Consider the following 139,378-nt stretch of genomic DNA (forward strand, 5'->3'; position numbering starts at 1 on the left):
TTTAGGCACACTACGTCTCTACTGACAGATTCTAATCATTTGTTACTTAACACCATACCATAGGCAATCATACATCAGCGGACACAGTGTTTACTGGAACATGCAGCACAACAACAAGCCTCAGTTTTTGTCAAGAACATTTATGTGCAGACATCATGTCTCCTTATTTCAAGGCTATGTTTTTCTTTGTAATGGCCTCACGGTGAACCCAATGCAAGGAAAGTCAATTTACCATCACGCAGTGCTGGCAAGAATACTTTCATGTTACTATCTGGGAAGCGACTGTACATGACTTGTGTTTAAATGAGCATGTTGAGTGTAGTAAACTATAGCAGCCATCTGAAGGCTGTGTTTATTAATTTCAAGGAAGGTTCAGTTTGACCTGTTGAGAACAAAGAGGGGACTGTTTATTTTAATGAAAGAGTCCACAAGAGAACTTGTACTCTGTTATGTGATGTCAATCTTACCCTTTTGCTGTACCCACTGACCCAAACCTGCATGTATTAGTTGCTTTTTGGCATATTATCCTAACTTTGATTCACACACCGGGAAGGTTTTTATCTAAATCTACAGTTGCAATATTTCCCATAATGCCTTTCTACACCCCCAACAGGTGTCAAGCTACATTTAATCTATTTTCTCCCTTACAGTCACATTCAATCAGCATGTTCAGTTAAGTAGTCCTTTTGTCTTTAGAAGTTCATTACACTAGTTTAGTTTAATTCCTCCATCATGAAGCTGTTAACCCAGTTAACAAACAGCTGACATAATCATATAAAAAAGTAATATTGAAATAAATCTGCATAATTGCTTACTGTAGAATTTGATCAAATGTTCATTAGCTGGAGTTTCTGTCGTCTCTAAAGAGGTCCCTGCAGTGGCAGAGGCTTTCATCGCCAGGCAGTGAAAGGGCCATGGGAACCAGAGCCACCATAATGCAAGCGCTCAGATAAGGTATAATGCAGTCAGACCACTTGATTGCAGACAGAATTAGGTCACTATTTATGCCAAGCTTTCCCTCACTTGGTTATCTTTGGGTACTTCCATCCCTGTATGGATGTATGGCATTAATGTTCTGTACCAAGGTTAAGTGTTTCCTATCCACTGCAAAAAGGTGATGGAGCGTCCCAAGATCCTCCCAGACAGTAATGGATTCTCTCTCTCAAACATCCACGCACAGTGTCAGATAGTTTATCTCAGGAGAATGAATGCCAGTTTGCCTTGCAGATTAAATTCAAATGTAATAGAAGGAGCTCACATCCCAGATGCCTAGTTACTTAGAATTAAAAACAAAACAAGAACAACCCTCCAGCTATGGACAAGGACTATGTGTATGAAGATAAAGTGCCCTTTTATGAAGGAAAAGTAACCGACACTCAATCTCTCTCAATTTTCCTGCCACAGCCCGGAGACATACATGTTTACTAACAAATAAAGTAATTTATTATCCAAGAAATAATCAAAACATATCCAACAAAACGATGGGAGGGTTCTGCAAGGTCAGTCTGAACATTTGTTTAAACATACTGCAGCTACTAGGACTAACTAGGTCTAAACTAGCTGTGTTAGTTCGTAGTGCTAGTCAGGGTTAGTTTCCTTATTTCCGTGTCACTGGCTATGAGCACATTATCATATGCTGCCATCAAGTGCATCATTTAAAACTGATGTGTCATAACTGATGAGGAAGTAAATGCAGCGAATCTAAGTTCAGCTGTATTAAAGTTTGACAGAGTGATGCTAATTACTCTTTACAATGGCTTTAGGGAGTCTTGCTGTTAAATATGCTCAATGATCCCAAATGTACCATTAACACTATGTAGTGTAATTAGTTATCCGTGGGTGGTTACCATCATCAGAGATATTGATGACAAACGCATTATTGCTTTTTAATATAGCAGGAAAGACTAAAGCATCAGGAAACTTAACTGCAACACAAGGACATTATTTAATTGAAAGCAAATGTGCGTTCATTTCTTTGTATATGGGTCTCACTTTCTGTTTTATTGGGTTATCAATGCACAGAAAACACATGTTGAATTATTCCTTTGACAATTAAGAGTGGTAGAGTTTGAAATACTCTTCCTACAGATGAAGCTTTTAGCTTTATCTGGTACAATGTATTGTGCATTGTTCCTGCTAAATAAACAATAAAAAAGGCGGAGGGGAGAGAATCTTCTGCCTGGGACGGATTACCCCAAACACTGTTTTACTCCTCTGCAGGTGGGTTTCTCTAAAATAAATCCTCAGCTTTGCAACATCACTCCTCCCTGTTGTTCTCTCTGTAAATCTTCAGTTTCATCCAGAGCCGGGCTCAGTGTACCCGCCCCCTGTTCTGCTACAATGCTCTTAGCCATTTCTTTTTTCAAAAGCCTGAACTGCACTTTACGTCTGTCCTAATCAGCAAAGATACCTGGAGCATGTTTACTGATGGTTTCGTCTAATCAAATCTTTCAAGGAGACAAAAGAGTTTCATGTAAAACTAGTTGTTTTCAGTTGACTTATTTGCAAAGGTAAGAAAACATGAAAATAATTACATATTAGAGGATATTTCTTTTTTAAGATTGGGCTCTAGAGATTTTGAAAAACTGTTTTTATTTTAAAGAAGAAAGAAAGAAACAGCAAAGTAATCACGGAAGAGTGAAACTACGAAATGCAGCAAGTCTGACTAATATTTTTATATCCTTTTTAGAGGATCTTAATACTGTTGGTGGAATAAACAACATTGCAACATGTGATGTTAATTAATCTGTAAAAGGTAACACGCATTTGCAATGACCCAATCTGCTCACCTTATTGATTAGACCTATTGTTTTTATTAATTCAATGGAAACTAAATGAGTAGGACTTTTTCACATTTTCATAAGGCAATACACCGAGAAACTGAAAAAATAAATATCACTTGTAGATGAGAATTTACATTTGAATGTATTTATAATGAAAGGCAAAAATGATATATTATTTTGCAGTAAATATCAGTGAAAATACATTTATTGAAAATAAAAGAATATCACATTGTGGCTCATTACGTAAATGGAAAAACCCGTCTGTGAGAGAGTCCAAGTTCCTTTCAGGTCTCTGCATCTATTCTTAATCTTCTTGACACTAATAGTTCCCAGGAATCCTCAACCTGATAAAACAGCCATTTCCTCAGGCTCTGTGGTTTCCATATTGCTTATAAAGCTGAGTGAACATGAAACTGACGTCAAAATAGATTCCAGCCATGACGGTTTGACTCTCCAGCATTGAGTTTGCGAGACCTCTGGGAGTATCGTGGTGATGGGAACGAGACGTGAGAAAGGAGGCAGAAAGCAGTTATCTTTGGAAGGCAGGCTGTAATAATTCAGCGCTGGCACAGGAAATAGTGTGGTTCACGCTTCACTGCAGATTGATTGGAATTAGGTGAGCAGTCCGGGAAGTGTGGAGTGGCAAAGGGAGAGCAGGGTAACGTCCGGCAGCTGATCAAACATGTCTAGTGAGAAGAGAATAGGATGGGAGTACAAACAGTTTCTGTCATGTCTGACTTTGCCAATCCACTGCTGCAACATCTGTCATCTGCTGGCCATCTGTGCCCTCCTGACCACACACTGTGCTTCATTTTATTAACCTGCTCTGTGTAGGTTCACACACACACACACACACACACACACACACACACACACACACACACACACACACACACAGTATATATCTCTAGCTAAATAGAAGTATGGATTTCTCTTTTCTGTGTAATTAATATTACCAAACGAATTTGGCTCCATGTCATTGCTCAAACTGTCATCTACATAATCAGGGCTATAAACAACTTCTATACTCAAGACTCAGGGAACCTCCAACCTTGTTGTTTAAATCACCAATGTGCTCACATTTCATGTCAAACTGCTGTTACATTTTGGGTTATCTTGTGTAATGCTGACATTTTGAAAACTGAATGGAGCTGTCCAAAATGGATTGTGATATTTAAAAGAATGGAAACCCCTAAAAGCATTTCAGATTATATTCTGGGGGGAATCAGGTATTGTTAGTCATGGTGTTAAGGTGAAAGTTTGACCAGAAATCGCTGGGACTAATCATCTGCTGCGGATGAATATCTCAAACACATTTCATGGCAATACGTGCATAAATTGTCAAGATATCCTGTTGCAACCATATCTCTCAGACAACACTTGCCCTCTGGAACAACCCTGATCTGACAGCCATATACATCATTTTTTTATGTGCCTTTAAAAATCGTTCCATATCACTGATGAAAAATAAATCTGTTGTACGACGTGACAACACTCTGGTTATGGTTTGGTTATTGTTGTTGCATGATATTGTAAGAAAACAATTGAAATGCTTTGTGAAAATAATTGCGACTCGCCAAAAATTGTAATTGAGGTGGCATGACCTCCTCCAAAAAGTTTTTGCCGTTTCAAAGTAGTTGTATAAAAAAATTAACGCAATATAAAGCAGACATGGTTTGCTTAATGTGGATCAAGCTCATGCAAACAAATCAGCAAAGCAGCAAGATAAACGTACACCTAGCATGCAGAACCACGGAGTAAATCCCACACGGTGGATGTATCCCATATTCAGGTCTAACATGTTAACCTTAAGGCATGATCCCGCATGGTCAGCTCCGTGTCAGTTTAAATTAGAGCCGGTTGTAACAGAGCTCTTCCTAATTTAGAGCCGTGTTACATCATCAGTGGGGAAAGAGATGCCCTCGGCCGAATGGCAGTCCCGCTTCAATGAGCCACACTAAGCTGCCACTAATGAGAAGGATGAAAACACTGACAAAAAAAACAATTATTCAGGAACATTATAAAGGTGCGGTGTAGCTTTAAGACTTGGAATTGACGCTTACTGTGGTTTCGTGATTAAAATATCTAACAGGAGATTCATGGCTGTTCATGTTCGCATCATTTAAGACATCATGCAGGAGTTTAACAGAAATAACTCATCTTTTCCCATTAATCCAACTAAAATCTGTTTTATTATAAACACATGATCTGACACTATGGATTTTGACTTCATATGATGATGAAGTGAGTTTGCTCAAATTATTAAATTAAGTTTCCAAAGAAAAACGATCAGCTTAATAGCACACCCTGTATGCGTGTGTTGACCGTGACCTTTGATGGTGACTTATTGTTAAGTTTTGAAAAGGAAAAAAATTATCCTCCCACAGATACTCCTCGCAAAAACAGTGTTAAAAGATGTCCTCTGAATGCCATATATTTTAAAAAAACATCTTATTTTAAGATTTAAGAATGAAGCTTTCAGTGATTCTCATGTGTCATACACACACACACACACACACACACACACACACACACACACACACACACACACACACACACACACACACACACACACGTGGACCATTTGCAAACAATTAGAGTGCAGACGACATCGTAACCATCTCCAACATGCCTCGGAAATGTTCAGAACAGCATTGTTAAGTGGTCTTTTTGTTTTTCCACGAATATCTGTAGACTAGCTCCGTCTTCCTCATCTGCATTTCATTATGCAAAGGTCAACTTTCTGCAATCCTTATCCTACCGCCACTTCAGACCCTCAAAAACCCCTTCCTACTTGGAGTTAAAAGATGATTGTTTTCCCCTCAATGCTCCAGCGTTAACAGTGCCGGCACACTCAGGCAGCACTGGCACGTTACAGACACTGATGAAAACAGCAGCAGGGCAGCAGAATGATTAGTACAGAGTTGATGGGCTTTTCCTTTTCCTCCAAATGCAAGCTGTGATTGAAAAACGTTTTGAGTGTTTAATAAATATGTGTTGTTTGCATGATGATTCTGAGATGGTTGTGCACACTTAGCAGCATTTGGAGGCACGTAATGAGAAAAGCAAAGTTGATTTACTTGGCAAACCTTTCTGCACTCTGTGCAATGCTGTATTGTACAATTCACATTCACCTTGGATTTGAAGAAGCATGTAAAATAATGCAAGTGGAATTCACAAACCTGATATATATTAAATATATCAATTCATCACGCTGCTTAGTTGTTAAAGACTACTGGAGTCTGCAGCCATGCTACTGTAGCAGTGGATGGAGCACAATGCTTACATCAGCATGCTAACATGCTCAGAATAACAATGTTTACATGCTAATGTTCACCCTGTTCACTATCATGTCAGCAAGCTAATATTTGCCATTTAGCATTACACACAAACTACAGGTGACGCTGATAGGTTTTCGGGATGTCTGATGGTATTTGTACAAACCCAAAACCCAAAGTTTTAGACAAATTGGACATTTTGACCCGATGATGGCACGAGATAAAAAATTCATGGGATCACCAAAGTCACTAGTGTTCATCCTGAGGCGACAATTAAGGCCTGCACAAAATCCATAAAGTAGTCGGTGAGATATTTCAGTCCAGACTAATGCGGCGGACTGACAAACCAACAGATTGACACGGCTAGATATATAATTCTGTTTACATATTTTCCCATTAATTCCAATATGTGATCAATCAGATTAAAACAACTCTGTAAAGAAATGACTTTGATTACACAAAAGATGTTGAGCCTGAAAAGGTCATTGAGAATGTACAGCTGCAGTATGGGGTGTTTGTATGATCCATCTTCATGTCAGTGGGTGTGTGAGGAAACATATTTCCACCACCTGCCAGCCCACACACACACACACACACACACACACACACACACACACACACACATGCATGTCACATGCAGTGAACAGTGAGAGCTCCTTCCTGTAACCCAATCAATCATTATTTAGTGCTTGATGTTGGAAAGAGGCTGCCAAGAGTTAACGAGTTAAATTGGATAGATTTGTTTTTTTGCTGCTTGGGAGCAACATTTTCCCATCACAACGTTATGCAGTCAACGTAGTGATAAAAGCCACTCACACACACTTACTTATGTTTTTGACATTTTCACTCATCGCTTGTTTGAATGATCTTCAGTGAGAGTGAATCTCAGGGATTATTAATCAATTAGAGATTCAAGAGGCTTTTTGTCCTCTGTTGAGTGGGTTCAATGGGCCCATTTATGTGATGATGAGGTTTTCACGGAAGGGCTCTGAAGCTGGGTTGAACTAGGGCAAGATCGCATCCGGGTCGCAGTGTTTAAATCTCCACCTTGTTGGTCTGCAAGTCGGTTGTATTTGTGTCCCACTCCCACATGCTGTACCCGATAAGCACTGGCAGCGTTTCCATTCAGCCTCTCTCGTATATCTCTACTGTCATTTCTTTGGATCATTTACTTGTTTCACTCTCTCCCCCTGAAGACCATTTCATCTGAGAATCACTGGACATAAAATGCGAATAAACCCCAGCGATGAGAGCGGCTGATGTTGAGCTGCAAAGGCAATCATCTTCTTCACTCCTGTATCTATGACTGTCACGAAGGAGCCCGTCGGTACGAAACATGCGCACACACAGTACGACACATTCCTTTACCTTGTTTGGCCACATCTTGCAATGCAACACAAAGTGCACCTCATTAGTTAAACTATCAAAATCAAACATGATAAATTGTAAACCAAACAAAGCAATGAATCAGCCCAATTGCAACATTTAAACACATAAAACACATTGAACTTGAAGATATAAACTTAAGTGGTGGTAGATTCCATTAGTTTGAAATAAAACATACATCACTTGATCGAGCTCATCAGAAAGAAAGAGGATACAACTGAGAGGGGAGGAAGAGGTACTCAGATTATTTACTTTTAAAATAATTTAGATAATTGTATATTGTATATAATTGATATATTTGGAGCATATGGACTTAATTAGTGATGTTTATGTTTGTGATGTTAATGACGTTCTGCTCTGGGATGTGTATGTGTGTGTGTTTGGATGTCTACACATTTAAAGGTTGTTGAACATATTGGCAGACCATCTCCCTGCTCCTTTTCGATAATAGAAATAGTGCCGCAGGGATGATGTCTTCTTTTGCCCAGGTTCATCTGACAAAAAGCCAATGCGATTTCTTTAATTGGATTTTGGATTTATTTCAGAATAAAAGAGCTCTCTGGCAAACAAAGGTTAATGACATTTACACTTTTTCTCATCACTTTTAGGATTTCTGAAGCGTAAATGCAATGGGCAGAAGTAAAAAGCTAACATTAGGCTAGAAAAGTGATGACGTTTAATGTCCTGCAAGGAAATTAGCCCTCACCTGTATTTCCTGTGGCAGCTCCGCGTGTCACTCTGAATACAGAGTTCTGAGACCTATTGACCTGAAAATGTTCAGTCCCTCTACGACGACACACGTCTCTCCTAATGACTGACATCCGCCTCCCTCGCGATGGCTCCTATATCAGAGGCCAAAGTGTGAGCAAAACAATATCCTACTAACTCTGTTCTTCCGCTGTGTATTAGAGGAGGCATATTAGGTTTGTTAGGTATGTTAGACATATCGGGTTTCAAAACACATAAGGAAAGGAAATGAAAGCAATTGTTTTGTAATGTGGCCAGAAAACAATATTTGACTCTTTAATGTTTAAAGAACTGTCCCCGGGCACATTCATGCAAAACATAAAAGTGAGTTAGAGGCAGGCAGATGCTGGGAAATGTGACTTTATTTTAGAGATCTATTTAGACTAAATGTCAAGGCTTAAGTGAAGGGGAACACTCCTATGTTTGTTTTCATTTAACTCAACCTTTTTAGAGAGCCAGAGACATCTTACCGTAAACATAAAAGCCATTTAGATAATATTCTGTATCATCGCTGTCTGAATTGTTACAGACATTTGTTTTGGTGTAGTCTGTGGTTTCGTGCTCCATTAAGACTGGCATTATGTTGCTGCAAATTGAAAGGAACAATCTCATCCATCTGTGATTTCTTAAAATATCCAATGTGTTTTGACTAATAACATACAAGGGTGATTAATAATGGGGCGATCTATCAACTCCTTGATAGATCAGCGCTCCTTATCAACTAATCTGCTTCTTAGAAATCTGATGAATGACTTCAATGTTCAGAAATGTAGTGGAACAAATATTGTTCTCGATCTAAAATAAATCCTTTTTTTTTTTAAATGCAACATATAAACTGTAATTTTTCATTGCAATATAAATATTTAGTTTTGAAAAATGTTCCCATGCTGATCTTTGCAGGGGAAAACTAAACATTTTTGTATCTTATTAAATTATAATAACATGCACTGTACATAATGTAAATCTCCACAAGTGTGAGCCTGTCTGAGACACGACTTCATCAAATATTATTTGGACTAAATGTTTTTAGTTTAATCTTGTTAAGTTGCAGGATATATTGAATATTTGTATGGAGCTCAGCAAACATGACTAATTATGGGGACCGTCTGCAGCGCACAGCCTCATGGGACGGGATAAGTAGCCCTTAGTTTCACTCATACATGTATTAGAGGAATATTCTTTGCATGGTGTAGCCCAATACCTACAAACTGTGTATGAGATTGTATAAAGCATTGCACAGGTTTTAGATTCAACCAGTGCTTTATAGGTAAAGCATCATTTAACTGTATTCTGTTGCATTTCTTCAGTCACTGCTGTTGCATAGAAATGCAGTTGAATACTCTGACTTGAGGAGAACCATTGTGGTCTATTCAGATCTGTTGAAAAGCTCAGATATGCGAGACTTGGGATTTGGTTGCTATCCACGAGCTTTGCTGCCAGAAAACAAAACCCACATGAATTAGGGAAATGAACATTTATTTAAACAACGTTTATTTTGCAGCCTTTTGCATTTAAAGTTGCTGATCTCAAATGATACTGATGCCAGACGTTCTCACCATCACAGGAATGCACCCACTTGGAAGACATTACCATTTAATGATAATGGAACTTTTCCAATAAATAAATGAAATATATCATATTGTATCATCACAACGCACAAGTTAAACATCTGCTGCTTGTAAGGGAGTAAAAACACATCTATAGTGTGCTTTGGAAAATGGTTTGAAAGTAGTTTAAATATTTTGCCATTAGTAAATTGGCACTAATATGTGAAAACAAAGATAATCCAAGCGTCAGTCCTCTCATCATTGACGTACTAAAACTGTCCAAAACCTCGATATTTCAGGTAACTTAATGTTTAAGTTCAATGCATCGATGCACATTTTAATTTGTAGATGTCCACAGTGATCTGTGTATGGAGAAGGATCACTGCATCTGAATTAATGTAATGTATCAAGGAGTCACTAAAACATTTAGTCATTGAAGATGAAATTACCAGTCTTAACTTGCATTATTGATTTTTTTTAGGATGCGTTGACATGCGAGAGGAGTCCGCACACACAGATTCAAGGACACATAGACATGCTAGAAAACCTAAATAAAATGACAAAATGTTACTTTCAAAATAAACTAAAAGTACCAAAAGTAAAAGTACTCATTACTTACTACTCACACAAGATTTATATGTATGTATATATCATTGGATTATGATAATTGATAGTAATGTAAGCATCCCTAATGTTGAAGCTGGTGAAGGTTGGGCTAATTTATTAATAATCTGAATCTGTAAAGTAACAGACAAGGCACGGGTACAAGCGGCCGAAATGGGTTTTCTCAGACGGGTGGCTGGCGTCTCCCTTAGAGATAGGGTGAGAAGCTCAGCCATCCGTGAGAGACTCGGAGTAGAGCCGCTGCTCCTTTACGTTGAAAGGAGCCAGTTGAGGTGGTTCGGGCATCTAGTAAGGATGCCACCTGGGCGCCTCCCTAGGGAGGTGTTCCAGGCACGTCCAGCTGGGAGGAGACCCCGGGGAAGACCCAGGACTCGGTGGAGAGATTATATCTCCTCACTGGCCTGGGAACGCCTCAGGATCCCCCAGTCGGAGCTGGAGGATGTGGCCCGGAGAAGGGAAGATTGGGGTTCCTTACTGGAGCTGCTGCCCCCGCGACCCGATCCCGGATAAGCGGTAGACGATGGATGGATGGATGGATGTAAAGTAACAAGTATGTAAAGATGTCCTATAGATGAAGTGGAGTAAGAAGTATAACATAGCATAACATGGAAATACTCAAGTAAAGTACAAATGCTTCAAAATTGTACAATAATTGAATAGATGTGTTTAGTTTCATTCCCCAACTGAAAGTAATCGGTCAAGTGCACAATATTTATTTCTATTGTTTCTCCATGTTTTCATTAACATCTGCAAGTCGTTCATGTATAAAACTGTAAACTTAATCCAACCCAAACTTGAAAATCTACGTTGCATAGCAAAACCACAATGCATTTGGTGTTTTCTGATTTTAAACTGTTTAAAATCTGCCTTTTCAGGACAGCTGAAGAAATTGATGTTATTTGTCGTAACGTTGATGTGAATCTTTATGTTAACGGCATCCCCTGAGGAAAAAACACGAGAGAATAAGAAGCAAGACATAAACTTCCTGCAGATCTGCATGACTGAACTTTGCTGTTTATCTCAAACTTCCACGTTAATCTCAAGTGAAATTTAAAGTGGATTACATCATGAGGATTAAGGGACGTTTGGTTTTTTATTTCTCGCTTTTCCCTCTTTATTGTCGTAGTCATGCCTCTATTATAAGGCAGCCAAGGTAACAGGGTTAAGTGCCACTGACACAGTGTTTAGGCTATATCGGGTTGATAAGCGATATGATTACGTTGGTCCACTAATAGCTTCTGTCTGTCTACTGATGTAATTAAGCATTGTGATAAATGCAAACCCCCGTAGTTCAGTCATCAGATTTGTTTGTAACTTCACTTCCTGCTGAAATGAAAGCAAACACTAAATTGCTCTGTCAGGGAACATGGACCTTGAACATTTGGATATATAACACAACATGTCTCCGTTACTGCAGCTGTTTTTGGGATGCTGGAGTGTGACATTTCAGAAGGCTGGATGACAAAACCACGGGGGGCTAATATCCTCTGATAGCATGAGTCTTAACAACAGATTCTAGAAAACATCTCTGCTGATGCAGACTAATAGCCGAGCGTTGCTCTGCTGTGATCTGTTTAATATGACATTTTTCACCGAGAACACAACCTTCTGGCTCCTACTCTTTTTTTCATCTTTATCATTATCATTAGCAGTCGTAGCAGCGAGCAGTCGCCTCTTGTTTTTCGTTCTCCTCATACTTGTCACTGACTCGGAGTCTGCTCATTAGCTCTGCTTCGCAATTAGAGAAATTGTGACTTGAAGAGTAAACACACAGATACAAACACAATCTAATCTTCTTTTGTGGTTTGGACTAATACCTGGTTTAGATTTATACATACAATAACACACACTGAGCTCAGATTTGTGTAGCACTGATGTGTAGCAGGAAGGAATAATTGTGAAGTTATTTTATTTTCCTTGCTTGCTTGAGTTTGGGCCAAATGCTACTCACTATGATCGTTATGTAACCACCTCCCTCTGTGGTATTAGTTCATGTTTGTGTGAAGATCAGTGTTGGCTGGCTGCAGCGGGCTGGAGGCTGGAGCAGAGAGTGGAGGCACATGGAGGTTCACATCCACAGTTGGACCTTGAGAGAAAAAGCTTGGCTCCTGCTCTCCATCCTACAAATGTTCACATAAAATGAAACATCCTCTCAACTTTGTCATTATTCCAAACCAAAGAGATCAGCACTGTTACCACCCAGTGAGAAACAGGCAACGCAATACCTCAACAGAGAGGAGGAGACGCTGTTGTCAAGTTACACCTGGTTATTTTCCTGTTTAATTTCACAGATGTATGTTTCCTCTGTCGCACACATGAAGACAATTTGGAAAAGTGGCAAAGTGTTCTGGTACAGGTGGTGCCATGGGCATGTTCTGCACAAGTAGAGATACTGCAGACATGGACATTTAAAAGGCGAACAAAGATCTTCTCCAGCCACAAAGAACATTGGGTTGACAAGGTAAGGGTTCCTAAAGGGAAACCGACATCAAATGACTTTGCTTAATTACCGTTGCCAACTTCGAGTTTGGCATTTTTGCCATCGCTACTTTGTTTTTTTGGAACCAACAGTGGAGCTGCAACTGAACTGACATTTTGAGGCAAATAAAATGTTATAACAAAGTTTCATGAACTAAAAACACACCGTGAAAGTTCAACATATACGGACAACATCGTGGTAGTGTCCTGTCAATCAAAAGGTAGCCACACTCTAAGGAAGGGGTCTTCAACGTTTCTCAGGCCAAGGACCCCCAAACTGGTGTAGCGTGGAGCATGGACCCCCTACTGTATATATTGTATAGAAGAGGCTTGAAGAGGTCCGTGCGACCTGCTTTGTCGTCTGTTTTACTCTAAATGGGATCATGATTTACTAAATGTATCCAGAGGAGTCGCCCTCTACTGGCTGTTGGAAAGAATGAAAGTTTAAGGCACTTCTGCGTTGGCTTCACGTTTCAGACTCGCTGGTTCTGTTGCTAAGCTTTAATTGTTCAGGTGAGGTCATTAGCAGCTCCCCCACTCTTCACCTTGCTTAGGTCTAAGTAACAGACGGGGTGGCCCCTCGCTGATGACCCTGCAGCTGGGCACCATCAGAGCTGCGACAGGAGGCAATGCTCGGGAGTCTTTACGCCAACAGGCTTAAAGTAGCAGCTGTACTTTAGTTGTGTAGAGCAGCCAAATACATTGCTCCATGCAAACGTCCACTTCAGTTAATTAAATTAAGGCCACATATGAACCACTGGGATGTTTGTTGTCCCACTGGCTGTTATCAGACACATGAGAATGTGGAAATGTAGTGCAATTACATTCATCTTTATTGCATTAAATTGTTAATAGGAGCAGGCCAATGTTTATTAAACCAGAGCTGATGTGAAAAACATAAAATCACATACTGCTTTTAGATGCTTATTAATTCCCTGACCAAGAACTTTTTATACGTGGATGCAAATTACTCTGAGTATAATAGTTAACAAACATTTATTGATGGATGGGGACTGTTGAGGAAAGTTATAGTGTACATAAACATTGTCTTCTCAGCAGCATATGTTTTCCTTTAAGGCTGGAAGACATTGAAGAGGAAGTTTTCGCCAGAAATGTCGGCCTAAACTTCCAATTGCGAAAGAAATGTTTGAGGTTGACAATTTATAAATTGGTCAAATACAAGTTTCAGTCAGGATTAGTCGTTTATATAAAAAATGGCTGAAGGTTCACTGTAGCTTAGAATATGGTCCTGTCACACACTGCTAAGAGACATGAGTCATAAGTTGTTTGTTTTCCATTAAGAGGCAAGTATCACACCAGTGTTTACCATTATAACAGTGGAACAGAAACCTTGTTAATGCTGCCGTCTCCTCACCATGAAATTGAATGCCTGTCCTTTGCATGTTTTTCATCAAACAGCTGTGAACACTGTGTTCAGTCTTGTATTTGCACAGGCCATGTTTTCTGTGTGAGAGAGAAATGTGCTCTGTTTGATTAGACCTTCACAGAGACTCAACGGAGTGGCTGCTGTGAAATAAAAAGAGTTACAAAGCATGTTCGTTCATCCTATCGGGTTAAAAATCAAAGCTAGAAATCGTTTTTCCTTGTGTTTAGTTATGTACATCTGGTACACCAAATATTCCACGTTCAAATCTCAAATTCTGATCCAAAATATTTAGTTAAAGTTTGAAGTCTCTTTTCTCAGATTCAAAGAGAGAGAGAGAGAGAGAGAGAGAAAGAAGGTGTGTGTGTGTGTGTGTGTGTGTCATTACCTGCATCCCTAATTGATGTTTTCCAGCACAATGATCAGTCTGTATCTTATCATCGAGTGCCTGATAAAGAGGAAACTACAAACAATAACCTGCGTCTGTGGCTTCACTACAAAAGAGGAATGTATACGGTGCATTATGTGAACCCAACTTGTGTAATTGCTCTTTCACTGAGCTCCATGACAACCACAGATGATAACCGTCCCGCCATTAGATGTTGCACGGGTTTAAAAGGGTTTACGAACAATAACAATAAGCAACAACAGAGCTGATGTGGATATATTCTTCCACATATACATATCCACCTCTTGTAGATAAATATAAGGAAAAATATCAGCTGTCTTTGAAAGCTGAACATGATGGATCGTTACTTGGCTCTAAAAGGTAATACTTGGAAAAAAAGCACCTGGAACAATATAAAAGAAGAAAGCCACAAATCCACATACTCCTCTCTTTTCTCAGAATTTAAGGGGGAAAAATGTGAATCTTCACATGAATATTGTTTCACAAAAAGCGTCTGATTGTCCTCATAAAAGCCAAGTTATATTGTATTAAAGTGTTTCTAATTGGGAGCTATTACATGCTGAACCAGCCAGTGTACGTAAGTATTTCTATTCAAGAGAGAGGAGACCTGACAGTCAGCGGAGCAGCGCTCAGACTGACAGAAGTTCAGTAAATAACTAAAACAAATAGTCAACAAGGCCGTGGGCCACACGCACATCGCAAGAGATTTCTTTATTGATTACATCAGTGTTGTTTTCGCCGTTGTAAACTGCAGCATTTTCCCCAAGTGCACTGTTAAAAAAAAAAAACTCTCAGGGATAAGCAAAGTTTTCAAAACCCTTCCTATAATATGAAAATAAATAATGTTTTGACAATGTTTACCAAAAGCTTTCTGGTACGAATACAAATACACAGTAAACACTATTCTTCAGTGTAACACTGTCCCCCCAGATGTCCCCCCAGAGGGCAAAGAAGGCCTAGTATTAAAAAGTGTCATTGCGTAGTGGCTCAAAAGGACTTTATCAGCTGATATGAACTTTTAAGTTTACTAAACCTTCTTTTCACTATCCCTGTATCAGATTCCTAGCTGCTCGTGTCATCACAGGTAATGTAACTGTTTTGGCATTTTAAGTTAACACAACCTGATAATTCAAGTAATCTTTGTTTGTAATGCTGTAGAAGAAAAAATAAAAGTATTTCTTTCTTTTATTTGTGTTACGGATGAAAAGGTTTTTTGTAAGGCAAGTTTATTTATATAGCACAATTTCAACAACAAGACAATTCAAAGTCCATTACAAAAAGAACACATTATAAAATGACATTTAAATATATTAATTTATTGTGGACATACAACACATTGGTTGTTGTTGGATCTAGTGGACTCTTCCAAGCTATACAACACGCTCAGGTGACTACCACTGCACCGAAATGCTGCTTTAGTTGTTCCAGGAACATGAAGGTGAAGACTGTGTGAGGGATGAGACGGATCGCTGCGGGAACAAGACCCTGGGCGCAAATCGTATCATTATTTCAGCAAGTGAAAATCTTTCCAAAGGGATCAACATTCACACAGTAAAATATAGTCATGTCTGAAGGGAAACATCTTGTCTTTGTGTTATTAACAGTGAAGGTGACATCTACCTTGTAAAACGCCTTGGGGCCCAGTCTTGCTGTTTCTGTCAGACAGTGAAGCACACCCTGCAACAGGAAGACACAAAAACTAAGACGTGTCAAACTGTGTAACTCTCCTCACAGACCATGAATAAAACATACATATCAGAGAGATGGGAGGAGACCGAAAGAGATTCCTAATTCAACATACAAGTCAGCTGTCAGTGTGCACAAACTCACCCTGTATTCCAGTTTTGAGTTCATTAATCTTGTTTTAACGACATCAAGCGGTTGGCACAGGATCGTGGCGCAGCCCCCCTGTGTAGGGAAAAATAAAAGATGTCGTATTTTGGAAAATGTGACAATTATAAACTGTGCTCTTCTCTCTCTTTAGGAACATATGTCAAGACAAAATAAATAATTATCTGCACTATGAAACAAGATCTGAAAACAGAGCCAGTTTCACTTGAAGACTAACATGTTGAAACTGTGGAACACTTTAAACTTATACGCTCATTTGTGCATGTTTTCAAGAGATGCTAACAGCGAGGAAACTCAGCGGCCTTGGTGTTTATCAGCAGATTTGGAGTACACAACTATTGAGAGAGTGTGTATAATACATTTTCTAGGATTGTGTTGGCAAATAAAAACATTGGCACAAGCATAAAAGCCCTTGACTCAACTTCTGGAAAGGAAAAGGAAGAAAGTGAAGAGTGTCCTGGCAGATCGCTCCCAGTTTAAGCTCTTGTGCTCCGGGAGGCGCTATAGAGTCCGTCTGGAAACTAAATATGTATTCAAGAAGTCCTTCATCCCAAGAGCCACCAATATTCTTAAAGTAACACATTGTTTTAATGTGTATGTTCTACTAACTGCTAACTTCTTGTGTTTGGTGTGCCAAAGACTGATTAAGATATACTCTTTATTCTATTCTATTTTGTATATAGATATACAATGACAGGGGGTCACTTACCGCAAACACGCTGGCCAGGAAGTGAGTGAGGATGTTGTCAGTCAGATAACCAGCAGCCAGAACCAACTGCTTGGACTGGTCGTAACAGGACAGCTGCGTGGAAAAAAATGCACAAACACTGTAAAGATAGTGAAGAAGCTTTTAGTGACTCATCAGTTGAGTGGGGGTTTGTTTACCTGTCCGACAGAGACCAGTGCACCTCTTGTAGAAGCCATTGAAGCACCAGAGAACAGTTTTCTCATTCCCTCTGCAAAGGAAACAGAAGAAGAATGGACAACATATAAAGGACAACGTAAGCAATGTGAAAATGTACACGCTTGAATTTAGGGTACTATCAATCATGTGACATGTGAAGAAATGCCAACACACAGGCTAAAAACATAGATGCAGAAACTCATTTGTTATGCTGAAGAAATGCTCTCTTTTCTTTCACAGTTTTTACACTTTGTCACCTTTTGGAATAGTAATAAATTCATCTTTTGCTGCAATTGAGAAGCTTTTTTGAAGTCATTTGTCAGTGTCTGTGCTATGTGGCGCAGCGTATGAAGGAAACAAACGTATGCTTTCATGTAAAGTAAGAAAGCTTTTATGAATCTTACCTTCATTCCAAACACGTAAAAGTCCGTCTAGTGCATGAGCATAACTGGTAGAAGAAAAAAACAATCTCACAATGTGGTGATGTAGATGAGCATAGACAGTTTCCACTACATTTGAATACAATTTTCACTTACTTTCTCCTGAGATGTACCGGTAACTTGACATCATTCTGCATCCTGCACAGATGACAGATTGAAATATTTCAAAGCCAAGAAATTGTCAGGATGAGTAATCTTCATAGTTATTATCTTCCTATTCAATTCAGTGAAAATGTAGCTATTAAAGTGAAATGGGGAGCAGAAACGGTTGCAGCTTCTTTTTTTTTAGTGACGTCAAATCTAAATCTAACTTCAACCCAATCCTGAATTTCACATAGAAGTATGAGCCTACTTTTTATTTTTTTATAAAAAGAGTTATTTTGCAATTATGGAAGTCCAAGGCTGTGTCTTCATTTGAAATGTAGCTGTAATTTAATTTGATTATTTATCTTTTTTTTTTAATATTAGGATTGATTTATGTATTGTTTGACATTAGATCTGAGCTGAGATCTGTGCACCAAAGCAGCAGTACAATAATAGCACTGCACTATAAAAGTGCAGGTTGTGACTTCTCCCTGGTGAACATGATATCAACATTGTACAGTCTATGTAATGTACACAAGAGTTTATTAATGAAACAAAAACCATACAAATAATAATAAAACTATCCACTAAACTCACCGTACATTCACCAAGTCAGCTGGCGTCCCTATGAAACCTCCTGTAAACCCTGTTGGGGAAAACATATAAAAGATTTAAATAAAAACAACGGCTAACAACGCCCAAATACTGTCAACATACCTCCGAAGGCACCCAGCAAGACTTTCTGGTAGAAAGGCACGAGACCTTTGTTCTTCCTGTTCATCTCGTCCCTGACAGTTTCATAAATGGCAAACCGTGACAAAGAATATGTCATCTATGTAGGAGAAAAAAAAAAAAAGATTGTACAGCACGGACATGTAGAGTGAGTGAGTACATCATTTAGTGTGTGTGTGTGTGTGTGTGTGTGTGTGTGTGTGTGTGTGTGTGTGTGTGTGTGTGTGTAGTTTTCCACCTGCCGGCAGAGGGATGCGCTGAGGCCACTGTAGAGAGCCAGATAACCTTCTCTCCTCACCACGTTAACAGCCATTCCAATCATCCTCACCCTCACCTCCTGCTGCGTCTGTAAGTGCACCTGGAAATGATGACCACATGGAAGCAGCAAAGGGAGTTAAAGCAAGAGCAATAACTACCTGCACAAGTGTTGCTCCTATCATACGCAGGTGCCACTGTGCATCACGCAAACACAATTGGTGAGTCTAAAATGAAAGCTGACAACTCCAGGTGATATTCAGCTGCCTGTTTTGTTCTGTTTTATTCAATAGTCACATAATAGCTGTAGGAAATACACAATTGTAAAATGAAAGCATCCAAACAAGCCTGTTTATTGTCATACTCAAGGTATTTTAGGCACTTTGTGGCCAAAGTGACTCGCCAGTTTATTGAAATTGGGTGAATTGAAACATTGTCATAAAACAGCACGCTACTCTGAAAGTCAGTGTCAACAGGAGAAGAGAGGATAATAAAAAATATATAATTTAGTTAACATTTTCCACAATGCAATTCCAGATGCACCCTAGACAGACCAATGAAACCTCATTGGATAATTTTCCTAATTTCTCATCGAGAAAGTTGCGCAACAGTGGTAATGAAATTAAAAATCAATTATCTTTTACCTTAATTAAATCCAGTGGGTGTGTTAAACAGGCGGCCATGCTGGAGGAGACTCCACCAAAATACCAACGAGAAATGCGATTCTCCTGCATGCTGTATGTGAAACAAAGTCCAAAACAAGAAGGCAAAGTGTCGGCGTCTCAAAGGTTGCTGGGACAACTTTCTCCAAGGCTGCTCTCTTCATCCTGTTCCCTCAACGCTGCTGGTGATGGTTGGCTGCTTATCATATTAAACATACAACAGACAAACTTAGTGCCAAATCTCCCCTTTTTGTTTCTCAGAAAGAGCTACACATTGTGGATTGACATATGGCTGAACTTGTCCGGGAGAGCAACGCCTTCGTATACTTGCTCCATTTTCTGTGCCAAGAAAGGGGTGCAGCTGGTTTGTGGAAGGAAGCGTACGTGACTAATATAAAAATAGTAAGACAGCTTGACTGCTGCTGTAGTTTTGTGTGCAAGCATCCCAGGATTCAACTAACACAGATCAAAGGTCATGAAGTTCAAACATATTTTTGTCAAGAGTAGACGTCCAATTATACACTCAGTCTCAGGGTCACAAAAAGGGCCGTGACGTCAAAAACACAAAGTATATCTTCACTCTTATTTAGTTAAGAACATTCAACAGTTTATGCAACATTTCAGGAAGATGCATGACATGATTTTAAATGAGTGGTGCAGTAGTCGTATGAATGGGCAGCCTGGAACTGCACTGTGTGTGCGGACTCAGAGCCGGACAGAGAGGGAGGGGGCTCATGACAGATGACAGAAACAGTAACTGGATACCTGCTCCAAGCTGGCTCCAAGTCAGAGCAAAGACAAGACATAAGCAAACGCTCGCTGCTGCAGGATTTGACACATACAGACACGTGTGATGCACTAATGACCCTAGTGGAAACCAGGAACATATCATGTATTCGGCCCATAGGGAAAACATAGGAAAATGATTCAATCTGGTGTAAAATGTTGAAGTAATTTAAAACCTACTATAATAATATAAATTATTTTATGTTGTGAGATTAACAATTGTGGTTTCAATGGGGAGATTTTATCCTTAAGGTTTTCAGTGTCTGTATTTTTGGCTACACAGTTTATTAAAGACTTATTGATGGTTAATTAACTTCCAACACATTATTCTCCAGGATAATATCCTATGACTCTAACCAGAACTGAATTACATAGTTCTTTAAACTAAGTTCTGCAGTTGTGTGCTCTGTTTCTTCCTCGTGTTACATCCCTACGGATCGTCTTCATCAGTCTCTGTTCACAGATTTAACAATGGGCCTTTTTGCCGTTTTGAAATGTGCTTCACCTACTGTGACACGTCCAAATGTGTGCTGTGAAAAAGGCCTATTCGGAATAAAATCATGAACTTGATTCAAGCCTGTCCAATTCAACATTTTATTTGAGCGTTTCTATTCATTTCCACTTACATTTGCATATTCTTGCCATTTTGACATTTTTGGTGATTAACACTTTAGTTTTCACTTTCTATTTTCAATTTTCCAGTTCATACACTGTTATTTCAATATCAAAATGTATTCATCAAAATGAGCAGGCTCTTCAGTGTGTTTTCCAATGCATCTGAAAAAGGAAAGTAATTTAGCATCAGTCGGAAATTTCTCATGGTTTCATCTGGGAGTTGCTTATGTGTACCAAATACTTACTTTACTCAAACTGAGAGCTTTGTTGTATGTCATCCTTACTCCTTACTCCTATCCATCTACCATCCTCTTTGTCAGCTGTCAGCAATTTAGGCAAAACCTGCAATTAACCTCAAAAAGGGAACAGATTATAAATAATAAATGCACAGGATGCAGGGTGGCATGTTGCTTTTTGAAAGTGTAAAACATTTTCCAGGCACAGAACATAAATAAATAAATAGAGTAGCCTAAAGCTACAATGGGCCCCATTAGGACTCTTGTTTCCAACCAGTCTTCTATCTGATAGATTGCTGCCCACCCGGTTTACTGCATACTGTTAGTTTAGATCGCGTTCCAATTATAGACTGTCTTAAACATCCTTCACTTCCCTGGTGGTCTAGTGGTTAGGATTCGGCGCTCTCACCGCCGCGGCCCGGGTTCGATTCCCGGTCAGGGAACGACCGTTTTGTAGAGGAAGTAGTTAATTCCCTGTTCTAAGTGAGGAGTACATTATTGACTGGAGAGAAGCTAGTTCACTTCCTGGGAACTGTAGAGGTGCCCTTGACAAAAAGAAAGGGCACAGTGATTATAAATTAAAATGCACGTCTCATCGTCCTGTTTGTGTATGTGTGTAAAACAACAGTGGGAAAAGCATAAATTACCACGTTTTGTAATTAATTTCTCCTCTTACAGGACAGCAACAGGATCCTGTCAAACCCAATTTGGCATAATTACAACACATTAGTATGTATACACCGGAACAATATGTGGTTCAAACACTGAGGTGATAAAGAGAGATCTTATACCCTCTAGTGGTCAGAAACAGTGCAAACAATACATTTAAATGCTCACTTCTGCCCTACATAATATGAATAAAGGTTCAATGTGTAATTCCACCTGCTCCAAAGAAATAGGAGGCAGTATTTCACGTGGGGCTTATCCATGTGTGGTGGGCCAACGTTGGTATCGATATTGGTATACTTGCGTGATGAGATCGATACTTAAGTTTCAGTTTCTCTTCTCTACGTTCAATAGTTTAACTCCCGTTAAATCATCGTGGTTGTGCATGTGCAAACATCGGTATCGGAAACACTGGCCCTGTATTTACTTGGTATCGGATCGATACCAAATTGTTCAGTACCGCCCACCCCTAGTGTTTACTGGGGCACTAATGTTATCCGGGGGCTGTAGTCCTAATGTTACGTTACTTTGTTTATTGGACATATCTTACACATTGGACCTATAAGGCAACACACAATTTATTTTCCATTTTAGTTTATTTATCAGTATTCTCTTCTTTTTTAAGTTTGCATATAAATCACCCACAAGAACACATGAGAAGAGACAAATATGGAATTTTCAACTTTAATCATATTATTAACAATTCTATAAGTAATAAGGACTCAGCCCTGCCATCTGGTGATCTTTGACAGAATGGTGTTCATGTCCCTACAGCATTATCTTTCTTTCTGTGAAAAGTTAAACATACACACACACAGAATGACCAACTGACTTACTTGGCACCCGGGCCATTATTTCTGTAGCTTGTTTGCTACACCAGTATCAGACAGACACATGAGCAGAACAAATGACAAGCAAACAGCGGGGCAGCCATTTGTGCAGGCTGTGTGCCTGGAAGGTTCAGAGTTGTACTGCCCCACCTAATGCCGTTAAGAGATCGTATAAAGTCAGAAGGCATTTCTTTGTTTTCAGGGATCCTCCTCTTTGTCATGTAAAAAAAAAAAAAAAGATGCAAGAGAATGAAGGATGAAGTGCATGAGCAGCAACATTGTGGAGAACAGGTGGGCACACAGATCTACACCAATTCGATAGTGCCGCCTGCTGCCTCCAGGGATGCTTTCAATTTGTCTGCCTGTTCTTTAGATATATTAGCTTGGATTTCCTGGGGAAGAGACTCCACTAGTTTCTTAGCCTGGTTTAGGAAGGACAGAAAAAAAAAGATGATTTAGTGAGAGGTTACCCAATCTGTGAAAACAGGAACTGTGACAATGTCCTGAGCTAATATGAAACATTGGAATAGAAACCAATAATGTACTTTATTTTTTATAAAGGGACCAATATTGGTAAGTCTGCTCAGTATTTTATTATTTGTGGTGAAGAGAGGCAAACATCTCTGCTTTAACAGATTAACAGTGATACTTATGTTTTCAGAGATATTACACAAAACACCATAGGAAACGGCAAAGGAAGGCTGTGATGAAGACTATACTCTCTTTAAAAAGAGATCTACACTAGTCTTTTGTAGGTCTACTTTAGGCACTAAGCAGCTGTATAATATAAGTATTGTATTGAGAGTTTGCATCAGCAGAAAGTACAACATATTAAAGAAGTTGCCCAGTGGAGCTGTTTGTTAAACCAAGTTTCTCACCTAAGGTCTAACAAATGTGTTAAATGTATTTGTACTGGAAAATACCATTTTAAAGAATATTACAAATCCTTCATTGTTTACATCCATGCTTGCTAACATGCAGCCCTCCTCTAAGGTGGGTTGGTCCCTTGCTGCTTTGTCTGGCATGTTACCACCATCTACTGTCTGATCTGCAGGCATTACACCTTAGCATTACCTCACCATTGGTCGAAAACTCCACAGGGCAACTACCTTTAAATGACTACAGAACTGAGCACTAATGATGACTTACCTGCACCAGATTCAAGCCTTGGATGCAGTTCTTCACTTCCTTTATGAGTTTGACTTTTTCAGCTGCTTTAAAATCTGTCAATTTTACTGTGAAGTGAGTCTGCTCTTTCTTGACTGGCGCCTCCTCTTCTTCTACGGCCTGGTTTCACACATAAAACAAAAGTAATCAATTAATTCTCTTAAATGTCAGACAGACAGACAGACAGACAGACAGACAGACAGACAGATATTCAATCAGTGAAACTTGTAGATGTAGATCCTTTGTCACAGAAGTGTTGATTCAAATTTAAAGTCATATTTGAAGTTGTGGTATATGATGGTGTAGCAGAGGAAGTTATAGTGTAAGGCAGGGGTGTCAAACATGACGCAGGATGACTTTGCAAAGTGTAAAAATGAGTTGTTTTGATCATAAAGTAAAATACTGTTCCAGATACCTGTGACTAAATGTGTTGTGCCTTTGTAGATACACTGTGATCAGTAAGTTGTAACACACATGTGTAAATGATAAACTAATACTATTGTTGAAATTGCAACTTTTTTTCTAAAGAAGTTTCAGGTTGTTCATAATGTTTTGTAAAAAGATTAAGTTTGAACACTTTCAGAATGTACTTGTACTTTCTTCTACTAAAAAAACAAAGGGAAGAATTTGGAGTTGTTGTTATTTACAGGTTATTATGCTGTGATGTTACTGGTCCGGCCCACTTGAGATCAGATTGTGCTGCCTGTGGCCCCTGAACTAAAATGAGTTTGACACCCCTGGTGTAAGGTGTTCAGTTATATTGTCTACTGTCTGTACTTACAGCAGCAGGTACACCTGCAGCCATCGCCCCCATCGGCATCATCCCAATATCCTGAATGTTCAGAGTTTTCTGCAACCAACAAAAAACAGCATGACCCAACATGACACCACAGATGCATCACAATCTATCTGACGAGGCATATGTATGGTGCTTTAGGTTCTGTGACTTTCCCACAAACCTTAAGGAGCTCATTGAGGTCTGACACCTCTAATAAAGTGAGGCTGGCTATGTTAGTGACGAGCTCTTGGATTCTGGGAGAATACTGTTTGGGTGCTCCGTCGACTGGAGGGGTGGCGATGGCGTCTGAATGGGTGGCTGGACTGGTCTTCAGAAGTCTGAGCGCACACAAGGCTGGTGCTTGCCGCTGAAGCTGTTGCCTGGAAAATAAAATTGGATACACAAAATGATCGCCTATTCGTGGACCTTAACTGTGGCCCTCAAGAGTTCAACATACAGGACACAGCATATCTAGATATCTGCAGATCCAGCCGAGAGCATCGGCAGCGAAACATCCACAAGCAGAAGACATCTTACGTAAACATGAGGTCACCATTTGGTGCCTCACATTTGGTACAGACTTCCAAGCCTTGTCTGGCATCAGCACACCAAATGTTTGGGCTGCGTTTCTCATGCTTGACGTGCACTCCAAAAAATATTTAATGGATGCATTTTCAGTCACAATGTACAACTGACCAGTTCATCCCAATTTTGCAAAAGTAACTGGATAATAATGGATTTTGGGGCTGCATTCACACCTGTAATCAGCTCACTGATTATGCATTTTGTGCACATTATGCATGTGTGAGACCCCTTCAGTGCGTTCCGCCTTCAGCATCCTGTAGCCTCCAACCAAATCTATTTCTATTTATTTTGTATCCTGTTTTGAAGAAGTCACAAACATGCATAATGTGCACGAATGATGCAGTTTCTTTTATAAGAAAATGAGTTTAACTAAAACAATATGTCTATTAGCCAATTGATCAGTTGAACAACATAATTAATGAGCATCTATATATATTTTTCCTCAAGCAAAAATACCAAACATTCCTTAGTTATAGCTTCTCAGTTGTGAGGATTTGCTGTTTCTGTTTCATACACAGTGGTGGTAGAAGAAATATTCAGATCTTTTACGTTTACGTCAACTTTAACTTTAAGTAAAAGTATTAATACTGGTCTTAGGTGATAGCAAACTGTATATAAATCAGGTTTGGACTACTGGACAGTCAAAAGAAGCAGTTTGAAGAGACTATATTTTGGTTTAGGAAATTGTGATTGTGAGTAAGAAGGTCCTAAAAAAAAAAAAAGAGCAAAGAGTAAGAGAAATATGTCAAAACAGCCTTAATTATTTGTTGTTTTCCTAACCGGCTAACCACCTTGAGATCCCTCATATATCCTGTGACTCTGAAAGGTGGAGAGTACCAACCCTCCGCGATATGCTGTGTTGTACAGACTACTGTTAGTTCTGGTGGCTTCTTTATTTACACCCCGAGGGTTCCTTAACAAACAACCTGCAGTTCATGTTAAGTAAAGACAATTAGCTTGCGGTAATTTGATCACCATAAACATGAAGTTCCAGTCACACGAGTGTGACCTTGGTGACGTTAGCTGCTTCATCATGGAGGAACATGTCAAACAGCTGCTTCCTTTAGATTATACTGCCACACTAAAGACAAATTGTTTTAATACAACTAACTGGCTTCAGAGAGTTTAAGCTGGAAGGGGTTACGTTACTGATGGCTAAAGCTAACGTTAGCTTAAAATACCATACTTAACCACACACACACACACGTCTGCGGATTTAATACATATTTTGTATTAAGACAAACTACAGAGACGACCGCCAGCAGTTACTGGCTGTCTGCCCTTGAAGATGCAGGCAGTCAGACACTGATGTACCGTTAAGCGCTGCCCGGTCTTACGTGACTGACTGGCTGTTGCCCGCTTGTCTGACGTTACTTACCGGTGCGTGGTGGCTACAGCCCGCAGCGCGGTGCGGAGGCAGCGTCTTGTGCAGTACATGCTAACGTTAACTGAGGCCGTTTATCCCGATGTCTCTCAATTATAAAACAAGTCTGTGACAGCAGTGTCTCCTTTCAGTCCTCCTGTTCAAAAGCACATGGCGTCCTCCTGACCTACCCGCAATGCATTGCGTGAGTTGTAACCTGTGAGAAAACCTACGGGAGCCGATGAGGGACATAAGAGAAGTAAATAACACTGATATTTACACATATTATATCATTACTCTTGAAAGGTTTACAAATGTAATCATAGTTAGTACTAATTTACAGTACCAGCATTAATAACACACACATATACCTTTGCAGTGTTGGGTCAGATTACTTCTAAATGTACAGTTCCTAAATACAAATGACATGTAATCTAATGTGGATATTTTGGATTACTTCAAAATCAAACATTGAAAATATTGCACTGTATACAAAAAAAATTAACGCAGCTACAAACAGTTCAGCATTTCGTGAATTGATTGCATTGGTGGAATCATGAAATTAAATGTCATAATTTAAATAATTGTCATATTTGTATTAAATTAAATATTGATTTTATTCATGCAATTACCACAATACGATGGTTAGCATGTTGATTGGTATTGCTATTCAGACACAAACTTATCATATTAATTGATCTCTTTCACTGTGTTTTATTTGCTTGTGCGTGTTCCACCTGTACTGTACGTACAAGCGCTGATCACAAGGGAGGAGCACAGAGGGAATCCTCTTAACCAGGTAATCTCTGTACCCATCTGCTGTCACAGTCGTACACCACACATAGCCTCCACCAATATGCCATTTCCCAGCTACTCTCGGTCAACCAGCACAAGTTAAGGTAAGAGGAATCCTCACAGAAAATCAATGCATAAACTGGCGATACAAGATGATAGTGCAACTTGTACTTCTGCTTTTCTCCTTCAGACCATGCTGCTGTCTCCCCTGGCAGAGAGGAATTGGGAGGATCTGTGTTTGGTGGTTGACGATGCGCTGGATGACCAGTCCCACAGGCAGCTGTTCGCCTTAGAGTTGGGTTCTGGAACTGGGCAGCATGTCATACGCTTTGCCCAGAAGATGCCCTTTGTAACCTGGCTGCCATCAGACATCAAAGAAGAGTCTCGGGACAGGTTTGTGTTTTATAGAAAAAGGATTCCCATAGTTATGTGTTACATGTATCAGACACAATAACCTATTAAGGATCCTAATTAATGGCTATACAGTAGCATACAGTGTGTCACAGTAAGCTTCATGGGAATACATTTTCCAGGTGTGTGGGTATCAACAGGGTCGGGTAGTAACAGATTACATGTTGTCAGGATAACGTAATCAGATTCCAAAAAATAACCGCAATCAACCCAAATTAAATTAAAAAGAAATGTGCAATTAGTTACATTGTCAAGAATTACTCAATAACATTTTTGATTACTTATGTTAATGGGGATTTAACTAATACTTGTTTTTTTAATTATGAGTTATGGTAATTGGAGTTCTCCATGTGGCCTTTGATTAAAAAACAGCAGCAACAAAAACATACACCAAAGAAACAGCATCCTATATGTTGTAGAATACACACAGTACACCTGTAGTTTGTGCCAGTAGTATTTTTGTAAGGATATTTTGATGTGACCGACTGTAAATGGTGAATATGTTAAATTAATTATATTTTCAATCTTTGATTTTGAAGAAATCCAAAAGGATTCAGATTATATGAATGAATTAAATGGATAACATTACTTATTACAGAAATTGCCATGTCATTTATTTTCAGTAATTGATTACATTTCAAAGTATTCTGACCCAACCCTGGATATGAAAATAGCAGCAAGTCATTTATTAGAATCTGATTCTGACGTTGAAGATTAAGTCTGGTTACTCACTTACAGTATTAAGGCATACATTGCTGCAACCCATGTAAAGAATGTGCTGCAGCCCGTCCACCTGGATGCCAGCGAGCCGTGGGAGAAATGGGCAGGCCTTCCAAGCAACTCCTGTGATGTCATTGTTGCCATCAACTTACTGCAATACAGCTCCTTCAAAACAGCACAGGTAGGCCTGATTATGTTGTAATTGAGCAATTCAGGATAAAAAGAAATGATCAAAATATGCCAGTTTCTGTTTCATATAGTTTATTCGATAATTTCCCAAGGGTGTTTTCAATGGAGCAGGCCAGATCCTCCGACAAAATGCTATTTTGATCACATATGGGGTGAGTAGCGACAGTCGTTAACTTTACTGAGCACTCAACATATCTTAATGTCATCACCTGAGTACAAATCTTAAACATGTTCCAGGTGTATGCTATTAATGGCACCATTACACCAAGTTGTAACGAACACCTGGATGCAGAGATCCGACAAATGTGAGTGGCCATTTATTTCCTCCGATACATGACGGGAACTATATGTGACCAGGGAAGCTCTGCTGGTACGGTGTAAATAGACAAATGTAATGCTTTGACACAGGAATCCAGAGTGGGGTCTTCCAGATATCGATGTGCTGAGACAGCTGGCCTATGGGCAAGGGATGCGTATGGAGAGGATGGTGAGTCACCTTCCGTAGCTTGGGGAAAATATACTTTTAATATAACTACAATATAGCTTTTACACCTGTATCGTTTCTTATTTCCAGATTGAGATGGAAGAATACTACAAATGCCTCATCTTCAGAAAATTATAAAGAACCTTTTCTGTCTGCACAAGTTATATGTTAAAGAACATTCTTATCATGCGACTCATCAATGTAATGCGATGGCCTTCAGCCCTCTTATTGCAACATGTATGAATGTGACATGTGACAGGTTAAAGGTTAGAGGTTACAGAAAAGATTCAAGATAAAGCAAGTGGACAATAAGAACCAGATATTTATTAAATATAATTTTAAAATTACTTTTAAAGTCAGACAGATCAGTATGATGGACTGATGAAGATCACAGATGGCAACTGAAGGGTTACAGAAATCACTGATTGGTGCGTGATACATACATACATGCATGCGGCACGTCATGTTCATTTCCACATTTCTGGAGAGCCATGTACACTTTAGAAAGTAATTCCCACCTGTACTCACTAAGTATATTTCCCAATCTGGGACAGTTGCACACGGGAGAGGGGGGAGGTTGGAGGCCATTTGCAGTTAATTGTATGTTAAGGTCCTATGGTTCTTTACGTCTTGTCTTGTAACGGTACTTTATTGTCAGCAACATAAGTCAATAAAGAGATGCAGGATGCTATTAGAGTTGCTGTATTGCTTTAGTATGTCAATGTTATAATCACTAGTTGTGTCATTTCAATGATATAAATTATGAAAGTATATTTATCGAGGATTAAACAACCACCCTGGTCATTTTCTACAACTCCTCCCACAATGTACAGTCCCTGCAATGCGCTTCATCATTTAAGAAACTACATTACAACATTCGATATTCCAAGCAGCGCACAACAAAGAAAATGGCAAAACAAGATAAGATAACCCCAGTGTGTGTGTGTGTGTGTGTGTGTGTGTGTGTGAGAGAGAAAGGATGGAAACAAAACAAGTACAGCTGGAATGGCGAGCTGTGAATCTGACGGAGATCTGAGTTGGTGCCTTTTAATTCAGACCTTTGAGTGTTCCTTCTCTCCCTAGACATCCCTCTTTATCTTCACACCCACAATCTCTTAACGAGCACAGATCACTGCGAGGACACGATGCACTAACTCACTTCCATTCCAGAAAATAATGAAAATGTAACATGCTAATTTTTGCTTTAGAAAAATATGCGACAAAAGGATGGTTATGTCTTGTCTTTTTTTTCTTCTCAATTATTATATTTATTCTTTTTTTTGTTTTATAACTTTAATACCACTGACTATTTCTGAGCTTCAGTTATTCATTTAATAAGGAAATATTACATACACATCAGCTGGAAAGAGGGAAGAAGAGGGTGAAAGGGTCTGGGTTATGGTGACCTCTCTTGCAGCTTCACCCCACGTTTCCATACTTCAGTGGAGGAGATGCAAAGAGAGCGACAGATCTGCAACATCATCACAATATTTTACATTGCCACAACATCACAGCACAGTTGAAGGTGGGAGGTGTGTGTGTTTCCAAGAGGGGGGGGGGGGGGGGGCAGAGAGTCCAGAAAGTGAGGTGAAAGACCAAAGTAGGAGAGAGGGTGTAGTGTGTCGGGCCCCTTTCAGTCGAAAGAGATGAGCTGTGCCTCTGCGCTGCCGGGCACAGCCTGAGGAACATGCTGCTGCTGCTGCTGCTGCTGCTGCTGCTGCTGCTGCTGCTGCTGCGGGCCACCAGGGGGAGCCACCTAGCAAGACAAGAACGTTAAAGGTTAAAATACAAAGATTAGTAAGGATTGAGATTGAAAGAGCATGAAAAGTATGAGTACAAATACCAAGAAATTATTAGACAGAGCTGCATATTTCAGTATAGAAGACACCTTTGCTCATTTACAACTAACGCCTATTATTTTTTAGATTAATCAATTAATCTAAATAAATGTCCAAAGATAGTGATAAATATCCATCCCAGTTTCTTAGAGTCCAAGAAAAAAGGAATAAGTGGCGTACCTGTTGGTACATGGGCGGCTGGCCTGGCATGTACTGCTGTTGGGGGGGCATATTGGGGTCCTGTCCTGGCAATGCTGAAATCATGTTCTGCATATTGTACTGCTGGTAGCCCATGTAACCCATACCGTTAGTGGGAGGAGGCTGGGCCATGGGGGGCATACTCTGAGCCTGCGAGACCACATTCTGCACAAAACAAGAACAACACTTAGTGGTCCGTTTATTTCTCTGTGACGAATAAACAGCAGGAAGTTCAAACTATTCACACCAACAACGATGCTAATTTGCGACAGTTGCAACACTAAAAGGGCAACAGTTCATTCTTTAGGGAAAGAAATGATGGATTCAACATTACATTTAGCAAAATGCTCAGTGAATTTGAGTTCCCTCTGGTAAACAGTTACGCAGAGAATATGCACCAACGTCTCGTTGCGCTATTTATTCGTAAAAACAAATGCAGTGTGTCCTGTGTTGTTGGCGACTGAGGAAAACAAAGAGATCCCACAGCGGCACCAACAATAACACCACTTGGAAACGCTAGGTGGGAAAAGTTTTCTGTTTCTGCTTTAAAGTGGGAGCCATTCAGACCTGGTAGCCCTGTGTTGGTGTGGGCTGATAGTTGGAGTAGGGTGGACTAGTAGTGGGCGGAGCCTGACCCGGAGGAGGAACAGGCTGCCCATTGGTGCCTGCAGCCTGGTACATGTACGCATTAACCATATTGGGATCTGAAAGAGAGGGCAATCCGTCACACTCACACACACACACACACACACACATTGCAGTAGGGCAATTAAATTGTCCAGTTCAGAAGCTATCTAAAGTACATCTTCTCACCTGGGGCAGCATTGGGCATGGCCTGGTACTGTGGTGGTGCAGTCTGTCCAGGCTGGTTCATATAGATGTTGTGCATCGGTGAACCTTCCACAGAACCAGCAGGGCTGAACGTTCCCGGGTAGCTGGGTGGAGCACCTGGCTGGTACACCACCCCTCCCGCCACATTGGGGGGCAAAGACTGCATCTGCGTGACAGCACATGCATGTATTATCACACCTTTATTCCCAAAGACTTACGAAGAGGTAAATATGGTGTATAATTCCCTATTTCATTCAAATTGCAAAAAGTGACCAATAAAATGAAAAGTACCGACAGCTGACGGATATGCTATTATTATGAGATTATTACGAGCATCATGTGTGTACCTGGGCGTAGGGCAGAGAGAAAGCAGGCATTTGGGCTCTCATCTGGATTGTGTGTTTCTGCTGCTCCAGACGCATCTGCCTCTCTTTCTCCTGGTCCTGGAGGCGCTGAATGGCCAGCTGTCTTTGCATTTCCAGGTACTCCTGCAGATAAAAGACAAATCACTTGTGAAGCGTGATGATGAATAGTCTATCAATAGGTTCATTTTCAGTCGGGAGTCTCATTTCTTAACCTGTTTCTTCTGCCTCATGATCTCCAGCTTTTGTGCCAGCTGGATCTGCCTCTGTCTCTCCGATTCCTCGGCGGCACGACGCAGCTTCTCTCTGTGTTCGTCCCGAAGTGCGTTGAGGGCTGCCCGAGCATCGCGCACCTGAGCCAGCTTGTCCTGCAGCCCCTCATAGTACACTGCGGACAACATGTGACAGTTCAGAGACTGGACACGCAGGATGTCAGAAGTGCATTGGTGCACGCAAACTCATGCAGAGCTAACACTCACATCGCTTCTCATCTAGCTGGTTGAGGATGTCCAACAGCTGTGGATGCATGTTGTTAATGGATTGGAAGAGCGAGAGCACGGCACTGTCGTTGGTGATGCTGCGCCCGCGCATGTGGTTGCTCTTCATGCGGTTAAGGAAGGTGGTGACAGAATTCTGCAGAGCCTTCAGAAACTGCTCATGGTTCTCCTCTGACTCCCCGTTCTGGTACTGCTGCTGAAGGCGGGAAGAGAGGGAAGCAAAACACAGAAAAGTCATTTGTGGTCCGCCCAATTTAGTTCAGCTGCACGTAAAAAAGATACAAAAGAATCTGCTCTCAGCACAAGTTTCAACATACCTCCACTATGCTGACTGGCTGGACGGGGACATGACTTTCGACTGGCTGACTGATTGGCGGAGGGGGCTCAGCCAATGGCACAGGGGCAGGGGCTGAGGGGGTGGGACTCTTGCGAGCCTCCTCTTGTTTCTTCTCCCAGTACGTTCTGTTCAGGTAACGGGCCAGCTGGAATATTGGGAAATACTACCATCAGTATCATAAACACGACGCAAGATTTCCATTAATCTACGTTCATGCGGGTATAGAAGAAGAAGAAGAAGAAGAAGGATTCCACACGTACCTCAGGGTCTACATCTTCAGCTGATGGAGCAGAGGAGTTCTGAAGAGAGCATATTGGTCACATTGGTCAGTGGCAGAACAGATTTCAATCATTTGCTCAATAATGAGCGGAGACTTGAACCATGAATGTGTAAATAATTCAGTTTGCCAGAGAGGAAGGCAGCATGACAGGAAGTCTTACCACAGGGGAAGTGTAGAGGGTGCTGACTGGCGGTGCTGAGGAAGTCACTGGAGTGGGATCAGCTTTGGGATACATTGAGTAGGAGTTCTTATGCCTCTGAAAGAAAGACATACAGACATGTATCAGTTTCTGTCTATAAGCACAAAAGGTACAAAGTAAAATTTCAGCAGCGCAGCCCACCATCCGCTCCTTCTCCTCAGCCTCGCTTTGGGAAAGCGCAATGGCCAGCTGCAGCTCCTCTTCCTCCTGCAGCGCTGCCTCATCTCTCTTGGGGGGCATCTGGTGAGAGAGCAGCGGCATGATCCATAAAATATGCCAACAGGCCTTATTTTCTTTTAAAAATGAATTTTGACTGTAACTAGTGTAACCATAAACTAAGCCATTACGTTTTCCACTTCTACCTGGGACTGTTGGGACAGCGGACTGGTCAGGTACTCAGGTGGCAACTCGACAGCGCTAGGGGTGGGGGCTTTCCCCTCAGCTTTCCTGAGTGGAGGAGAGAGGGAGGGGTGGCTGGTAGAGAAGAGGGATCAGGGAGGAGAAACAAGCGCGTTAGTCAGAGACGAGCTGCTTGAGACGCCAAGATCTCTACAAAAACACAATACAAGAAAGTGCATAACGCTGTCAATGTTGAGGCTCTAGAGGTTTAAGTCAGTCAGTCAGAACCATTACCACAAACAAGAAGCTACAGGGGGCTGATCAGGAATCTAAAACCAATGCATACTTAGGCTCAACTATGCCAGTGTCATACTGCAGCTGATGAAGTCGCTCGACAGATATAGAGCCGCTGTACTTCTCACTCCCGAGACTGAATATTCACGTTACTTCCATCAGATCTGGGGACTCACTTGTTCAGCAGCTCAAAGCAGGGCTCACACACACGCACTTCCTTCTCTATCCCAAACTTGGGAATCGTGGAGTACTTAGACGAACACTTGCCACAGAAAATCTGTCCGCAGGCTCGACAATGGTGCTGGGTGAGCAAAGAACACAAATTGAGGTCACCTTCCGCACATGCGCTATAAACATATACTCCACACGTACACGCCGCTGTAACTGAACACAAAGGAAACCACACGTTCTCCAAGTGTCCTAGTTTCAAGAAAGCCCAGCCTACCTTTCTTGTCATGACTCCAAACTGGACTCTGCACCGGTGGCACTCCTCAGCATCAACCCAGTCTGGGGCCTGGGGCAAAGCAAACAGACGTCATATACTACACCTCTTTTAGTTTAGTGCCAATGACCAGCACCAGACTGTGTGGCGAGCATTTACCACACAACTCAGGCCCATTGTCCACATCAGTGAAACAAGAAAACACAACATGTCTCACTCTCTCAGCTGCAAACATCGCATCGCTCTCCTTAAACTCGGGGAACACGTGACCTACGACGAGTAAAGCAGAGAGAAACAGGCCCGTTATTCATACAGTATGATACGAGCAATGATATGTAATAATTGTGGTGCAATGCAGCGTACCGTGTTTTTTTTAAATATGAGCTTTCAGTTCTGCTTATTAAAGGGTTCGTACAGCTCTTTAATACTAAGATTCAAGCACTTTCAACAAAATGTCCAGACTCTCGAAGCCTTCATCATCACATCTAAAAGTGTTACTATGAATGCAATTGCATAAAATATTATATTATTATTATTATTATTATTATATTATACAAACAATACTTTGTTGATTTTACCAGCTGTTCATATTTCCTCTGATTGTATGTTTTGATCATGATTATTTAATTGCTCCATGTCTGGTGTGAGACGTCAGGAGACACAAACTGGACGACGGGATTGTTTATGATCAAATATTCAAATGTTCTTGCTTTGCATGAGTGATTGTGTAGATGAAACATCACATTATGTTGAAAATCAAGCATTTTTTTTTAGGGAACATGTTCAAATTCAAGCACATTCCTAACCTTGAAAACATAACGGTTAAAATTAAGCATTTTTTAAAATTTTAAAAACTTTGTACGAACCCGGTCATTAAAACATTGTAATTGTAATTACACAAGTATACAAGTGTTGATGTGTTTTTCTTATATTTAATTGTAGGTAAGACAGGCTGGGAAACATTCCTCTGGTTTATTATACTTTCAGAGATCCTTACGCTGGAGCATAAGCTTGATGGGAAATCACTTAAAGTAAAATACAGCACGTGTCCACTTACCTTCCACTTTCATGATCTGGTAGGTGTCTTGGACCACCTTATATTTGGGTTCGTTGCGGAAGGCATGAGCCCAGGCCTGGATCAGGTACAGGATCTTGTTTCTGACATTTGGTTCCGTCTGTTCCTGGTGGTAAGAGAACCACACAGTGAAACAAAACGTCTCTACACCTTTAAATCCCTCTTGTATTCTTCCTTTTGTAATCCTACATTTCTGTTGTCACATCACATTGGTACAACTGAGCTCTTCAAACACAAACTGAGTCAAACTACGTTGTGTTTGGTGACAAGAGCTGAGGTGGGAAGTCCCTTGTTATGGTCTGAAAAAGGCCTCCAGTCACACGGCTATGACATCATCAGGAAGTGGAAATCAGCATGGGCTGAAGGAGCTCGTGTCACATGATACAGCAAATATTGCTCGCTCACGCTGCCTGACGTGATGAGGCTTCCTGACACAAATATGGTCAGAAATATCCCCTTGTCTGTGTGACCAGCAAGCACTGCTTGTTTACATAATACACACATGCTGCACAGATGTGGTTTAGATATTATTTCACCTGGTTAGAGGTCAATTCATCGACAGACGGCAAATGAATCTGAATAAAAACCCAGAATGACAATAAACATGCCAAGCATCTTAAATATAAAGATTTGTTGCTTTTCTCTATTTTATATCCTTGTAAATTTAATATCTTAAGGTTTCGGACTGATGGTTGAATAAAACAAGCCATCTGAAGATGAAGATTAAAAATAATCATTTCTACATTAACTGATAAAGAAATACTGACTTCACCGTTATCATCAAATTCAGCTTCACAATAAAAAAAGACAGTATTGACTACAACTAAGGTCAAAACTGGGATTTTGGAAGTGTTTGTTGGAAGGAAAGTATATTGGAAATTAAACAAAGCAGGATTATGAAGATCAAGAAATGAATAGAATAAAGGTCACCTTGAGTAAATCCTTCAGTTCCTCCATGGTTTGTTTGCTCGCCACCTCATCGTGAACTGTCTGGCCACAGTTCTTCACCACTGACTCCAGGACCTGAAGGGTCAAGTCACATAATCGTTCAAATTCAAATAACCTTTATTGAATGGCACGACAGATCAGAAACGCATATTGCCAAAGCAGTACAGAAAGTGATTAACATTGACGGATGATTAACAACAGTTATACAATAATAGCAAATATCAACAATCTATCAAATACAATATAATAAAAAGGCATTAAAACAACAACAACATGGGCAGCGTATTACTTTTAAAGATGTAATCACTCAACAATGTACACACATTTCAGCTTTCTCCTAAATAGAGGTAGCACATCTGTGACAAGTCAGCACACTAACACACAATAACAGCTTTACAGTTTCCACTGCATACACGTCTTACCTCAAGTGCATACAGGGCCACATGTGGATTCTTGTCACTAAGCTTCTTCTTAATGGCCCCAACAGCAGATTTAGCTCTGCAAGGACAAAAGAAAATATTGCTCAAAAGAAAAATATGTCAATTTAAATCAGCAAAGCACTTAAAAAACAATAAAACTAATAGTAGAAACGGTCTATTTTCAACTTCCAACTAATGATATGAAATGTAGAAGTGGGCAGGATCACTTACTGTGCGTCTCCTTGTCGAATGAGATCACATATCTGCAGGATGGATTCCCAGTCAGTCTCCAGCAGCAGCTGACTGGTGGCTTTATCTGGAATAAGTACAGATGGTTAATAACATACATGTCCAATATCTACCACAAAGTATCTGCTGCACCAAACCAACATGTAAAACAATAAATAACGGGACTTCTCTTCTCCTAATTACGGTCCTGACGTGTTGTGGACTTGCTTTATGGAAACCATGTTTGTCTGATCTTTATATAGATATAAAGTATTATCTAAACTCAATTGTCAGTTTATTAGGTACACACCTATAGTATCTTAAGTAATGCTGCTTAATACAAAAATAATGTAATAATCCCTACCTTCATCAAGGTTATAATATTCAGGTTTTGTTTAAACTGCTTTCGAGAGGTATTGAATTCACTTCATGGTCATTTTGGAGGCTGTAATTTGTGGTGATGTTGAATTGCACTGTGTTATACCGACAGGTGCTACTAAATTATATTCAAAAACAACGGCAACTAAGTGTTTGTATCTATACATAGATGTACTGTATGTTGTGTAATGGTGCTTTTGAATTAATGCAAATCATACAGTGATGTTTTCTCTTGTTACACAGTAATTATTGTGCGACAAGAAGAGAGATAACTGAACTGCAACCATGTTGTTTGTTTGTTTGTTTGTTTTTATGAAGAAACAAATTCAAATTCAATTGATCTGTTAACCTTTCGATATAAGAACACATATTGGCATTTCACATGTTCATTATATTCGTTATTATCTATAAACGTGTGTAGCCTTGCTGATCTTGAGACATCTAGTTTTAGGAACTTACAAGGTGACTATTTCGAAATGTCTGAGTTACAAATGACCAAAGTACCACACAGAAAACTTGCTCCAGAAAATATCAACTGACATGTTGAGAAGTGTAAACACACAGATATCGGTGTTATCTGACATGGCTGTCAATTTGACATATTTGAACATGTATGCGCTAGTGTAAGCTAAGATAATTAGCAAGCTAACGTTACCTTTATCAGCTGTATTTAATGGCAAGGTGTCTAATTCAACGTAACGTTGATCTATACAAGGACTAGACTAGCAGCTAGCTAATCAACCTGTTGTGGACTTTTTAAGAAAAGGTTAAAACAACACTAAAAGTAGGTTACCTCACACATGACCATGTTGTGCTTGGCTTACAGTAACATTATTCACTAGCTAACGTGAACATATTATCGTGAGTGAAGCTGATATGAAGCTAAAAGGGAAATTAAAAGCCTGGTTTAGCTCGGATAATAGCACGAAGATGATAAGGTAACGAACCTTTGATTAGACTTGGAGCAAAAATACCGGACAAATATGATTGTAATTGCTACTTATCTAGTCGGATTGCTAATTTAAGTGAGCCTTTCGGGGCCTCCGGACAATAGGAGTGAATTGTTAGCAGGCTACAATTAGCTGGCCTGAGACTGAGCCACAGCCCAGCGTCTGTCAAAACAATACGCTTGAAAAACATCGCACTTTGACTTACAGTTGGCTAATAAACTGTTAACTTAAAGAATGTGCTAATAACTTACCCAGAAGCCTCTCAAAGGTACCTCCACCTTTTCCCATATTAGATTCAAAGTCTCAAAGTAGCTGTCGAGGCGTCTTGTTTAGTGAACGGATCCTGATATTTCCGCTGATGTTAGCCTGTTAGCTTCTCTGTTAGCCACGAAGCACAGCTGTACGGCTCTTCCTACTTCCCACTTCCGCCGCAGAAACAACAACATGGAGGGATTTCTTCCTCTAGCGCCTGATAAATGCAATAACAAGTAGCCCTATATTTGCGTTTGCAATTTAATTTATAATAGTTTTTTATTTATTAGCGCCTTGAGATTGCTTTTAGCTTTGAAAGGCGCTTTACAAATACATTTATTATTATTATTATTATTATTATTATTATTATTATTATTATTATTATTATTATTATTATTATTATTATTATTATTATTATTATTATTATTAATTTATTTATTTTATTACCAAAGGACTCTAAACTAAAAGTTAAACAGTAGCAGCACATACAGAACATATATAAGTGATACAAATACATAAGAAGAACCTAAGATGATACTATTATAATAAAGTTAGTCTACATAGAAAAAGAAAACAGCAGTATATACACAGATGTATACATATTTTTTATTAGGTTTCAAAGAGTAGACAGAATTAGTCACTTCAAAAAAACTACAGATCTGTCCAACATTTGTGGACTATATTACATTAAAGGTACAAGAAATATCAAGGTCTCTAAAATTAGTGATAAGACAATTAGCAGGGTGTAAAAATAACTAACATTTTAAAATATGTACTTCCTTCGTATAGTTTGAAATGCAGTACTTATAAGGTAAAAGCCAGTTTATATTCTCAATTTTGACCTTTATATATTCTTTCATTGAAACGTTTGGTGAATATGCTTATTGTTACAATTTATCTGTTAGTTCAATTCCATTACAAACCTTTTTTCATTTCAACTCTGTATCCATTTCTCTGACAGTGCCTCTTGATAAAAGGTCTAAATTCAGACTTATATAGAAAATAGATCTTAGGTGAGCTGGCAGCAGAGTGGTGATGTTGAAGTGTCTTGAACAAGTCATTGTTGACATCATCCTGTGTTTGTACCAAACCTTTATAGCTATTTTGACATACTGCACTGATTATTTACAATGTAAATAGTGCACTTGTCTCACTACGCTTTCCCTGTTACTATTGTACAGTAAGATAGCACAGTCTGGCTTACTGTATTCACAGCATTACACTTCCAACATTGGTACAGGCCTACTTAGGTCATGTATGAGTCACTACCTGGCACTTGGTACACTGGTGCCCATTGTTATCGTGGTGCTGTAATGTTCTATAAAGTGGCATTGTGCTGCTCTGTCCTCTGCTGTTACGTGCAGACAGAAAAAACATTTGACTAGATAGAAAGCAAATGCCAGGGTATATTTGATATGCTTTTAATGTAGTTTAAGACAATGTAGCTTGAAAATTCAGCACCTCATACCAGAGTGTACAGTAACCAAACTCCAAAGCTCTCTAATGGTTTTAAATCATTAATCCTACATTGTTTTTGAAACTCTCTGTGGATGATCATTTACTATTATTATTTTAAAGTCAAGAAGCACAGAATCTGAGGGATCTGAACAATGTCTCATGAATAAAGATGATGATTTTTCCACTGTGGCTTGTAACATCCCACATTACAAGCACACACAGATTTACTGACAGATAGGCTAACGCATGTGTTACAAACTTGCATATTTTGTGTAGATCAGTATTTTAACTAATATCATATCTTTTTGAATATTCAAGATTTTAGTTGACCTTCTTGTGTTTTGTGATTCTGACAGTGTAGGAGGTGCTTTAAGATCACTTGTGCTAAGAGAGCCTGTTTTGCTGTTCTTGCTGTTAATAGAAGGAATACTAATGGAAAGGGAAGATAATGTGTTTTTCTTTGTCCCTGGTACAGGGTAGCCGAGTCAGGGAACAGGAGATGGAAGATAGGAGATGGAGGACCACACACACACACACACACACACACACACACACACTTTTCAACAATATGGCACCACAAGCAAATGTACACTCATCCCCATTGTTCTATTGTTCTTCTCCACTCAGCAGAACCACTCGTAGTGTTTACACAAAGGAGCAAAACAAAGATCTTCTTCTTAAACTACTATATCCTACTACTTCTCTCACACAGTAAGATTTTATATATCATACAAATGTGAACACACACCATTTCCCTCATGGGAAGATTTGGAAGACCAAAAACGTTTATTGTATTTTTACACTGACAGACAAAGAACAAGGTTATTGAAGGATATCAGGTATGAAATAATAAAATGAGTTCAGTTTTCCCTAATCAGCCTCCTGTGGCTTTTCAGAGAAAAAAGCTAACTGGAATAACATTAAATATAAAATAATTACAATGAGCAAAATCAAAAGGAAAAGAATCAGGTTTGTCATCATTTGGGGTGTATTTGTGGGACTTGAAGGCATTCAGACATTTCAGAAACTTAAACATAACCTTTGACTTGTGAGGCAGGTGCCCTGCGTGGACTACTTTCTCCACTGCTGAAGGTGGGAGAGCCTGGGAGGCCAGGGGGACTTGACCCAGTATAGAGCAGAGATCCCCCAATGAGGAGCAAGCCTGATGCCCCCCAGCCGATGTAAAGGGCAGGGCCAAGCTCACGCTTGTGTGGGGCCGCCACATGTGGATCATAGAAATCCCTGATGATGGAGTGCGCAGTCCAGCAGACGGGCACAAGGTAGAGGAAGCCTGCGATGGCAAAAAGGGCGCCAGAGATGCGAGCAATACGGGCCTTGGCGCTGTTTACGCCGATGCACTTAGTGCACTTGACTCCGAGGACCCCCAGAGAAAGAGCCAGGCCACAGATCAGGATGGAGAACACGGTTAGGCCTCGGGCAGCCTGCATGTCACTGGGTAGAGCCAGCAAGCTGTCATACACCTTACACTGGAACTGACCTGTGCTCTGCACAATGCAATTCATCCAAAGGCCTTCCCAAATGATCTGAGCCGTCACTATGTTGTTACCGATGAAGGCAGTGACCCGCCACAGGGGCATGAGACACACTATCAGCCCACCTACCCACCCAAGAAGGGACATGACTAGGCCCAGCAACTGCATGCCCGTGGTTGCCATGGTGTAAGGTGTTGTTTGAATCAGATGGATTTGTCTTTGTTTTATTTCAGTCTCTGTTGGTTGCAGAGGAACCACTTATATAGTCCCACAAAGAAATGTGACGGTCTACAGTACTGGGAATACGTGTGCTCCACTGCGGGATCCTCAGTCTTCAGGTGATGGAGTTCAGCTCGGGTCAGACAGGACAGGTATCCTGACATTCAGGAAATGACAAAACAAAAAGTAGCACCAATTTAAATCATTTTATTTATTCATCATGCAAATAGTGCTACAAAACTCACAGATTCAAAAATAAGACTTACTACTTACAACAACAAACATTGCATTAGTAAAGTATGAATAGACTAATAGAGCATATATTTATCATAAATATTTAGATGCTGCAAGGCCCATGTTTAGTGGATTCCAGGGAGAACCACAGAGAATAGCATTCTTTGACACAGCTGTGGGTGTCGAGCTACGCCTTGCCTGGTGAGTGGATTATCTCAGAAAAACATGAGGAGATTCTGAACACAAGCATCTTTCATGAAGGCTTGTAGAGTGGGCCAGGAGAACCTATGTCATCTATTTATCACAGCACTCAGTAGCCACATTTTACCAATTTGATGAATCAAACCCTCTCAGCTCAATCAATCCAGGGGTTGTTTCGTGACTAATGATGGATGGAAAAAAGGGCAAACGGGTGAGCTTTACCAATTGGACCCTTTAAGATAAATGTGTAACCAATAGATCTGAATCTGATGGGATTTTTTTTATTAGATTTGAATGAAATGACAAAGTCAGTTTTGTAAGTGGGCTGATGACAATGGATCATATGAATCCACAAAACCAGAATAATCATTTTGTCTGGCTGACATTCTCCCACCGTTACAAAATATTGTGCACACATTTATAAAGTCCCCTGAATGCTTCACTTTAAGAATATGAGCCTTATCTTTGGTACAACTAATGGCTCGTCCTATTAGGATGCTTTTCAGGAAAGTATCGCAATGATGCAAGATGGATCTATACACTTGCCAACGACACCGAGACAACTTAAATACAAATTGTGATACAGCTAAACATATAATAGAATAATAACCGAGAACCACTTCACACAGTTTTTCAGTTTAACATTTTTGGAAATGTCAAGAATGCATCACTAGAGAATATAATAAAGGATATTTACCTCAAATGAAGTATATTGGACTCTTACTTCTCCCCTTGGTCCACAGGTTAGTGTTGCTGGTCCTTTCTTTGCGTAGATCAGTTGGGATGCCTGGAGTTGTGAATGACGGCCCTGAGATATACAGTTCAGTCCACAGGAGGAGAGCAGGGGAGGCTCTATCTCAGAGGTCAGATGAACTGAAGAGGGTCGATCAGCTTCGACACCCAGGACTGGATTGGAGATGGGGCTGCCCTCCGAGATGCCAGCGCAAGTCTGTGTGGCAGTGGGCAGAAGCATGCGCTTGTGTGCACGACAGTGTCAGTGTGTGAATGAGTGAATGTGTTTGAGTGTGTCTCCCAGTGCCTGGTGTGCGAGGACAATGCCCTGCTGTTTGGCTGTGCCCTCCCTTCCCTGCTCCTCGTCAACCTCTGTCCTAACCCTGCAGCCCCTCACGTCCATCCAACTCTGCAACCCTTTTTCTCCTCTTTTTTCAACTTTGACTCACTTGTTCATTTATGAGAGTCGTCTCTTTTCTTCCACCCTCCTCTTTCCTTTTCAATCTGTTTATGGGTTTCATTGAAGTTTTCAAGTGTAGAGAGTCAGTCCTTATGCAACCTCTTGTGGTTCATTGTTCATATGGATTATGTAATTAAATAAATATATTTGACACACTAGATTGATAACTGAAAAGATAATTACAAGCACAATAACTGTATTTATATTAGAGATCTATAAATAGTCAAGTAAAAAGTATGATGTTTAGATGTTGCAGAAACTAGAAGAGATGATTAGGGGAGCAACGTTTTTGCCGCCATGCAAGCGACCAGGACTGAAGAATGGATAAAGCCTGTCAGTAAATGTATCTGTGAAGGTGTAAACGTGGACTCCAGCTTCTGCGCAGTAGAAGGACACACGGCCTTCTCCGTAGTCCAGAAACACGCCCACCTTCCTGGGTCTCTGCTCTACAGCCAACAGCGTGACAGGAGAAGTGTTGGCTATGAACTGGCCTCCAGCCTTCAGGCTTAAAGTCCAGAAGCCATTTGCAGGGCAGACGGTGAACTTGCCCTTCCTGTTTATGGACTGTCTGACAACACCCAGATTCCACTCGATCTTCTCCCCAACCTCCACCTCCCAGTAGAATTTCCCACCGCTGAAGATCTCTTTGGCCAGCACGTTCGCCACACGATCGAACCGTTTGGGGTTATCTGGTACCTCGCGAAGCTTGTCTGTGTGTCTCACCTGTTTTCTGTCATCTGAGACAAAGAGGAAGGGGTGGGCTGTTTTAGCGCTCAGATTGACATCAACTAAGAAAAAGGGAGGAGCATAGGTCAAGAATGGGCCAAACAGCATGGACATCTTTAGCACTACAGGGTTAAATCCACCCGTTTTGAATGATATCAACGCATTGAATGGCCGTTATCAGTTGCTATCGCTACCATTATAATGCTTCAGATGGAGCAAACTGCACCTAATCGCACTTTACAAAAGTGAAACTTAATGGTCGGAGTTTCAAACAAGTGCTTTACATTGTGATCATCGTGTCATATTGTATTCGTATCAGTGATCAACCATGGGAATAGATGATAACGCTGTTCTGAACCTACTAGTAGGTGTAGCAGGACCCTTCTAACCCTTATTTATGAGGCTGATAACGACTGATAACATCCATCAAATGGGTTGATAATATACAAAGTGGGTGGTTAAATCATCTAAAAATCAATATTTTTATCGACCTCCCCCTCTTATAATTTGTGTACAATCACTTATATTTGTTTCTGTGTAGATGATGCTTTACCTGCGTATTTCTCTATTCTCTTAAGTTCTGTGAAGGAAGAGCCATACAAGAAAGAAACGTCATTGAATTTATTGTAGAATGCTCATTTAATTTAATACACAAGGTAAAAGTTGCACAACTTACCAGATTTGGAAAGCCTGTTGACTTCGACCTTTATCTTTTCCATTATGTCTGCCAGTGCTCGTCTGGTGACCCCAACACAAGGGTCAGTTTCTATGTTGACTTTGGCCCAGACCTTCATCTCAGAGGGGCACATCATGGAAACAAAGTTCTGCATGACACAAACAAAGTTTTAACGGATGGTATACAGTCACCATTATCATTATATTACCTGTAAAATGGAAAGGTGCTTACCACGGTAACTTCCTTCGATGTCGTCACCTTGATCACTGTTTGCAGGAACCTGGGGATCAGGTTCAGTGGTCTCTTTCCTCAAGACCTGGATTTCCTGTTCAATCGCTTTCACAAATGTTTCTACTTTCTTCTCCTCCTCCCTCTGTCTCCCCTCGATTGCGTCAACGACTGCTTTGTGATTCTTCTCCATAGCATGTACGAGGACAGAGAAGACCTTCTGGCTCTCTCGCACCTCTCTGAGGTAGGAGTTCTGATTGGACATCATCATGCATCATTATTCAACTACAGTATATACATTTAAACATACTTTACTTGAATGATTTAGTAAGTTTTCAACGTACCTTTTGGAGCTCGAGAGAATATTTCAACCTTTCTATCTTTTGCAGCCTTTCCTGAATCATTTGCTCAACATTTATAACCTGTATAAATCAAATCAAATGTTATTTATATAGCCCAATATCACAAAGGACAAATTAAGGGGCTTTAATATCTATACAGCATATGACACCCTCTGTCCCATAGACCCTTGCAGCGGCTAAGGAAAAACAGTGACATACAAGTATCAAGCATACACAAATATATTATATTTATTGAAGGAATACTTCACCCCCAAAATGACCATTTTACATCTTCTTCAACGGTGAACGAAGAATCCAATAAATACAACTTCTCAACTTGTATGCTCAGTACTTACCAAACACATGAATGTTTGCTGAAACCTTACTATTTAAAACACTTCCGCATTAACAGTACTTGCACAGATGCACAAGCATAACAGTGTTCATGCAGAAATGTTTTAAATAAGTAAGATTTTAGCCTGTGTTTGGGAAGTACGCCTGGTCAAACAAGACTTGGATTGTGAGAATGTTTTGATCTAGTTTGTTGTTGTTATACAGGGGCCCCATTTACTTCAATTCTTCAAGACTTTTCTCCGTTCTTTGATTCTTTGTTCAACGTAGAGGAATGCGAGAAAAACAAAGCTTTCCTCAAGAGTTCAAGGCAACACGGGGTGAGTAATTGATATACAAATGGTCATTCCGGGGCTGAAGTATCCCTTTAATTATCAGATCATTTATGATTGAATAATAAAACACAATAAAGTACCAATTCCTCATCAGGTGGTTTCTGTGGCCGAGTCTTCCTGTAGTTTTCTGAGACTTCTGCCAGAATGCGGTTGACACTGAGGTCAGGCTTGTCAGTAAACAGCCTCTTACAGTGGGGGCAGTATTTGGACTGGTGTCGTGTCCAGTAGTGGCAGAGACAGGACAAGCAGAAGCTGTGTCCACATGGTATGGTCACTGGGCTGGTGAATATGTCTCTACACAGAGAGCACAAGAAGTGTTTCTCGGGGAGGAGGCTAATTGTAGAGGCCATCCCCTAAAAATGGCAATCACGTGACAATGTCAAGAAAGTACGAGGAAAATGTTATTTTTTTATATTTCTTTTTTTACCTCTAGTGGATAAGCTTGCACTTGAAGGGATGTTGTGTGTACAGAAAGAAACAATAAATTGAAGGCGTCTTTGTACTAATGAACGTCTAAAGTAGATCGTAAATATATAAATAGCATTTTATTGTTTTATCGCTTCAACTACTTTATACACAGTAAGGTAGACAACTATGTTTCACAAAGCCAAAAAGGTTAATCTTTTACAATATATTGTGTTTTATAAGCTTGTCACATGTTTTCTTTAACGTAAAATCTTATTTTGTAAAGTGAGTAAATCTGTCATATACAGTAAATGTTGTGGAGTAGAAATGTTTCCCTCCCTGTCGTGAAGTAGAAAGAAAAAAAAAGTACAAGAACATCAAGTACAGTACTTGATATATGCACCAAACATCAAATAGTACTCGGCAATGACTGCCTAAAAAAGGAACATTTAGACTGAAATGTATTAATGACAAACATATTGTCAGTTTAGCTATGCAAGGACGTCATGTTCTTGAGAAAACGGCACTCCTGTCATATTATGCAACCATACACAGGATATGCGTTTTCTTTTTTTAATCTACTGAAGTAACACTTATTCACTGGCAAAAGCTCCCCACAGTGAAGCCTAGCCTTTTGCTTATTTTCCACCAGTGTCTTCTTATTGTCATTGTCACAGATGTTAAAAGAAGTTAAAAATGATGTCTTCGTGATCGAGTACCCATATACTTACAGAGAGCGGAAGCAGTTAAAATATGTGATGTGAAGTATGTGGCCAAACAAGTAGCAACTAAACTGTTTGTTACGTCACCTAGGGAACTACAATACAACTCAACACAAAGCAGCGCTTACTGAAATGTTAAGTCCTGACTACATTACACTGTAACATTCATGTAGGAAACACTCTCAGAAACATATTTGTGAATGATTTTAAGGCCTGAATTCATTGTGAGAAAAGTAAGTAGCTTTTCCAAAAGTAAAACAGAAACTAAGGTAAAAACATTTAGTGAGCAGAGCGGTCTTACCTCTCCAGGTTGATCTTGTCCAGATAACTCTGCGCTCAGTCCGCACTGCTTCTATTCACAGTTTCAGGTAAAGACTGCAAATCATTTACACCCAACAGGTGCGCTAAGGTATGTGCGTGTGTGTGTGTGTGTGTGTGTTGTCTAGGAAAGAGGCAGTGCTTACGACAATGGCACTCTCAGTTGAAACTCCACCCTGAATGTTATCTGAGCTACTCTTCAACTAACCTCCAGCAAGACACCACCCTAACCCTAACCCAGGAAATGTTAGAGGTTAAATAAAAATGTTATGCGCTGTCACAAATCACAATTATTCAAATCCTTTCATTCAAAATACAAATGTACAGTTTAAATCAGCCTGTTAGATTTATTGTTTGTGAGCATTATTTATCCCCTTCAGCTACATATAGAACAAGTCATGTTGTACTAAGCTAAGTTGTAGCTGGTTTGGTGTTAAGTCCGACTGAAAGCTACATACGCAACAGTTAGATAATAAACAGTTAGATACAAGATATTTTTCTTTACACTTTGTTCCTGAAAACAGGTCATAATAAGTCGATACCACTCCAACAGTGGTGGAAAAAGTATTCAGATCCTTTCCTTAAGTATAAATACTAATACCACCCTATGAAAATACTCCTACATTGCACGCTAAGATGGACGCGTATTTGCAAAGAAGCGATTGATGAAGATTGAGTTAAAGTTGAGTCTTGCGGGAGGAGCCACTCTGTCCTCCATATGCTCTACAGCCACCTGGGCTGTTCCTCCTGCCGACCCGCCTACTGCACCACCTATGATCCCATAAAGAACCATCCCTCCTGGCCCCTCTATGGACCCAAACAGTGCACCCACGACAGCTCCCACAACCAAACCCGTCCCCAGTCCTCTTGCTAGGGAGGTTCTGAGCCATCCATTGTCCATCTCTGCCATGGCTCTGATCTCTGCGCCAACATTTGCGGTGTAGGCATCCTTCTGGTGATACAGCTCCTCTGCTATGTATTGCTTCTCCATCTCAGTCCACGCCTTCTCTATCTCTCCTTCCCTCTGCTTCCTGAGCCTCTTTTCCTCCTTCTTCACAGAGTCATCTGCCTTCTGGAAAGTCCTGCTGGAGAAGCAGACCGCTCCCAAGGAGGCCACCATCCTCTCTATCTTCTGAAGCAGTTCTCTGTCCGGGCTGCGATCCCCCCAGTTCTTGCTGAAAAGGTGAAAGCGTCCACCATAGTGCTCGAGCAGTTCTCTGAGGAGCCAGTCAGTCTTATGCACTCTGTCTTCCAGGGCAGCTACCTCCAGGTTTCCTCCATAGGCCAGGAGGACCATGCAGTGCCTCAGACAGTGTCTTCCATAGTGCTCCATCATCAGTTTGGGGGTTCTCATTTCATTCTGGGAGATTTTCTCAATGTCAAAGGTGACAAGAAAGGCATGGGGACCAGGAGTACATAAGCACTTAGACTTTCTCAGCTCCATCGCCCTCTTGACTTGAGATATATCCTTGTCATAGATGTTTGGTGCATTGATCACGGACACTCGTCTACCAGCCAACTCTCCAGTATTCTTCCTGCTGTCAGAAAGGCAGGTGATATCCTTAGAAAACACCTCCCTCCCAAGTATGTGATTTGTCAGTAGGAACTGCGAAGGTCCACAGCTACTGACCACCATAAGCCTTAATTCTGTAGGTGATCCTGTGAAAAAGTTCAGTTGAAGTTAAGAAAGAAGTAACACCACATAAATGAAAAAAGCAACATGCACACATTGTTATTGTACTATGTATTGTATTATGTTTTTACATTGTTTAACTTTTAAGTAAATCAAATGCATATGTAATAGGTTGTACAAGAGGCTGACATAATAATGTAAACAATTCAAGAAAAGTGAATAATTAATTTAATAATTCATATTATACTTCACATCATTTCTAACAATGCCATGTTATTATGAAAAAAGATAATTTGCTCATTTAGTTTTCTTTACAGCCATAGCAGCTCTGCGAGGCTGTGCTTTGAGCCGAATGCTAACGTTAACATGCTCACAATAAAAACAATTAAAATGCTGATGTTAAGCAGGTATAATGCTTGCCATGTTCACCCTCTTAGTTTAGCATGCTAACCTTTGCTAAGGAGCACATAACACAAAGTACAGCTGAGGCCGACGGCAATGTCATTAGTAAGTTTTGCAAGTATTTGATCACAAGCCCAAAACAAACAGACACTGCCATGCTGCTAAAACCAATGCTAGACCTCTTTTAGCAAACACATGCTGATCAATGGCATGCAAGCTGATATGACCCCACCTTATTGGCTTATTAGCTTGAGTTAAAGTAAAACAGATATATTTGTTTACCCCCTGTTTATATTAAGTCAGTGAGCTTACCTTTCTTCCTCTTATCCATTATGCAGATGTACAGCACAGATTCACTTCAAAGTTGTCCAGCTTCTCACTGGACTGAAGTAATCACCAAAACTGTGGCATGTATACAATGAAAACAAATCCCCCTCGCTCTATTTCTCTCACTCTCTCTCTCTCGCTCTCGCTCTCCCTCTCCCTCTCTATTAGGTAATTGGTACCAGATATAATATTAAGTGGAAAATGTCCCCAGGGTTAGAAGCTGGCAGTGACCAAATACACATTTATTGAAATGCTTAGATTAACTACTTAATAAATTAGGCCTACTGTGTTATGTATTTCTGTTTTATGCTGTTTTACACTGTATGTATTTTACACTATACTACTTTTGTACTTTAGTAAAACTGTGAAGGGTGAAGAGGATAGGGAGGATTTATACATTCTCTTTTTGGTCAATGTGGTGGCCCATTTCTTTATTTATATATATAGCCGTACGTCATATAAGTGATTTACATAACCATCATCATCACAACAAACTGTCGAGTGTTAATCAGTGCTTATCAGAGAGATAATTATTTGAAGATGACAAGCACTGACTGGAGAATTGTTTGTCTACTAGCAGAGCTGAGTTGGCTCGTATCTCACAATGCTGTGAGATATAATTATCTGTAACCTTGATTAGTAAATAATTTTATAAACACTCAAACAGTGATGTGATTTTAAAGGTGACCCTACAAGCTTATCTCACTGTCATCCCACCAGACAGTGTATTTTTCCTGGTATCAGAGAAATCAATAGCTCATTAAATTAGTTTGATCCTGTGTTGGTTGAGCACAAATGTATATTCTAAATATAGACTGTGTTGTCACTGTGCAAACAAATAACTGTGTTTACAAAAACCTGCAGACCAGTCTTATGCAAAAAGGCCAACATGATCAGAAACATTCAGATGTTAAGCTCTGTGGTCATGGATGTTGTGGTATAAGATACACTTTAGGTTTTAGATCATTATCTATAAGACCTTATTTTATTCCTCAGTCTCCATACATCTGTTATAATAGGTTGTCTAGCTTGAATGATCGAGCACCTGGACATACTGTACACTGTTACTTGTTCAATAAGAGAAAAAGCCACCAACATCTCTTTAACAAAACAATATTTCTTGAAATATTTAAAAGCACATTTTGGAGAATATTTGAATACGTTTTGCACGCTCAGGGATGCCTAAATGCACTGCTTACTAATTGCATTCAAATAGTACTAGTACACATTAACCTGAAATGTTGTGGATAAGAAGTATTGGAACCAGAACATGTGAAAAACATGAAAATTAAGAGTTTATATACACTGCAACAAAAATAAAATGTTGTTTTATAAATTCTAAATTGTTCATATAGATTAGTATACCTCTATTTACTGCTATGTATTAAGCAGTAAATAGAGGTATTTGAAATTTGATAGAAATAGGACCAACACTACAGAAAGGGGTCACTTTACTTAAGCTCAATGCTCACTGCTTAAACTTGTGCACAATTATGTGACTCTGCAGTTGAAATCATACACCAGTGCAGTAAACTGCCCATAGTAACAGTTCTCTTTTGTTAACGGGTCACGCTCACGCCAGTACAAAACAGTAAAACAGCGCCTTTGTGTGGTCAAGCTTTGTAACACACAAAGAGGAAATCGCATGTATGTGTTTCCGGTTTGAAGCGACGTCACTCATGAGCTACCAGGAAGAAAATATGTAAACATTACGCTACTTTGTAGTAACTTCGGCAACATTGTTGTCATGCAAACTTTGATACGTGTTGTATCTTTATGACAGATTGTAGCAGGTCTACGGGGGCATGTGGTCATTTGAAGGACAACCGGTCAGACAGATAGACAAACAGTGTCAGAATGATCGGACACACGCTGCACGCGGGGAGACGTGCCCTCTATCCCGGTCTGCGATACTTCTCTGAGACTCCCTGCGGAGAAATAATTGAGGATGTACTTGAACGGACAGACTATCCACGTGTCACAAAGCAGGCGTCTCTCTACGTGCACGTAAGCTGGCTTTGGTTTAACTGATGAAATATTTCTATGCAGAGAAATATGCATACCTATGCACTGCACTTTTTTTTTTTATCAGTAAAAAAGAAAAATGCAAATACTATTTCATGTCTAGAAAGTTTGCCCAAATTATGCCAACAATCACCTTCTACATTTCTTCTTCCACAGTGGCCTTACTGTCTCAGGAGGTGTTCCTACTGCAACTTTAACAAGTACATACCCAAAGACAACAATGACCACGTGATGACTGAATGCCTTCAAAGGGAGACGGAGACGTTGCTGCAGCTCAGTCAGGTATCTTGGTATGGTGATTTGTTAGATTTCTTACGTGAAATCCGCTTTCAACACATGCCTTCACCCACCTTTTGATTGGTATTCCTCCCTGCAGCATCACCTCAGTGTTTTTTGGTGGTGGGACTCCAAGCCTGGCTCACCCCTCAACTATTGCTGCAGTACTCGAAACTGTTTCCAGGCGGGCGTATCTATCAGATAAGGCTGAGGTCACGCTCGAGGTCAACCCTACTCCTGCGGGAAAGACTAAATTAGAGGACTTTTGCCGTGCAGGGGTGAACCGTTTCTCCATCGGGGTCCAGGTAAATCATTTATAGAAGACTGATTACATGATTTCCGACTATGAAATGTATATTTGCACAGCAACTTTGAAAACGATTTTATTTTATTTGTTTTTATAATTTAATCTCAGTTAAATTCGTTTTCAAAGTTTCAAGTTTTTATTTATTTAGTTTGTTTTTATTAGGGTCAGCTATAATATCTCAGAAGTATGTAGCTACATATACATAAAACAATACATGGTTAGAGAACTTTTTACAAATGGCCATAATGTTTAATGTTCAGTCTTTGTGCTACTTTATTATCCAATGTGAAGCAAGTCAGTTACATCTCTGTGGTTCAATGTCACGAGAGTTGACAAAAAGTCTGCTTTTTCCGGTGATTATATAATAGCTGAAGAAAACAACTGAATATTAATTTTAATAAATTAGAATTTTATTTGTATTAGGTTTTTAATCATATATTTTCAGTTTAGTTTTAGTATGTATTTAGTTACAGTTTACTAACAATATTTTCTACTGCTTATTTGTTTACTGTAATAACCCTGTTGCACATATACCATTTTCAATCCTTTAGTCTCTGAAGGATGAGGATTTAAAAATCCTGGGAAGAGACCACAGCCCTCATCAGGCTTTGCAAACTGTCGATGAGGCCAGGAGGCTGTGCCCCGGGAGGGTGTCGGTGGATGTCATGTTCGGACGGCCCAATCAGAGCGTTGAATCTTGGGAGAACGAGTTGTCTGAGCTGTTGACTGTGTGCGATGACCACGTGTCTCTGTACCAGCTGACATTGGAGCGAGGTACGCAGCTGTTCAAACAGGTGCGAGGAGGAGAAGTGACCATGCCCGCTGAAGATGTGACCGCAGAGATGTACCAGTGTGCCAGGAGGACTCTTCAGCAGCATGGCTTTCTGCAGTACGAGGTGTCTAACTTTGCAAGACAAGTGAGTCATCGGCAGAAAGACAGCTCACTTATTGTCCTCTCTATGTGGTTGCACATGATGCCATGATCCTGATGCCTGAGCATGAATAAACATTTAGTTAAAAAAAAAAAAACACAGTAAGAAAGATAGAAAACATAATAAAAGAAAGATATTCTTTTATCTTGTCAGTCAAAGATTATGAGTTTTGGGAAGATGTTTTATAGACATTATAAACGGTGTTCTTCAGATTGTAGGGCGAGAGTTAAAAGGGACATTGCTTCAAAAGCAAAAGGTTATAGTTTTGAGAGATACTCCTGACTATTACACAGATTTCTGTTTTGTTTCTTGTTGAAATGTCTCAACCAACACTCCATCAACAAGGCAGATGTCTGTTCTGTTTCGTGATGACTCTTTGCTTTGTGTTACGTAGAACGCAGTGAGTCATCACAATAGGAGCTACTGGAAGGGAGGACAGTACATCGGTGTCGGCCCAGGTGAGATATTATCTAGCTTGATGAATAATATTATACTTGTGGAAAAGTTAACATTTTTGTCTGTGGCAGGAGCTCACGGACGGTTTGTTCCTCTGGGGGAGGGAGGTGTCCTCCGCGAGGCCCGGACGCAGACCCTGGAGCCCGACGTCTGGATCCGTGAAGTCCAGCAGAGGGGACATGCGACACGGAGGCGGATTCAACTCAGCCATCTCGAACTGTGAGCTGTTGCACGTATGAGTGTATTTGGTTCGTACACGAGGAGTCAGCTGCCGTGTCCATGTGAAATGTAACAATCCACAGTGTTGGAGGTCACTGTACATGCATTTGCTCTTTCAGACATTCTGTCCTTGTGAAATCCTACGATCAGAACATTTACTCACGCCGTCCTGTTCCCTGTCATCATCAAAGTCACTGTGATGATCTGCTCTGAAAGATGTTTCTTTGGCAGATTGGAGGAGGTGTTGGTGATGGGAATGAGAATGACCCAGGGCATTAATCCCAAGGTGAACCTTTTTATACACACTTGAATAATGAGTTTCTGTGGAATCTTCTTTGTCAGCAAAGGTGATGCTCAGCACGCCTTAAGAAATGTGATAATAATGATAATTTTCTGTTATTTAACAGCACTGGGAGTCGTTTAGCCCTCACCTGGGCCTCCATGAAGTTTTTGGTACATCCAGTGACGTCCAAGAGTTGATACGGAGTGGACAACTCATTCTTGATGACAGGTGACTTATGTAATGTGACTTGAAATCAAAGTTTTACATTTCCCCCTAGTGAGAAAGAGATTACCCACTTGTGTAGGGCTCCGATAATCCTTATCATTATCGATTAATCTGCCGCTTATTTTCTCGCTTTAATATAGAAAAGCATCACATTTCAGAAGATGAAACCAGGGAACGTTTGGCATTTTTGCTTTAAAAATGACAATTACTTGATTTATCATATAATAGTTGCAGGTCTGCACTTGTGTCTGAATCTCTTAATCTATTTGTTTTCGTCTTCTTTCCTTATCATTAGAGGTTTACGCTGCTCCTGGGATGGACTGGCCTTACTGGACAGCATGCTGCCAGCTCTACTGGTGGAGCTGCAAAGACAAATGAGTCAGAGGGACGACCGTGCAGACGGACGAACAAAGAGGAGCTCCGACCCACAATGACAGTAATGTTAACGTAGCAGATGACTTCAGAGAAAGTTTGTTTGTGGATTAGACTAAAAGGACAGATATTTATAGGCCGGATCTCACTTATTTAATGTTTTGCCATTTTTCACATTGTATTAATTGAGTGTGTTACTGCAAGAATCTTTTCTTTGCCCCTGTTTAGAGAGAAATAAAGCAGGCCCCACAGGCTTTTATATTACATTGACTCTGTATCATACTGCAAGAACTGTCTTCACTCTGGTTTATATGAGACTCAGAACATTCGATGTTAATATATTTTGAAAAGCCTCAAGGATCTATCATGCAGTTACTGCTTGTGCTGACATTTAATAAGTCATTTGACTTTCATCTAGATGTGATTAATACTCCTAGAAGACAGGAAAATGTGTGTTCTTCCTTAAATAGACTCCAACTCTCTTTTGGATCATGAATGTTTTAATTCATCCTTGGATGGTAAATTGGAGGAGAAGCATTGTTAGTGATTTGTTTTACCGGTCTGTAATTTAATTATTATTTCCTTGGAATTAGAGACAAGGTTGTGTTGCATTTAAAAGCAGATCTTTCAAAAGAAATTCCTGTGGAAATCTACCGCTGCTTAGTTCAACAAACTAAAGTAAAATAACAAGAAATATAGTCTCAGAACTTTGTAATTTGGCACTGAGTGTAGGGAAAGAGAGGGATTTATAGACATAGACATTTTTTAAAGAAATGATGGAGCATAAAATCATCCAATTCTTCTCCTTGATTGTCAATAAGTGTCAGTTTAATGTGGATTCATGGAGTGTTAACTGCTTTTATATGAAATGATGATTCACTGATCATTTTAAACTCGCTCCACAAATAAAAATGATATGTACTGCAGGAGAGTTAAGTGATGAACTGTTGGCATGTATTCCCTCTCACTTTCTAGTAAGAACTATTGCTTTTGCAGTGCTGTTACAGCCAGAGAGATTCATACACGCATATGGACTTCCTGGGGGAGTAATCATCATGTTTTAGATGACAGTAAAATGACTTACTGAGAGATTTTTCAGCACAAGCAATAATGATAGCACCTGGGAGCTTTAAAATATATATATATATATACTTCTAATGTTCTGAATACACAGTGTTCTCCTTCAAAATATGTGCTCGCACAGCACCTGGCATGAGGCTGTTTTGAGCAGTACTTGCATAGGATCCCTGTTGTTTTCTGCAGTGATCACGACGCTCTCAGGTTTAAAGACAAGAGAAGAGGCTCACTCTCAGCTCTATGATTCATGAAGCCTGATGAGTCCTCTGCAGCCACTCTGCTAGCTTCAGCAACTGAAGCTCTATAAAGATGTTTTAAAAAATCCTGGGAAAATCACTATCAGGGTTTAAATTATTTATTTCGCTTTAAGAACACAAATGCAATCATTTGCATCATTACATCTGGTATGTTAGGGGGAAGGTTCAGAAAGGGAACACAGTGAAGGACACGTTGTACCTTGCCAGACTTTACAGTGCTGAACCAAGGACAGTCCACACAATAGTTTATTCCAAGAAGCCTGATGAGTGGGTTGGATATGTCAGAAAGAAAAGGCTGAGTGTTTTAAAATTGAATTTCTACTCCTGGTAGAGCATAGTTTGATGTGGGTTCTCTCCATGGTGCTGATTTCATAGTGTCCAATATGTCGCCCTCTCTCTTTACACCCCCCCCCCCCCCCCCACCCACCCTCTTCAATACACGATGCTTTAACTCTTTAGTTCCTTTGACACACCACGATGAGTGTTGAGGCGATTAGTGCTGATTATTAGCATGCGTTGTAACACCTCGGTCCTTGATGCCTTTCACAGCGTTGTGGGAGGATTTACAACGTGAGTAATCACTTGTGTCTGAAAATGAATATAATATATGACCATATAATGTCAGTGTGAGTGTGAGTCATTTCCTCACACCAATGAGGTCCCTCCCATGCACTCATGGTCATCTTTTGCATCATCAATTGAAGTGTTTTCTGACGTCCATGAACGCAATCGTAACTGTATCTCATTAATAAACTGCATGTCTGAAATAAAGTGAATGATAGAACAGAAGCACTTATGACAATTAGAAATACATATTTTATTATCATACGATAATATAAATACAATTACATATACAAAAGATGAATGCACTGGTCCAGCCAGGTGCTCGGAGTATAACTCCTTACATAATATGACATTGTAGCATACTACTACAATTGGTTTTATCAAGAAGGCTCACAATTCATTGAATCTGACACCTCTCGGGTTTGTTGTGTTTGGTGCTTGATCTCAGCACCAGCCGCAGGTCGCTGGTGAAGCTCGGGCGGCGCGCCAGAGGGTCCACTGCGGCACATGGAGCACCGAGTCCCCGGCTCCCTCTCCTGCCTCGCTGGCCTATGCACATCGACTGGTAGGTAAGGATCGGTACGATCTGATGCTGTGACGGACTCGTCTCGTCAGGCAGTCCGCCTATAGTGGCAAGGGCTCTGAACGCACCTTCCATCCCGGTACCGTCTTTAGCAGAGGTTTCGAAGAATGCGACATCCTCACCGATGCTTTCTGTGACGTCGGACCGATTGACGGCTCGCTGAGTCTCCAAGTCCGCTTTATTCCCGCATATCACGATTGGCGGTAGTCTCGCGAGATGTTTTAATTTCAGTAACTTTGCCTTCGCATCTTTGATCTCGTTGAGCAGCTCACAGACTTTATTGAAGGACTCTCTGTCGTCCAAACTGAACACAAGCAGGAATGTGTCACCTGGAGAGAAGGAGAGCATCACATTAATTACATATTGAGGATATTACGACATTTATATAAATTATATTAGTGAAACACCACCGAATATATAGTTTCTCTATTGTAAAATGTGTTTTCTTATGCATTCTTAAAACAACTGCAATGATTCTATCAAAGGGCTCACCTGTCAGTATGGATAACCTCCGTTTTGCAGGGAAGTCCCTCTCACTGGCAGCGTCCAGAAGATCGACCTGGTATGCCTCTCCTCCTATGTGGAACAGTTTTCTGTGGAAGTCCTCGGTTGTGGGTTCGTAGTGCTCTTCAAATTCTTTACCCAAGAACCTGCTGGAGGATGTTAGTTTTACCTACTTTGGGTGCGCCAAGCACAACTATTCTGTGACAGTTCCTGGGCTTGGTCAGACCCAGCTCCAGCAGATCCACGGACCTTTTTGGTAGTCGATCTCTTGAAACCTGCCGGTTGCCGGAACTGGATCTACTTTCAACCACTCTTTTATCTTGTTGTCTCAAGTGCCCTTTAACCGTTTTGATGATGCCCATGCCTGTCTTGGTTATGTTTGAGACTTTGGGGTTCGTGGGTACTGGGGTAAGGGCTGTGCTCTGAAGAACTGGGTGCGTAATGCCTGATTGGTGATGCCCGGTGAGAGAGTTGAACAATTCGAGGATGCCATCAACGGGGAGGTACATCGTTGCGTTCATCTCCGTGTTCTTTCCGATCACCGACAGGCTATCAAAATCTCACCGACCCAAGTTGCTTCCCCATGTGTGTGGAGAAACAGAGCCGAGAGGCGCCTCTTATATACACCCACAACAAGCGCAGTGTCTGCGTCATACTCTCACACTCCTTCACATAGAAGCCCCTCAACCAAAAATAGATCATAAGATCTTAATTTTAAACGATTGTAGAAGAATGTAGCTCTAGATTGGTCTGGAAATATAGAACAAATGTGATTATTTGTGTCCAGACTAAAATGATCCAAATCAGACTTGAATTATGCTTTCGAACATTTTAACCCCTTGTAGTATTCTGATCCATTTAAATCTAATGAATGTCTAACGTGTCACGTTCAGGTGTTCTCATTATGGATAAATGAATGAAAGTACTTATGTGTCCATCAGTTCATTCATTTGTGATCATGTCCAGATAACTGCCCAATCCCCTGTTATCATGGACGTTGGAGGTTTTAGCACTAATTCATTGTGTTCATCCTCTTCTTTTACAAAGCTGTCATTGTAACAAGTATTTAAAATGTTTTTCAGTTTTACTGTGACCTGCTTCTTTTATGTATTTTTACTACGTTCATATAACCATTACACAGTGTTGTCCTAACAGAAGCCACTTGAAAAAACATGCCTGCGCAGCCGGACTAGATACGTCTGGAAATATCGAGAGGGGAGTTTTGCAAATGTGTTAATTTGTGTCAAAGACGAGGCTATATTTAGTATGAGAAGGAAACATGCCACAATATTTGTTCTGAAGTCTAAAGTCTTGAAATCTGGAACGGACATGGTCTACTTTGGGCAAGTAGACTATCAAACAGTAACCTGTATATGGGAAAAACAGTAGTCCCAATAAAACTCAACATATCAGTTAAAAATCTATTAAATGTGTAAAAATAATCCTAATCAGACTATAATTATTCTGTTGAACATTTTGTCCTGAGACAAACCCTTGTAGCATTTTGATCTGGTCAAACCTAATTAGCATAACATCGTTAAGCACCTCATGCTCAGGTGTTCTCATTATGGACGAATGACACAGTGTCCAGATAACTGCCAAAATCACTGTTGTCATGGACACTGGAGGTGTGAGCACTAATTGTATTCATGTCATGTCATGGTGACGATAATCATTTGGTATTTTTTTCATATCTATTGTGATCATATCTTTAATATATTTTTAATATGATCACATAACCATCACACAGTGTTTCTCCTCACAGAAGCTATTGTGCAGCCTGACATAACTACATCTGGGAATAAATTATTCACGAGGCTGTTATGAACAGTACTTGTGAACCTTGTTGTTTTCTGCAGTGATCACGACGCTCTCTGTGTCAAGACTGGAGAAACAGCTCACTCTGCTTTGGGAGTCATGATGATGCAATACATTTCTTATGGTATAAAAGAAAGATGGGGACGTCACTATGAGGGCATAAATCATTTGCTTAATAGTGAATTACATGATTGCATTCATTTGCTTCTATAAATATGGTATTTGAACAGTTAAAGCTGAAGGACATGTCATACCGTACACGCTGACTTTAAAGTACTGAACATTTGAACATTTCTTTGTCAGTTGATTGCAGGAGCCAGAATATATTGAGTTACTGCAGAATTCTCTCCATCAAATCATCCTTTTCACCAACCAAGGTCATTCTGAATGCAACAGCCCACATGATAGTTTCTTTCTGGAAACCTGAAGAGTGTGTTGGATAATGCAGTTTTACAGAAAGGGAAGGCTGATTGCCTGGAGAATGAACCATGTCGTGATGGAAAATGTAAAAGGTTTGCCCTCTGTTACATACATCATACACTTGTACATTTATTTGTATGAATGGCTTTTTGGAAACAAAAGGAATATGTATTTGATTATGCATAGCATACTGAACCTATACAACATAAAATGTATCAATATTTGATTTATGTTTAAACTGGACAATCCTACATATTGGTTCTAATAAGGTCAGAAGAAAAGAAAAACCTGTGATCTGTGAGACCACATAATACAAAGGGTTAATACTACTTACTATAATTTCCCTTCCTGAAGGTTGCCAGTCCACCCTCAGTCACAGTACAACGTCATACTGGGCTAATGGATGCAAATGATATATGCACTGAGAAACCCTTTTTAGATGAGTAATTACAGAAAACCACTTCCACATATTCGGCTAGATTTGTATTTATAGAAATGATTGGAACACATCATCAACCCATCAAATAGTCACATCCCGTAGCAACGTCTGTTTGACTCCAGGGACAGATTAAAACTCCACTTCACCACTTTACTGTAGTATTGTTGTTGGTTTTGTATATATATATATATATATATATATATATATATATATATATATATATATATATATATAAAACTAACTATTAGTCTCTTTTTGGGGCTTTTTCAAAACCCACGCAAATGTGGTAAAACTAATCTTTCTTCTCATTATTTCCAAAGGCACAGAGAAACCAACCAGTACTCTAAAGCTGAACGGATTAAGTTGACTATTCTATTAGTTGACTGACAGTAAATAAATAGGCAATCGTTTTGATAGTTCACTATCTGTTTCAGTCACTTTTAAGCAAAATAATCACTGGTGTCACATTCTGAAATGTGAATATTTGCTACCTTCATATGATAATAAACTACATTTCTTTTGCATTTTATTTGATAGAGTACAGTGTAGGATTGGCATGCAACAATGGTCCCAAGGCTGGAATGTAACCTGAGGCGTTGCAGTTATATTGCATGTGCTGTCACCATTCAGCTACCGAGGTGCTTCCATCTCCTGGTTTTTAACAGTTCGTGAGAACAAAGAAGACTTTTGAATGTGTTAAGTTGGGCTTTGGGGGATAATGATGAGCCTTTTCTACTTTTTTTCTGACATTTTATACACTAGATTGCATATTAAAGAAAACAGACGTTTTCTACAGTACTCCTGCGGATGGTATAATACTACCCAAGGTTTTTTGTCTGTTAATTACTTGATACACAGAAGAAGAAGAAAAGAAATTGGATAAAACACAACTTTACAACAAATAAGCACAGTATAGTATAGGTATAGTTAATGCTGTACTTTAGTGGTGCACATTTCTAATCAAATTATATAGGACCAACTGGTATGGAGTGAACCTGGGGCCCTGGACATTCTTTGTAATAAAGAAAAACAGCTTAAAATCACAGAACAAAATAACACAACACAACCCACCTGAAAACAAAACCAAAACCACTAGAGGACAGCAAAGAGAGGCATGCTCCATACAGTGACGTTTTAGAAACAGGATCCTCCAGTGGACAGAAAGTGAACAGTGATCACACATCTAATGTTGGTTTTTTGGCACATACACACAAGCAAGAAGTCAGATTTCCTCCTGGGTGACGTCACTGCCATGCAGTAGCAGGGTGGTGTTATTTATCAGTCTCCTCTCCTCCCCCTCTGTTTTCCCAGACCTCGCCTGCATGTCCCCCCTGCACTGACCTCATCAGGCCTTTGTTGTGAAACAAAGAGTGTTCAGGCATCTGTTTTCAGGAGAAATAAAGACATAGGGTGCCAAGACAGAGGGGAGGAGGGCCGGAGGAGGTATATGAAGTTGGGCTCGAACGACCTGATCAATGAGATTCACATGAAAATCAAACAGGGAGCTGCAACAAGCAAATATACTCCAAACACTTATTTGAACACTCAAATACACACTTCTTTGAGAAACATAAATATCCTGTTTAAGAGGCACTGCTTGATGAACTTCTGATTTCTGTAAACTTTATCTTCGTGTTGTCTCCAGGACTTGTGCCTTTGTTGTTTCAAGGTGGAGCTGGTATTTCCTGTATATCCTGCTCAGTCAACCAGCCCACTGCTCTCTGTTGCTGCTTCTCCGTCAGTTAGCTAATCATTACTCACCCAACGTCACGGCGTGACCCTCTGTACTTTCATATAGACGGCTTGTAGTTGGTAGAGATTACTTTGCACATTTTGACTGAATCCGAACCAAGGTAAATACAGAAACTATTTAGGTCTTGTATAATGCATACACATCCCATTAGCTGTGATAAATAAGTAAAGAGCAGAGATGCAATGATGATGATGATGTTGAATCCCTCTGGGGTGTTCGTTCACTCTTACCAGCAAATCTGCTATTTCGCTGGGAATTTAAAGTGTGTGTGTGGTATTCATTTCTCGCGTTAGACCCACCTTATCACATTTGTTTTTACCTCGTGCAAAACTATAATATCCCATATGTGCCTGTGCACTTTCAGTAATATTTAGATATTACATTACTTGCAGTGTTTTTTGCACAGTGATCTGCTGAAATGTAATATATAGGGTCACTGTCGTTCTTCAGGATATAGGATAGTGTGTTAGCAGATGTATCTAAACAGTGTGTCTCCACCTACACCTCCCTGTCTGTCATTATGTTGTGCCTATGTGTAATTCTTCAGTGGTCACCTGCTCCAGTGAGCTCAGATGCTTTTTCACCAGGCAGTGAAAGTGTTAAGTCTGACTCTGCATGCACCGAGCAGTCCTCCCTCCCTCTCCATCCATTTTCACTGTGTGTGTGAGTGTGTGCGTGTGTTTTGTTAGGGGGGGCTGTGCCATCTGCAAGCCTGGATTGGGATATACACACACACAACTAAGTTTGATAACAAAACAGCACCGCCGCGCTTCAGTTTCGGATACATTTTGAGCACGTACGGCTTTCCTCTGCGCCTATATATCTTTCTTTCTTTTTTTTTTTTTTTAACTCTAGTTCCTTTCTCTATCCGAAAGCTACGGGATATGTCGAGAGGCAGAGGCGTTTCTTCTTCCTCCCAAAGCCTCCCCAAGTTGGGACCCCGCTGACGCGCTATGACATGAAGGTAAGAGGGAAAGTAGACGCAGAGGTGATCGGGGGTCGTTGCGATTTACTGGTTTCTATTAATTCCGTCGAGGTTTCAACTTTTAAACTCGGGAGCATAGCTGAGTCACGGTCACATACTTTCACCTACCCGATCGTCCCATTTGACGCAACGTGCATGATAATGGCTCCAGTCGTCCTAGTTTGGGACAAAAAGGACATAAGTTAAATCGAGACCTGTGTTTTCATCCAGCGGTTTTAGTGTTTTTCCACACATCTGTAGGGCATCATAAAACATACCTGCGCGAGCATGTAGGCCTGATCTGGGAACAGTTTGCTTCCTGTAAGTATGCTATATATAAAGAGTGTTAGGAAATGATGGGCTCGCTTTACACTTTGCTGGCTGGATTTGCAAAGAAAATGTGCTTTAAAGAGTAATTGAATAATCTATGGTAGAAAACACACTATATATAGAAATACTTTGAGATTTCAGTCCAGTATGAACACATGTCAAGGTCACAAGTAATCTGCATTTTCTTAGGAAATAGGATGTTTGATAGAAGGAATATTTATGTGTGTGTGTGTAGTGATGGGGAGGGGGTGCTGTGCTGTCTCCCTCACCTCCCTACTATCAGCAGGGGTGAGGGGGTGCTGTCTCCCTCACCTCCCTACTATCAGCAGGGGTGAGGGGGTGCTGTCTCCCTCACCTCCCTACTATCAGCAGGGGTGACTTCGTCATAAGTACATTAAACAAAATATATTCAACTACTACATTATGATATACTATTATAGATTAAGCCACCCAGCAGATAAAGTAATCCAAATCAGCTCCACCTTTACCAGCTGTAACATTGAGGTGATGAACACATTAATGAATCAAACATTATTCTAATAATATCATATATATGATTCTGAAATGTGCCTGTCTATTGAGTTATTTTACAATTAGTTAAAATATATGTTGATGCTAATAGCTTTTATTACTACTTTTAGTTAAGTAAGAGATCTGAGTCCTTCTTCCACCCCTGACCATACTGGTAGATATTATTCAGATCACTCACATAATTAATTTATCTTCATTATGGGTGAGAATTCAACAGTAATGGTGGCCTCCAGATTGGATTAGAAATCTAGCCAGAGGTACGGTTTAATTGTCACTCTTTGATCTCTCTGTCATTAGCTGCATTGAAACCTCCATTTACAGGAAGGGCACGTTTTAACCGACTATCTAGCTACTCCTCGCACTGTCTCCAGCCAAGTGACCCCAGGGGACAGGAGATAATGGGACTGAATGGCAAGCATTGGTGGACATCTTTAGACTGAACCTGTTGTCAGCTGAACCTCAAGCATTTGTGTCTCTTACTACCACTTCACGGTCTATTTACAGCGCTCCCTTAGCATGACTAATATTGCAGGCCAACTTAGTGCCCTCACCTTTTATTCATACTGTGCCCACAGCCGGCTGAGGGTTTTAAAGAGTTAAAACTATAATGTTTTTAGTTTACGTTCTTTATTATTCACCCATTATAAATCTGTTTAGTCATAGGGGTAGATATCGACCATTTTAAAGGCTCTCATGCCTCCTTTTTTAATATTTTGGAAATGCTTACTCATGACACAGCACTTGACTTTTAAGTGAAGGGGATTGATCCTTCGTGTTCATGCATTTCAGTTCTTGTTTAAATAAATTGAGACAGATCTGGGAGTGGAAAGTTTTCAGTTCAACTGACTCACTGCCCCCGCCTGCGTAAGGAAAAGCAGTCCAATGTCCAGGGCAGAGCGATAGCACTGTGCATTCCAAGAGTCTTGATTAATAATGTAAACAGAAAATAATAAACAGAAAAGCGTTAGTGATTCTGGTGGACTACTGTGTGTGTATCTGTGTCGGAGTTACATTTTTGATTTGAATGCTTTAGGCCCTCCCTGCTGTGTCAACCCCCCCTCCCCCCCCCCCCCCTCCCAGTTTCACTCCAAGGTAAAACACAGATAACTACACCGACAGGTTGGGTTGAAGGCCCTTTGTCTGTAACTAACATTTGCTTTCCAGGGAAGGAAAACATATTTGGCGAAATAGCCGTCAAGCTAATCATTGCTTACTTAGGAGCAATGCACTGAATGTACTCACCAAGTTGTTTCAGGGCAAACTGAGCCCAGGTGTTGTGTTTCACATTGCTGAGAGGTGCTGAGTAGTTTCTCGCTTCTTCCAAACACACTTACTGAGTGAAAGAATGCTTGAGAGTTCAGCTGTAGTCTGCAGCAGGCTAAAGGAGTAATGACGCTGAAGAAGTTGTGGTGTGTGTGTGTGTGTGTGTGTGTGTGTGTGTGTGTGTGTGTGTTAGTTATTTGTGAAAAAGTTCTCTCCATGATTACTTGACATTAGAATAAGAATGTTAATATATATCTTTCCTTCGCAGAAGGAACACACTTGTGGACATCACTGAAGTTCCCAAGAGGTCAACTTCATTGCATTTCTCCACTGAATCTCGAACGAACGCAGTGGGCTGGCCTGCTGTCCAACTATCTTTTGCCGCCACCTGTGAAACACTACTGCCATCATGCAGACCTCATCGCTGCGCCGCCAGATGAAAAACATGGTCAACAACTTCACGGAGGCCGAGATCAAGGTCCGGGAGGCCACCTCCAACGATCCCTGGGGTCCTCCCAGCTCGCTCATGTCTGAAATTGCAGACCTTACCTTCAACGTAGTGGCTTTCACCGAGGTTATGGGTATGATCTGGAAACGGCTCAACGACCACGGTAAAAACTGGCGCCATGTTTATAAGGCAATGACCCTGCTGGACTACCTGATCAAAACAGGCTCCGAGCGCGTGGCCAAGGAGTGCCGGGAGAACATTTACACCATCCAGACACTGAGAGACTTCCAGTACATAGATCGAGATGGACGTGACCAGGGCGTCAATGTCCGGGAGAAGGCCAAGCATCTGGTAGCTCTGCTGAAGGACGAGGAAAAGCTGAAGAAGGAGAGGAGCCAAGCACTGAAGACCAAGACGCGCATGGCGGGGGCCAGTAGCGGCTCTGGATCGCTGCCTCCTCCGTACCCGGGGCGTCGCACAAGCCAGCCGGCGGGGGTCTATGGGGATGAGCTTGACATGTGCAGAGGCTCCCCGTCCTCCTTTCACTGTGAGTAGCAGGGACATCTGATATCTACACAATTATGTGAATGACAACAATTTTCTCCGGCACGTGATCTGCCATTTGTCAGGAATGCACACATGACAGGTCATGGGTTCAGAAAAATCAGAAAAATTCAAACGTAATCTTAGAGATGATGAAAGTAGAAGTTAGAACAGAATAACAGCATTCCTCACCGAGGGTTTTCCATTTGATGACGGGGGCGGGGGAAAAGGCCATTTATGGAGACATTTAATAGGGGTGTAAATCACAGTGTGATTATATATCGATGGTATATTTGATATATGTGGACAACTATAACACAATAATAATAATAATACTATACGATGACTTTATTTTTATATGACATACTCCATTATCAATAGTTGCATATTCAGTTACATTTATATTAACTCACAAAAAGCAACTAAAATATGATTTGACCTTCTTTTTTTTTTCGCCGGGCCTTTTCCAGACATTTAAATGAAAAAACAACATGTTTAAGTGCATCGATGATATCGGATCGTCCGTTATTAAATCGATACGTCGATCCAGATCAGTGGATCGTTACAATCCTCTCAGTTTATATTTCAACTCTCTGCTTCATTTCTGAGATCTGTGCAACAATCAGGTCTCGCCTGTCTCACCAAGGTAGATTCTATTTGAATACCAACAGCACATTCCCACAAGCTTTCATGAGTATTAATGAATAGCTTGTTCCTTCTTTGTCGTCAGGTATTTCACTTTTGCTCTCTACTGATGGTTGGACATTTGCATTCCTTTCATTCTCCTGTTTACAGTCACGTCAGCTAAACTGGATTTACAAAAGATAGGAGGCCCGTTTTGTGCTCGTCTCAATCACATGTGAAACCACAACACGATACCATGTTTACTTAACTTGACGGTCTGTTACACTACTGCAGAGACGTTGTGTCTAGATAGCTTAAGACCTAAGTGATCCCTCAGTGAGTGTGTAGGACGTCTGATGTCATTGATTTACTACAGTAAACAGATCAAACTTGGAAACACATTGTGGAAAAGCTCTGTAGATTGGGTATGCCTGGTGTGTACTATATACTTTGGCATTTGTGTGTGTGGTGTATGTTGTTTAATAAAAGATATTAGTCAGTAGCAGAGCTGTGGTTTCATGAAGGCCCCAGTTACATCTGAAGCCTGTTTCATGGTTTAAACAGAGACATGCCCACAGATGGAATCTGTTTTATTTCCTCTAATCCCTCAGAAGTCCAATATATTTTCCACTGGAAGTTTCATGCATACTTTTTTTGGGCCCGAACGTGTGCCAGTGGAAACATGTGGCAGAAACAGTTACCACGTCCAGCTGGGCTATGTAGATGAAGTCATTCTATTTATTCTTTTGCAATATTCTCGCTCTGCTATGGTTGATAAAAAAAAAGTTAAAATGGAGGAAAGTGGTGGATCTCTTAGAGATTCCAGGACACAGGCACAAAATGCTGATGGAGAGCGGGTGGGTGGGGGTCAACAGGTTGGCAGCAGTTAATTGCCAGCAAGCATTTCAGCTCATACAGGGGATATTGAGGGGCAGCACAGTGGAAATGATTGGTTTCTGAGACCTGACTTTGCCAATGTGTGGCCTGCTTCCCGTTGTTAGCCCCGTGACCCACAGCCTGACACCCAGACTGGTATACTGCCAGCCCCCCTGCCCCATCCCTCCTGCAAACCTGGACCTGAATTCTGGCTCTCACCCAGAGGATTTAGGGTAATAAGGTGGGCCCCACTCCAACCCGTCCATTCCTCTGCCCCTCCACCACCCTAACTCTCCACACAGGCGCACCATTGTTCTCGGTGCAGGCAGAGTTAGGGAGGCCGTGGCAAGCAATGCCAGCAAAGGCCCTATACAACAGAGAAGTGGAAAAAAATGAACATGCAAAAACAGTGTCAGCTCATTTTTGGCCTTAAAAATTAGCCTAAAGCGTTTATTTCTTTGTTTTTCATCTATTTCCATCTGTTACTGTTTTTGTTCACACCCCTCTGCTCTTCCTATGTTCCTGTAGCCTCCTCTTCCTCTCCTCGACTTGCTCCAGACATGGAGCAAGCTCGGCCCGCAACCAGTGGAGAAGAGGAGCTGCAGCTGCAGCTGGCCCTGGCTATGAGCCGAGAAGAAAATGAAAAGGTACCTCTCACTAAGATAACACACACACACACACACACACACACACTGAGCACACACAAACCTCTCATCCCTACAGCCTGACAGAAAGAGGCTTCCTAGCTCCGCCCTGCTGCTGACAATGTAACCCTGAAGTAAAACATTAAAACATTTACCGCACACAATCATGCTTGGACACTATCTGTCACGGTAGTGAAGCTCTCCTACTCTCCTCCGCCTGTTTTATGCCACCATTTCCCAGAAACCTTTAACAGAAAGTGATCTCATCAACTCTGTCTCTGATGTGGTCAATAATGGCTCTTTGACAAATATGTGTGAGCAATGCTTCGAGTGAGGAAGCTGCGAGAGAGGAGCCAGACAGGATGTGTGCATTGATCCACTCCTACAGCCCATCCTAGTCTCCATGGCAAGGGCAGCCGTTGCCCTCTGTGACTTCAGCTCGGCTACTATGGGAATATATTATAGTGCAGAGCACTTTCTGTGATCCTCCTCTGTTCTACATCACCTCAAATCGTGCAATCACGCGATTACCTTTCCCTTTGATAAGACTTCCTCCTAATCCTTCCTGCTTGACCCTAGCCACCTCCTACAGTGGATGATGATGAACAGACCCAGCTCCAGATCGCTATGACTCTCAGCAAGGAGGAGACCCAGAAGGTACAAGTATGCTGGGACCAGGGACGACTCTTCCATTGCATCCTTTGCCCTATAGCACATCTTCTGTTGCTCTGTATACTAAAAACCAACCACACGGCCAAGTCTGGGCCCTTCTGAGAGACTGCTGCATGTACTACTCACTCTCCTGACTACATTTGGTACATTTGACTCTCTCACCCCTGAACAGCAAAAGGACATGTAACGTTCTCCAGCGACTAATCAAACGAGGCTTCATCCTTCTGTTCCACTAACCATTACATCTCTCCTCTTAGTTCAGTAGTATGAGATATATTCACGTCAAACACTTTCCTGGTGTGGTGTCAGGGGAGGGCAAAGGGTTTGACCCTTTAACCCTGCCCGGTTGGGACACCTGTAGAATTGCATGCAACGTAATGTGAGTTTGTCTAAACATTATTCACACTGTTACTGACCAAATACTGATAATCCCTCTCACAGCCAGTCCAACCTGCACCTCCCGTACAGGATATGGATGAAGACAGCCAGCTCCAGTTAGCCCTGAGCCTGAGCAAGGAGGAGCACCAGCAGGTAGGGTTCCTTTGTGTCACTGGGGGGTGGGGGATAGTGACAGATAGTGACTTAACAGACATTTATTTAAATATAACTTTCTAGAGAATTACTTTGTAGTGATCATCCTCTATGTTTTATTCTTTTCTCTGCTGATGATCACTTATTTCCACACCTGCTTCTTTTGCTTTGCCTTTGAAAGAAACGTCATACCTATCCCTCCGTTCCATTATCTCTTGCAACCTCTCTCCTCCTGTCTCGCTGTCTTTGTCCTCCATTTCCTCCCTCTGTCACTATACCACAATAGAGCTGCTCTGTTAGAGATCTCTCGTCTCTTTGAGCACAGAATTTTCTGGTTTGTGCCCAGCGCTCTCATCTATATCTGGGTCATACGTTGCCTAGAAAAAAAAATACAAGCTGGCTTTTGTTCTTGTGAGCAGTCGCTGAGTCATAAATACGCTAGGATGTGACAAATTACAATATGGGAATTTTGCCGGAAGCCGTCATGCCAAGAGGCGTCCATGTGTCTATCTGTTGACAGGAGCAACTGAGTCGCCAAGGAGACGAGTCGATGCTCAAGAAAGCTCTGGAGGAGAGCAAACTTGCGATGGAGACTAAAGGCGGGGTATGAAATATTGGGGTATGGAATATCTCAATGGGGGGTGATGAAATATAACCTGACATTGTGTTGTTTCTCATGCTTTGAAGACCACAATCTAAATGATAATGCCTTATGACGATGGGCAGGATTCTTGGGTCTTAATAATTAAGTTTAACTATCATTGTGTTATTGAGGATGAGAGAACTGTCGGTGAGTGTTGAAGCAATATACTGAACTGACACAGGTTTTTTCTTGTTTTTGTGGTCAGACCGCCTTCATGGACCTTGTAGATGTTTTTGCATTGCCCTCAGCTCAGCCTCCTAGCGACCGCCGATGGAATAATGCCCCTCACCAGGCAGCTGCTCGTCTGGGAAACACAGATCCCTGGGACTCCTTTGGTGAGCCTCGAGTTATCTTACCATGACCAAAGCAGGAGTGTCTAAAGGTTCAGTTGGTAACACTGTTACTATATCCTGACAGTAGTGCATGAGACAGATACTCTGGGGGGAAAAAACTGGTTCTTCTGCCTCCTCCTGTGCTCTTAATGGCATTTGCAAGATTTCACCGTGCCTGAAGGAAAACAACTAAGCAGAGAAATAGGCAATGCAGTAACAGAATCTTGATTTATATTTGCTCAGCGCAGCCTAGTTTGACAGTGTTCGACACTGCATTAGAGACTCCTCGCCTTGGTTGCTTGCCTTCACGTGAGCTGGAGTCTTGCCATTAGGAAAACTGGAGGAGGCAGAGGAACCTGATTTCTGTCTCATGCACTATTGTCAAATGTGAAACAAAGTTACCTTTAAGCACAAAGTTGTAAATAATATGTAGTAAATTATAGTCATGAAATGTTCTTTGAAGAAAGAAACATTTGCAGTCGGATTCATTTCAGGTGTCAGTGTTTTTCCAAAGTGTTTGAGATTAAACCTCCTCGTTCTTCATGTTACCAGCACAATTTGTTCTGCTCAGCTGCCAGAGTAGGAGACTCTCTCTAATTCCCCTCTCTGTTACTGAAGAAGGCGGCAGCAACCACTCGAGGGTAGATCCTGCCTGGATGGCACCGCCAACTTCCAACAGCCCCCCTCCCCCATGGGAGCCCCCAGCCGACCCCTGGGATGACCCGCAGAGCAACCTTAACGCCACAGGTGGAGAATGGGCCTTGCTTGCCAACAGAGGTGATACATGCACTCATACAGCTGTGGCACAGATAAATAGGAGGAGCCACATAGATATTTGAAATTATTAAAAATAATATGTAATTAACAATCCTTAGGAGCTGATCCATTCTCAGCACTCAAGGGAGCTTCTCTCCGACCTGGAAGCCCCTCAGGTACAAACAAATACATTTCCTTTTACTGTTCTCTTACTGTACTGAACCTTTTAGTGGTTCTGTGCAATCGCTCTCACTTGCAATGTCAAAACTTGCTCTTCTTTTGCTGTTAGATGGGGATCTGTTTGATGAGGCCATGGATGGAGGTCAGGTGAACGTGAATGGGCGAGGGGAGGGCAGTCCTGAGCTTTTTGACCTGTCACGCCTTGGAGAAAGCCTGGCTGCCCCCAGCCCTCGTGCATGCCGGACACCTGAGGCCTTCCTGGGCCCCACAGCGGCTTCCTTAGTCAACCTGGACACCTTGATCCCAGTGAATCCTCCAGCCAAGATCATGAACCCCTTCCTATCAGGTATTTATTGTATTACTTACTGGCTGTAGATGCATCACTAATTATGTTTCCTCAGGGGAAGACCAGGAAATTGAGTGCTTTGAACGCTGCAACTCTAGTTTAAAAAACAGGTCCATGTTAATTTCAATAACTTCTGGAAGGAAAACTTCACCCACAAAATGATCACGTGTATATCCATTACTCACCAGGTGTTTCCCACCTTTAATTCTTGAAGAGAACATTTATTTATTTTTCTCGCATGCCTTCATGGTGGATGTAGAATCAAAAAACAGAGCAAAGTCTTCATGAAATGAATTAAATGGGGGCCGCATTTAACAACAGCAAAAATGATATCCAAACATCCATTTCCAAACTCTCACACTTAACACTTAACAGTAATTGATACACAAATGGTCATTTTGTGGTGGAATTATTCCTGTAAACCGAACCTAATAATGTTCTGTTGTTTCTTCCTGTCTAGGCCTGAGTGCTCCTTCACCCAACAATCCATTCCAAATTGAGCAGCCCAAACTAACTCTTAATCAATTGGGCTCCAGCTCGACATCTTCGGCTCCCCAGGGCACTTCTCTTCCATACAGTGCCTCCTTGCCCCTGCCTATGAGCCACCAGCCTACTAGCCTCCCTATGTCGCTTACTCACCCCACCCAGCCTGGTCTGGGCCTGCCAGGGACCCTCCCTGAGCCCTTGTTGCCCTTCTCTTCAGGCAGCGCTGACGGATCACAGGCTGCACAGAGCAGTCAGAACCCTTTCTTATGAGGACCAACTAAACTGGAGATAAAGGGGGAATGCCATTAGGTTATGCTCTTGAAATATAACTCTAACTGCAGACTGAACTTCAGCCCCAAGGACGTGTATGAATTCTTAGTTGTTTTTATATTGTGTTATAATATAGTAACCGTTAGATTGGTGCAAGCTGGTTCTGCTCTTCACTGGAACAATCTGTCCTGCTCCTGTTGTCATGATCGCAGTAACAGGCTTTAGAAAAGTGATAACACCTTTTGTATCAGAAACCATTAGTGTCATGTAAACCTTCTTTAAGGCCATAACATATTGCAAATTTAATTCAGAAAAAACATACACAAAAGCACAGTTTGATGATATTTGTCACTTCACTTAAACCACAATTACCAGGCAAATGTATTATGGCCTTTCAAGTAGTCAACAAGTATCCTGCTCATAACTACCGCTGTCATTTGAAAAATATAAAAAATAGATTTCTGTGAAGAGAATAAGTGAGAAAGTTGTGGGGCTTCTGTTTGGCCAGAGCTGATGAGAACCATCAGTGTGTACATGATTTTATTATCGTGAAATTAATTGCTGGGGTTAACTGAATGAAATGATTCTTGTTAAAAGACTGGAAGTGCTTCAGAATTCACTATCAGCAAGGCGCCATTAGAAAATGTATGAATCATGGGTTTTATTCATTGCTTGTGAACCACTGACTCATCAAATATAAGGGTATAATTGGAACACAGCTTCATTCTTCAGTTGGTTTTATTGTTTTGTATTTTCTCATTTCCTGTGATATCGATATGAAATCCCCACAACTCAGGCTCACACACACACAGTACCAGTTACATGTTTTATTTCAACTTTATGCCCCCTGCTGGTCGTGTGTCATTGCCACTATGTTACATCACTTCTTCTGACATGTGTTTCTCACACTTAACCAGTAATAAAACAAGTCCTTACTTAGATTAGGACGAGGATCACACTACAGTCTGTCGGGAATCCCAGCAGTTCACCGTTTATCTGTGTGGAATTGAATTAGTAAAAGTGACCAGTATAAATAATTATTACCTGAAAGTAAGACCTACAGTAGTGTTGATTTAAAGAAATGTTAAATGAGTCAATAATCATTACAACCTGCCGTGATATCACTAATAGATCTCTTTCCCCATTATGAACAGTCGCCATGTTTATATGGAACCAAAGACACCGTAACAGTTTGTTTTACTGGGTCCAACTCTAAACACATCATTACATTCTCTTAATAATTGTGTGTTAAATGTCTTTGCACACTGAGAATACAGACATATCTTGCCAACAAGCTTGGTCATCATTCAAAGTCCTGTGAGAGTAGCATCACTTCATGAGGACCAAACGTATGACAGTTCACTTGACTATGATGGACTCCAGCCAGCTCAGCACCTCCTGAAGTCCCTCTCCAGAGCGGGCACTGAGTTCCAGTGTTGTGATTGGCTGAGTAGCAGATGCAATGATGTCATCCATTCTGAACAGCGACTGTATCTCTATGAGACTCATAGTGCAAGGCATGTCCCTGGAAAAGAGTGGAAAGAAAACAAAAAACAAAAATACACAATGGCAATTATGATATTGGATACATATTGTGTTCAAGCTGCTGATCTTGCAGGTATGGCAAGTGAATGTAGTGATTGATGTGTACGCGATTGTCACCTCTTGTTGAACAGAATAAGCACAGAGGCACTGTGCAGAGGATCAGCGGAGAGTACGGACAACAGCTGGATACAGGAGGAGGAGATCTGAGCAATGTTGGCCGAGTCCACCATGAACTATGAGAAAACAGAAAGAAACATTCAGTCAAATAATGCCAACAGTCATTTGTCAACTGTTGAAAATAAATACAGTACAAAGAACATACAATGACAGAGGAGCAGTCTTTGAAATAACTCGGCCATATAGGGCCCATACAGCCTCCCAGCTCTCTTAACGTCACCTTCTTCTTCTTCAGCTTCAGGTCGGTCAGGTTGGTTCCTACCTGTGGATGTTTAAAGAGATTAGAGGCATTACATGGATGTCTCATCGAAACTGAGCCTGTCAAAATATTAAAACTATATCAATATTACTTACTGTAGGCAGAGTAGAAGGAGGTTCCCCCAGTTCCCCTAATCCATGCAAACTGAGCTGTAAACTAAATGTCAGGAACAATATACACAGGAGCCAGTACATCCACCTCAAAAGCAAAAATGTGTTCAATAAAAGATTAACTGTTTAAACTATATTATAACGGGTTTTTTTGGCCAGTTTTGAAAATGGCATCTTGTAGTAATCGTTTTTAAATGTATACAAGTTAAAACACAATGTGAAATAATGTTTTAGTTTCCTTTATATATATATATATATATATATATATATATATATATATATATATATATATATATATATATATATATATATATATATATATATATATATATATATATCAACTGCATTCAAACTCAAACTGGTGCAAAATGACATATTAGGCCATATTTAATAGGTAGCTAGATAAAGCTAGTTTACAGTATATTGCTAACTAACTAAATACTAATTTAACTAACTACTAACGTTAGACTAGCTCATCAGGCTAAATTAGCTAGCTAGATAAACCAGCTAACGTCACACAACACTTTCAATTTTACCTTCCACAAAGGATATTTTGTAGACGTTTCAGCAACAACGTTTTTCCGACGCCAGTCGCTCCAATAAGCAGACAAATGTCATTGCTGCTCATTTCTGTTTTCTGGCAGAAGCATAGCGAAGCGGAGCATGCTAGCATGTAACCGAGGTAGCGTCATTTGACACCATGGCGACGCTCACATGACCGCTATTCGTCGTTGTGATAGGACGAAGTAGATAACGGTCATTTCCGTCTTGTTTGTGATTGGTTACCCACTCCACTGATAACGGAAGAAAAACAAGATCCCCCTTTGGATTAAAGCAGTTGGTTCACACGACGGAAACAGTCAAAACGCCCCCTAAACCTCTGGCACTGCAGGTGCAGTGCGTTGTTAGCAATAGCAACACTATACTTCTAATATTATTGATTGTGGGAAATAACCATGGAAGCTAAATTAAAGAAAGAGTTGGGGACAGCCATGCTGAAGTCAACGGGTCACTCGGGAGGTGGCTGTATCAGCGAGGGTCAGAGTTATGATACTGACACTGGGAGAGTGTTTGTGAAGATAAATCACAAGAGAGAGGTATGTGATCATTGTTTTATATTGTAATTCATTATACTGACATGTATTTATTTGGTATCTGGCTTACCATATGTGCTCACTAGCTATGGCCTACCCACTGAAATAAGTTTTTGACTGCCACTGAACTTTGTGCACACATTGCGAAATGGATACCAAACTAATTATTTATCATGCAATCTAGTGTAGATCTGTGCTCCTGTACTTCTCATCAGCCCACATTATTTTTCTTGTTTGATTTAGGCCAAATTGATGTTTGATGGGGAGATGGCCAGTTTGGAAGCCATTTTAAAGACAGACAATGTTAAAGTCCCCAAGCCTGTGAAGGTGATTGAGCTGGACACAGGAGGATGTGTATTTGTGATGGAACATCTGGACATGAGAGGTCTTACCAAGTAAGAGCTAGCTCATATAATGTGTTCAGTACTTTATCAGTAGAAGGGAGGCCAATGTGAAAATATAGTTGTGAAAGTATAGTTTGTTCTTTTTATTTAACGAAAAACTTTATTTCCAAATCCAATGTGTAGGTACTCAAAGCACTTAGGAGAGCAGCTGGCAGATCTACATGTTCACAACAAGAGACAGTTGGAAAAATGTAATAAAGAGCAGCAGACAGTGGGTAAATTACCTTAACCTCACTTTCGTACATGCAAATAAAGACAAATGCTCAAACACATATTTGATCCTCTTTCCATTCCACTGAATTACAGATAACTCTCAAAATGTAAATATATGCTATTGCTGATTAATTAAGATTGACTACATAACTCATTTTATTATACACAGGAAAAGGAGCTGGACAATCGGAGATAGCCGTTGTGGATAAATTTGGCTTCAGTGTACCTACATGCTGTGGATATCTACCACAGGTAAAAAAAGAAAGAAAAAGGTATTATTCTTGTATACGAGGCAACATTGGACTGTGTTGTAGTCGCTAAGATGTAGTACATCTGTAGCACATGTATATGGTCTCTTAAGTCTTTGAGATGTTACCTTACTGCATTCATTGTTTCCCCTTATATCCGCAGGAAAATGAGTGGCAGGAAGACTGGGTGACATTTTACTCCCAGCAGAGGCTGCAGCATCAGCTCAACATGGTGGAGAAATCTTATGGAGACCGGCAGGCCAGTGAACTATGGGCCAAGCTACAGGTGCACCCTGCTTTTGACCCCATCAGGAACAAAACATACTTTACACATGTCCCTAGTATTGTATCTATATGATATGACAGTGCAACTCACATATTCTGTTTGTTATTTACAGCTGAAGATCCCGCAGTTCTTCACAGATGTGGAGATTGTCCCCGCTCTCCTCCATGGAGACTTATGGGGAGGCAACGTGGCACAGTGTGCAGAAGGCCCAGTCATCTTCGACCCAGCCTCCTTTTATGGCCATTCAGAATATGAGTTGGGTATTGCAGGGATGTTTGGTGGCTTCAACAGCTCTTTTTACTCTGCTTACCATGAAAGGATTCCTAAAGCACCAGGCTTTGCAAAGAGAAACCAGCTTTACCAACTCTTCCACTATCTGAATCACTGGAACCACTTTGGTGGGGGCTACAGGGGCTCTTCAATAAGTATTATGAAGGACCTTCTTAAATAATTGCACTCACGTTTGTAGAAAGCTTCACAGTCTTAAACTCCAACAAAGTATTATGTATATATGAATAGATGCTAAATTGACAAAACATTGTTTTTATTTAAAAACATTTTATACAAGTAGAAGAGCATTATGCGTTACGGGTATTCTTTTTTAGGCTCGTTTGTGAGTTAGAAGAACAAATACCAAGACGTTTTAAGTTGGTCCAAAGCTGAGAATGCTTCTTTGGTATGATGCAAATCTTTTCTTAATTTTGTATTATATTCATTGCCTGCATTTGAGCAGCATCCAACTGAATTGTGCTGCTGTGCAAAGGACACAAGGACTGATTTTCCCAGTAAATGCAATGCTTTATACTTTAACTACATCATAATAATATGACCGTTGATGTCATGCACCCTGAAGAATACATAGAACTACAACATGTTGCAGTATATAAAGGGATCCTTGCAATGTTTAATAACCACTGCTTATCCAAGAATAAATCATGTGTTGAACCAAAGGATTTGTCCTGACTGTCTGTATTTGTTACCTATCTGGAATGGAAAAGTAGTGAATCCTATTGCCCACCCCTCTTACTGACCCCCTGCCCCCAGAATGAACAATAGCTTCTTCTCCCTGGGTGTTATCCACCTTGCCTCCCAGAAATCACATTCACCTTAGTAACATAAACATACACATATAAACCAAAATAAAAATAAAAAGGTATGAAGAATGAAAAGGTAAATCTGAGAAAGCAACATGCAAAACACAGTTCACTCTTCTTGGTTTTAAATGTAATCTGTAAATGAGTGTCTATGTCAGTATCCTGGTGTGCGCTGGAATTTTGATTTATTTTGGTTTACCCTGCACCAGCTGCACCCTGGAGAGAAGCATCGCTGTGTAGTATCTTCAGGGTTTTTTATACCACATATATCTTAATTTGTGTTGCTACTTTGCATATGTATATGATTATAATATATATATATATATATATATATATATATATATATATATATATATATATATATATATTTGTATTTTACACTCTACTATTTGCGGTACATAAGAACTCAGAACTTTTATTGCTCTAGGCGTGTTGATGCACCCATACACTCTTATGACCATCTTGTATGAACTTGACTTGAAATTACATCATAATGCCACAGGCTGTCCCAGTGAACCAGTGTTTCGCAGCTCTGCTATGAAAAGTAACAAATGCTTGGCAAATTGCAGTGGGGGTATTCAATAATGTATTCAAATAATGTACTTAAGTAAAGGTAGCTAGATACCACACTATAGAAATGTGGTGCTAGGCCAGATACAGTTGGGGAGGTTATTATAATGTTTATTAAACTGGAGAGGTAGGTTTCTTATGCAGATGATGGGGTTGAGGGCAATGTGGTGGCTGATAGGGCAGCTGAGGCAAATTTGGGCAGGGATAGTGTAGATGTGCACGTGTCATTTGACAGAATGGAGTGCCGCAGCATCATCGGTGTGAGACTGAATAAGAATAGAGTGGGATGCAGACAGCAGAGGAAGAAAGTTATACAACGTCCAACCATCAGTGAAACCTGGCAATATGTGAGCATGCCTCAGAAGGATGAGAGGACAAGGCTAGAGGAAAGGGGGATTTTATTCATAGAATTAAGCAGACTGGCAGTACAAACATTTCCCCCTAAAACAATGTTTGGCCACGGGATATATCGAGAAGAGAGAGCTGGGGAAGTACTCTTCCTCAAGACCACATATCTATAAATAAAGAGAAACGTAGATCTCAGACGGCAAAAACAGCAATGACGTTTCTACACCGGTGGGGGGCAGCAATGCCGTAAACTGTGTCTAGTCTGCCGGAAATCAGTTGAAGAAGAAGATGTACTGGGGCGTGGCGCGAGCTTCACTGCGATCATCATGCGCACATCATAACAGAGCTATCATATGAAGACAAGTGACTCGGTTTTGTTTAATGATATTAATTACAGTTCAGGTGCAGTTGTTGTTCACGTCAATACGAGTTAGACCAACTCTGTGACGTATTTATACAAGTTAAATACATTTCGTTCGTTACTTAAGCACTGTTTTAATTAGCATTGGTTCCTTTGGCTAGTGTTGAATGCTAATATTAGCTAGCTAACTGGTTCATAGCTCAAAACTAACGTTAGCCTCTGTCACAAAGTCTGTCAGAATGGCCTTATCGGACACAGACAATGGGTGTTCCGGTGGTGGAGAAGGAGAGTCTATTGTAAAACTGTGTGTGTTGGGGGGCTTCAGTGAGAGCAGCGAGACTAGAGCTCTCATCTCCAGCCTGCCGGAGATCCACGGGGACATGGTGACAAGCGAGTCCGCCTCAGAGAGGTTCTTAGGTGAGACAAGTCATCCACGTAGAACAAGCATCTTAAATAAACACATTTTATTCAGGGCTTCCGATTTTTAGCTTGTTTGCAATTGATCACACTGCCCGTTTCTCCCCACAGAGATAATGAATGGATATCAAGAGCAGCCTCATCTCCTGGACCCACACTTAGGTAACGTGCATTAAGTCTCCAAAAGTCCAAATTCAATCTGTATTCTCACTGTAGATTCATTTGGAGAATATATATATATATATATATGTTTTCCAATTTTGTTTTAGAATGGATGCTGAACATGATTCTGGAGTTTGTAAGGAGTGAGAAGTCTCCCCCTTCATTGGTTCATTTGAGCTTCAAGTTTCTCTACATCATCTGTAAGGTCAGTCAAAAACAGTGTTCACATTAACTGTGTCAGTGGAAACCCACCAGGCTTTTTGCGTGCACTTTTGTCTTGGGTATTAAACATGATGCATTAACATGCATTGTATCACATCTAGACATGACACATGCACTTAAAATACATTACACAATAGAAGATGCATTGAAAGGGGCACCAGGTCACTTGATGCTAAGGGCTTCAAAAAGTGGTTGTCCTCACTGATTAAAATATTTTATGGCATATGAGGGCAGTATCTGAAAGTGGATGGTTGTGGTCGTCTAATATTTTACCACTTAAGCGAAGGCCTGCAGAGTAAAACCTGGAACACTAATTTTACTTACACAGCAGAGTTATGCAGCTATTTCAGTGATCCTTGTATTTATTTATGTATTCTTTTTTCCTGGGTAGGTCAGAGGCTATAAAATCTTCATGCAGCTTCTGCCCCATGAGGTGGCAGATGTCCAGCCAGTTCTGGACCTGCTGTCCAGGCAAGATCCCAAAGACACTGAGGTAAGACTGGCATTACTTCTCAAGGGGAAATAATTATAAACATATATATATATAACAGGCCTTCACAGTTACACCCCTGTGCAGCTGCGTCCTACAGGTTGGCACATATAATCTTTTTGTTGTTAGCTTTATCAAACATTTAACAAAAGTGTGTTTCACCATCCATTCTCATTCCAGACTTGGGAAACTCGCTACATGTTGTTGTTGTGGCTGTCCATGACCTGCCTCATACCCTTTGACCTTTATCGTCTGGATGGTCATCTGGAGTCAGACGGAGGCAAGCCCCGAGAGCCCACCATGGACCGTATTCTAGCTATTGCAAAGGCACGTTAAGTATACGATATAATCCTGATTCTGTTTTGTGTAAGAGAGTTTGGTCTGTATGTCTAGGTCTCGCTCCCCATAATTGCTCGGCTCTTTCATCAGGATTTGTGGATCCTCAAAAGGACCTGAATAAACTGTCTACATGTTTGACAGCAGTAATTCTGCGACGGTTATCAGTAATTTATAACAAAGCACTCTTTGCTATTTTACAGTCTGTGATGTATCCATAATTACAGCAACAACATAAACAAATCATCAACATGCTTCCCTATAAAAACTAAAGAGAATCCATTAAGAAGAGAATCCACAAGCTTAACATCTGAACTGAATTTTCTTCAGCTCCGTAATGTTTGTGTATTTGTTTGTAGTTACTCCAATGTTAACGTCATGATGTTCTGCAGACATGCTTTCATACAGTATGAGTAACAGATTCTTTCCCCCCCAGTCTTATCTGCTCGTTGGTGATAGTCCCAGAGATGCTGCATCTGTACTGGTGTCAAAGTAAGTAGTATAACATAGTATTTTTATTTTGTGGTTGTATCCAACATATTATTACACTTTAAAACAATGGAACAATAATACCATCACAAAAAAGCTTTTCAATACTTACAACGGGGCTTGCAGACTTACTTTTACTCAAATACTATTTGCATAATAAAATGTGAATGTACCCTCGTAGCGGAAATCTTGAGTTTCTTTAAAACATTAAAGCTGGACTTTAGTAAAGTAAACTTTAGTCACTAATGTGACAGTAAGTGTATCTGTGAATCCTGCCGGCTGTAAGTAACGTACACACACTGTCCAGCTGGTCGCTACAGCCAGTGTATCTATTACGCTTTGTTATGTATTATTCAGTCTAGGACAACAAAGAAACTGAAAAAGTGTTCATCGCTGCAAAGTTTTAAAAATTGATAGTGTAGTTTAATAGTATGTAGGTGCACTAGTGCTGCACAATAGTGTTGGATTGCATATCGCTTTCTCATTTTACAAATTCCTGTAGAAGATTAAAAGCTACCAAACGTTTTAAATTGGGGTTCTGTATTAGATGTTTGCATTTCATTACATTAAACATTTAGACATTTTCACATGTGATTCTGCATTAGTTTGTTTTCTGGAGATATAAAAAATATCCATAATAATGTTGTGATTGATTATCTTGCCCAGCACTAATGTACATTTGTTCTGGTGTGGAAAGATTATTACATTTGCTTTGCTGAGGTCTTAAAAAGCATTACATTTGCACCTAACCCTGTTATGCATGCTGTGCGATGACTACTATATTGTAAGCCTGTATCAATCATGACCAAAGAATGAATTTAATCCATACAAATATTATGACTTGCAGTAAACACAACATACAACGTAGATTCAACTTCACACCAAGGACCACGTAACCAATAAAAACACTCACGGACCACCTGACTCCCCAAATATCCAAAAACAATAGGCCTGCTTACCACTCCAACAATATATTAAAATGACAGCCTAATAATGAGCTTCATGTGACCTTCTCTATATCGATCGTTCACAACAATACAAATACAACTACGGATTCTACAAGCGTTTCGTTCATATGCGATTTAAACGGTGAATGCTGATAGATTTTACACATCGTATGAAACCTTTTGGAATTAAAGCTCTCTTTTTGTTTAGCCTCGTCTGTTTACTGCATTTGGGTCCTCCCCTATCCGGAACCGTAACATCGCGTCAGATTTTTGATTAAATGTTCTTTTAACTGACCCCGTCTTGAGCCATCGATCCATCTTGTCAGTTGACCGCGGCTCAAATTGACCACGCAGATCATTTGTGACGTAAGATCGTAAAACGAACCTACGTAACTACGATACATCTATGCTACACTCAAGTCTATACTAGTCATTTTTAAACAGTTTGAGAAACATTTTTAACTTAAAATATATTCATTTCAAATGTGACATTTTACCAATATACTCACGGACCACCAGTGGTCCACTCTTTGAGAAGGACTGACGTAGATCAAGTTATTAACTGTAATTCGTTTTCCAGCCAACAGAGGTCACTCTTGTTCTTTGGCTGGTGTCTGCATTTGTTTATCCACATGAAACCTTGTATTGCTTTCTCGTCTTAATGTGCGTGACTGTACAGGTTCATGACACGCCCTGATGTCAAACAGAAGCGCCTTGGAGACTTTTTGGACTGGAGCTTGACCACTATATCCCAGACTAACGACCAGTCATTGAGAGACATCGTGATGCTGGATGGTGCCCTGCAGTCTCTGGTAAACACACATACTCCCCGATCACACACACACACATCTGCAGTGTTTCATGCATGCCTGTCTGTGTATAATTAAAGCCTGTGTAATCTGTGTGCGCTGTGTGTATTAAAACCTGCAGATGATAGTTTACAAGAGCTGACATGACTGGTATGTCTCACACAATACCGCCTGTGGTTTTCAGCAGGTGTGTAATGCACCTGCTGCGTGTATGGGACCTGTTGTTTCAAGAGAATTATTCAGTTTAATCCACTGCTTTAAGATAAACGGTTCTTCATCAAATGAGAACGCCATTGAGGGTACTTAGTTTCAATGAAATCCACTTTCTCTTCCACTTAGATTACACCTGTTCACATTATAAACCTTTTTCAATCACTTGCTGTCAACTTCGGTAAGGTTATGCAGCCCTCAAGCAAGTACATTACAGTCATATCATTGGCACATAAACTTGCATAACATGTTTTAGAAGGAGTCTCTTTGTACTTAATGGCTGCGAAGTGAACTTGGTTCCAGCCTATGTGGTGCTTAGGGCGTTCAAAACTGGCTCTGTGTTTTCAGTCAACAAGCCTACAGGACTCATACTTGCTTGTTTTTTCTTTTCTTGTGGCGATTTAGGGTAAAGTAATGCAAAGAATCAAGATTTAAGGACACAAAGAAGTTGTCAAGAAATGAGCTAGTATGAATTTGGCTTTTAAACAGTAATAATATGTATTTCTGTTTTATTTGTTAGTGCAATGACAAATGTGTGATGCAAATGTTACCGCTATGTTGTGTCGTCTCCAGGTCCTACAATTTATTTGGTCAACTTGTTTATGTCCTTTAGGCGAAGCTTTTCAAACATGGAAAAAGAGACGACCTCCTGCAGTACGGTAGGTTCCCGTTCTCCTGTTAAATTTATCTGCAGTTAAGTTCTGAATCCTGAACAGGACTTATTGAAGCATGTCATGGTTACTCTTGCACTCTTTGCTCAGCTTTTGCCTGTGGTAACATAATTATTTGTGTTCACAAATCCTTATCTAAATGCCCGATGCCTGAGGGGAGATATTTGAATGCAAACATCAGGACGTTTCCTATTAAAGAGTATAATAACAGAGCTTCCCCATACATGAATATGATCTATGATTGTCTTTGACATGCAATATGACATATATAGTCACAATATTTCTTAAAGGGGAAATATATGTGTCAAAAATAGCATTTTAAATCAAATATTGTCATGCTGCATCATATTCTTCAGACTTTTTGTTTGGTACAGATCCTCGCATAAATCAATAAAAAAAGTTTGAATGGGAATAATGACGTAAAGATTATTATTCCATCTAATATCGCAAGATCCCAAATTAAGTATCATTCAATGAAATTGCAATTAAATATTTTTTCGATATGGTTCAGCCCTTCCTGTGATATGCAAACACACTCTATTTAAATATAAAACATTTTGAATTGTCAACTAAATTAGATTTATTTTCTCAGACCAGAAAGCACATATATTTTCTTAGCCTCCATAATACGTCTATTCCTGTATGTGTTTATCAATTTATTTGTAATAATAGTGTTACAACAGATGCTATTGATGTCTTTGTTTGTTTCCCAGCTCCTACAATTATGCAGTGTCTGGCGCAGAAACATCTTTCAGAGAGCAGCCAGGCCATGCTGAGGAAGCACGGTGTCAAACTAACCCAGAGGCTTGGCCTCACCTTCCTCAAGCCCCGTTTGGCTGCTTGGAGGTCAGACATAATACCAGCTAATTATATTTAATGTTGTTAAAACTTCCAACTAAAGTCAGCTGGCACCGTCTTTATCTCTCTTACACATTGATACACACATTCAATATGTGTGTTTGCAGAAAACATTGTTAGATCTAAAATGTGTGTAACAACAATTTGATATTGTTCCTACTAAAACAGTGATTCCCATAAACGGTTATGGCGACCACTTTTAAATTTGGCCGTTGCTTAATATCAGGTCCCTTTCCAGCTAGTTTTTCATAGTGAGTAAAGTCCTATGTGTCACAGCTCACCTTAGTGAGAGGTGGCTGAGTCGGATAGGAGCACCAAGCTGAGTGCCTTTTTTAAAGTTTCTTTTGCATGTTTTCTTCAGGTACCAGAGAGGCAACCGCTCCCTGGCAGCAAACCTTTCCGTGTCCCTGTCTACATCCGTCGCGACTCCTGAAGTTGAGACGCAAGAGTTGGAGGAGGACTACGATATTCCTGAGGAAGTGGAGACTGTTATTGGTCAGTTTCATTCTCCACTCTTTTTATAAAAAAAAAAAAAAAACCGTTTTTTTATTGCAATACCTCCGCTCAGGAAATCTAATTTGCATGTTTTTTTTCCAGAGTATCTGCTGAATGGACTGAAAGACAAGGAAACGATTGTGCGCTGGTCTGCAGCGAAGGGGTAACAATCTGTTCATATGTCACATACCCTGAGCTGTTGATAACAAGTCTTCCTTGTTGCTACTTGTCTTTGGTATTATTTATGTCAAAGACAGCTCCTCTGAAAGACTTTTTTTATTCATACCTTCAGCATTGGGAGGGTGACTGGGAGGCTTCCCAAGGAGCTGGCAGATGAGGTGGTTGGATCAGTGCTGGACTGCTTCAGGTACGTGACGTTCATGCTGCGGGCATATTGGCTCTCTCCATCAGTCACGTTGTGCCATTTATCATTTCTCATGTTCTTTTTTTTTTTTTAATAGTTTTTTTTTTTTTTAAATAACCGTCACACCGGGCCAAACGTTCAAGCAGCCCCATGTTCCTCTAACATGTTCTATGTTTTGACCTCGGTTGTGTGTGTTCTTTTTCAAGCTTCCAGGAAACGGACAATGCTTGGCATGGAGGCTGCCTGGCACTGGCAGAACTCGGGAGAAGAGGCCTGCTGCTGCCTTCCAGGCTGACTGACGGTATGTGACCAGATAGTTATCATAGGATACTATTGTAAACAAAGTTAGGCTGTACCGAATAGGTTGAAGCTTCAAAGCTTAATTCATAACTTTGACATTTGAAATCTTAATGAACATTTGAATTTTGAAACATTCTTCTTTTTGTTTTTTTGCATGCCTATTAACTCTATTCAAATCCAGTATTTCTGCACAGTTGCAGATAAAGATTAGACTATACTAACTTATACTATTTGTTGAATTAGATTTCAGTGGTGGCTGCATAGTAGTGATGAATAATGACTGAAAAACGCCACAGGTTGTTGACACAGTAGCGTTCCAAACAAGTTATTAATAACTTACAGAAACACTGCGGACTCCTTCTCTTCCCCTCTCTCTCTCTCTTCTCTCCTAATCGCACAATGGCGAGCGCCTCAGTGTTCAATCCACACCTACATGAAGCAATGTTGACAAAACTGACGAGTTGTATTCATTAAAGGAAGCTGATTTAATAAAGAAAAAGACTCATTTTATCCGATGAATCTTTATTCAAATTGAGGATTTTGTTGGATGATTTTTTTAGGGTGATGTTATAAAAGATGGCTTTGTTCTTGTCATTTATTTATTCAACATATTTACAGTACATGACCACATCTTCCATTGTCACCTTTTTACATTCCAAAAGAAAACTCCAGATTTAAATAATAACAACCCCTATAAAAAATAGCTTTTCACCTTTTCCAACGAGACAAAATATGCACATCATTTTAATTATTAATTATGTTCAATAAGTTGATCTGTTCAGGTTGAGGCTTGTAGCGGTGAAGGTTAGAGATACTGTCCTTTTTTAAAAAAAATATTATCAGTCAGAGTTTAGCAGCAACGAGGCCTCCTCCTCAGAGGCCGCCCTGATGCTTTTGCTCTCTTGGTTGGTTTATGGCACTTGTTTTCAGCCTGGCCACTGTATCCTCTTTTCATGCCAGTTGTCGTAGCCTTTGTTGTGTGTTTGGTCTTCTTTGGAGAGCCAGAACTTGCACTTTCTGAGTCCTCCGAGGGCTTATCTGCAGTGCTGAAGTCACATGAAGAGGCAGCAGAGCTTGCAATGGCTAGTTGACACAGTGCCAGTGCTGCAGTCTGCCTCTGGTCACATGGTTCTTCATCTAGCTCAGTGTCTGTTCTCTGCTGAAGATCTCCAGAAGTGCTCTGGGCAGAGCAGTGAACAGGGCTGCTGTAAGAAGCTCGTAGGCTGAGATTCAGAGGCAACTCTTCCCCCTTTAATTTCTCTCTGTCCGAGCAGCTCAACCTGTGGTCTGATGGACTTTTGTCTTTGTCTTTGTTTCTTGTTGAGAGGTTGAGGGGAGCCAGGTCTTCTCTGTTGTCCTCATCTTCTCGGTGTGGTGTAGTTTCAGGACACGGCTCAGAAACGGGTACAGAGTAATATCTGCTGCTCTCAGCTGATCTGAAAGAGATGGGCCAAAATAAAGAGTTAACAGACTGAATTCCATTAACTACCACCAGTAATTGCAAAAAAGAATATACTGCAGTCCCATTTAAGCTTTTGACAATATTACTCACCCTCCATCAACATGCAGAGGTCTTAACTGGAGCAAGCTTTCTGCGGGCTCCTCGTGTCTTAAGTCAGTTTTGATGGGTTGCATGGCTGTAGCTGTGTTTCCTTGTTGGGTGGTTGTCTGCGAGTCACCCTTGTTGGTGTAGTGTGGGGTCTCTGTGTCTCTCTGGATGATGTGTGCATGACATGGTCTGTCAGGGGACCCCAAGGCTGAACAGCCCTCTTTAGGACTCAGCCTTGTTTCCTTGTCTCCACTTTGCCTGTGGTTGCTCTCCTCTTGTGTAGATGTGTTGGGACTGGGCCGTGAGTGCATGTATAAGTCATAATCCTTAGGCCCGAGGGTCGAGCCATACAAATCCAAAGGAAGATATCGTGGTCCTGTAATTGGCATGGAGAGCTCATGGGGTCTGTACAGGGTATAATGCAGAGGGGGGCCCGGGTGAAGAGGGAGGCAGTATCTGTATGGGTATGGGGGGAAGAGGGAAGTGTGAGGTGGGGCAATGGGTTGTGGCACCACAGGCCTCTGGGGATCTATAAACTGTGCCCGGAAAGAAGGAGAATTTGGCTCATTTGTCAGGTGGTTTGCTGGGAGGTAGTACGGTGGATACAGGGGCCCGTCAGGAAGGAGATAAGGAGAGTATTCAGGAACCATGGGAGGGGGGAATGGTTTCAAGGGAATGGATGATGAAATAGTGCCCCATGGGAAGCCCGGGTGGCTGAAAGTGGGAGCAGGAGCTTGCGAATCCTCTGACTGCTGCACAGGTGACTTGAAGACTTCTGTTCCGTCACTTTTGGGTGTGACGGGGGAGAAGGCAGATGGGCGTAGCAGAGACTTGGCCTCAGTGCTCTCTCTGTTCTCTCCCTCTGTCTCTGCATTTGATAGTGCCACACTCAAACTGTCCTTACTGACTGGACTGTCACACCCAACATCTACTTCTTCTGTGTCGTCTCCGCTCTCAGCTTTGTTCTCCTCAGTGCCTTGTTTCTCAGGACTGATTTTCTGAATTGCTGGCAGGGGGCTTGGGCAGTCCTTCGATTTGACAGGGACTCCTTTTACTACAGCTTTGACCTGTCGGGCCGTTTGCCCATTTTTCTGTGACATCAGGGAGATGGAGTTTTTACACAAGTTGTATTTCATGTGGTTGAAGAGATGGGACTTTTCGTTGCAGGTGAAAGGACACTGGAAACACTGGTACTTGTAAGGCTTGCCTGGCGGTCGGGGAATGTAGTGGGGCCTTTTTGGCTTGCGCTCCTGAGCCGTTTCCATCTTGACTCTAATGGATGTTGTCTGGAAGAAAAATACAGCACATCACGGATGAGAAATGAGTAGTAGTTTAGGTTTTTTAGGTTTATTCTTTTCACTGAAGCTGCTAGGGAGTGTGACAAGAATCTCATGAATCATTGCAGCTTTTGTACCAGATTCTCACTGAGCCGACTGTCAAGTCATCAGGCTATTAGAGTGGTTTGACTGGTTCAGGTGGAGAGTTTCTCTCATTACTTCGGACTGGACACCTAACCAAGAAATGGGTAAATATGAAAACCTGTCTATATACCTGTCTCTATGTGAAAGTGTACCAACCTGTTTGCATTGGTGCACTCCTGTCTTAGTGTGGTTTTGGGTTATTGATGGCTGCCTACAAACTCCTCTACCTGCCTGTTCACCTGTCTGCACGTTCTGATATCACTCCACACAGCTGTAATATAAAGTTACAGAGAGCTGCTAAGGCACTATGTAGGCAGGTGTTGGGCAGACTAAGTGCTTACTAACACAGACCTGGAGGGCAAGCAGAGACTTGATTTCTCTATCAACCAGAGTAAACTCTGTGCTGTCGGCGTGGGAATCACAAGCCACCTGCTTCCCATGACTACACCTGCGGGATGCACTCAGTTCCCAAATCATCATTTGATGAGCTCACCAGAAGTATGTGGAGCAATGCTTGAATAATTGTATAAGATGTAATGCACCAGCTAACACGAGTAGCAAAGAAAAAAAGAGTAAAGTAAATGGCATCTAAAACACTCCAGGCTCGCCTTTGAAATGGAACATCACCTAAAGCTGTGAGTTAAGTGTTGCTGGGTGCAGAAAACCTGCTTGTCATGCGCTGTCGCAAGAAGTTGTCACTCAAGTTTCTGTCCAACTGTTGTAGCATGCAATGCCACTCCTTTCTTAAGAACTTAAATTCATTAGAAAATCCCTTTTTAACAGCGTATCCTTCTCACTGTGAATACAATTCAGCCAAAAACATTTTCTTCTTTTTCTTTTAACGAAAATATATATTTGGTTTCAATAAGCTCAGGTTATTTATTTTTAAACGGACAGACCAGTCTGTAAATATCTTACAAAATAGTTTAAAAAAACCCACTTATTTTATCTCATTTTATTATTTACATACATATTACTTTATTTTTTAGGTTTTTCTGCATAGGCTGGGTACTTTAAGCATTACCTGTGCATCAGTCATGACAGTGTGAGTAGGGGCTAATTAAAATCCATAGGTAACAGGTGGATACCTAGATACCCTAAATAATACAAACTGCATACTAGTTAATGCTACCTTTTCACAAAGCCTTTGCCAATAACACAGAAAGGCTTAGGCAGAGTGCTGTAAATGTAACTTAATGCAGCTTTTTTGTTAATTAAGGGAGGATTTAAAATAATAAAAAGATTACCTGCTCTGGTTGTAGTAACAGTGTCCTCTCCTGAGTGTTCAGTCTGCAGAGAGCCGCTCCACCATCCACAGCCAGCGTTAGTCAGGACGTCCGCTCCAATATGTGCTAAAAGTTCAGAGTGTGTTTGTTCATGTGTGTGATGTATTTGGTAATGTCAGTTGTGTGCTGAGTTCCTCTCTCTGAGCTGTTGTCTCAGTAGTGGGTGGGGCTTCAGCTCAAACAGCAGGGCCCTCAGGCAACATCGATGTACCTGATATTAGTCAAGCCTCAAGCAATGATTTACATGATGGGGTTGGGTAGGGGCTCTGATTCCTTCTTCCTCTTTGGTGCTCCATCTCTGTCTTTTGTGGAAATGACCACACAGGCCTCATTACTGTAAATAATATGCATCAAACTGTCAAGTTTAAAGTGAAGTCCAGTAGCAGAGCTGGTAAGATCAGCATGCAGGTACATTTTGTGCTGATCTTATTCATTTTGAGCCGTGTTCAAAGGAACTAATAATGTTACACATTTATAACGTTTACTAAATGAGCTTTACTTTACTGCTAAGTGACGGCTGTCATTTTAAACTTTCACTCACTTCTTTTGGTAGAAGTCATCAGTTTAAACTTTTCTGCTTTGTTCTTAATGTGTTGCAAAAAGGGTGTAAATGTATTTAAACTATAACATTAATATGATCTGGAGGCTCAAGTGTATGAAACATAAAAATGTTCATGTATCACAACCCAGCTCGCTTGGGGGAAAAGGAACATAAAGCCAGTTTGATTTGGTCAAATAAAGTTATTTATTTGTCCAGCATATTAGATTTTCACAAAGTGGCAAACTTCAATAAAGAAAAGGGCATGTGGATGCTATTAAAATCAAATAAAGACATATAACTAACACAAGACTCTTTTTACTTACCACATTCAAAATCAAAATGCAGTTAAAAAAATACACCCAGTGTTTCTGAACACGGAAATGATACTGGTATGTGCGATCGGTAATTAAACTAGACCGGGCTCAGTCTTAATAATAATCCCAAGTGCCAAGATTCAAAACCACAGAAGCCTCAACGCGGGTTGACGTAGATCAGGCTGAACACAACTAGACATGATGCCGTGCTGTTCCATAGAAGCAGCACTGACTGACAAGCCGGCCAAGTATTTTCAGCTGTTCCCCTCAAAATGCATCTCTCGAATTGGAGGATTTAATTGCATACAGTTTATGTAATATGCTTTCAACAGAGCTTTTTTGTTCTTCGTTTTATTTAAACCACTCATCCATTTCTGTTGTCTACTTGCAGTTGTGCCACTCATTGTCAAATCTCTGACCTACGAGGAAAAGAGGGGAGCATGCAGCGTTGGTTCCAATGTGCGTGACGCTGCCTGCTACGTGAGCTGGTCTTTCGCCAGGGCTTATGAACCCAAAGATCTCGAGCCTTATGTCACGCAGATCTCCAGGTAATTTTGCTCTTTCTTCCTTTGCCATAACATCTTCACATGACCAGAGAGCTGCAAAACCCACACCCATAACATATTTGTATCTGCCTCGTTCACCGTTATAATAGTCCCTTCTCTTTCCTGCCACGCAGAGAGCCGAGAGCTGCATAAACAGCTGACCCACTATAGGCCAATAATATCATCCCATCAACATGTGCACACTCATGCTAAATATACTCCTCCACTGTATGAAAAAGGTAACAGCTAAAATCAAATGAAAGCGATCTAAACGTTAGTAATCGGTAAGATTTGAACAGGTTTCAGTTCATTTTGAATCGTGTTCTCGTGTAATTTGCATATAAGCAATTATTTGCTGCCTCAAACCAGTTTTCTGTGTCATATCAATCATGCATGTCCCCACATAACCAGCAGATGATCGGGTGTGCTGCTTTTGGGCCTACATATTTTGCCACATGTCACTTCTGTTATCAAAGTGTAATTATCACATATTGTCTGAAGGTAATTATTAGTAATGCCACTTAAAAATGATACAATAGATACATGCAATTCCCTCTTTACAATTTCTCTTTCTATGAAACTGTTCCTGCTGCCAAACCCTGCTGTACGAGCTGCTCCTCTTGTGGCTCGGTGCCAGCTGTTCTTTATTATAATTGAGTACATGTCGCTGTTCCCGTTGTCTGACGCAGTAACGATATATACAGCATGATTTCATAGAGACCCCATGTCCGTGGACAAAAGCCAAGCTCTCGCTTGTTATGAAAGTCAGCTGTGAAGTAAGTTGACTTTCATCAGTCGTGAGGACATTTTAGGATTTACGCTTTTGTTTAGTAGTTTTGCATTATACACACCAGGAAGTGTTTTAAGGTCCATGTGTGACGACTGCATGAATATATTGTTTTCTTTGCCACTTAAGAAGATCTAGTTGTGGAACTAAATTGTTGTTTATTTACTCTTGCACCTGAAAAATCCCTATTTCTATATTTCCCGCCGTAGCTGCCAGAAGTATTCAAGCTTTTGAAACTAGTGGTTTTCGGGCGAGGAAATAATAACAAATACAATGAAAGCTGCAAGCAGCGACGAACGTGTCCTCGCACATCTATGCGCAGTCGGGGGGTCTGGTTGACGCTGTAGTGCATTGCCGTGACCGTTGGAGACTGGGCGCACGAGTGGACATTATGTATCGCATGGAGTGTGATGTGAAATGACATGCCTGCGATTCTTCCAGCACTTGCTGTGTCCACTATATGGTGCTAGTCATCATGTCATCTTCCGGTAAATCGGATGATTTTGTCATAACGCTGACTTCCTGTTGCCAGCGGGTGGTGCTGTGACTAGGATTCAAAATTGACTTGTCGATGTCTTCAGACCCGGACTCTCATGAAACATGGGACATTTTTAAAAGGTTTGACCGTGTAGAGTCGACTTGCAGCAGTTTCTTTGTTCATGGCTTAGCATCGAAATTGGCAAAGCCGCCACAGCCAACGAAAACGTACAACTTTCACTTTATCCACCTCTGTAACTTCCTGTTGGCAGTAGGTGGTGCTATCGGTATGAGTCCATTTTGGCGTGTAGATGTCTTCAGGCTGCGACTCTTAGTGAGCAGAAGACATTTGGAGCAGATTGGAGAATGTGTTCTGAAGTTACAACAACTTCCTCTTTTACGGGGAATTGCTCAAATTGCCCAGCGAGGCGAGGGCGTTCGGGGAAAAGTCCCAAATAAACAAAAACACACTGTCTTAAAATAAAAACGTTGCATGAAAATACAGTATCTGATCTTTAAAGTCCTTTTTTTAGAAATGCAATATGTATCTGTTGAAGTGATCATAGGCGACTTTCACAGTTCATACGGTCTGACATGACAACCTACGGATAAAGGGAAAGAGCTACTAGATTGCTCTTAAGACTATTGCGTAAAAGTGACCAGGTTGCTTATTCAGACATAAGACAGACCGGTTGAATCGCCATCAGATTATCATGAAGGGTGCATGTTGATTTACACGACTTTAGTTTTTTATTTCAGGATCAATAAACACTTCTTCTTGCAGCTTTACTAGTCTATTAGTCTAGAATGCAACATATCTAAAGAAGACTTTGTTCCAGGATCAGAAGCTGAGCCTGAACAGTGATAAGTAACATTTCAAAACTTGTACATCTATTTGGCAAACAGTTTAGAGAAATTAGGGTGAAATAATGACGTGCGTTCAGTCTTTGTCAATAGTAACGGTTTGTCTCCTCCTTGATCTAATTTCTCTCTGTATGCATGTATGAACCTGCGGCCTCTGACTGTGCAGACCAGCTCTGCAGTGTCAGTTTGAACCACTGCGACTACCATTATCAGCAGCAGTCATGACAACACCCTCCCTTTCCCTTAGCCTACAGGATTGCCAGGTTTCGCCTGTTGCTGTAGGTTTCGGTCGCCGTTTGCCAGCAGAGCTCAGACAAGCTGGTTCCTGCTCGAGTCATCACAGCTTGATGACATTTCCAGAAAACTCACTTTTTTTAGATTATGTGACTATGTGACTTGGGGGCACGCACACATACACACACAGTTGTATCTCTGCTAACACAGTTACAGTTACACTGTAGCATCCAAAGACGTAATTCAAAATATCCTTCAGGGCATTATTCAGAGTGCAATCGGGACTGTTTTTGTTTCCAAGCCCTCAGGGCTGGGGCAGTTAGTAAAGCCAAACCAGGGCAGTTGGTAAAGCTCCAGGCCTGAATCTCGCTGTTTGTTAGCAGGGAACATGGGAGGAGAGCAAACCAGGCTAACGGCAGTGAGTCTCAGGCTGCCACTGTGATATACAAGTTGGCTGGTCCCCCTTCAACAACTGATATTCACACACCCTCTTGTAGACTTGCAGAGGCGGTGTGTGTAGAGTAGAAGGATATTGAGGTTGAAAACATAATCACACACGACTTCCAGCATTGCTGGAGAGTCATGGTTAATCACATTGTGGCTGCATTTACATACTGTTCCAGGAACCTTTGCAGCTCAGTCAAAATCAGCATTTTGGTGATGATATAATCTTGGTTTAGACATGACTTTAGTCTGAGTCATTGTCTCTTAACAAACTATTGATGTTGAGACACTGTTGCAGTGTTCTTGAGAAAGTTCCTCGCTATAAAATGGCACGAGACTGCAGGGTCGTGTGCACACAGAAATGTAAATATTACTTATTAGAAGTAACATTAAACGGTACTTCTGCAGGATATTTAGTGCAGTGATTTTCAACCGTGGAGATCGTCAGGTGTGCCGTGGGAAATTATCCCAAGTTTAAACTTTTTGTTTTTTAAATCAATTTTCTCCCCACAACACTCGTACCAGAGCTCCGACAGCATACATATACACACATATATATATTCCCCCAACGCAACCCCCGCCCCCCCTGAAAATCTGCATTCAAACTCCCTCCTGCCGCACACACACACACACCTACCTGTCCCGTCCCACAAACCCCCCCCCCCCCCCTGAACAAATCCCAAATGATAAAAACATCGTGAATATTAATACATTTTAATAAAACTGCATATGAAGAAATGTCTTCTTTATGCATTTTACTAAAGTTATACATACAGAATAAGAACTATTAAATATTGAAACCTGACAGAAAACATTTTAAACTTTGACCTGTAAAGTTATAGAAGAGATTTGATTGTCACTTTATTTAATCACTTTAAATCGTCTATCCATTCAACTTTAATTTGAAGCATTGTGCGACTGTGAAAACACTCCTTACACTTAATTCCCTTTTCAATGCATTCGATGGAAAATTCTAGGTACACTCCTTTTTAATCGGATAATTCATACTTTCCAATCCACACTTTGTGTTTCTCTCTGCAGCGCTTTGCTGATTACAGCTGTGTTTGACCGGAATGTCAACTGCCGCAGAGCTGCCTCTGTAAGTTCTCCGGTCAACTCCCTACGATTACTTTACTAAAGAGTTTCAGTTACATGACAGAAGTTAATTTTTGTGTCTCATTTCGTCCCAGGCTGCCTTCCAGGAGAATGTCGGCAGACAGGTTTGTGACCGCAGTCTTGACTACCGGTACTTGTGTCTCAACAGAATTACTGTGATTTTATGTTTATTTGCTGCGAATCATTAAGATCTTGCTCAAACTTGCTTTGATAGTGAAAGCTGTTTGAAGCAGAGACATTGCCTCCCTATACAGCTACAGGGCACCAGCAAACGTGTGATTTGCCAACAGTCCTAGAGCCATAAATCTTGTAATATGAGGTCATTACTATAATTTGGAACCAAATCTCGTATTTCCCATCTCAGATTCATCTGCTTCTTGCACAATGAGCTAAGAAAAAAAAGTCTCAACTGTTTGCGGCTTGCTTGTGTGTCATCAGGGGACGTTTCCTCATGGCATTGACATCGTGACTGCAGCAGACTACTTTGCTGTCGGGAATCTCAACAACTGCTATCTGAGCATCAAGTAAGAAACAGTGTATTCTACACATGGGCAGTTCTGCTTAGGACAGCAGGTAGTGTCCCATCCTTCCTCATTGATAAAGTGACAAACATAAACCTCCTCCACCCCTCCTGTCCCACTGGCCAATGGGGGAAATGCACTCAGGTCAAAGAAGTGCAGACATAATTACATGATTTCTGGTTAGTAAAGTGCTCTAAAGCTTTTTAACAAATACAACTAAATATTTCAAACTGTATAGTTCAACTGAGTTGATGTGGTTCTAAAGCAAAGCTATCACAATCTGGTGCTGATATGAACCCAAACTGAACATGGCCGCTCTTTACGTTGCTCTTGTGAATGTGGGGATTACCGCTTGTGAAGAATATATGTTCCACTTAAATGAATGAATGAATGAATGAGGTCTGCCACCTTTTGTAAACGCACATCAATACGTGTGTGCATCAAAAGCAAACACCCCTTTCAGGAATGTGTCACCACCAGCAGAGCAAACATTTAAGTGTTAAAGATTCAGAAAGATGCTAGCCTCAGGTATGGCTGACACCTGGAACCGCAGGAAAACAGAATAGAATCAAACACAATGTCTGGAGCTAGTATTCATTTTCTGTTCATATTAGCAGCTTATGCAGCTAACACTTTCTTTCCCCCCCCCCCCCCATCAAAGTGTCTATATAGCTAGCTTCCCAGAGTACACCAAGGCCATGATAGATCACTTGATAGCCATGAAGATCAACCACTGGGATGGGTAAGTGCTTGTGCTGCCCTGTCTTCATAAATGGCACATATAAGGGTATAAGATGTAGTCATTTCTAAACACAATACTATCTTCTTCATGTGTTCTGCAGTGTGATCCGAGAGCTCGCCACGAAAGCACTTCACAACCTGACGCCCCAAGCACCTGAATATATGGCAACAACAGGTAAACAATGTCACCTCACCTGTTCCACGGGGAAATGGACAAAGACAATTACTTATGTAAAATGCTTTTTTGGAAAACTACTAAAACCTATAATAATTGGTCATGAGTAGATGTGTACATGCTTTTTCTTCCTCGTTGGTTTCAGTTTTGCCACAGCTGTTGCCCATGGCCGTGGGTATTGACCTCCACGGTCGCCATGGAGCCATCCTGGCATGTGCAGAGATTACACACGCTCTGTACAAACTGGGCCTTCAGACCAACAGGTAGACTTTAATACCCACTTAATGAAACATTGAGCCTCAGAAGGATTTCCTTAAACCGTCCACCTGAACTGCGAAGTTAATAACTCGATGTGAAGAGGAGCTTCTTGGAAGCATTTGGCATGATGTGAAAATGTACGCGTCAGCTAAAAGCAGAAGGCTTTGAAACTGTGTCTGAGTAGTTGTAATATTAGTGTCGCCTAGTGTTTATCTGCAACTGTGCACAAATAGCAGGGTTTAAGCAGAATGATTAGACGTGCACAAAACAAATGCATCTTAATTCTGCTCTCGCTTTTATGAATGAATCTCATCCATGTCCTCCCTCTCCTTTGTCCTCCAGGGCTGTGGTGGACATTATTTCTTCAGAATGTGTGGACGCTTTAAAGAACATTCACCAGATGGTAGGTGACCAAAACAATGTTGTTTAAGGTTTGAACTGGAGTCAAAATGTCTTCTGTTGCTGACGTCCATTTGTTGACTTCCTTTCAGCTGAATGACAGAAAGCAGTACAGGTTCGTGGAAATGGATCTATTTTATTTTTCATTAGCAGTATGGTAAGAAATCCAAATATTATTTTGGGCTTCATATCAAAATTATGTTGTTTTTTGTTGTAGGGGTTTCGGCGGAGAGCTAATGAGGCCATCAAGTAAGTCTAACAGCAAATAAGAAAATGGCTTTTACATTGCAGATAATTAGTTTTAATAAGTTGTTGCATGCAACAGGATAAAGAACAATGTTATTTCCTCATAATCCACAAGATGTGATCAGTTTGATCTTTTCTTCAGTGTGCTGTCTTATTGAAAAGCTCTCCTTGTCCAAAATGCCTTTTAAGAACGACCCTGTAATCGGTGAGTCATTTCTTGATCTTATGCTTTTAAGTGTTTGCGTTTCATTCGGCTTCTTAGCTAAACGTCTCTAATGTTGTTGTGACGCTGTGTTTCAGCTGGCTGGCAGTGGCTTATTGACGACACCGTAAAGAGCCTTCATCTTCTGTCTAGTGGTGTGAAGGATAGCGTCGTGGTGAGCTTTCCTTTTATAAAATGGAAGTAACATAATGGATCAAAGAGAATGCAAATGTCCCCTTTTACCTGCCAAATAAACACGAGTCAAATGTTACACATCAGCAAAGAAATGCAGATCTTTAAATTAGCAGATAAGATGTTTATTAGGTAGTTTTCAGAACTGTGGTATTAAAGACTTATTAATTAACTATTTGTTTATAAAACGCTGTTTTTCATTCAGAAAGATTTTTTTTTTTTTACTACTCATTAATCTTCATCCTCCTTCGGCTGCAGGTTGCCGTGGTATCGGCCCTGTCCGCTCTGTGTGAGGAGTACTACCAGGCCGAGCCGGGCCGGGCCGACTCACAAATGCAGGGTTAGGGTTGAATATTATTTCATAGTTCAACTAGTTATACTGTAAGTCGGAATTTGAAATGTAATCTCTGTGTGTGTGTGTGTGTGTGTGTGTGTGTGTGTGTGTGTGTGTGTGTGTAGATGTCCTGGTGTCTCACTACATTGAAGGGCTGAAGAGTCCGCAGATGCTCACTCGTTGTGGATCTGCCCTGGCCCTCGGCTGTCTGCCAAGATTTATGATCCATAGCAAACTGAAGCAGGTGTGTTTGGAGGATGTTTACATTTTCTAGCCATTTTACATCTCACTGGCTCAGTATTTAGATATAACAAGTGTGTGTGTGTGTGTGTGTGCCTCTTAGATCCTTGAAGGCCTGCTGCAGATGTGCACTGTCAGCCAGAAGGAGGGCAGATTTACAGAGGCGAGGAGAGATGCGATCAGAGCACTTGCTCAGTGAGTATCGACATATCGCCATAAACAAAATCCTCAGTTTAAATAAAGTGATTCATCGGATTCAAAGTGTTGGTCTTTAAAAATCAGATATATTTTTATAATGTAGGTGAAGTTGAGCTTGTGTTCGAGAGAGAGTGAGAGACGGAAGGAAGAGAAGGTGCACTATCGTTGATTAATAACTTATTGGGAAGCTGCTCACCCGAACCTGTGATATTTTATAGTAAACGTTCCCGAGGTGGGTCGACCTGCACATCATTACTATTCAGGCACTACTGGAATCTAATTCTACAAATATTATAATAACAATATTAGTGTAGCCTAATCTTTATCTTTAAACACCGGCTTTAAACTAAATGATTAGACATGTTGATTTGAGCTTCGGAGCTTCAAACTGTTGGGTACAGCCCTACATCCTTTTTATTGCTTTTTGTTTCTATATTTTTATTTCATTTATTTGTCATGGAACCGTTCAGGGCTACGCTGCGACGGCTCCCTCCGTCCTCTGTTCTTTGTCTTGCCCGTCTGTTATCTCAGCCGCGTAGTTGTGTAGGAAGTAAAGCTAAAATAAACAGAACCGACTGACTTTACCTGCACGACCTGAATGACGTGTCTATTTGTTTCTATACAACCTTTCTTTTCTTTTCTTTGCGTTTTCCCCTCCATATTTAAATGATTCCTCATGTCCCCAGTTCATCAGGTTCTGCATCTCCTCTTGTGGACCCTTTTTTGAGTCTTTTGTTTATTTTTCTTCCTCAATCAGAGTGTGTGTGACGGTGGGTGTTTGTGCCCACGGCTCCCCGGACTCTGCTCTATGCTCGGAGAATGTCGCAGAGGTGTATGGCGTTCTGCTCAACAGCATGAATGACTACACGACAGACAGCAGAGGGGACGTAGGTGCTTGGTGAGTTCACTTCTTTGTCAAGCTCACAGATACACACGCGCTCTTTTAATTCGCCTCAGGGATTAGGAATGCTCCCCTACCTGAGGCCACTGGTGTTTTTCTGTCCCTCCACCTAGGGACACAAAGACGTGTCATACGTGCCTGTCTCACTAGTAGCCCCGGGCCATGCTTACCGCCTCGCCAGGAATGTCACCAAGCTCGTCGCATATCTTCACAATAGGATGGGCTGCTTCTTTCACACTGTCTTGTAATCCTCTTCTTTCCTTCACACTTTCTCTTGAATCTGTTTTTCTCCTCGTTTCCACGCCATTATCCCTCCCTTTTTCTTTTTTCTTTTTCTTTTATTGTTCACTGGTTTTTTGTTCCAGACTTTTATTTTCTCCAGCCCACACCGGGACAGATCTATGTCCACTATGCACCCGTTTCAGGGTGTGACTTTTGAATGAATGCGTTAACATTTCACATAAAAAAATTGTGCCCTGCAGCCATGAAGCTAATTTGACTATTAAACTGCCAAATCTGGTGAGATATAATCTTCAAATAATGGCGAGCAACCTTGTCCCCGCTTATGTTTTATTTGTATGAGTGCATCATTTTTAAAGATTATTATTTAAGGAGTTTTTATGTATCTTAGAGATCATAATGACTCAGGTATGTAAGGTAGATTCAAGTCTTTCCTCTCTGTGATGTGTCCAGGGTGAGAGAGGCAGCGATGACCAGTCTCATGGATGTGACGATGCTGGTGGCCAGCAATGCTCCGGAGATCCTTTTGCCAGACCTGTGAGTAGCAAACCTGAGTTATTAACCTCATCGCCCATCTAGAGAAACACAACACCATGTTTCACGTCACAATCAGGTGACCATAAAAGTCATTGCAGTCGGTCTCCAGCGTGTTGTTTATTCAGTGGCTTCAGTAATCTTCGGTGTCACTTGGATGTCTCAAGGTGTGGCCCACAATCCCTTTATCCTAAGTCAATCCAACTCGGATCACGCAGGTTTTGTAATTATACTAGAGGAACAGGATCAAAAATGTATGTTACATTTGCACGTAATTGTTTGGAACCTTTTTTAATATTTGTCACCAGAAGCCTAGCTAAAAGTGCAGAATTTGGTATAAGTTCTAGAACAATAGCCAACTTTGGTGATACGTTAGTGAACTTTAGAGAAGTGACACCCTACATGGATTTCTGATTAACTGTAATACAAATGATTGCACTTACTTTTTTATATATTTCCTTCTCTTCTCTACGCAGGGTGAAGTGTATGATGTGCTGCCTGGCCCAGCAGTCGGCAGAGAAGATCGACCGCTACAGAGTCGTCGCTGGCAACATCTTCCTGCTCATCCTCCACAGCAAAGAGCCTGCAGTACCGCACATCCCCCACCGGGAGGAGCTGCTGAGCATTTTTCCTTTGTGAGTCCCCATCCAGCTGCATTACTCCAACAGTTGAACTGAACCAACCTCATCTGCCAGACTGTTTTGCTTGTTTGGGAGAATATGCATAAATGACGAAGGTTTGATGTGAAACAACTTGTGACGTTTGTTGATCTTTTCACTCTACTTGCTGTGTGTTTCAGTGAGACCACAACCAGTCTGAACTGGAATGCTCCATCCCAAGCTTTCCAGTACATCACCCAGCTGCTGGGACTGCCCCAGTATCAGTACCACACCCTGCTGGGCCTCACGGTGTCTGTGGGAGGGATCACAGAGTCCACAGTAGGTCAACTGTCAAATCAGTGCCGATTGATGTACAGACTCAAAAACAAAAGCACACACAAGGGTCAATATTAATCACATGCTACGGCTTTCGCAGTCACCAGATCTCAACCCAGTTGGAACATCTAAGGGTGATTTTGTTCCTCTCTTGGCAGCGCATGGTTTCCCCCCGCACCTTATTTATTATTATTATTACACTCAATGTTGTTTTTTCCCCCTTTTACTTTGTCACACATCTGCGTTTTATAAAACTACAATTGGTTTAGTATAAGTGTCGATACACTGTATCCTCATTTCAAGGCCATAAACAAGAAATTGAAGAAGAAAATTGAGAGCATAATGTTTGGAGTTAAGTAGGAAATGTAACAGTTTTTTTGCATTTTATGGCCCTTTTCAAGGATGCTGTTTCAGCATTTTACTGCTGGTATGAAATATAAAACTCCTGGAAATGACCTATAATAGAGTCACTTGAGACGCTGTGTGTTGTTGTACTTTCTTCTTTAGCAAGCCGGGATGTTAGTTCGTACAGTATTGGTTAATTTCATTATAGAAATGAAATGTCATCACACGATAAGGCCCGATGGTGGTAAATCCTGCTGTCAGTAATTAGTTTTCAAAGTCAGTTTATTGCTGAGGAGCAATGTAGGCCAACAGGGGGAGCCATGTGCCTAATGAAGTCCACTCAATCCTCTGCACTGTAATCTCTGACTCTCTCTAGAACACCTGACTTTCAATGAATTCTAAAACGCATCACAGATATCAGCTGTGTCACTTTGACTTATCTTCGCCCCGCCCCTGCTCGTTACACTGTGGCAACCACCTGAGCTTGAAGCGTTGATCAGACTTATCCAGAACAAATTGATCTGACGGCTCCCTCGTGGTACTGGCAAGCGAGAATTTCCCATCAGTTGAATCTTGTGCTAAATACCAGCTTAAAAGTGTGTCTGATATGTTCTACTCCTGACTCCTTGCACACCATCACTCAGGAGACTCAGCAGGGGCCCGAAACTGGGGTTGATAAAGTTCACCCTCCAGAACGACCAAACTTATTAAAACCAATCATTCGAAAGATGGTTTGGGTTATTTTTAACTTTTAGGGTGTGTGGCTGTAATACAAGAACAATAAGTTAAAAGCCTGCAATAGCAGTGAAGTTGAACTCCTCTGCCACTAGTAGCTGCAGACTTCTTCCCTGAGAGACGATCTGGCTCTCGTCTTGCTTTTTACCTCCTGCTCTTCCAGCCTCTCTTTGCCACAGATGCATCCTCAGAGACGGGAAGGACCGATATGTTTGTACAGGGGAAACTGAGCCAATGCTGCATCAGTACATGAGCCAAGATTACCATTCTCACACCACAGGCATATATTCACACAGGCCAGAGAGAGATGGAGCATCCACTGACTTTCCAGGAAACTGCCTTGAAGGCCGACCTCAACGCAAGAGAGATCATAAGGCCGTGCAAAAGTCAAACGGCAGAAACTGTCAGTCACAAGACGGAGAAGAGTCATTCTTTCACAGTGTCATTGTGTTTTGGAAACCTTGAGACTTGTGGCAAAATGTGCTAAAGGTAAACAAAGTTACCTGGACACTAATTTCCTCATAAACACTTACAGGGTCATTTTTTACTTTCTTTCCTGATATAATCTGACTCGGACTCCCAAGACCGGTCATTTTGTTATCACAGTCAAGTGTCTATGAGTCATTTGTATTCTAACTGTCTAACTTTGCTTCGTTTTTAAACTTTATTATTTGCGAATTGTGAATTTTTTTTATTTACAAAATGTCGGCGTTATTGTTCAGGAAATCCTAAAGTGCAAAGAAGATCTCTAACTCGCTCCACAACTATTATCCTCTTTTCTTAAATACCGTAGAATCGGATAAACAGGCGTAGCTAGCACCCAACCTCACCACCACCATCAGAGGGAGTCTTTGTTTTACTCCACTTTAACCTGCTCCATACTAACAGCTGCTCTCCGCTGCTTCCCCTTCAGGTGCATTTTTCCTCCCAGTCGTTGTTTGAATATCTGAGAGGGATCCAGGAGAACAGAGCCGCTCTGACGCAGTTTGGAGATACGTTGCTGAGCATCTTCAGAGACAATCTCTGCAATGACAAGTACACAAACACACACACTTTTTCTTCTTGACCTTGCTAGATGTATTTCTTTAAGCCCCTTCCCCTCGCGTAGTGGCTGCTGCAACACCACGCTTCCTCTATAATCAATGAAATGTTCTCTTTTTTACGGGAGGTGTGTTTTGTCCTTTTTACACAAGACAAATGCTCAAAGGAACTACAGCTATACAGGCGATTACTTCATCTTTGAGTATATTGGCAGTTTGATTTAGAGAGTTTCTATTCTAATTTATTGTTTCCTGTCCCCTCCGAATGACAGGGAAATGATCAAAGTAAATACATCAGAGCTTATTGACCTATTGTTGTCAAACAGAGCTTTCACCTTCGGGTCTTGATCATCCTGTCGCCATTTATTCTTCCAGTACCAGCTGGCGGTCGCTCTGTTACCTTAATGCCTTACGTAGGCTACTATGTGAACGTTCTGTATCTGTTACATCTTCAGTGTAGCTACGTGTCGGACTGAGTGATGTCAGCTTCACCGTGTTATAATCACCTCTTAAAACACGTCTTTTAACAGTTATTGTTCTTTACCTGTATGTGTTGCAATATTTTTAGTCTTGCTTTTATGTTGTGCTTTCCTTTTAGTTTAGTTTAGTTTTATTCAAAAAAACGTATGTATATAAATATCCAGAATGTTCTTCCATCTCATTTTAGTGTTATTAGTACAATAGGTGCTTAATTCTTTACAAACACCAGAAATATAGTCATATACTCGTATCATGGTCTATTCTCTCTTTGTCTTCAGTGACAGCTTTTCCTTCTTCCGTCTACAGGGTGTCTATTCCTTTTCTTAAGATGCTCAATCAGATGCTTGCCAACAGCTGCTTTGAAATCTTCACCACACAAGAGAAGTGAGTGTTGCGACGGCTTTGTTACGAAAACAAAAACGTGCACAGTGTGTTTGAGAGCTGAAGTTTTTCTGTCTTTTTGTTTTCCAAGTCATCAGTTCTGCGTGGACCTTTTGACTCTTTGCAAAGAATTCAAGAAGTCCAACAATATTTCCAAGTTGCGCGTTTGTGTATCTGTGTAAGTCTGAATCTCATTGACACATTATGCTCTGGACTGAGGCAGAAATCCCCAACCGTGTTGACTCTGCTGTCTGGTGTTTCCCAGCTTCTGTGGGCTGATCCAGTTCCAAGGTGATGTGAGGAAGAACGTTTTGTCGCAGCTGCTGATACTACTCTGCCATTCCTTCCCTGTGGTAAGTTCACAAGACAGGAACACTCCCTCATCCTTAAAGCTGGGGCAGCTCATATTTGGCGTCATTGGGAAAAACAATGTCCATAATAAACTTTCACCATATTGTAATTCGTGACATGAAATGAACTTAAGTGATCCCCTTTGGCTCTTTAACGAGCGCCATCATCAGGTTAAGATTTAAATGTGTCAAGTACTTCCCTCAACTGTACTTTGTGTTTAGTGCTAATTAGCAAACAATATTACAATTTTCAATTGAGCAAACAAGCTGGCAGACATTTTGGCGGCCGACAATCGTGGGTCACATGCTCCGTCCGGTTGCAATATTATACGCCGTCATGCTTTGCGATTGATTTGCGACTATCCTGTTGAAATTCACGCACTACGCAAGTACATCGCGTACACTGTGAACTACATCGAAGTGAACCGACGGAAGTGTCCGAATTGAGACAAAGCAATAGTCCTGTTTGTTTACTTTCCTTTGTGTAACAGCTGGTACAGAGAAATAATAAACTGTTCCTCTCCTGCAACTCGTAGATCAGAAAGGCGACGGCCGGCCAAATGTACGAGATGCTGCTGACCTACGATGATGTCATAGATCCAGAAGTGTTGGACGATGTCATGACCCTGCTGAGCGATACCAACTGGTGAGTGGTCACACTGGATGCAAGTCTTAAATATTATTTTATTGGTAAATGCTTTTTTGGTACGTGTGTGACACGTGTGTCGTGCTGGTTGTTCATTCCAGGGAGAGCGACCTTCAAACACTGCGGACCCACAGGAATCAGCTTTGTGATTGGCTGAGAGTCTCCAGGCCACGGGTGGTTACCAAGGTAACCAGGAATTCTGGAGGCAGACACAAACATTTAATGTTTTATCACCTTGTTGGACTGTGTTAACCCGCACCACTCTCTTTCATCAGCAGAGGCCGGTCCAGGTTTCCTGATCACCGGCTGCAAATCACGTAGGAGGACAACATGCTGTAAGGATTATTAATGGAGCTGCTGCACTGTAACCGTTTTCTGTCCATCGGCCAAAAAAACAGCGCATGTAATGAATCACAGTGTGTTAGTTCTACATGATAAATAAATGGAGCAAAAACATCAGCTATTTCCCGTGCTTTGTTATTACTAGTGCAGCGCACGTTCAAAAGCTGCCTGTTTGGAACGAGCCGATTGCTTTGCCTCAGGTCGCAGCTTTCTCAAGAACCACTCATCCAAACCTCTTCACACTCGACACTGCGCTTCATTGGATGCTCAGCGTTACACCCGCCAAGTGTGAAGTCAATTGGACAAGGTGGGGGGGGGGTTGCTATAGACTCTCGTTGTCGGCCGTTTTGACATCCGTTTTTAATGATAATAATATACAGGAAAAGCTGATAGATTCTGCATTTATAAGGTGCGGTCTCGCTTCATGTTTCAATGATCCCTTGTACTCGACGATGTTTCGGCCCTTTGGTCCTTGCCTGGTGAAGGTCTGAACAAAATGGGTGTTTTAAGAACGCGTCATGAATCTTGACGTAGACTTTAATTAGCAAATAATGTGAAAATAATAAAAGTGTGCTCAAACTTGTTTTCTCTCTGTTGTGTTATTACAACTTCCAAAACCCAAAGCTTTCATTGTCGTTTTCTGTGCATAACACCTTTCTCACATTTCCCCTTCAGGTCACAGTCTAGTGAGACTTTGGAAATGGTTTCAATAGAGTTGTTTACTTGTGACCTGTACCTGGAAGCACACAGATGGGTGAAACTGGAACTATAGTGTGCGTAGACTCCAGGGAAATGGTTGCCATTTAGCTGTTTTGGCACAAACCGTGGAATGTCACTGGGGCCCGGCTTCCCCTTGGGTCCCATGCAGACCTAGTTTTTCTGCATCAGTGGAGGTGCCAGGGACTGGAGGAGTCCCAGGCCTGATAGTGGAGCCTCCCTGGATGCCTGTGGAACAGAGCCTGTTGTGTCACCATCGGTCCAGGCTTTCTCATTAGAGTCTGATAGTGGCCACATTGTCTCAGGCAGCTTCCCTGTCTCGCACTGAAAAACACACATGTTGCATTATTTTAGAATTAGATTGTCTATCCTACATAGCAGAAACTCCCCAAGCTCGTAATCACTATATTGCATTACATTTTTCTGTAATATGAATAATTTAATAAGGTTTATCCTTTCCCACAGAATCTGACGTGTATTTAGACTCTCATAAAAGTGGGTAGAAAAAATGGTTGTTATTTTTATCCCATGTGTTTGGCTTCCTGTATTTCCGCAGCTCTTTTAATTGTGAGTTTGCTGCCAAATCATTTGTAACATCTGGCGATTTATTTTCCTGATTTATTCCTTAACGGTCGATAATCATACAACTATTAACTTTTATTACAAACACGTCTTCACTAACGTGGTTGATAAGTATCAATATGGAAACTCCATGACACAGGTCATGACCTCAAAAAGTTACAAAGTACAACATCATGTTAACATTGAATTGTATTCATCACCAAAGAAATAATGAGTACTATTTATATATAAATATATATATACATGCATATAAAAAAAAAGATATGTGTGTGTGTGTATATATATATATATATATATATATATATATATATGAACATTGAACGTTTCCACAAAACATTTGGTATAAAGAAGATGATGTGCAGACGTGACTTAATAACTACAACGATCTATTGTGACCCAGAAAAATGGATATATAAATGGTCACATGGTTAGTTGTCTTATCGCTATCTTGCCTAATAACCGCTGAGCTAGTGCGTCTGACGAGTGGCTCTGCTAGCCTCTTACCATACTCATTAACGAGGCCACATTCACTCTTACCCTCCATGGGTGTTGTTGAATTTGTCTGGCTAGTCCAATATTGCTGCAGCCCATAATTCGACTTTAATTAATTCCCAGCCAGATGGAAATTCCTGTAGTTTCTAATGAAAGAAATGGTGTGTTTCTCTCAGGGCGGATTGATGGTAAAGCGAGCAGCTTTGCTACAGTGCTCGGGGTAGAGAGGAATGCTAATAATTCTAAAAGGCTTACAGTTCGCCGGCAGTAGCCATGGCAATTCTTCACATACAATGGTGGTCTTTTAGAGGAGTGGGGAAGGGGAGGGGGGCTGCTCCCTCATTGACTCAGTTTGGTGTGATATTAGGAAAGACCTCTTTGCACTTCCCACTGTTCTGGTTATTATGAGATTAAGTGGTACCCATAGCAGTTTGCCCAAGGTAATGATTATGGAGTTGAGAGGGTATTCGTGTGTTGAGATCTGTCCATAAAGAACATGGTCAGGGAATTGTATACAACATTGCTAATAGTTACACTTCATTCATATATATATATATATATATATATATATATATATATATATATATATATATATATATATATATATATATATATTTATTTTTATTTTTATGTATACTTTTATGTCTATATTTTATTTTATACTATTTTAATTCTGATATTTTAATTCAGCTATTGTTATACAATTTTAATTCTGCTATATTATATTATTTTAATTCAGCTATTTTTATACAATTTTAATTCTGCTATATTATATTATTTTAATTTTGCTATTTTATCTGCTATTTTATACTATTTTAATTTGGCTATTTTTATAATGGTACTTCAGACTCATTTACATCTACACTGATTATTGTACTGTAAATGCTCTTATTCTGTTCTTGTACTAATTGTTATGTTTTTGCTTTGAAGCACTTTGGGCTGCAATTCTTGTATGAACGGTGCTGTACAAATAAAGCTTATTATTATTATTAGTATTATTATTATTACATATCTGGTCTAAAATAAGGATGTGTAAATAATACACACTTGGACGTCGTTGTTACTCATATTGTAAACATCTCTCTCATATCATTACAGTATTTCACAAACATAGTGCAGATTGTACATCTTTCAGAGCTCATGATTTTTATTATGGCTCATCCTTGTTCTGTTCACCCAAAAAGGACAATGTGAGTGTTTGTGCAGTTTTACCGTAAATGAAGTCAGGGCTCTGTTATGAGACTTGTTACTGTTATTGCTCCGAGAAAAAACAGTATGTTTCTAATTTCCCCTCGTGATCCACTGATTGGTATCAACATCACAGAAAGCATATATAATTAAAATCTCTTCCCCTTTCACAATCAATGACTCAACTGTGGTGGACACAGAGACAAATGTTACACTAATTGCCCTCCGGTTAACCTTTCTGTTTATTCATTCATTTTCTCTATCCGTCCAACGCTTTTTCTAGGTTAAAGGAGTACACTCTGAAATACTCACCGCTTCTTAAACAAAGATGTCCTTATGTGAAACAGCTCTGCTAGATTTGGACGGTGTAGACATGATCTAATATCATGGGGCACATGTAGTTTTATGTCACGATGGCAATAAAATACGTGACAAATCACAGTATTTCAACACATTTGTTCCAAATCTGAAAATGGCGCAAAGATTGCACACTTCTGTCACGAGCGCAGACGCAGCAACTGATTAATCTCGGGGTCGTTGGTACAAATTTGGGATTCATGGGGTTGGAAACCGGCTTAGAACAATCACATTTATGTTGTTCCTCATAACAGTTTAGAGAGGTACTTCTGAATCGCACCTAATTATGGTTAAACTGAACTTGTCTTGAGTTTGAACGTCACTATTTTCTATGAGACGGAGCTGTTTTCTGCTGAGAGACTTTATTATTGCCAGGTGTGACTCCTGCTGGGACTTCCTGTGTATGGCCTCCACACCTGGTGTATGGGAGCAACAACCGTCCTTCAGCTTGTTAGTCAGCTTCATTAGTGAAGCTCAGGCCTTAATTGCTCTAAATGTATGGAGTAGGGGGGGGGGGGGGGGCGGGGGAGACTGTGGAGCAGCTGTGACAACTAACTTTGAGTTCAGGACTCCTTACAGCCCTCCAAATGAAGTTTAAACATATTATTATAAACTTTACTCGTTAACGTTATGGACGTCATGGATCTTGAACTGTGAATAAAACTTCAGGAAACTGCAGAAACTTTGTTTCTAGTAGAAACGACTGAATGTGATAATTATATGACTGATAGAAATAGCAGAGATACGATAATTACATGATTGATAGAAATAGCAGAAATGCTATGATTATGAATATGACAGCTGATGCGGTCTCCCTCCAGGAAACCACAGTCTTTATAAGTTTCCAAAAAGCCATAATCAGCAGCACACCAGGCATGCGCTCTCTGCCTCGGAAATTACCACGTTGTTTGGAATTATAGTCATTTGGAAATGGAGGCAGTTGGATAAGTTTGGGAATGTGGGTGAATTGCTAAGCCTGGGTCCTTTTATAGACCGCAGGTTAATGGGCAGTGTGTTCCTTATATCAACAGCACACACATATTCTTATAAATAATTTAGCTAATGGAATATAAATGTCACATTCTGCTGTTGACCTCGGTTACTTTGTTCTTCAGAAGGCCACTCGTCTGTCACAAGTGTCAGTCTTTATTTCTCATAATCTTCTTCCGTTGTTGTTATTATTATTTTTAAACAAAAGGCACTTTGTATATGCTCTGTACACCTTATCGCAGCAGTCTCGTAGTCTGTGCTGAAGAAAATGTGCTTGATAAACAGTTTCCTCGGCTTGTGTTTTTCTGAGGCCAGGCCGCCTCCAATTAGCCTTCGTTCCACCACTAATTTCACATTTACAATATGTGTAATATGTGTGTATACAATGTCTGTCTGACCAGCGAAGGACACATGCTCTTGCGCTATCGTTGCATAAGGAAGCAGGAGAGGAGGTTGTCGGCCAGCTGGTCTGTTAGGGTTAAAATGATATCAGGAGGCCTGCTGAGAGTTCCTTGTGGCCTTCTGGGAAATGTCTTCCTTTGTGCTGTGTCTGTTTGATGAAAGAAGCTGAGGGCTCCTTTCTTAGCATCACTTGGAGTTGTCATGGTTTTTCTGTCAGATAAGATTTGTTGTTCTTTTTTGATAAGACTAAATTTAGCCTTGAAGGCATGCTTGTTTCCTTGTATGTCTCCTCGCCCTTTCTTTTAATCAAATGTGTTTCAGTCCTTTATTTCTGTTGCTAATCCATCTTTCCTTAAGATACATCTCCTCTTCCTGTCACCACTCTGTCCTTGGTTGAACTTCAGAGAGTCTCAAGACTTTGTTTGTGGCCCCCGTGTGCAGAGACTGCGTTGTCTTCTGCCGTTGCTCTATACTTGGACGGTGACTTCATGGATGGTTGGACGGCGGCCAAAATGAGCTCATCCATGACAGTGAAACCAGCTGCTCGGTCGAAGAAGTGCTGTTCTTTCTCGAACTCTGCACACGGCCCTGAACCCAGGAGCTGGCTGGTGTGAGGATGGGGGTTAGTGTGAGTGCGACACCGTTCCCAGAAGCTCCGGCAGCGACTGACCACTGGCAGCCTGCCGCCCCCTCGGCGCCTGCTAAGCAGCACGGCCTCAGGCCTCCGCTGTTCCCTATGGAGAGGCCCAGTTTGTTCTGGACACACGCCAGCACTGAGCGGCAGGGGGCATGGCCAGGTCAGCTCTCAGGGGTGGTCTTGTAGTCAGTGTGTGTGAATGTATGTGCATGTGTGATGTGTTTGGAGCCATAATGATTAGCTTGTGTTTTGTTTTTGTGTGATTCTATTATTTTTGCTTTAGTGTTAAGCCTCCGGGCTGTAAGATCTCTGTCTTTGTCGAGCCTTCAGTGTGTCCTGGGAATGGGAAGGAGGACAGCGCATAAAAGATTATGGTTCCAACTCATTCAGCTTTTCTATGAAGATTAATGCTGATGAGCTACTGGTCCTGAGGAAGACTTGCATTAGTTGAAGGAATACAAAATGATCATTTGTATTCTGTAACTCACCCTGTGTTACTTTGTGCTACAAACTGAGAAAAGTCTTGATGAATTCAAGTAAATGGGGGCCGCGATTAACAACAGCAAAACTATAGCATACAACCGGATATAGTTATAGATATAATGATATAGTTTTGCTGTTTTTAAACCCCCATTTACTTCAATTCATCAAGACTTTCTGATTCTTCGTTCACCCTAGAGGCACGCGAGAAAAACACGTGGTGAGTAATTGATATACAAATAGTCATTTTGTAGATGAGGTATTTCTTTAAGACAGAGAGAGTCCAGCGACCCATGCTACATTACCATTCTGAGTGGAGAGGTGACGCTCTATCAGTAATATCAGCCTGAGTTAAAGATCTCTGGAGCATATACGGTATCCCCTGCCCAGATAGATAGCCCCTGGGGGGGAAGATAGCTCCACTGGGCTGTGTGCGATTCTGTTAGGGAGATTATTCTGTCACTCAGTCATTTCCTGAGGTAACACAGTCAATCTGGTCTCAATCTGTGGCAACGCACACAAGCGTGGGGGCAGCCAAAGGTCAGGACCTGAGAAGGAGTCATATCTCTTTGCTCCTCCTCCTCCTGATCTCGTCCTCTCCAACCCTGCCTGAGCTCACCATTTGGAATCCATTATCCAACCAGGCTGAGTTTTCTGATAATTAAAAGGAGACGTTCCCTGGGATCAGCTTGTGGGAGGGCTGACACAGCAGAGAAGTGGGTGCTCTGGAGACTCCAGGACTGGGAGAAAGGGGCCGTGGGGTGGGGGATAGGTATATATATGCTGGTGAGCCAAGTCCATGAAAAGCACAATTTGTCTTAAATAGCTGGGATTGAGGGAGGGTCTTTAAGAGGCTAGTGGAGAGGCGTTCTTCTGGGGTACAGCTTGGAGTATGCCAGAGCTGTGGTTTGCAAAAGCTATCAAAAACATCTGTAACATAGAGTAGGTCCTATTCTGGGCCCGTGGGTCAACTATGGACCCAGTTGAATCTGCTTGCAGAGTTTGGCAGGGGACTTGGCCGCTTGACACGTAGGTCAGAAACTCTGTGATTGCAGCTCATGGCTACAATATCATCAAACTATCCCAACAGCAGTGCACTTGGTCAGATTGAGTTCATCTTGCGTCTCTAAAATTGTGTTTGACAGCGCTGACATTTTTTGTTTTAGGTCCTGGCTTAAACGGCTATTTGCGTTCCATGTCTCTTTCCCCAGTCAATGAAAACATTACCGATTATTCCAATGTCCACGTGATACGAGAATAAAAATCAACAGCTCTGATGGCAGCCAGAAGTAACTAATGTCAAATGAATGTCAAGTAATGTCAAGTGGAAAAGTTGTGCTGGAAAGAAATGTGTCCGATGCAACACAGGAGAAGAGTATTACGCAATGTCAAAGGAGTGATTTCTTAGAAAAGATTAGTTCGAAAAATAGATGAGTCAGATCAGATAGCATCAGATCAAGTTTCAGTTGATATGATTAATTTTCCACTCACACTTCCTCCTTATCTGTGTGCACATCTGCAGGACTCAGATGATGTGTCTCAGTTTCCATGGTGCAACGCAGAGTTTGAGCTAATTGTTCCAGGCATTTTTAAAGGCCACCAATTAGCAGTGTGAACTGGGTCATAGGCAGTGTAGTTTGTGGTTGGAGCATGTGATAAGGCTGCAGCACTGAGTATATCTGATGAGCCAAAGTCGGTTTATCCAGGGCAGTGTATGAACCGTGGCTGGTCTTGAACTTGTGACGTGCAAACAGACACTTCACGACCGCGGGGCCAAAAGATCACAGGACTTTTAAATCAAATGATACGCTGGCTGTTAAAGTATTTTTGTCTTATGTTGACAGCTTCCCGGTTATATTCACCTGTCATGTGATGCATGTGCTGCTGCATCGTGTGTTCTTTATATAAGTTATGGTGGGATGTGTTTGTTATCGGGGCTTTGGAGAGGTCAAGTCAAGGAGCCATGTTCTTTTTCATGGACCTCACAGAGCTGATCCAAGCCACTTCAAAAGCAAATTGCTTCGGTGGTTAGGTGCATCTGCTTTAGCGTACTATTTGAGGGAGCATCAAAACTCAAATTTGACTCAACAGCTGACTTCTGTAAAGTCTGTGGGTCTGATGAAATCTTTGGTATGTTTTCAACACCTTCTCTCAGTTCAATACTCCTATTTGTTTGTCCGTGTAAGAAGAGTTCTAACATCTGAAATGTGGTTGACGCCACTGTTTAATCTTGTCTGGTTAACCTCAGTGGGACAAATCAATGTCTTGTGTTCAAAAGCTGCCTGTCTCTTTGTTAGCCCGACAGTGTTTCAAAAAACACCAGAGCGCCAGTTCTTTACTCATTTCTGCTGTTATTGGAGCGATCGCCTTGTCTTTTAGCAGCAGTCCAAATTACAGGGCTGGAAGCTATGACTTTCAGGTGGTTTGGAGCACACATACTCAGCGTAACCTCTGTTTCCTTTGAAATCTTTCAGCTGTTCATGCCTCATTTCCCACCAGCCTCTGGTGAACACAATGACCAGAGCACTTACACTGTGCCAGACGTGTGTGGGTTATTAACATGATAAATATCACGCTAGTTACAGAGCTACCATTCACTCACAGTTGTGAATCGAGCACTTAAACACATGTTTCATATAAACCAGCTCTATGAAAGAGATGTTTCGAGTAGGGATGCACCGATCCGACTTTACCGATGCAATACCGATACCTGGGCTTTAGTAAAAAGATCAAATACATAAAAATAAACGTAAGGAATTTAATAGTTAAAATAACAAATCGTGCACCAGTAACTTGGGTAAACAAATCTTCAAAATCAACATCACTGTGGTATCGGTCCATCCTAAAACATGACTCTCAAAGCCGCCCTGCTGCTGTTGAAATCTACGTACACTGTTAGCACATGTGGACATGTTTGTGTTTACATTTAAGGAAGGTCTTTGAAATCAATAATACACCGAAACCACATGCTGGCAATACAAGAGGCAAAGAGAGTTTTAGTAGAAGAGAGGAGCTTCTGAGTGAGTGATGCCATGCCCCTCTCCCCCACATGGCAGGCCTGCTGTTGCGGTCATGGGTCGACATCAGCCTAATAACAAGTTTGCTGCACTGCTCCAATCAGAGGAATTCAGACATCCGCCCGGGCCTGCCACCCTCCTCTCTCTATTTCTCTATTTTCAGAGCCAGACCGAAGGGGGTTGGAATTACACTCCAATATACTTAATCATTTCCATCAGAGATGAGGCACACAGAGCGGGGACTGAACTTTTCTTCGGGCTGTTTCCATGAGGCACGTTCACTATCCACATTAACGTCCTCAATAGGTTTAGCCAAGATCACCGCACAGCTACCATTTGTTGGAAAAAAAGCTTTTGAAACTGTCAAAGATTTGCGTCACTCATGCTTTGAGTGGTGCAGATTAATTCTAGTGCTGAGGAAAGAGAGAGAGAGAGAGAGAGAGAGAGAGAGAGAGAGAGAGAGAGAGAGAGAGAGAGAGAGAGAGAGAGAGAGAGAAAAGATTTGGGATGAGTAGATGGAGGAAATACATTGGATGCGGTTGCAGCGGTCTACCGGCAACTGTCATCCCAAATGAGTGACTCCAACTCTAGGAAGTGGCTTTTGACATACAGTCTAGAGTAAAGGAAGTGTGCACATTGCTCTACAATGAACTGTTTATCAGCTATTTTATCCTCCACATGAAAACAAATGTGCCCAGTGTCAAAGTAAAAGCATTGTCACTGATGTCTAGTAGGATGTGGGATTCCCCCGATGAAATGATCATTGCTCTTCTCCTCTCATTTATGTGGTTAAGAGGGGGGGGGGGGAGCTTGCACGCTTTTGGGAAGATCACAAAGACTTTGGCTGGAGGGTGTCTGTGATGTGGTGGCCCCGCCGACACACAGGGCCACCAATTCTGTCCTTGGGTGGCAGCAGTGGAGTGCTGCTCATAGGAAAGCCCCGGCCTTCTGCTGCATGACACAAAAAGATATTCAAAGGCAGCGGGTGGATGTGTCTGCAGGGGCCCTGAATCTGGTGCGAGACAACTGGTGACGTGAAACAGTCCAGCTTTACATAGATTGGTCAACGACGTAAATCACGTATATGACAGGTTGTCCCAGGCCCAAAGATTAAACTACATTGTTCACTGGAGTGCAATTAGTCATTGCTGTGATAAACATACAGTCGGCCCGTCACTTGTTGTTGTGGCATTCATCCAAGTGAATTAGTCTGTCTTTTCTCATTACTGGCTGTCAGTCCAACCCCACCTACCAACGCACACGCTGACACATGTGTTGGTTGTAGTGAAAAGGCAAGTCTCTGCATGCAGATGGAACAATAGTAAATGTTTGTCATGATGGCAACATCTCCATGAAGATTAACATAATACAAGAGCACTATAAACAATCCGTTCTACTGTGTGGTCCTTTCAGTTCTTTTATGCTCTTCTTTTTCTCTTATTAATCACTTTATTCTGACATCCAGGTACGCCGACATCCTGACAGCAGTTTGAGTTCACCATGGGTTCACATGAATGAGGGTGCACCAAATGGCATTTAGATAAAACAATGTGAAATATTAAATGCTTCTGATGTATCAATACATTGGAAACAACAGGAATGGATTCTTAAAGTAAGTAAGTGTGAAAGAAATAACTGTTACATGAAACAGAAGAGGGGATTCTTTTATTGCTATTCTGGGCTCTTTTACATGAGACTAGTGATCCCACTCGTGATAAAGCTTCATGAAGGAACCCTTTTATCTTTGGGGTTATCTGTGAGTTGTTTGTATTATAAACTCCTTAATACAATGCAATCCAATAACCACAGAGTCAAATCAGCTTGGCTCTAAAACAGTTGCCAGCAACAACCCAACTTTATGAGATAGGATTTATTTATTACATGGCTGTTGGATTGTATTGTGTTAGATTGTACCTAATAAACATAATAAAGGTTTTTAAGGACAAATACTGAATGTTGAAGCAGCCTATATTTTATATTTCTTAAGAGTGAAATATATTTACAATTATATTATAGCAAAGCCACTTGGTGTGTCTTAGATAACCCATCAATAATAACCGTCAGCTACGATAAGCTGACTCGTACGCGCCCACATCTCCAGTAACACCAGAACCACCTGCTGCCCTTTGAGTGTGTGTGAAACCTGGTTATCAAGTGAGAAGAGAAGTTTAAATAGTTTGTAATGGATAATCAGTCAATGTTAACTAAAAGTAATTCATAAACTGTTGAAAATGTTAGCTAAAGGTACTAGATAAGCAGTTAGCTAAGGATAGGTTACATAATTTAGCATTAGCTAAAAGTAATTCATAAACTGTTGAAAATGTTAGATAAAGGTACTAGATAAACAGTTAGCTAAGGATAGGTTAGTCAACATAGTTAGCATTAGCTAAAAGTAATTCATAAACTGTTGAAAATGTTAGCTAAAGGTACTAGATAAGCAGTTAGCTAAGGATAGGTTAGTCAACATAGTTAGCATTAGCTAAAAGTAATAAATAAACAGTTGTAAAAAAAGTGCTAAAAGTATAAACAATTAAAATATTTTTTTGTCAGTAATAAAGAAACTTTAGCTAAAAGTATAAACAGTTAATACCCAAAAGTAATGGATGAACATTAGTAAATGAAGTTGTAATGAACATGTAAAAGAAAAGTCCAGCTTATGCCACTGCATGGTTGAAGAAGTGTGTTGTATCCACGTTTATCTATATATATATATATATATATATATATATATATATATATATATATATAGATAGATAGCAGTCATACTAAAATCAAATGACATGAACACATTTTGATGAGTTTAGTAGAAATCCAATCCAATTTTCCACCAGAATCATTGCCTTATAGCTTGTTTAGTTGAGCACCACTTAATAAAGTGAGCCATCTGTACTCAGTCGTTCCACAGGAACAACACTGTTTAGATAGTTGGCAGCATTTCAGTTGAATGGGTGAGTCATTAACAAGGAGTTATGAGTAGAGTCCGGGGTTTTGCATCCCCTGAAGAGCAGTAGTCATATTATGGCTTCTCAACTCTGCTGTTTACAGTCTGCGATGGCCTTTGACTCCCCCCCTCCTTTGCTGACTCCCTCCATCAAATCCTGTATTTATTAAACAGCCCCACCACCTGTCTGTGCGAAAGGAATGTGTGTGCTGTCAGGGCCCCGAGAACCGCTACTGCTGCTGCCAGTTTCTGCCTCCATTTTGAAGGAGACAGGAGAGGGAGAGGCAGCGAAAGGTTAACCGCTGGACTACTGCGGTTTCAGGGCTGCCTAACAGGACCATGCAGCCTGCTGGTTCTCTCATTAGCCGGCCTCTTTTTCCTTCCAAAATCTCTCTTTCCCCCTCATTCCGATACGATGTGCCTGTGGGTTTTTGCCTGGAATACTGAAATAGACTGTGTCTTGTTTTATTTGTCAGACATTCAGTGAGAATTCCCCCTCCAACCCACAGCTGGCTCAGGAATGTCCCGCTACTCCCCTCTTAAGTCTCCACTCACTTCATCACCTCCCTATCCCCCTCTCGCTCTTTATTTTTCCTCTTCTCCCTTACTTTCTCTCCATCGCTCTCCCCACACCGCTTCACATTTTATCTCATTCCCTCATCAGCGTCCCTTTTTTCTGTCTATCTGCTCGTCTTTTCAGGGACGGTAGTTAGGAAAGGGGCTAGCATGGGGAGACGAGTCAGTAGGTGCCAAAGCTCACAAACTGCAAACACAAAGAGTTGCTGTGGAGATAGGATCACATATGGCTAAATTGGATTTGCTCACTTTGCCTTGCTCTTCTCAATATTGCTTTCCACCCTCTGCCCTACTCTGAGTACATGATAACCTCTCAGGTGTCTGCCTATACTAATGATGAAAAATGGATTACAAACACCTGCCAAGTATACAACATAAACAAAAGCGACATTGAATTTGAAGGGAACAAAGAAAGATTTATGAATTAAGCTAAACACTGTGGAAAATGTATCATCAACAGCTCATCAATATCCAGTCTCTGGTTCATCACTAGTACGAACAAACCTTTCTAATACAAGCAGTCTTGTGATTTACAAATATTGATTGAAGGACAATTAGGAATAATACAAATAAAAATATTGATTAAATATGCATTTGGAGAGCATTTTTGAAGATGTAAACATTCCCCTGAAAAATCTGCCCCAAGCACAATTTGTCACCACCCATGCATCCACTGGAATGTGTCAGGAGAAGTATGGCAGATCTGAAACCCTCCATAGAGAACTATTTAGTATGTTAAAATAAATATCTTTGACATGTCACAGGAGCGGGCGCCTGCTTCCTGCAGAGCTACCTGCAGTCAGCTCTGCAGAAAGCAGCAGCTGGCCGAGCAGAGAGCGCTTCTGGGGCTGATACTCCGTAAGCTTAGCTGTTATAAACTACAAGCAAAACCTGTGACCCCGTCTGTTTCGAATGATTTACAGCATCGGTCTCCTTCATTTTCCACTCCTCACACGGGGAACAAAGGGAGCGTTGTTCGGGACACGGAGAGCGTAGTAGAAGCAGGTTTATAGATGGGGTTAGGTCAATGTTAAGGTGGTTCAGTGAATGTGTTCTTTTCTTCTGAACATACACAGTGCCTGGGTAAAGTTTATCAGTGGTGAGTTCCAGAGCTGATTTTGATGTTGAAAGATGATTCTCCAACACATCATGGTCTCTGGAGGATGTTGGAATCTCATGGTTCCCCACCTTAAAAAGTTTTATCATGCTACGGTATCTTCCAGAGTCCACTGCTACACCCTCTGTTTTCAGTCGCCTCTCTCATCCCACCTCCAAAAACTCATTTTTTTATTCCTCAGAATGATTAACAAATATTCCTCCACAGAAAATCACTTATTGCTATTGTGAATGGACCCGTCCAGTGAATAAAGAGTGCTTGTGGGCTTTTATGGACTCTAAATATTCTAATCCTCCATCACTATGCCATGCATCTATTGTTCTGCTCTCTGTCTCCCAAACAAAACAGACCAGCATGAATAATACGGCATCCAATGCCTCATGAAATATACATCAGGTGCTTCGCTCTCAGGCTTTGTAGCACATCATCCTCCGTGATTCATATGTGCTCTGGGTGTATGTAAGAAAAAGCTCTGTGGAGGTGGAAGCACTTGTTGATGCTCCAGCTAAAGTGAACCAGATGAAGTGGACGGGACATGCTGGCTGGCCATTTAGGTGGACATTTAGGTGGAGTCGGCTCTACCAACACGGCTTCCCACTGGCTCTTCAGAAACTGGCTCTTCAGAAACCTATGGGGTTAAACAGTCTATGGTTTTAAACCTGCCAATCACAGGCACAACTGGTTTACTAAATGTGAAAGGAACATAGATGGCTTATTTATACATTAGAGTGAAACTGTGATATCCTCTGGCATTGGTTGATTTTCTTTTTCTTTCTTTCTTCTGATTTGTTTCCATTTTCCACTGGTCTTTTACTATTTGGAACATGTCACATCAAATATCAAGTGATTGACTTGGAGCTTTTCTTGGCGAATATGTTGTACTAGAGAGGCCGGATCAGAAGTTGTTGTACTTGTTGGATAGACTAGGGATTGTATGTACTTGTGCTCAAATAGTCCCAGACACAGATAGGACCTGGTGTTATTTGCAGCCAGGGCTTTATTTCCTCCATATTCTCCAAGGGGGAAGAGAGATACACAAAACCTTGAGTCTAGAACATGACATCAGACTTGGGTTTGAGCTGTTCTGAACTTGTCTGATAAATACATATCAGCAAATGTAAACACACAACACACAGACAACAATACAGGCTGAAATGTCAAGATAACAAAGAGCACGTCTGGCTTGCGACCCAAGGTTTCTCCTTCTCTGTATGCAAATACTGTTCGAGGTGAGCTTTGCATATTTAACGTTTCCAAATGTTTGTGTAGATATTTGGGGATGAAGGTCAGACGTGGGTCACTGCGGTGTGTCGCCATTCCTGAGTCTTCTAACCAAAAGCACTTTGTTCTAAGAAAAAAAGTTAAAACTTCTGATCGCAGCCAAAATAAGCTGTGAAATCTGAGTCAACAGGTGGGAATGAAAATCTAAACCACAAGCTGTGTGGTTCTTCAAATACACAGGCCAAATACTTACATACTGGTTGCAATACATACAAGTTGTTTTCATCAATTTACGCCTTTAATCTTGGAAATTCTATGTTTTTCTCCATAATTCTTTGCTTTTTATTACCCTAATACGCCATCGTATGATACAAACTAAAGCTAAAGGGCATGACTACTATCTATAAAGATCCACGTGCAACAGGACCATCCCTCATCAGATCTTTCACATGTCCAGTTCCCCATGAACAACATGCAGGTCCACTCCAAGGTACACACAGAAGTTGCAAAGGGGGCCCCTGCTGTCCTAGTCCATTGTCGAGGGGGGCCGCAGGCATGCTTGGACACATCAGACGAGGATCAGATTGCTTTTGTTGGGCTGGTCCCAGTCCACGCTGCTCCCCATGACTTCAAAGGGCCATGTCAGTGCGTGTTAGGGAAGATGAGAAGCGGTACGAGCGCAAGTCAGCGGAGTGTGATCAGCAGGGGCCACGGTGCACCCTCAGGACAACACCATGTTGTCTTAGCAGGCGAGGGAGTCACGCAGGACTGACAAAACACCCATGCACAGGAGCTGAGATGAGGCGGCGGGCCGGCTAACAAAGGTATACGGGACAAGAGAGCAGTAGGACATACAGGTGGTGATTTGGATGGAGGAAGGGATAGATTGACAGAAGATGAAGATGTTTACGTATAGACTTTTGGGATAGATACTGTACATGGGGAATCAAACACAGGCAGGCTGCTCTAATGTGAGACGGAGCCAATGTTATCTCCTGTACGAGCCAGCGGACTGAATGTATGCACAACATTCAGCTTTTTGATAAGAGCTACAATAGGACAGAGGTGAAGCAGGTTGGGAGAGGATGGTGGGGGTCAGGAGTCACAACACAGGAGGCAAAACATCCTCTGCAATACTCCCAAGAATCACATCCCCTGGTGTCGCTACAACAAGCATCCTCTCCCAGCTCCAAACACAGCAACTCTCTTCCCTATACACCTAGTTTGCAACGGAAAAGTTCAGCTGTAAAAACGTTCAGATTGTAATGTCTGAGAGGGCCGTCTGTTATCTTTCAGGGTGTTTACGCACTGCATACATGAAAAAGAGGAGGACAAGGAGGAAGAGCTGTTTGCATGGTCTTTTTATATGTTGTTGTGGTTGTGTGAAAGCACTCAGCCACTTGGTGATTTTCATGTTCTTGTGTTAATTAAAGAGAATACTATGAACTTTAAAAACAAACTGAATGTGCTCAAAAATACATGGCGGCAAAAAACTGAAAACAGGGCAATTATTCTCATTTTCTTAAACGCTGACATTCTGGAGGTTTTTCACCACACAGTGACACAGCAAGCACTGATGATGTTTCTCACTTGTTGTTCCTCACAGTCTTCACAAGAAAGTCTTCACATTTCTGTGTGCAGACTGCAGGTATGGAGGCTGCTACGAGTGTGTGCTTGGTGCTTGAGGTGACGGCGCCTCGTGCGCGGAGAAAGAGATGTTTTAACGACAGGTGTGACTCCTGACCCTGCCTCTGTCTGCCTCTGTCAACACATCCGAGCCCTGATGTCTCAGCTCGGGCATGGAGAGACACGTCGCTCCATCACAGGCTTTGTCTGCTCACCTGGATACAATAACCACTCGGCTGAACAGCAACAGTACACGCTTGTAACTGCTTTTGACTATTCAGCTCTTGTGAGCATTCTGAAGTCTTTTTATTTGACAAGTTAAAAAGCCATAGAAAAAGGGGGGATTGAACATAAAGCGTGGATATATTCTTCTCAGTGAGGCCAATTTGGCACAGTTACGTGGTGGGCAGCCCTTCCATGAGTTATGGGGAGGGGACTTATCGTAATATACTTGTTGATGTTCAGCAGGAATTTATTCGCTGGAGATGATGTCAAAGCCCAAACATCTATTGGCAATTCACCAGTGAGTTTCCTTAATTTATTTGCTGGACAGTGAGGTTAATCTTTTACACAATGATAACATTCCTGGCAAACCTCCTGAAAGACACACACACACACACACACACACACACACACACACACACACACACACACACACACACACACACACACACACACACACACACACACACACACGTGCATGCTTTCATTTAACCGGCAGATGATTCCAGATGTTTCCTAAACGGATGAAAGGCGGGGAAGCTCCTCACAAGCCTGCATTAGACTCAACTAAGAGTTTGGAAGCCGACCAGCTGGAACCACCCAGGCTTCCATACTGTTTCCTCCTCGCTGGCCCCTCCCAGACGCAGGCCCATAGTCGTGATTTATCTCCCCAGGATGTGTAAGGCGCGTGGGGAGGACGCCGGGGCAGACATCCCTGTCGTTAAATGAAAAGCCCCCCGATAAGAGACAGTCCAGGGAAAGAACAGAATAAATAAATAAAACCAAAAAGAGAAACTCGATCTTGGAGAACATAGACGTACTCTTTTCAACACTTTTGTTTATGTATTGCTAGACTGGCCTGCTTGTGGAATATTGTGTCAGATTGGCAGCAAGGAATTATTAAACTTCTCCAGTAGGCTGCTTTTTTGTTCCAGATCACTGATCCATCTCGTGGAAATATCAGTATGTTATTAAATCTGTCACTCCAGCTCCTGTGGTCTGGACCTTGGCTTGCGCACATGAAAATACAAACAGGAGCTTACTGTATTTAGCCTGCTGCCACAACCTCAGGTGTGCAAGCCACCCACGTTTTTCTCCATTATATCTGATTAATGTAACATCACTGAAAGCCACAAACCTCTCAAAATGTCACTGAGAGTCAAAAGTGGGTGTGTTTTTCACCTGAATGGGAAGATTGTAACAATTATGGTGTTACCTCAACACGTACAATGGGCCCTTTGTGCGACGTACAACTCCCCAGGCTGCTGGTGGATCTGAGGCTTGGCGAGAAGAGAGCGGGACGGGGTGGAGGTGCGGAGCGAGCCCACCGCTGAATCGCCGGCTTTGTTTGCAGACATATCCTGGGATTTTGATCATACGGTTGAAATGGCCAAGGCTCAAAGCTGCTTAGCTTTGCTTGTAGTCTGGGCCGCACATTGTCAGACACATGTGAAGGCACGTTTAATCTTGCTATGAATATTGTTGACATTTTTATCTGTTTTCAATTTCATCTGGATTTAGTTTTAGGCACACAACATGCATTTAAGAGCTGTGTAGGTTGTGGAAATGTGTGCTATGTTTGATCTCATGCATCTGTTGATTATTATTATTATTATTATTATTATTATTATTTTAGTTCTTTAGATCTGTATTGGACACTGTACGCTGTGCATTCAGCCCTATGCTTGTGCCTCCTTTGTGAGGGAATGTGTGTGTGTGTGTGTGTGTGTGTGTGTGTGTGTGTGTGTGTGTGTGGCTGTCACCTGCTGCAGCTCTTTCAGCTGGTTGTGATTCACCTGTGTAGACGCATGTCTCATCATGATGTAGTCTCCCGTGTTTCAACAGGTGTCGGGGCAACACAATAACATGAACTCTTTATATGAGGGCATATTCAAGGGATACACAAACTGCAGTCTGTCTCTTTAACGGATCATGCTAGAGTATCCTCCATTCGTCTTAAATAGATATCAATAATTGAATTATTTCCCCAAATTTATGTCCACATAATTAACCACAATATGTGCCGCAGGGCTCGTATCTGACACCAGAAGAGGATTGCTGTCGACGAGCCATCAGTGTAACTTCTTTCATGCACTTGTCTGGAGATTGGAAACTTTCTGTGCTGAGCAGATCTGATATGTTTCCACATCAGTGTCTGCGTACTGCGTACATATGGCCCTGGGAGTGTGAGTGGAGTGTGCCAGGCTTGAGTTCATGGGAGGATCACATGTGTGTGAACGTGTGCGTGTGTCGGATACACACAAACCGGCCAGACAACTTGCTGATTCAACCCCGCAGTGCTAAAGGTGTGCGTTTGTGTGTGTCAGACGCTGCTGAGCTACTCAACCGGACTAAGCCGTGCGGGCAAAGAGTGGAGTAGAGTACAGAGCAACACAAAGCACAATAATAAGATCACAGAGTACAGCCTCCATGCCCAGCTCCCATGATCCCTCAGCTGATCTCACAGCTGATCTGGCCTCCATGTTTCCACTCAGTCAGCACATCAGCCCCTTTCAACCTCATCCAGGTTACCAAATACTAGGACTTGCTCTGCATTCAGTCCCACCTGCTTAAACCCTAAACTAATCTCCTGATGTGGACGTGGCCTTTCAGCCTCGTCCCTCAGGGTGAGTGAAATCATGCAGGTGGATTCATCCAAGGTGTATCTGCAAAACGTATTCATCCAGAGGCTCAGTTAAACTACCAGTATTAATCTAAATAGTGACTAGATGTCTTTCTGTCCAAATCAGAGGTTTGTTAATCGCCGGGAGGCCATTTTCATCAGTGATCTCTGGATACCTGCTCAACTCAAAATGGCTTTTCATTTCATCGCAAACTCTGTTGGCGGACTGCCTGACATTACCTCAGGCTGCACGCAGGAAGATACAGACCTAACAGGTTATTTGTGTGTTGCTCTAAGCTCTTTCTTCGTGTCTTGGCACGTCCGCATTGTTTTTCTAATATGAGATCACAACACAAAGAAGAGATTTGAGTATTTAGCAATGACTTGGCGCTGAGCTCCCCTGTCATTATTTTCACTTCCATATTCCTCATCAGAAAGACGATCCCTTTGCAGTGCACAGAGGAACAACATGATGATGGCATGTGGTCATTTCATACCCCGAGAAAACCAGCATGCTCACTGTTAGAAAATCTGCAGTAGAGTCTTAAAAAAAAAAGCTTGAACTAATGTTCCCCAGTATGTCTGCTGAGTGCGTATTACATGTTCACTCTGTTTGGTTTGGTAAGTGGCATTTCCTTTCAAACATGCTCAAAAGTTCTCAAAGCGGTGAGGTAGTGATGAAACATCTGCACCACTACTCAGGAAGAACAAATTAAATAAGGCCTAATTTAATATTCTGCAAATTAAGTGTGCTGAGAGCTGACATATGATGATTTAAGGGTAACAGAGAACATACGACTGTATGGGAAGAGGAAATGCCTCTCACATCCTGGTATGTTTTTTTGATGTCTAACTGCATCAAGTCAATTAAGAATCATTATGAATCCAGGCTAATCTTAGAGACTATACTGCAACACAAACAGCAAAATAAGTCATCTTTAAATCATGCACCATACATGTATCTATATATTAAGCCTGGCCATTTCATCACGGCTTTAGTGTGAGCTATTAAACAGTTGGATCGCACACTTGCAGCATCTTGATAGGCTCATAAAAACGTGTGCACTGCACTGCAGTGGGGCAGAACATGGTAAAAAAAAATGAAAACGCTTCCAGGATGTTCGGTGCAGTGTGCATCAAGCTCAATAAACCGTAAGAACTCCTGCTTTGTTTGTGAGTAAGCCCAAATATGAACTCTTTTTTGCCTTCCTCATTGACTCTTATGTGGTTTTTCCGTGACCCCTACCTTTCCCGTGAACCTGCCATCTCCCGTCACCTGTGACCGCAGCTGTCACCAGCATGTGAATCAGCAGATGAGCTGAGTATCCCCTTCAGAGCTGACCACACCACCGACCGAACTCTGGGTTTCCGAAATCCAGCTCTCGTTACAGGCAGAATGAGATCCATTCAGAGGGGTGCCAGAGGATCTTAAAGACCCCTCTGTATCAGCGCTACAAGAACCATACCACTGGGTCAGAATTTCCATAAAGAGCCATCGTGTTTTGTTCAACGTTTGAATGATTTGTTTTATTCTAAATAGTTTGTTGGTTGTTTCTCCAGGCAAACCATGTGCTAATATGCATCTCTGCATGTGGATGGACACAATAGAGCAACTGTTCTCCTCTTCTGCATTTCCTTTTCTCCTTCACTCCCTGTGTAAACACATGAGCTTGTAATGTGAATTGATGTGCCTGTTGGCTGGCTGTGTCAGATTTACAGCGTTGGAAGACATTTTCAGGTCCTTTACTTAAGTAAAAGTATCAATACCACAGTGTGAAAGTATTCTTATCCCAACTCTACTCAAGTGCAGAAAGATTATGAGGTAAATGTAAAAGAAAGTACTCATTGCACACTTTCAGAGCGTTTTAACATAGCATTTTGGATTAACATAAAAGCAGCATTGTAATTCTATCCATCTATATGTATATGTATATATATATATATATACATATATGTATATCTTTCTTGAGTCCTAAAAGCCTTTATTCTTCTTAAAGTAGTGAAAGAAATGCAAATTTCTTTACTTGTTTTAAGAAAATAAGACTTTTAGAACTCAATAGAAAATGCTATTCTACAAAGAAAGCTGTCAGATGTAGGGCAGTAAAAAGTACAATAATAATTAGCAGCAGAAAATGAAAAGTAAAAGTTACTTTCCAACCGTGCAGCTGCGTGTGTCTAGAGAGAGAAAGTGTGTATCTTTTGGTAATATATGGCTTCAAGGCAGACCGACAAGTGAGTGTTTAGGTAAATGTTCTCTTCTCCCTTTTCAACCTTGATAAACCACACCGCAGGAGAGCTCGGAGATATCTTCTCAAAGATCTCCTCCTCAAAGTATAAAGACCAAAAACACAACTTCAATCATCAGTTGAACATTTCCAGAGAGTCTGACTCAGCCTCATCTGCACTGGCAGATTACTGCATCTCTGATTGAAGACAGACGACATCTCCTGCGATGTTGAAACTCTATAAAAATGTGTTTTGTAATGTTTCACAGAGACACAATCGCACGACATAAGTGGAATCAGTATTATTTAAATAGTCAAATGTTGAAACGTTCCCCTGCAGTGTTGAAGAGAGTTGTAGCCAAAGTGTTGCACAGGAATGATGCCAGAGTCTTTGGGTAGATACAAGGAGCTCCCTGTGTGAGCCAGAGAACTTGGGCATTAACAAAAGAAGGAACTCCTGCACGCCCCCTCCACAGTCTCTGAGTCTATCATGGCTGTCACCCAGCATCAGGGAGCCTAATGGCTGAAGCTTTTTGTGTACAGCATCCTGGACTGATCGAGCAAATCGAAGAATGGGTGTAGGCCTACCCATCAAGGAAGCTCTCATGTCACAGGGCCATGAAGAAAACGGGGGGACGTGGGCCAGAGCTTTTTCTCTGCAGGAAGCCATGAGAATCAGATCGGCGAGGCTAATCTGGTGAGCGGAAGTCGTCGTGGAGAAAGGGTGCGCAACCGCTCCTCCTTAGTGAGTCCGGTTCTACCTTCAATACTCTTCATCTGCCCGTGCAATGTTATATTCTTCACGTTTGGTCGCTGATTGGCTTCAGAACCACCTGGATCTGCAGGCCTAATCCAAATCTGATCTCTGTAAAAAATTCAAAGGCAAAGCGGAGTTGAGTTCACTTTTTTGTTATGTTGCTTTCATAAGAGTTGCCCACCTGCTCTTTCAAAATGAGCCCTGACCTAAATTCCTCTTATGAGCTCTCAGCGCCGCAGTTCCTCAGGTTTCTTTGTGCTGCTGAGAGAGAGGGATATGAAGGAGCTGATAGCACGGTGTTGGGAACAGCTTGAAGGCATCAAGGGCTAATTCAGCATGGACATCTTGAGCATGTCGCTGTGTTCTGAGGCCTAGGCAACATCTAATCTCCTCTGCCACCCCTCACATGGCCTGCAAAAGAAACACCACAAAGAACACAAGCGTGACATTTTCTGGCTTTCTCCACTTTGCCGTTACTTTTCTCTGGATTTCAATATGGTTTTTTTTTCCACATAAGCTATACATCACCATTACAGCTGAAACAAAAGACAGGCTTTGTCTTCACTGGCTTGCAAAAACTTCAGGGAATCTTGAGTTAGATGCGCCAGTTGCTGCATACTTCACTTCCTCCCACATATTTTCACACTCACTTGATGTATGGACTTCACTACCAGCAATACAACGCTGCAGAGATGGAATGTACACTGTTTATTACCATGTTGTTTGAACAAGGTGTTAAAAGAGATACAAACACCATGTCTGTCTGCAGATACGGCAGACACTTCAAAATGACATGGTTCCTGTTTACTAAGAGAAATGCTCACACAGGTTTTAGCTGCAGCTGCATTTCTGACAGTCTGGAAAGCAGCCAGAGAGGGATGATGACAGGCAGACAGCCTCTCGATGATATCAGCTTTTGCCTTTGCATACCACAAGATATCGGACATGCTTGTGTGACTGCAGTTCGCAGTTTATCTGGCCAAGATAGTAAACTTAAAGAAACAGGTTGAGACTAGCTCTGAAAGAGAGCAGCGGTTTATCAAACTGGTTCTCAGAACAGGAGGTTTAACATTTGAGGGGAAGGTTGTTGAAAGTTAACTCTAGACAAGCTTCCAGTCACAAACATTAAAACTCTCAACCAACTGGATCAATAAACTGTATATTTTAAAACCCACAGGAGAAAGTGCAAACAATGGGTTTGTTCACTATCCAACGTTTTACAAAAATAAAAAACAGTTCTTTTGTTTAATCATTGACAAGCCTGGTTTCTTGTTTTCCCACAGTGAAACAATTAAATAAAAAACAGACGATTCAAAGAAAGAGGGGACAGTGAGGACACACACACACACACACACACACACACACACACACACACACACACACACACACACACACACACACATGCAAACACACATAAAAACACACATAAAAGCACATCCTGTCAGCAGCCTAATCTACTTTATGACTGCTTTTTCACCTGGAGGCTAGCTCCGGGCATAAGAGTGAGTCACACTCTGCAAGGGTTTGGGACAACAAACCTGACAAAAAAAACAATCCTACCCTTCCCCCCCCTCAAACTTCAGCAGCCTCCCCCTCATTGACTCCCTAAACTCCACTATCCCAGGCTACATAACACATATTTACCTCCTAATCCTCTAATTCAAACTGCACCTCTCTGTTGAACGTCATGGTTCCCGTGCCAAGTTTCAATCTAAAACTAGAACACACTGTATGATTAACTGTCTGTTTCTCAGCCTCCTGCTATCTGTCATTGATTTGACGCCCCCCTCCCCCTTGTGCTCCACTCTCCGCTCCCACCAAGAGTGAAACTTCTGACAGGTGGAGGGTGAGAAATAAACCTGCTTCCTTTAAACTGCAGTGCGAGAGAAAACAACAAACACTCACAAAACAAGTGATGAAGCAACTGGAATAACAAGAAGAGGTCAAACACTCTCTTCTTTCTAGTTCTCAGTAGTGGAGATTAAGTCCTAGTTGTAAAATATATCGTCATTCTAACCAGGCTTTGAGTAGGACTGCAACTACATATTTTCATGATTGACTTCATGTTGATTAGTTTTGTCGGTTAAACTTCAAAACCTTCAAAATGTCAGAGTAGTCAAAATGTCCATCACAATTCCCCAGGGCCCAAGATGACGTTTTCTTCTCTGGCTGACATTTCAAAAGCCAAAATAATTCATTTTGCAATGTTCTGAAACAAAGAAAGGCAGAAAGACTTCACATCTGGTGAGCTGAACCCAGCAAATGTTTGGCATTGACTTAATAGATTATCAAAATTGTTGTTTTGAGTATGCTGTAAGCTCACTCACATGAGGTAGGCAACATCAAAACATATCTGTATACATACTAAATACTGCAATACAGTCTCATTATGTATGTACACATACAAATACTTGTGCTAAATACTCAAAGCTGGAAAAAGGTGAAGTTGTTGACAGTGATGCCATATAACACAAAATGTTACCTGTTAAATCTTCCCAGTTTAATTAATAATGATTTCAAACTCACAGTTTGCTGCATTGTCAATATTAATATGTACTGTTCTTCTTAAAAGAGTACACCACGGATTTAAGCATTGCACTCCAGTAAAAAATAAATAAAATCTAAATCGATGCAGTAGACTCAGAGATATCATCTTTTTTTATTCCATGCATTCTTTTTAATTGTCAAAAATATGGCACCTACATTACCCACAATGCAACTTTACATCCACTAGTTCAGTCAGAGATTAATGTAGCCTTGATCTGAGATGAGGAGGATCCATACGCCCAGATTTTTTTACATTTTCAAACTTGTAGTCTTCAACCAACGCTAACTCAAGTGACATCGCTTGAGGCAATTTATTAGATTTTGCCCAGCTTCCTCTGCAGCCCCAAAAGGACTTTATCCAATATTTATTCACATGTACAGTAGTACTCCACAAGACCTGTAAGCAGACTCTGATTTGTGAAATTGGTGGAGTTCCACTTTAATCTTACAACATTACAAGGATTCAGGACACACATTGTGTAATTCTAATAAAGTGATTGAGAAACTCGTACAGGTGTAGCTTTGGTGTAACAGTGCAGGTGTAATTGTGATGGCTCCTCAGACGTCATGTTCGGACACGTCTCGCGGTTCTGAAACCTCATGCAGAGGTATAACTGCCAGACAGTCTGCAATTCAACAAGGACTGCAAAAACCAGACAAACTTCTAATCCACTGACACAAACAATACTAAAATGTTGCTCAATGTGACGTCTAGAAGATGACTGAGAGTTTGAGCAATTTTATTAAAGAAAGAGAATCAACAGTCAAATTAAAAAAACTTTCTGCACATGCATCTGAGGTTCGTGGAGTGCTTTGGTGGCATTCGGCCCAGGCGGGGTCATGCACCCTACATGTCGGGTCAGTAATACAAACATGTCGATCACCAACAAGCCCCTACCAATTCAAAGTTGTAAGAAACCAGAGTAGAAACGTAGCAGTTACAAACTGCTCTGGATTTCCTTGTCAGACAGGTTTCTTTCCCATGCCATACACACATATAACATCTTGTTTCATGAGAAAACCTAGCCCAGGATCCACGACTTGAGTGATGAGTAGTTTATGTTTACAGATGCACCCAGCGGTTAATGGACCCCGCCGCTCTGCAAGTCCCTGCAGCTCTTGTTGCAGTCGGAGACAAAGCTGAACTTTAAAGATCAACAGTGTTATCTTCAAACTTTGGTTGGGACTTGTGTGTCGTAAAGTTATAGATCAAATGTCAAAGTATTAATACATTTGAATCTCGGAGCCACTGCGACTATATACAACCCCATTATTTCACACAAAACAACATGTGAAGCTGTACTTGACCAATACTTGTGACTTTAATAAATGTTATTCCTTGAAGTGGCCTTTATTTGCAGATGTTTGTGGGGCGACGACAAGAGCACCAAACCATGATTTTCAATTTCAGTTGGTTCTTCTTACCAGCGAAGAAATCCTCAGAACATAAAGAGCCAATATGTCTGTCTTGTCTGTGGCCTTGATCCATACTTCTCACGCACAGTTTGAACTTTTATTTATTTACACATTTCAGCCATTCAATTTCAACATACTGTACAATTTCTGAAAATGAACCGCACAATGCAATAAAACTGAGCAGACATACAGTTTGACTGCAGTCAAACTTAATATGACTTTATTCTGGTGGCTTTTTGTTGACAGTTTTAACCAGCTGTCATAATGATAGTAGCTGGTTTTAGAAAGTTGTATTCATTCCCCCTTCTTCTGAAGGCATTTTTTTAACAGATGCTCTCCCTCAGTTAGCTACTTATTACTTCCTTTTCATTTATACTCATTGAGCCTGACTTCACTAACTTCAGCATGGACTGAATGAAAGGCTTTTGTAAGACTATTTCTTTTTAAATACAGCACCAACATAATGTGGACAGAATTTTTTTTAGGAATAATGCTGATTACTTAAAAATGAAAAACTGCCAATTTTAGTTTCCTCTTAATACAAATAAAGATCAGCACGCAGGGCAGTTGTTATTCTTTGCAAACAAAATTCTTGATTTTTATGCTTATTTCAAGTGCTGTAGGAACTTTCTTCGCTTGTTGTCAGTTGAATAATCTCAACACGTCTCAATAAACAGATAATAGGGAATTTTCTATCATAATTGAATTACTCAAATGTAACTCAACTAATGTTATAATACCAGAGAAGGAATTACATAATAATTATAATTATAAACTGAAGAACAACTTTGTTTTCCTGTGATGATGTAATCACAAATGTATTATCACCCTGGAATCACAAGGGGAAGGGGAAGTCAATTAACATACAATTGACACGATTAAAAATCATGGTTTAATCTCATGCAAATGTAAAATGTGTCACATATTCATGTTTTATAAATACATTCGCCAAAAAGAATAAAATAAAAATACATATATTTGTTTGCATAACAGAGTAGCTCAGTAGTGGTGTTTTAAAAAGAAAACCTTTTAACCAATTATCAATATGCTAAAAATCACCACAATAGTACGCAAGTATCATTTTATACCGTGAAGCTCAGAGATCCAAGTCTCGACTGAGCACCTGAAGGCAGCACGGTCATAAACTGCAGTGGACGGGGTGTGACGTGGAGAGCAATCAGGACTGCAGGAACAGAGTTGGAACAGAAACTCACTCCACATTTTTACGGAGGGCTGTCAGGACCGAGCGCAACGGACCCAGTTTGAATTAGCAGCCGTTACTCACCTGAAGCTCCCGAGAATCTGAGGAGGATCCCCCGGGGGAACAGCGCCGAGCGGACCGGGGGCACATGGAAACGCCATGTAGCTGGAAATACGGCGGTGGACTTCATCACAGTTTCGGTCGAGAAGATTCGAAGTGAGCTGCGAGATAAACATGCTCACCCCGATGCTGGCCTCCCTGCTGCTGCCTCTTCTCTTTCTCTGTCGGATTTCTTTTTGCCAATACTCAAGCGACCAGTGCAGCTGGAAGGGCAGGTGAGGTTTCCCGTCCTGTTCACTAAAAAGGCAACAATGTTGATACAAATGATTGTAATAAAAAGTCTGAAAGTAACAGAGCTGCAGCGACTGTGACCGAAACCCCGACTTAAACCGCGGTGATGTGAAAACAGGCAGCGGAGTTACCCGAAAAAGGAGCCATACATTAGGACAAAATACAAATAAAGAACAAATGTCAGGCCTAATTATATAAACTGTATTCATTTTGTGACGTGAATGGAAATGAAAGGTGCTTTAGTTTCACCCACAAATAAGTTTTAATGGTCTGTGTGGTGCTGAATTTATAAATGACTAATTGTAAAAGTTATTTGATCACAATAAGATATGACTCATCAAATACATTTGAAAACTGCGCCTAGGCCTATTATTATTATTATTATGAGTTTGGGCGTATACAAATTATTATTATTATTATTATTATTATTATTAGTATTATTATTAGTATTATTATTATTATACTATTTAGGACTGTATTAGTTCATACTTTTGTCCAAGAGTTTAAACCCCCACAAAGAATACTGAAATATTCACAGGATTACATGCTCAGTTTTCACAATAACCTTTTATTTTATTTATTTAAAAAAAAAGAAAAAGTATTTTGGTCTTTAACTTATTCTAAAACCTCATGCAGCATATACTGGAACATTTCACCTCCCATCAAACATCTGCTGAAGTCTGTTTTGCACTTGAGAGGCTGTGCCTCAAATAGTGTGGTTTTGTTTTTCATCCTCCAGTCAGGAGGGGTAGGCGATACTCAGCACTTTGAGCCCTTTACCAATAATCTGTTGTTCATTAGTGAGACTCTTCACTAATCTCCTTTAATTGCATGCAGAAGTGATGAAGTTAGAAAGGACTTAATTAGAGGCGTGCTGAGGAGAGCCTGGTTATGGGGCTTTAGCTGCATATGCTCAGCATGTGCCATGGGTTACTTTAGATCTATGGCAAATTTGAATTTCAGCATCTCATTTTCAGGAAACTGGGCGTTTCTCCCCCAGAGTCAAAACCGCTAGCTTGGCATGCACATGCTGGTGGACTGCTGATGGCTTCCTGCCTCTGGCTTTGCCACAGACTGACTGACAGACTGGAGTTTTCAAACCCTGACCAGGCATTAAGTTCTGGAGGGAGTCATTTGGTCATGCTGGCGCCAGAGTCCAAAGTGCTGCCCGGACAAGTCTCTTCCAGTCTCTTTGGTGGCTTGAAAGCAAGGGGAGGTTCGGTGCGTGACCTGCATTTGCACTTGCATGCAGCAGGCCCAGCTACTGTTGCTGCCGTTGTCTGCCCAGAAGCCCCTGTGTCCCTCCATTCATTCATTTCTGCTTCCAAACTCTTCCCAAAGGCAGTCTGCCAGTGGTGCATTTTGCCAAAGCTCTGGGCGGAACAATGTGGTATGGGGGGAGTGTGTGTTGGAGCTAAGGTCATTTTGGCTGCTCCGGCTCGTGACTGGTCATGCAGCCAGTCTTGCGCACAGACGGCCATTAATGCTTCAGGAGGAATTTGGTTTAATGCCCTTACAGTCTGCCAGAGGTCTTCGCTTTGGTCAGGTAACTCAGGCTATAAATGACCAGAAAATCATTTTCAGATGACTGAATAACTCCTTTATGATTAATTAAAGTAGGGCTGCAAGATATTGGATTTTTGTCGATATTTTCCATATTGGCTGTTTTTGGAATAACATATTATTGTGCCTACTGTCCGACTGCAGACATAAAATACAATACGAAATGTACACGTTCACTAGGCAAAATAAGAAAATGACTTCAGCTTAGGTTGCAATATTTATTTTCTATCTAATATCTCGGCCTGTATATATTTGTGGATTCCTAAATGAAAGAAAAAGAGTTAAAAAAATAAATATTTGTAGCCTCTTTCAGTATTTCTTGACAATGCCTGCCACTCTGAGTCTTGAGTGGTTGATTTCTGCTGACTTCTTTCCATTTCTTTCTTCCAGTGGTCTGACTCATGAAGGCCACGCCAGGGATGTTGAGCAGGTGTACTTGCGTTGCTCCCAAGGCTCTCTGGAGTGGCTCTATCCCACGGGGGCCATCATCGTCAACCTGCGACCCAACACGGTCTCTCCTGCTGCCGCCCGCCTCTCCGTCTGCATCAAACCCTCCGCAGAATCCAGCGGCACCAATGTCTACCTGGACCGTAACGGAAAGCTGCGGTTACTGCTGCGTGATCAGGACCAAGCTCAGGGCAAGGTGCAGTGCTTCAGTATCCAGGAGGGGGCACTCTTCATTGAGGCCGTCCCGCACATGGACATCAGCCGCCGGATCACGGAGTTCCAGTATGAGCTGGTCAGCGACAGGCTTGGACCAGATTCACAATCACTGGAAGGTAAGATACATTGCCATTATGATGCTTTTAAAGCACAACGTTAACTTGTTCGATGCTTGTGTTTCATCTAAGTAGCCGTCGTAAAGGTCTGCAGACTTGCTTTTGATTTATTCCCTCTTGGTCTGGCTTTGTGCTTTCGTCCCTGTGGCGTGTGCACTAAATACAGCCATCTACTGGTGGAAAACTTTTATTAAGTTGGACTCTAATAGTAGGAAACTCAACATTTGCTCCAGAAGACTGCTACCACTGAAGCCAAAGTCCATTTCTCTGGACGCATTGTCTGTACGTTTTGGTTTTGGGGGAATGTATATCTTGTCAAACTCAAACACGCGCTGTTAGTATCAAGACATCAAAACCTGAAGCCTTTTTAAGTCTTTTATGGAACTTTTTTTTAGGATAAGAAATCCATCCATGCTTGGTTTTACTTGGCTCTAAGCTGAAATAGTTCAGGGTTTTTGTATGTAAAGAGGCACAGCCAAACAAGGGGCCTCCATTGAAAAACAGCCATCTATTTTCACGCTGCGTACCTGCCAAACCTGCACAGTTTCAAGCTGCGCAACTGTGCGAGCAATTGTGTTTTTTTTTTTCCACCTATAGCAAAATATGAGCAGTATCGGGCCCACATCTGTTTTTACGGGCTCTCTGGGTTCACATATCCACATCCTGCGTCATTATCTGGCACGAGCAGAGAGGAGAGAGAGAGAGAGAGAGTTTAATATAGAGAGCAGTGAGCGTGGAGTTGTTTTGGCCACATTAGTGCGCTCTGCTCTGCCCTGTAGTATAATCTGCTTGTGTGATGTGGCCTGAGATAGCACTGGGATGATTCACAAAGACAGTGGTCTCGTGTCATCTGAAGCCTGCGCTGGTGGATTGATTGCAGTTTCGCTTCTTCTCATCTTTTTTTTTTTTTCTTCCTTCTTTCCTCTTCTCTCTGACCTGCTGTGCTGGGATTGAGTTGCTCACCGTCAAGTTGGAATGCATCTCCAACCAGATGTTTGGAGGACCTTCAAGGAGCATATAGGCTTATTTCCCCCCCCCACTCCTTCTTTTCTTGCTGTCACTGCCTCGCCCTCCCTTTCAGCTCACTTAAATTATTCATTTTCTCTGTCTCACTGTTTCCTACCCCCCCTCTCCCTTAATTATATTTCTTTGTCTATTTATCATTCTAGTATTTTCCTTTTCATTCCTCTCCCCTCGTATATCTTCCCTCTCTCTTCCTGAATGTTCTGAAGTGGTTCTCGTCTGTGCCGAGTTGTGTTCCATTACAGTGGAACGCATCAGGGCCCAGATGTTGCAGGGACACTACATCATGCCCCTCCTTTACCACTCGTCCATCCCTCATCCCTCTCTTCTCCTGTGAAGTGGTTCTGATCAGAGTGGCGCTGCATGCGCACAGGCCAGAGAGAGATGCTGACTCTGCTCTCAGCCCATTCCTGTGGTTCTGTTTCATGTCTGACATGTGAGCTCTGCTCGGCTCTGCTGCTTTTGGAGGAAAGAAAAAACACGCCTGGGTTTAGGCCTCAGCTCTGGACTGCTCTGTCTAATGCTATGGCAGCACGCAGGCTCACTTCAAAGGGCCTTTTGCACTCAACTCTGGGCGAGGTCGGCCGCTCTGAAGTCTCCCGGCTTTCCAGCTGTTCTTAAGCCGTCTGAGTTTGGGGCTGTTTGACCTCTGACCTCTCTGGTGATGCGACAGCGCCTCGTGTTGCTACACGGGCTGATCTAAGACATGCTCACCCCTCACCCTTCACCCCTATGCTCTCAACTTCAGACAAGCCAGCTAAAAATAAGCTCCAGCTCCCTACAGATGAGAGAGGTCACACATCACTGTTTTCGGACCTAATTCGGGGTAATGGTCTCCAGGTTATTCTCCATCCTCCATCCTGGATACATTTTTCAGATTTCAGACCAGACTATGTAAACTAAGGTGGTTTTCAGTGCACCAAATCCGTTGTTTTTAATAATTATTTTTCTAATTTATTGGATGGACACCCACTGCCCCACCCTCAGCACATTGCTGACTCGACACCCCCTCTCCCTCCGCCCCCCACCTGCCCCTGTCTGCCACACTGTCGCAAAAGAAAACCACAGCAGATCTCGGGCTAATAAAGACGTTCTCTCCAGGCCAGCCGCAGGACCACCTGAGTCAACTAATCGTTGACTTGACTGCTCTCATTTAGGGCCCTTTCTCCTGCTATAAAACACCCTGGAGGCAGGCAGGCTGAGTTGCTGCTCTACAGGGAAAATGTACCCTGGGGCAGGCGTTTAATGGCTATTTATTCTTTATTTTTTTCAGACCTAATTATCTATTAATGAGCGCATGCCATTTCTGGGCTTGCTTTCATTGTTTAAGATATGGTAAAGTGGTTTTGCCCTTCTTATATAAGATAGATAAGACAGCGCTCCCTCTTTCAGTGCCTGCTGAAGTAGTAGCTGGGACCACTACAGTCATCGATAGTCATGTGACGCAGAGAAGACGTACTGCTTGAGTTTACTTTAGTGTGAACAGTTTGCTGGTAATGGCATACGTCGTTAACTCGGTATGCAGTACATACTGATTGAGTATGTTGTACTCCTACATGTTCATGGCTGG

The 139,378-nt window shown here is 41.2% G+C and overlaps 15 protein-coding genes and 1 non-coding gene across 30 annotated transcripts in view; 7 read left to right on the plus strand and 9 right to left on the minus strand.

Moving 5' to 3' along the window:
* Positions 1-15,522: 15,522 nt before the first annotated feature.
* On the minus strand, positions 15,523-19,918 carry slc25a10a (solute carrier family 25 member 10a). Of its 2 annotated transcripts, none has more exons than XM_029438444.1 (11): positions 19,547-19,918; positions 18,886-19,005; positions 18,633-18,747; positions 18,513-18,561; positions 17,928-17,969; positions 17,796-17,839; positions 17,373-17,443; positions 17,197-17,289; positions 16,467-16,544; positions 16,257-16,313; positions 15,523-16,105 (listed from the first exon to the last, which is right to left on the minus strand). In XM_029438444.1, exons 1-11 carry the CDS (start codon positions 19,634-19,636, stop codon positions 16,052-16,054), a joined length of 813 nt encoding a protein of 270 aa, XP_029294304.1. In that variant the 5' UTR covers positions 19,637-19,918; the 3' UTR covers positions 15,523-16,051. The 2 variants fall into 2 exon arrangements, with proteins under 2 accessions (XP_029294304.1, XP_029294303.1); XM_029438443.1 differs by having other exon boundaries at positions 15,524-16,121; positions 19,547-19,916.
* A 1,654-nt stretch (positions 19,919-21,572) lies between these two features.
* trnae-cuc (transfer RNA glutamic acid (anticodon CUC)) lies at positions 21,573-21,644 on the plus strand. Its single transcript has one exon. It is a non-coding gene; the product is annotated as a tRNA-Glu (tRNA).
* Positions 21,645-22,444: 800 nt separating this feature from the next.
* Positions 22,445-26,821, minus strand: mrpl12 (mitochondrial ribosomal protein L12). The gene is made up of 5 exons (XM_029438449.1): positions 26,606-26,821; positions 24,824-25,022; positions 24,646-24,714; positions 23,847-23,984; positions 22,445-23,119 (listed from the first exon to the last, which is right to left on the minus strand). Exons 1-5 carry the CDS (start codon positions 26,662-26,664, stop codon positions 23,003-23,005), a joined length of 582 nt encoding a protein of 193 aa, XP_029294309.1. The 5' UTR covers positions 26,665-26,821; the 3' UTR covers positions 22,445-23,002.
* A 4-nt stretch (positions 26,822-26,825) lies between these two features.
* Positions 26,826-29,417, plus strand: LOC115012703 (methyltransferase-like 26 B). 2 transcript variants are annotated; one of them, XM_029438447.1, is made up of 8 exons: positions 26,826-26,849; positions 27,346-27,489; positions 27,576-27,778; positions 28,535-28,697; positions 28,798-28,857; positions 28,943-29,010; positions 29,114-29,192; positions 29,280-29,417. In XM_029438447.1, the coding sequence occupies exons 3-8, from the start codon at positions 27,579-27,581 to the stop codon at positions 29,325-29,327; spliced, it is 618 nt and encodes a 205-aa protein (XP_029294307.1). In that variant the 5' UTR covers positions 26,826-26,849; positions 27,346-27,489; positions 27,576-27,578; the 3' UTR covers positions 29,328-29,417. The 2 variants fall into 2 exon arrangements, with proteins under 2 accessions (XP_029294307.1, XP_029294308.1); XM_029438448.1 differs by having other exon boundaries at positions 26,836-26,849; positions 27,419-27,489.
* A 76-nt stretch (positions 29,418-29,493) lies between these two features.
* Positions 29,494-39,235, minus strand: hgs (hepatocyte growth factor-regulated tyrosine kinase substrate). Of its 5 annotated transcripts, none has more exons than XM_029438442.1 (20): positions 39,056-39,235; positions 37,480-37,564; positions 37,252-37,327; positions 36,812-36,904; positions 35,864-35,987; positions 35,024-35,076; positions 34,810-34,878; positions 34,541-34,665; positions 34,094-34,205; positions 33,873-33,971; positions 33,693-33,788; positions 33,513-33,551; positions 33,233-33,397; positions 32,898-33,108; positions 32,634-32,806; positions 32,404-32,544; positions 32,039-32,222; positions 31,793-31,929; positions 31,208-31,390; positions 29,494-30,945 (listed from the first exon to the last, which is right to left on the minus strand). In XM_029438442.1, exons 1-20 carry the CDS (start codon positions 39,090-39,092, stop codon positions 30,823-30,825), a joined length of 2,325 nt encoding a protein of 774 aa, XP_029294302.1. In that variant the 5' UTR covers positions 39,093-39,235; the 3' UTR covers positions 29,494-30,822. The 5 variants fall into 5 exon arrangements, with proteins under 5 accessions (XP_029294302.1, XP_029294299.1, XP_029294300.1 ...); XM_029438439.1 differs by having other exon boundaries at positions 34,079-34,205; XM_029438440.1 differs by having other exon boundaries at positions 32,898-33,111; positions 34,079-34,205; positions 35,864-35,981; positions 39,056-39,234.
* Positions 39,236-41,269: 2,034 nt separating this feature from the next.
* On the minus strand, positions 41,270-42,216 carry cldnk (claudin k). The gene has a single exon (XM_029438446.1). It carries the CDS (start codon positions 42,188-42,190, stop codon positions 41,543-41,545), a length of 648 nt encoding a protein of 215 aa, XP_029294306.1. The 5' UTR covers positions 42,191-42,216; the 3' UTR covers positions 41,270-41,542.
* A 1,596-nt stretch (positions 42,217-43,812) lies between these two features.
* Positions 43,813-46,860, minus strand: btr02 (bloodthirsty-related gene family, member 2). The gene is given in 7 exon segments (XM_029438450.1): positions 43,813-44,641; positions 45,133-45,159; positions 45,256-45,403; positions 45,487-45,504; positions 45,506-45,736; positions 45,828-45,905; positions 46,591-46,860. Coding segments are annotated over 7 exon segments (1,317 nt in total). The 3' UTR covers positions 43,813-44,096.
* Positions 46,861-48,301: 1,441 nt separating this feature from the next.
* Positions 48,302-50,385, minus strand: LOC115012825 (GTPase IMAP family member 4). Its single transcript, XM_029438643.1, has 2 exons — positions 50,303-50,385; positions 48,302-49,614 (listed from the first exon to the last, which is right to left on the minus strand). The coding sequence occupies exons 1-2, from the start codon at positions 50,319-50,321 to the stop codon at positions 48,587-48,589; spliced, it is 1,047 nt and encodes a 348-aa protein (XP_029294503.1). The 5' UTR covers positions 50,322-50,385; the 3' UTR covers positions 48,302-48,586.
* Positions 50,386-51,887: 1,502 nt separating this feature from the next.
* Positions 51,888-55,676, plus strand: rsad1 (radical S-adenosyl methionine domain containing 1). Of its 3 annotated transcripts, XM_029438639.1 has the most exons (10): positions 51,888-52,019; positions 52,101-52,324; positions 52,499-52,632; positions 52,719-52,923; positions 53,477-53,842; positions 54,252-54,315; positions 54,385-54,532; positions 54,764-54,818; positions 54,940-55,043; positions 55,336-55,474. In XM_029438639.1, the coding sequence occupies exons 2-10, from the start codon at positions 52,175-52,177 to the stop codon at positions 55,472-55,474; spliced, it is 1,365 nt and encodes a 454-aa protein (XP_029294499.1). In that variant the 5' UTR covers positions 51,888-52,019; positions 52,101-52,174. The 3 variants fall into 3 exon arrangements, with proteins under 3 accessions (XP_029294499.1, XP_029294501.1, XP_029294500.1); XM_029438641.1 differs by having other exon boundaries at positions 51,958-52,324; positions 54,421-54,532; positions 55,336-55,676; XM_029438640.1 differs by lacking the exon at positions 51,888-52,019 and having other exon boundaries at positions 52,175-52,324; positions 55,336-55,676.
* Positions 55,677-57,545: 1,869 nt separating this feature from the next.
* rasd2a (RASD family member 2a) lies at positions 57,546-58,918 on the minus strand. Its single transcript, XM_029437964.1, is given in 3 exon segments — positions 57,546-58,222; positions 58,386-58,542; positions 58,544-58,918. Coding segments are annotated over 3 exon segments (1,047 nt in total). The 3' UTR covers positions 57,546-57,707.
* A 4,599-nt stretch (positions 58,919-63,517) lies between these two features.
* Positions 63,518-73,424, plus strand: epn3a (epsin 3a). 4 transcript variants are annotated; one of them, XM_029437655.1, is made up of 11 exons: positions 63,518-63,791; positions 66,184-66,910; positions 68,935-69,053; positions 69,630-69,707; positions 70,164-70,253; positions 70,774-70,857; positions 71,102-71,231; positions 71,847-72,005; positions 72,104-72,160; positions 72,274-72,510; positions 72,971-73,424. In XM_029437655.1, the coding sequence occupies exons 2-11, from the start codon at positions 66,325-66,327 to the stop codon at positions 73,264-73,266; spliced, it is 1,836 nt and encodes a 611-aa protein (XP_029293515.1). In that variant the 5' UTR covers positions 63,518-63,791; positions 66,184-66,324; the 3' UTR covers positions 73,267-73,424. The 4 variants fall into 4 exon arrangements, with proteins under 4 accessions (XP_029293515.1, XP_029293517.1, XP_029293518.1 ...); XM_029437657.1 differs by having other exon boundaries at positions 71,850-72,005; XM_029437656.1 differs by lacking the exon at positions 63,518-63,791 and adding an exon at positions 63,844-64,112.
* A 649-nt stretch (positions 73,425-74,073) lies between these two features.
* On the minus strand, positions 74,074-76,088 carry arl16 (ADP-ribosylation factor-like 16). 3 transcript variants are annotated; one of them, XM_029437662.1, is made up of 5 exons: positions 75,894-76,088; positions 75,343-75,445; positions 75,209-75,250; positions 74,929-75,044; positions 74,074-74,791 (listed from the first exon to the last, which is right to left on the minus strand). In XM_029437662.1, the coding sequence occupies exons 1-5, from the start codon at positions 76,028-76,030 to the stop codon at positions 74,626-74,628; spliced, it is 564 nt and encodes a 187-aa protein (XP_029293522.1). In that variant the 5' UTR covers positions 76,031-76,088; the 3' UTR covers positions 74,074-74,625. The 3 variants fall into 3 exon arrangements, with proteins under 3 accessions (XP_029293522.1, XP_029293523.1, XP_029293521.1); XM_029437663.1 differs by having other exon boundaries at positions 75,343-75,398; positions 75,910-76,083; XM_029437661.1 differs by having other exon boundaries at positions 75,134-75,250; positions 75,343-75,398; positions 75,910-76,081.
* Positions 76,089-76,172: 84 nt separating this feature from the next.
* On the plus strand, positions 76,173-78,546 carry fn3krp (fructosamine 3 kinase related protein). Its single transcript, XM_029437659.1, has 6 exons — positions 76,173-76,454; positions 76,695-76,846; positions 76,979-77,070; positions 77,238-77,320; positions 77,480-77,602; positions 77,715-78,546. Exons 1-6 carry the CDS (start codon positions 76,314-76,316, stop codon positions 78,051-78,053), a joined length of 930 nt encoding a protein of 309 aa, XP_029293519.1. The 5' UTR covers positions 76,173-76,313; the 3' UTR covers positions 78,054-78,546.
* A 1,341-nt stretch (positions 78,547-79,887) lies between these two features.
* tbcd (tubulin folding cofactor D) lies at positions 79,888-107,341 on the plus strand. 2 transcript variants are annotated; one of them, XM_029437837.1, is made up of 39 exons: positions 79,888-80,392; positions 80,504-80,554; positions 80,662-80,759; positions 81,168-81,269; positions 81,447-81,593; positions 82,039-82,094; positions 83,718-83,850; positions 84,671-84,716; positions 85,442-85,574; positions 85,948-86,081; positions 86,184-86,244; positions 86,374-86,448; positions 86,652-86,746; positions 92,248-92,404; positions 96,249-96,306; positions 96,398-96,427; positions 96,762-96,847; positions 97,506-97,586; positions 97,687-97,760; positions 97,906-98,023; positions 98,361-98,421; positions 98,510-98,532; positions 98,635-98,666; positions 98,806-98,868; positions 98,964-99,040; positions 99,316-99,397; positions 99,517-99,635; positions 99,735-99,826; positions 100,587-100,727; positions 101,424-101,507; positions 101,981-102,139; positions 102,304-102,442; positions 104,433-104,554; positions 105,346-105,423; positions 105,512-105,598; positions 105,686-105,773; positions 106,307-106,416; positions 106,518-106,602; positions 106,692-107,341. In XM_029437837.1, the coding sequence occupies exons 1-39, from the start codon at positions 80,215-80,217 to the stop codon at positions 106,713-106,715; spliced, it is 3,579 nt and encodes a 1,192-aa protein (XP_029293697.1). In that variant the 5' UTR covers positions 79,888-80,214; the 3' UTR covers positions 106,716-107,341. The 2 variants fall into 2 exon arrangements, with proteins under 2 accessions (XP_029293697.1, XP_029293698.1); XM_029437838.1 differs by having other exon boundaries at positions 80,215-80,392; positions 106,695-107,341.
* Positions 87,544-91,099, minus strand: znf750 (zinc finger protein 750). Its single transcript, XM_029437839.1, has 3 exons — positions 90,963-91,099; positions 88,298-89,580; positions 87,544-88,181 (listed from the first exon to the last, which is right to left on the minus strand). Exons 2-3 carry the CDS (start codon positions 89,557-89,559, stop codon positions 87,596-87,598), a joined length of 1,848 nt encoding a protein of 615 aa, XP_029293699.1. The 5' UTR covers positions 89,560-89,580; positions 90,963-91,099; the 3' UTR covers positions 87,544-87,595.
* A 26,697-nt stretch (positions 107,342-134,038) lies between the features above and the next one.
* metrnla (meteorin like, glial cell differentiation regulator a) overlaps positions 134,039-139,378 on the plus strand; it is a 6,559-nt gene continuing 1,219 nt past the window's right edge. The window contains exons 1-2 of the mRNA XM_029436716.1: positions 134,039-134,427; positions 136,397-136,785. Coding sequence (XP_029292576.1) covers positions 134,327-134,427; positions 136,397-136,785 — 490 coding nt within the window. The 5' untranslated portion in view covers positions 134,039-134,326. The remainder of the gene's footprint in view (positions 134,428-136,396; positions 136,786-139,378) is intronic.

This window comes from Cottoperca gobio, chromosome 8 (genome assembly GCF_900634415.1).
Source record: "Cottoperca gobio chromosome 8, fCotGob3.1, whole genome shotgun sequence".
In the NCBI taxonomy this organism is placed as follows: domain Eukaryota; kingdom Metazoa; phylum Chordata; class Actinopteri; order Perciformes; family Bovichtidae; genus Cottoperca; species Cottoperca gobio.

Excerpts from the sequence above, each read along its gene's own strand:
- slc25a10a (XM_029438443.1), bottom strand. The coding sequence starts at position 19,636 with ATGCAGGAGAATCGCATTTCTCGTTGGTATTTTGGTGGAGTCTCCTCC. Across the intron at positions 19,006-19,546 it reads ACCCACTGGATTTAATTAAG|GTGCACTTACAGACGCAGCA; the intron begins GTAAAAGATAAT and ends CATCATTTCCAG. Across the intron at positions 17,290-17,372 it reads CACTGGTCTCTGTCGGACAG|CTGTCCTGTTACGACCAGTC; the intron begins GTAAACAAACCC and ends TTTTCCACGCAG.
- mrpl12 (XM_029438449.1), bottom strand. The coding sequence starts at position 26,664 with ATGTACTGCACAAGACGCTGCCTCCGCACCGCGCTGCGGGCTGTAGCC. Across the intron at positions 24,715-24,823 it reads ACCTCAATGAGCTCCTTAAG|AAAACTCTGAACATTCAGGA; the intron begins GTTTGTGGGAAA and ends TGTTGGTTGCAG. Across the intron at positions 23,120-23,846 it reads AAGGCTTGAATCTGGTGCAG|GCTAAGAAACTAGTGGAGTC; the intron begins GTAAGTCATCAT and ends TTCCTAAACCAG.
- LOC115012703 (XM_029438447.1), top strand. The coding sequence starts at position 27,579 with ATGCTGCTGTCTCCCCTGGCAGAGAGGAATTGGGAGGATCTGTGTTTG. Across the intron at positions 29,011-29,113 it reads GATGCAGAGATCCGACAAAT|GAATCCAGAGTGGGGTCTTC; the intron begins GTGAGTGGCCAT and ends GCTTTGACACAG. Across the intron at positions 29,193-29,279 it reads GGATGCGTATGGAGAGGATG|ATTGAGATGGAAGAATACTA; the intron begins GTGAGTCACCTT and ends TCTTATTTCCAG.
- hgs (XM_029438438.1), bottom strand. The coding sequence starts at position 39,092 with ATGGGAAAAGGTGGAGGTACCTTTGAGAGGCTTCTGG. Across the intron at positions 35,077-35,863 it reads CCAGATCATGAAAGTGGAAG|GTCACGTGTTCCCCGAGTTT; the intron begins GTAAGTGGACAC and ends TACTCGTCGTAG. Across the intron at positions 32,807-32,897 it reads CCAGCTAGATGAGAAGCGAT|TGTACTATGAGGGGCTGCAG; the intron begins GTGAGTGTTAGC and ends TGTTGTCCGCAG.
- cldnk (XM_029438446.1), bottom strand. The coding sequence starts at position 42,190 with ATGGCAACCACGGGCATGCAGTTGCTGGGCCTAGTCATGTCCCTTCTT.
- rsad1 (XM_029438639.1), top strand. The coding sequence starts at position 52,175 with ATGATCGGACACACGCTGCACGCGGGGAGACGTGCCCTCTATCCCGGT. Across the intron at positions 52,633-52,718 it reads CAGCTCAGTCAGGTATCTTG|CATCACCTCAGTGTTTTTTG; the intron begins GTATGGTGATTT and ends TCCTCCCTGCAG. Across the intron at positions 55,044-55,335 it reads CAACTCATTCTTGATGACAG|AGGTTTACGCTGCTCCTGGG; the intron begins GTGACTTATGTA and ends CCTTATCATTAG.
- epn3a (XM_029437655.1), top strand. The coding sequence starts at position 66,325 with ATGCAGACCTCATCGCTGCGCCGCCAGATGAAAAACATGGTCAACAAC. Across the intron at positions 71,232-71,846 it reads AGATCCCTGGGACTCCTTTG|AAGGCGGCAGCAACCACTCG; the intron begins GTGAGCCTCGAG and ends CTGTTACTGAAG. Across the intron at positions 72,161-72,273 it reads CCGACCTGGAAGCCCCTCAG|ATGGGGATCTGTTTGATGAG; the intron begins GTACAAACAAAT and ends TTTTGCTGTTAG.
- arl16 (XM_029437661.1), bottom strand. The coding sequence starts at position 76,030 with ATGCTAGCATGCTCCGCTTCGCTATGCTTCTGCCAGAAAACAGAAATG. Across the intron at positions 75,399-75,909 it reads GTTGCTGAAACGTCTACAAA|AGCTCAGTTTGCATGGATTA; the intron begins ATATCCTTTGTG and ends CATTTAGTTTAC. Across the intron at positions 75,045-75,133 it reads AAGACTGCTCCTCTGTCATT|TTCATGGTGGACTCGGCCAA; the intron begins GTATGTTCTTTG and ends GTTTTCTCATAG.
- fn3krp (XM_029437659.1), top strand. The coding sequence starts at position 76,314 with ATGGAAGCTAAATTAAAGAAAGAGTTGGGGACAGCCATGCTGAAGTCA. Across the intron at positions 76,455-76,694 it reads AGATAAATCACAAGAGAGAG|GCCAAATTGATGTTTGATGG; the intron begins GTATGTGATCAT and ends TGTTTGATTTAG. Across the intron at positions 77,603-77,714 it reads AACTATGGGCCAAGCTACAG|CTGAAGATCCCGCAGTTCTT; the intron begins GTGCACCCTGCT and ends TGTTATTTACAG.
- tbcd (XM_029437837.1), top strand. The coding sequence starts at position 80,215 with ATGGCCTTATCGGACACAGACAATGGGTGTTCCGGTGGTGGAGAAGGA. Across the intron at positions 86,449-86,651 it reads TCAGTGCTGGACTGCTTCAG|CTTCCAGGAAACGGACAATG; the intron begins GTACGTGACGTT and ends TTCTTTTTCAAG. Across the intron at positions 97,761-97,905 it reads TGAATATATGGCAACAACAG|TTTTGCCACAGCTGTTGCCC; the intron begins GTAAACAATGTC and ends CGTTGGTTTCAG.
- znf750 (XM_029437839.1), bottom strand. The coding sequence starts at position 89,559 with ATGGAAACGGCTCAGGAGCGCAAGCCAAAAAGGCCCCACTACATTCCC. Across the intron at positions 88,182-88,297 it reads CCTCTGCATGTTGATGGAGG|ATCAGCTGAGAGCAGCAGAT; the intron begins GTGAGTAATATT and ends CATCTCTTTCAG.